General features: G+C 23.0%; 17 protein-coding genes across 21 annotated transcripts; 6 read left to right on the plus strand and 11 right to left on the minus strand.

The window, feature by feature from the left end:
• The first annotated feature begins 17,701 nt into the window (after positions 1 to 17,701).
• On the plus strand, positions 17,702 to 31,794 carry LOC128965850 (calcitonin gene-related peptide type 1 receptor-like). The gene is made up of 18 exons (XM_054312628.1): positions 17,702 to 17,747; positions 18,148 to 18,283; positions 19,065 to 19,178; positions 19,461 to 19,570; positions 19,821 to 19,956; positions 21,244 to 21,363; positions 21,510 to 21,616; positions 21,710 to 21,801; positions 21,915 to 21,989; positions 22,843 to 22,897; positions 23,461 to 23,687; positions 23,781 to 23,844; positions 23,917 to 24,002; positions 26,110 to 26,245; positions 26,365 to 26,406; positions 30,065 to 30,160; positions 30,595 to 30,630; positions 31,726 to 31,794. Exons 2-18 carry the CDS (start codon positions 18,166 to 18,168, stop codon positions 31,792 to 31,794), a joined length of 1,683 nt encoding a protein of 560 aa, XP_054168603.1. The 5' UTR covers positions 17,702 to 17,747; positions 18,148 to 18,165.
• Positions 31,795 to 36,249: 4,455 nt separating this feature from the next.
• LOC128965851 (glycine receptor subunit beta-like) lies at positions 36,250 to 38,782 on the plus strand. The gene is made up of 6 exons (XM_054312629.1): positions 36,250 to 36,335; positions 36,489 to 36,639; positions 37,152 to 37,464; positions 37,611 to 37,739; positions 38,023 to 38,436; positions 38,769 to 38,782. The coding sequence occupies exons 1-6, from the start codon at positions 36,250 to 36,252 to the stop codon at positions 38,780 to 38,782; spliced, it is 1,107 nt and encodes a 368-aa protein (XP_054168604.1).
• Positions 38,783 to 40,802: 2,020 nt separating this feature from the next.
• LOC128965767 (glycine receptor subunit alphaZ1-like) lies at positions 40,803 to 43,917 on the plus strand. The gene is made up of 10 exons (XM_054312531.1): positions 40,803 to 40,881; positions 40,955 to 41,025; positions 41,166 to 41,233; positions 41,504 to 41,730; positions 42,661 to 42,743; positions 42,869 to 42,935; positions 43,035 to 43,093; positions 43,176 to 43,327; positions 43,418 to 43,624; positions 43,697 to 43,917. The coding sequence occupies exons 1-10, from the start codon at positions 40,805 to 40,807 to the stop codon at positions 43,880 to 43,882; spliced, it is 1,197 nt and encodes a 398-aa protein (XP_054168506.1). The 5' UTR covers positions 40,803 to 40,804; the 3' UTR covers positions 43,883 to 43,917.
• Positions 43,918 to 47,921: 4,004 nt separating this feature from the next.
• Positions 47,922 to 49,235, plus strand: LOC128965852 (5'-3' exonuclease PLD3-like). The gene has a single exon (XM_054312630.1). It carries the CDS (start codon positions 47,940 to 47,942, stop codon positions 49,233 to 49,235), a length of 1,296 nt encoding a protein of 431 aa, XP_054168605.1. The 5' UTR covers positions 47,922 to 47,939.
• A 95-nt stretch (positions 49,236 to 49,330) lies between these two features.
• Positions 49,331 to 50,637, minus strand: LOC128965854 (presenilins-associated rhomboid-like protein, mitochondrial). Its single transcript, XM_054312631.1, has 6 exons — positions 50,458 to 50,637; positions 50,258 to 50,398; positions 50,027 to 50,168; positions 49,806 to 49,958; positions 49,678 to 49,748; positions 49,331 to 49,615 (listed from the first exon to the last, which is right to left on the minus strand). Exons 1-6 carry the CDS (start codon positions 50,635 to 50,637, stop codon positions 49,331 to 49,333), a joined length of 972 nt encoding a protein of 323 aa, XP_054168606.1.
• Positions 50,638 to 51,547: 910 nt separating this feature from the next.
• Positions 51,548 to 53,199, plus strand: LOC128965668 (etoposide-induced protein 2.4 homolog). Its single transcript, XM_054312407.1, has 6 exons — positions 51,548 to 51,837; positions 51,898 to 52,053; positions 52,107 to 52,412; positions 52,475 to 52,586; positions 52,831 to 53,017; positions 53,082 to 53,199. Exons 1-6 carry the CDS (start codon positions 51,823 to 51,825, stop codon positions 53,179 to 53,181), a joined length of 876 nt encoding a protein of 291 aa, XP_054168382.1. The 5' UTR covers positions 51,548 to 51,822; the 3' UTR covers positions 53,182 to 53,199.
• Positions 53,200 to 53,466: 267 nt separating this feature from the next.
• Positions 53,467 to 56,204, minus strand: LOC128965934 (sodium/potassium-transporting ATPase subunit beta-like). The gene is made up of 6 exons (XM_054312715.1): positions 55,962 to 56,204; positions 55,744 to 55,884; positions 55,554 to 55,676; positions 55,172 to 55,359; positions 54,983 to 55,108; positions 53,467 to 54,906 (listed from the first exon to the last, which is right to left on the minus strand). The coding sequence occupies exons 1-6, from the start codon at positions 56,083 to 56,085 to the stop codon at positions 54,661 to 54,663; spliced, it is 948 nt and encodes a 315-aa protein (XP_054168690.1). The 5' UTR covers positions 56,086 to 56,204; the 3' UTR covers positions 53,467 to 54,660.
• A 3,991-nt stretch (positions 56,205 to 60,195) lies between these two features.
• LOC128965944 (muscleblind-like protein 2) lies at positions 60,196 to 71,428 on the minus strand. Of its 5 annotated transcripts, none has more exons than XM_054312730.1 (10): positions 70,853 to 71,428; positions 69,210 to 69,663; positions 68,991 to 69,149; positions 66,254 to 66,406; positions 63,376 to 63,564; positions 63,204 to 63,311; positions 62,308 to 62,412; positions 60,750 to 60,876; positions 60,545 to 60,678; positions 60,196 to 60,483 (listed from the first exon to the last, which is right to left on the minus strand). In XM_054312730.1, the coding sequence occupies exons 2-9, from the start codon at positions 69,387 to 69,389 to the stop codon at positions 60,632 to 60,634; spliced, it is 1,068 nt and encodes a 355-aa protein (XP_054168705.1). In that variant the 5' UTR covers positions 69,390 to 69,663; positions 70,853 to 71,428; the 3' UTR covers positions 60,196 to 60,483; positions 60,545 to 60,631. The 5 variants fall into 5 exon arrangements, with proteins under 5 accessions (XP_054168705.1, XP_054168703.1, XP_054168706.1 ...); XM_054312728.1 differs by having other exon boundaries at positions 63,084 to 63,311; XM_054312731.1 differs by lacking the exon at positions 66,254 to 66,406 and having other exon boundaries at positions 63,084 to 63,311.
• Positions 71,429 to 72,173: 745 nt separating this feature from the next.
• LOC128965991 (2-acylglycerol O-acyltransferase 1-like) lies at positions 72,174 to 76,533 on the minus strand. Its single transcript, XM_054312787.1, has 7 exons — positions 76,278 to 76,533; positions 75,922 to 76,197; positions 75,612 to 75,654; positions 75,413 to 75,544; positions 75,137 to 75,273; positions 75,010 to 75,072; positions 72,174 to 72,325 (listed from the first exon to the last, which is right to left on the minus strand). Exons 1-7 carry the CDS (start codon positions 76,489 to 76,491, stop codon positions 72,174 to 72,176), a joined length of 1,017 nt encoding a protein of 338 aa, XP_054168762.1. The 5' UTR covers positions 76,492 to 76,533.
• Positions 76,534 to 82,169: 5,636 nt separating this feature from the next.
• LOC128965855 (FERM, ARHGEF and pleckstrin domain-containing protein 1-like) lies at positions 82,170 to 89,000 on the minus strand. Its single transcript, XM_054312632.1, has 22 exons — positions 88,774 to 89,000; positions 88,602 to 88,706; positions 88,406 to 88,536; positions 88,211 to 88,308; positions 88,024 to 88,147; positions 87,696 to 87,933; positions 87,468 to 87,628; positions 87,329 to 87,403; positions 86,868 to 87,259; positions 84,537 to 84,712; positions 84,375 to 84,464; positions 84,173 to 84,306; positions 84,039 to 84,111; positions 83,781 to 83,967; positions 83,654 to 83,704; positions 83,525 to 83,583; positions 83,380 to 83,451; positions 83,246 to 83,314; positions 83,014 to 83,186; positions 82,649 to 82,940; positions 82,465 to 82,572; positions 82,170 to 82,385 (listed from the first exon to the last, which is right to left on the minus strand). The coding sequence occupies exons 1-22, from the start codon at positions 88,945 to 88,947 to the stop codon at positions 82,170 to 82,172; spliced, it is 3,198 nt and encodes a 1,065-aa protein (XP_054168607.1). The 5' UTR covers positions 88,948 to 89,000.
• Positions 89,001 to 89,200: 200 nt separating this feature from the next.
• On the minus strand, positions 89,201 to 90,802 carry LOC128965702 (uncharacterized protein CG5902-like). The gene is made up of 4 exons (XM_054312450.1): positions 90,342 to 90,802; positions 90,136 to 90,246; positions 89,682 to 89,887; positions 89,201 to 89,611 (listed from the first exon to the last, which is right to left on the minus strand). Exons 1-4 carry the CDS (start codon positions 90,617 to 90,619, stop codon positions 89,445 to 89,447), a joined length of 762 nt encoding a protein of 253 aa, XP_054168425.1. The 5' UTR covers positions 90,620 to 90,802; the 3' UTR covers positions 89,201 to 89,444.
• An 832-nt stretch (positions 90,803 to 91,634) lies between these two features.
• LOC128965680 (E3 SUMO-protein ligase RanBP2-like) lies at positions 91,635 to 95,109 on the minus strand. Its single transcript, XM_054312423.1, has 10 exons — positions 94,914 to 95,109; positions 94,789 to 94,856; positions 94,531 to 94,720; positions 94,253 to 94,465; positions 94,059 to 94,191; positions 92,582 to 93,997; positions 92,375 to 92,512; positions 92,112 to 92,306; positions 91,879 to 92,054; positions 91,635 to 91,823 (listed from the first exon to the last, which is right to left on the minus strand). The coding sequence occupies exons 1-10, from the start codon at positions 94,986 to 94,988 to the stop codon at positions 91,704 to 91,706; spliced, it is 2,724 nt and encodes a 907-aa protein (XP_054168398.1). The 5' UTR covers positions 94,989 to 95,109; the 3' UTR covers positions 91,635 to 91,703.
• A 329-nt stretch (positions 95,110 to 95,438) lies between these two features.
• LOC128965856 (dolichol kinase-like) lies at positions 95,439 to 97,777 on the minus strand (the record flags this gene model as incomplete). The annotated part of the gene is made up of 6 exons (XM_054312633.1): positions 97,587 to 97,777; positions 97,237 to 97,386; positions 96,943 to 97,178; positions 96,709 to 96,831; positions 95,934 to 96,146; positions 95,439 to 95,882 (listed from the first exon to the last, which is right to left on the minus strand). Coding segments are annotated over exons 1-6 (1,254 nt in total), but the record flags the coding sequence as incomplete, so codon positions are not given.
• Positions 97,778 to 98,373: 596 nt separating this feature from the next.
• Positions 98,374 to 100,424, plus strand: LOC128965676 (cytoplasmic protein NCK2-like). Its single transcript, XM_054312418.1, has 3 exons — positions 98,374 to 98,629; positions 98,692 to 99,833; positions 100,058 to 100,424. The coding sequence occupies exons 1-3, from the start codon at positions 98,611 to 98,613 to the stop codon at positions 100,256 to 100,258; spliced, it is 1,362 nt and encodes a 453-aa protein (XP_054168393.1). The 5' UTR covers positions 98,374 to 98,610; the 3' UTR covers positions 100,259 to 100,424.
• Positions 100,425 to 102,799: 2,375 nt separating this feature from the next.
• Positions 102,800 to 109,553, minus strand: LOC128965937 (GATOR complex protein Iml1-like). The gene is made up of 18 exons (XM_054312719.1): positions 109,387 to 109,553; positions 109,246 to 109,330; positions 108,689 to 109,184; positions 108,278 to 108,608; positions 108,059 to 108,193; positions 107,896 to 107,957; positions 107,753 to 107,832; positions 107,423 to 107,664; positions 107,098 to 107,361; positions 106,632 to 106,840; positions 105,256 to 106,141; positions 104,570 to 105,191; positions 104,113 to 104,501; positions 103,839 to 104,045; positions 103,628 to 103,750; positions 103,357 to 103,544; positions 103,197 to 103,298; positions 102,800 to 103,135 (listed from the first exon to the last, which is right to left on the minus strand). Exons 1-18 carry the CDS (start codon positions 109,430 to 109,432, stop codon positions 102,941 to 102,943), a joined length of 4,662 nt encoding a protein of 1,553 aa, XP_054168694.1. The 5' UTR covers positions 109,433 to 109,553; the 3' UTR covers positions 102,800 to 102,940.
• A 630-nt stretch (positions 109,554 to 110,183) lies between these two features.
• Positions 110,184 to 112,399, minus strand: LOC128965990 (peripheral plasma membrane protein CASK-like). The gene is made up of 7 exons (XM_054312786.1): positions 112,206 to 112,399; positions 111,906 to 111,991; positions 111,763 to 111,840; positions 111,239 to 111,701; positions 110,628 to 110,830; positions 110,473 to 110,553; positions 110,184 to 110,397 (listed from the first exon to the last, which is right to left on the minus strand). Exons 1-7 carry the CDS (start codon positions 112,345 to 112,347, stop codon positions 110,218 to 110,220), a joined length of 1,233 nt encoding a protein of 410 aa, XP_054168761.1. The 5' UTR covers positions 112,348 to 112,399; the 3' UTR covers positions 110,184 to 110,217.
• Positions 112,400 to 113,232: 833 nt separating this feature from the next.
• On the minus strand, positions 113,233 to 115,492 carry LOC128965857 (peripheral plasma membrane protein CASK-like). The gene is made up of 7 exons (XM_054312635.1): positions 115,425 to 115,492; positions 115,169 to 115,284; positions 114,963 to 115,071; positions 114,790 to 114,867; positions 113,760 to 114,114; positions 113,578 to 113,700; positions 113,233 to 113,259 (listed from the first exon to the last, which is right to left on the minus strand). The coding sequence occupies exons 1-7, from the start codon at positions 115,490 to 115,492 to the stop codon at positions 113,233 to 113,235; spliced, it is 876 nt and encodes a 291-aa protein (XP_054168610.1).
• Between the last annotated feature and the right edge of the window lie 6,404 nt (positions 115,493 to 121,896).

Below are 121,896 nucleotides of genomic sequence, written 5' to 3' on the forward strand. Positions count from 1 at the left end.
ACAAGAGAAAGACTTATTAGACCCAAAAATATCAAATAAACGCATAACAGTTGCCATCCATTCAATGGTATACATGAAGACATCAATTCAACTACTTTTGTCACAAACGTTACTTTACTTCTTTCGACTGTTATGGTCGACGTCTCAATAGTTTGGTGATCACCACTTGAGTCCATTTGGATGATCATTGTCTCCATTTGATTGATAACTTATGGACAAACAAATTGTCTAATTGTTAATCTCTTTTAAATCTCATCAAAGAGTTACTGCTTTTGTTAATATAAAATATATTTTATAACAGTTTGTTATAATTTATTTCCAAACAAATAAAACATAGGTTTACGACATTTTTAATAAAATTGATTTACAATATATGAAACTATTTTATATCATTTTTTCAAATTTTATTAATTATAACCTATTTTGGGTACAATAAAAAAATATAAATTATTTATTTACTACAGTTAACTATGATTTCCATGAAAATAAATATTTATTCAAAACATATAATAGTAATTATTCTTATAACAAAATTTAATATCATATAAATATATATATATATATATATATATAACAAAAAACTACTTTTTCTAGAAATAAATTGTATAAACAATATAAAAACGATTAAATAATTGCAAAAATGTCAAACATTATGCCATTGAATTTGGTAGAAAATTATGATAAAACAAATATAAATTTTAAACATTAAAATTTTGAGTCTAATTTGAGATATTATTATAAATTATAATCTATGATAAATTAATATTAAAAAATTGATTTAAATATCAATAAATTATCAAATTTAATTACGTTTTTACATATTTTGATAATTTTTTGCACATATTTTATTACATATTCTAATTAATACAGTAATTGACAAATACTGTATTTTTATATCTATTAATATAATATTATGGTATAATACTGTATACAATAATTTTTATTTATTTTTTTAAATAACAAACAACTTTTATTAATACTTGGAATAAATGTATAGTAATAGTTATATATTTAATATTTTATCCATAATTAATTAGTAACTTACAATTGTAGTTAAATTAATATCTGTACTATAAATAATACAATACATACAATATATTTCAAGTCTGTATAGTATSTATATACTATAATGCTATACAGTGTATAGAAATCATCTTAAAATCTATTATCGCTTATTTAATATTCAATTTTTACTATATTATAATTATAATAAATTACTGTATTATTGAAACTCATTTACAGTATTTATATTTTAGTCGAATAGTTGTCATAGTATGTGTAATTCAAATATCTGTATATTAAAATAATATAATTTAAAATTAACTCAAATATAACATATTTTAACTAAACTTAACGTTAACTTTTATTCAAATATTATAACATAAAACTATATTTTTTAAATGAGAAATTGAGACAATCACTAAAATACTTTTTTAAAATTTTATTAACGTATAATCAATAGTTATTTTATGATTTGCATAATAAACTTCAAAATTGTATTAATTTTGATTTGATTTATTTTAGTTACTACTAGTGTTGGCAAAGACAAAATGTTTGTATAATACAAAGTGTATTATACAGTATAATACAATGTATAATACATGRCCAATTTTGTATACAAACTAAATTTAGCGCCACCTAGTGTCAAAAGCATTGTTTTATAATAAATATAGATTTAATATTAATCTTTCATTTAATTTCTATTTTCTAATTTAAATTATTTCATTATTATTATTATTTAAAATCAACGATTATTATAACAAAAATGCATTTCTAGCCATTAAATTTTTACTAAATATTTTTTWTAATTTTATAGTATRTATTAGTTTTTAAAATTGTATAATACAAGCAGTACATTGTATTATACTGTATTATACAAAGTAAAAATTCAAAACCTTGTATTTTTCCAACCCTGGTTAATACTAAATAAGTTATATGCATGTTATATAAAAATAAATTTTTAATCGGATAAAAATAATTAAAGTTAGTATAAATAAAATAAATAATAGAAAATCTAATGTTTAATTCAAATCAACTCAATAATCAATTATTAATGTTATTAAGTCTTTCTAAATTCAATTAACTCTTAATGAAGTTTGAATGGCTAATACTTTTATAAGATTATGTCAAATGTCGAGAAACAACATATTTGTTAACCAGTTGTACAACAAATATAATATAACAATTAATGTCTACAAAAACTACTTTTTGACCATAAGTTTTAATTATAGCATAGATTTTACTTTATATTCTCTCAAACATTAGTCACTTTAAATGTCAAGCAATAGTCAAAACTTAGAAAAAATCTATAATACTATTAAATAAAGTAATGTACTGTCAATAGTATTATAATTTTTTTACATTTTGTAATATGAAAGATGTTTTTCAATAAAAACCGATATTTTTGAATTTTTATMTAAAGTTATAATAAAAGTGTAAGTAAATTATAGATTTGATATTTACTTATATATGGCATATGATGTGATGTATGTAATTTAAATTGTAATGTGAGATACTTAAAGATTTAAAATAAATTTTAGAGATTTACAGGAAATATTTGAAAAAAATGTAAATATCTATTATATTTTGACTAACAGTTTAATATCCGTTTTGTCACTGAATTAAATCAAACGAAAAATAATTTTAAAGTCATTTGAAAATATAGTAAATCAACAATTATTAAATGTAAAATGTAATCTGTATTACTAATACTTTATTTAATGATTAAATTAATTATATTCGTGAAACTCTTTTGTATATTAATATTATTTAATTAATTAATATATTTAGTATATATTTTATTTTATAAATAGGAAAAGTAAACAATATCGCAATATAATTAAAATATTATTTTTAATAATGAAATTGCTGTTAAGTGACATTTAATATTCAGTTTAATATTACTTTACATATAAAACTGTAAATTACAGACGAGTTTAACGGTGTGTGTAATTGAATGATTGGAAAAGCAAATAACACATCAATAACAACAAAAATTTATTATTAAATCAAATATTTTCCATTAAATTCTTTACTATATTTACTATGAAATGCAAACAATTTGTTCTCTGGTTTCGCTAACTCTTAGTTAGAGAGACTTCAAAATATTTTTATAAAAATTAAATATCGTTTCAACTATACTGTAGTCACTTAATAACAACTGAGTCGTACTATTCTATACTGATTTATAGCTAGAGTTTTCAAATAAAAATTATATATTAAAAAAAATAAATTAAATTTAAAAACATTGAAATTTTAAAAATAATCAGTGTTTGCAATCAAATTAGTATATATATACAAAGTAGGGGTTGTAATGATTCCCAAAGGAGGAAAGTTCCCTAATAAAATCCCTCCAATTTTCCTCCCTATTTCATTAAAAAGGAAATATAATTTACTGTATATTATTACAATAAATAATACCAAAACTGAAATATTTTGAATAAAATTTTTGAAATACTCTGAAAGAAACTTTAAATAAAAAAATTTAGTTATATTATTTACCAATACTACTCAAAATAGCTTAAAATAACATTTGTTTTTTAGACAATATAATAAAATGTGTTTATTAGAGCTTAATATGTAGTATCACAAGGAAATAGATTCCCTGGGAATTCCCAGTGTGGAGGGAATATAGGGAACTTTTAGGTGATAAGATGAGGGAAGGGAATATTATAAACCCTAATGCAAAGGCAAAACTGCTTATGTATTAGTAATAAATTAAATAATATTTTAAATGATTATAGATTTAAGTGCCCAATTGATACAATAATATGTCCAAACATGTGCATGTCATAAATACATAATGCTTAAATTATAAAAATTAGATATGATAATTGAAACAAATTTATATTGAAAAAATTAAAATTTAATTAAACATAAAATAAAACAAATTTAAATTACAATACAAAATTATAATAATCAAATTTTAGCTAATATATTTAACTATTAATAATATTAACTATTAATACTTATTTGTTATATAAAAAATAATTTAAATTGATTTTATTTATCTGTTTAATTTTTAAGTTCATTAATTTTGTTATAATGTTATAAAAATTATGGCGTTTACCTAATATCACAATACACTGTTTGTCCATCTATTTTTTTGGCATTTTATGTTAATAATCACAAATTGGCTAAAGTTATGAAAAACTATGTTTATAACATTAGATTATTTGCATTTAAAATTAAGTATGTCAGCACATCAATTACATATATTGTTTTTACTTATATTAAATACTCTAATTTATTAACTATTTAATTATTTTAAATTTTAGATACTTGTGATAACTTTTGTTAATTGATCTAATAATTTATTTATTATTAAAAATTTATGAAACTAAACATTTTTGACATTTAATTATATTTAAAAAGATTTGATTTTTTGACTAACTTTTGCCTGACTAACATTATTATAATTTAATAAATTTGTAAGTCAACAGTTAATATACTGTATAGTATATATATAAAAAATTAAATTAATTTTTTCCTATCATTGTATGGGTGAATGACTTTTTTTTGCTTTAATATATAGTTATTTTTATGTATAATTTTCAATGCTTTTGGTTGTGAGAGAAAAATGACTTTAATCACTGATATTCGCTTCAAGTAATATCACAATTCAAAAGCAAATATCGCTTATATTTCTCAAACAATGCTCTCAATCATCGATCATTGAATTGTTGATACCATAAACACATATAAGCATTGATATAATAGTAAATACTATTGACATCATATTTATATGAAAAATGTATATATTTGATAAAAATTATGCAGAATATTCTGAAACATTGTGTATGAATTATATATWTATATATATGTTAAATGTTTAAAATTTGTTTTTTAATATATTCAATAAAATCATAAARTATATTTTCTACATTTTAGCCATTATTTGTTTAATTAATTTGATTAACTTGTTTATTCTTGAAACATAAGTAACTTTTAACAATGTATTTAATACTGTATTTACATAAATAAGTTTATTATTTTTATAAAACTCTTACTCAATAATAAGTTAGACAATAAAAACTATTTAATTTAAAACTATAAAGTGATTCTATGATAAAAATCTAAATAACAAACTATAGTTAGAAATAATTTATAAATTTTAKAATTTTATTTYCAATTGACATAAACAAGAATCTCAAGTCTTGTTTGAGGCGACCATTGATTGTGTAAATTGTAAGCAAAAATACTGTACAGTAATTACATTTTATTATGTGCTCTGACAACAAAACATTAATCTATTTAATTTATAATTTGCTAATTTTATATCTAATAAAATACAAACCATAAAACTAATTATTTAATAAATATTATTTTGAATTTAATTATATTAATGCACTGAAACGTTAAATCATAAAATAGATTTTTTTTATTAAAAACAAGATTGTAAAAAATAATAAATGAAATGAAATCTAATTATACAATATTTATATATATATATATAACTAATTTACACAAAATTATATAATATTCATTTAAAATAAAAATTTGTTGAATTAAAAGTTAATTATATTTTATTAAATTGCAGACAATMAAACAAAAACGTTCAATAATATTCAAAAAGTACTTAAATTATAATTATAAATGTACCGTATTTCCTTGCTTAATTGCCCGTATGAAAATCATAAAAATCTGAAAATTAACATTTTCATACGGTAAAAAACTCGCATTTTTACCATACCTGGTAAATTAAACGATGGTGTTGRGAAAAGCAAAATTGGGGGAATAGGGACTGAAATGACTGATATTCAATAGTAATCTATTAAAAACTGCATATTTATRTAACTATTACCAATAATTAATTAGTTATAACAGTGTTTAKCAATTAATGATATATTTGTATACGTTTACAGTATCTTTACAGACTATAAATCGGTAAATAGAAAGCATATTCAAAGGGATTGTAACGATTGGAGACATCCAAATMCAAGGGGTGATAAAACTTGAAAATGTATAAAAAATGGAGGGAATTAAAATTTAAACACAATATATATTTTTCATATGGTAAAAACTGGCATTATTCAACATGAYTTTCATATCTCCAATAGGGGGAATTAAGCAACATTTAACGGTAGTTGTTTTGCACATCATTGGGTTGGTTGATGCCGACAATTGTTTGGGTTAGCCATACCTGAGGACAAGTGACCAACTCGTCAATCACTGGCAAATGGATTAAAGTTGTAAAAAATTATTTGATGTCAAGACAACAGAAATCGATTGGTGACAACACTTTAGCTATCATTCACATTAACTAATAGTCTATACGGTCTAAACTGCGATCATATTTTAAGGTCCATTTGAATACATGGCTATTAATATTTAACTAAACAAAAATCATGAGTTTTATATTTCTATGTGATGTAAATTTTTTTATCATTATCACAATGTTGTAAAATYAGATAATTAAAATYGATAATAATATATAGAAGATAATAATATATTACGCAATTTTTAGTGAAGTAATTTAGTAAATTATATAAATTTATTTTATAATTTATATAATTAAAATATTATACTAKAATATTTATTAATATAATAAATTTGCACATTTTTAATGTAGTTTACCTAAAATTTTTTTGAMCATGATGACACTTTGTATTCTAAAATTTCTAATTTTAAAAAACACTATTATTAAAAGTTTTATARTTAATAAAATATAATAGTTTTTTAAAATTTTTATTCTACATTAGAATTGTTAATCTTCTCATAATAGATGTTAATACATAATAATTAAACATTTTTAATGTTATATTTATTTAATACTTTTTGATTCATTTTAGCAATGCTATAAAAAGTAATTAAATTAATTATTTTTAATATTATTTTATAACATTATTTTGCTTAATAATTAGCAATTTAATTCATAATTTAATAACATTATTTTCTTATAATGACAACTACTTTTATATAAATGACAAAAATATTAACAAGTCAATTTATATTGATTTATTTGAAATATACAAAATATATATTTATTTTTATGCACAATTTTCATATTTTTATGTAACTTAAGCAACCCTATTAAATCTCAAATATATGAATTTATATTATAAATATCGACATATCAAATATATCAATGACACAAAAATTTAATACAAATATACATACATTGATACGGTATAACTAAATTTAAATTATTTATTCTGAAATTTTCTTTACAGATTTTTATCAAAATTTATTAAATTCTTTAATGTTATTATTATTTATTGAAAACTTTAGCTAAACTTTTGTATCGGTTTTGTAATTTAAAATTATCACAAAACAAATTTGTGAATATTATTTAAATATATTAAATCTTTGTTTACTCATCTAATATTTAATGTATGTATTGATTTAAATAATAAAAAGATTTAAAATTATAGCAAGTACTGTATTATTAAAATATTTAAATAAAGTATAATTAAAAAATATTTATTAAAAACAATCAAAAGTTTCAATTAAACGTCAATATATTAAAATTTTGATTCAATAACAATAATAAAATAAATGTTTTGACAATAAATGAATTTAGTTTCTAATAGTGTCAAACAAGTTATGTAATTTAATATAATAGATATAGCATTCAAGTAAAAAATATATGTAATGTATGTGAAAATGTTGTGYGAAGTGTAGAGTTTGGAAAAACGACAGCTCCGGTACAGTCATGCTCTATACTACTGCCCGTCCTTATTGGGCATCCAATGCTATAATAAGAGCCACCTTTTTGAATGTACAGTATATTCCTTAGTCATACAATTTATTTAAGATTTTATATTATACGAGAAAAGTGGTTATCTCTCACACACTGTATATTTGTCTTCAATTTCAAACAATTTGTGTGACGAAGAGTACGACAAATCAAATGACCCGCTAATTGCTTTGTTGATAATATCGTCACTTATATAACAATATATATATATCATTATTATGAGGATTTTGTGTCATTTATTACTATTTTTGGTAAGTCTTTTTATTACTCTCTCTCTCTCTCTCTCTCTCTCTCTCTCTCTCTCAGACACACACACACTTTCAATATAGTACTTTACATAAGTTTGATTTTTAATTAATAAATTTGAATAGAATAATTTTATTTATTGTTATTTGTAATATTTAGTTTTTAATAATATTTAATAAATACGTTATATATTTAGTATATAATCATAAWATTCCTTAAATACATATATATATATATAGAAAAGTTGTTTAATGTGTTTAATTTAAGAATATTTAATCCAAAYTTTTTTTACTCTAATATAATCACTAATATWAACAGGACTTTTAGTTTTGCAGTTTTCTATTATAATTATAAAAAACATTTAATTATTAAATGGATTTCATTTATTATTACATTAATCATAAATGCATTTTTTGTTGCATTACTGAATTAAAAAAAATATAATATAATTTAAATTACATTAACAAATAATATTTTTAAATATAATTAACAATTTATTACCAACCTAAATTAAAAATATATTTATAAAATTAAAAAAATTAAGATAAAATATTTACTTTGTAAAAATTAATTAAAATACTTATTATATAATGAAATTAGTTGCTTATATATTATAAATCATAATCTGATACTTTTTTGGTTTTTACATATTTCCAAATACAGAATAATTAATTATAAGTAAAATAAAATATGATAAAAAATTAATTATAAAAAATAGAAAAAATATTACTATTTTTTAAACAAAAAACTAATTCATTAAAATACTTAATATTTATTTAAAAAGAATATATCGTTATGTTATTAATTATTAATATGTAATTACAATAATAAAAAAATCTTCACTTTTCTACAAAAATAGAATTAAAACAAAACATTTTTCAGTTTTTTTCAAAATTATGTTTAATAACTAATCTATTTTCAATATTTTTAACTAATACTAATTTATTATTTAATAAAAAATTTGTATTTAAAGTTAATATTAATTATTTAATATTAATAGTTTTAATTAAAATATTTAAAAATATTATTAAAACTTAATTATAATGTTTAATACTCAAACTAGAATTAAATTTATGATTATGATTAAAATTAAATATTTGATTATATAATTTTAGATATATATAACATTTTAATGAATAAATTCTACAAATTATTWATTTATTTTTTTAAAAAACTTAAATTAATATTCTTATATTTTAAAATATGCTGAATTGTTTTTACAAATAAAAACATTTATATAWTATTTTTATCWCTTWTTAATATTATATAAGTATTGATGTGTTAATATTGATTTTACAATTGTTTTTTTGCAGTTAACATATTTTATAGACTCATCAATAATAAAAATTTTGTASTGTTTTATGATAAAAATATTTAATGTAATAACTGTAGACTAGAGAATTGTATAATAAACTATAATATATTATAACAAATATTTAAATATAAGATTTTAAATATATTCTAAATTTAATTTTAATGTTATATAGCTTAACACGTGTTGATCTAAAACCTAATCTAATATACAGTACAGTATATAATGTAAAAATTAGMGATAAACATCTCATGTAATATAAAGTATAAACTTYAAACATTAAGTAAAACATTTGAATGAGGGGAGAGAGAAAAAAGTCATAATTAAATATTTAGTTTAACATAGAGTATAATACATGTATTTGTTAATAAATTTAAATGTATTATATAAATAAATACAAGTTTATGCTATTATTTTATTTAYTAATCAGTTTATATGAGTATTTAATTAATATTKTATTTTTTGCTACATATTTACAATTTGAAAATTATTATGTTATACTAATAAAAAGACAATTACTGTTATCGGTTTATAATTATCATAAACTATCATCTAGTATTTGGCATAAAATTATAATACACAYATTATTTTACACATTTTATTTTAAATACAAATATATATATACWYTTTGACTTTTACTATATTTATATATAAGTTATAATAAAATGATTGCTTTAAAATAAATATAAATAAAACAGTGTATGTTAAATTACAAAAATATTAGTTTTAAAATCAGAATAAAACAAATGTATGAAATATAAATTTTATATACTATTAAGCTTGTGATTTAATATGTTTAAAAATGTATATAAATTTATTTAATTAGCTTTATATTTATTATTTTACATTAAAATARATAAAGAAAACAAGTTTTTAGTTGTTTTTTATTCWAGTATTAAAAATAAAAAATTTATAGTTAATAATAAATGCCATTTTGAGTTAAGAAGAAAAAAACTTATGATTTCTTTTATTCAATAGTTTATAATTTTTCTATTTTAAAATAAATGAAATTTTATATAAACTATTGATATWTTTATATATCCTATTGATAACAGTAGTAAATCAGTTTGTCTTTAAACACAATTCAATTTATTATTTTAACTTCTAAACCATTATAATTCATAAATAATATATTTTTAAAAAGCATTTATATGGACAACACTAAGTGTCAAAAATAGATTATTTGTCCATAAAATAAATAGCAAAAATCAATTCATTTTTTCTGAAAATTTTAAAATAAAATATTTTTTACGTATTATCACGTATTTTGCGATTAAAAATAAATTATGAGTTATAAATTTAAAATAAAATACTACTATTTATTATATCATATAAAAACATATAAAGATAATGAATGCCATTTAATACAACAATACTTTAGTGAACTACAAAAAAGGTATTTCAACTGTCGATTAGTTCTTAAAGTATCACTTTTTAGTCCATAGTATGGATTTCATATACTATATAAGCGATAGATATTTGTAGTWCACTATATAGTATATAATTTATTTTATACACTTAATAAACTTTTATAWTACACATCATATTTATKATTTATAATAATTTCTGTGAATATTGTACTTTTCAAAAACTACAAAATTGTGTTTACTGTTTAAAACATKTTTTAATAAAAATTTAGTGACATAAAAATTTTATAAWCTTTAACSTCAGAATCAATATAAGTTTTAAAATGCAATTAACTATCACTAACTAAATAAATTGAAATAAATTTGAGTTATGAAATAAATTATTGTATATTTTTACAAATAAAATCTGTAWWATTTATTTCTAAATAAAAAAATAACTACTCTTATTATMAAAAAACTATTCTTAATAATTACAAATTTAATCCAATTAGCAATATATAGTTTTTATTAATAGTATATTAATACTAAAATAATATTGAATAAGTTTTTATTTAAAGCAATAATTAAGATATAAATCATTTTAATATATATAATGTACCGTAAAATCRTGTTTTCCCATATGGAATTTAAAAAAATGAAAAATWACATTTWCATACGGTRAAAAACTCGCATTTTTTACCATCCCTRGTAAWAATTAAACAGTAAATTGTTATACAAAGTAAAAAMCTATATTTTTAATATGGTACAAAACTCACATTATTCCCCATGACTTAGACATTTTCATATGGGAGAAAAAACACGATTTTACTGTTAGTAAAAAACTTATCAATATATAGAAGAAGAACTGTTATRTAAATGCATTTTTAGAGATATAATACAACTAAAGATGATAAACATCTATAATATTATTGAATCAATTGTTCACAATTTCAACACTTTGTTCAGTTATAGTATAAAACCTCAATCAATATAATGTTGAGTAGAAATTTATAATTAAGTAAAAATAATTAATTTTAAAACTTTAAAAATATCAATAATTTTTGTTATAATTGCTAAAAATATAAAAAACATTAGTAATATTTAAATTGTTTTTCAATAATAATTGAAATTATTATAATTTATGTGTTGACACAATTTATGTTTATAAATATGTGATTGTGTTAAAAACAGWMTTTAGTTATTAAAGTTAGTATTGTTTAATACGTTTGTAATAAACATTATATTGTATTATAAATATTTAATAGAGTAAATACAAATAAATAATTGATTTTTAATTTCAAATGTTATAATTTTAACAGTAATATTTTATACGTTTATAWTWTATTACTATACAAATATTTTTTAACTGTTTGTATTAAATCTTTTGTTTGATTATTTGAAATTAACTTTAAAACATATAAAAATTAATTAACTAAATATTATTAATAATGTTTATTTATTTAACAAAATATTCACAGAAAAAATAAAATATTTATCGACTAAAACCGGAAATTTATTTTATATTATTTTCTCATTTGCACTGAATTTATAATTTTTTGGACATAAATTATAATATTGCATTGACTACTGTATTGTATTTCGGATATTACAATATTTCAAATATAAATATACTGTATATTCATAGCGTATAACTAATGGTTAGCATTTGCTTAAACATAAAATCGATTTGTGGTAAACAAAATAACAACAAAATAATAATAAAACTAATGACAAAATGACAACAAATATACACAACAATATGTGTTGGCTATTTCATAATATTAGTCTATATTTTTATTTTTATATACATTATAATCTACGTTATGWAACATATACTAAAATAGTTATGTCGATTTCAGCAATAAAAAAATGAAAACAAATTAATAAACTATTGGACCATAAAATATCATTCATAGCGGGTATCACAYAATATATAGTATATTGTCTGTATTATGTAATCTTACAGTATATAGTTTGCAATATTTTCTGTATTTTTATTATAATATAAAAACAAATATAATTATCAATACAATAGCAAAACACTCGCCTATATATTGATATAAAGTATTCATTAGATTTATCTTTGCTTAGTTTCTGKTATTTATTAAATAAATCAAAAAATTGAAACATTAAATGTTATGTTTGTTTTTGTGATATAACAAATTAAATTATAATGAATATTAATAGATTATATAACATAATAAAGATATATAATTGATAATCATAAATCAGRAATTATTAATATATTTGACATTTATTATAACTATTATTGCATTATTAAAGTTTTGATTCATTTTTCTCACAAAAGTTTCATTTAATTATAAATGTTTAAAATTAAATATAAATTAAAAATTATCAAAATGTGTCCACTCGTAACTAATTTATATTTTAATTGAGAAAAACACTAGTATTACAGTATTAAAATAATTTTTTAAAAATTATWAAACTATCCAAAAATGATTTAGTTAAGTTAATATAGTGTATAAATTAAATTAAATACAACATGTTGTATATGACAACATTAACAATTATCAATAAAAATTACTTTTATAAAATWATTTTAATTTTTATATTTATAYACTAATTTTTCAGCAAATTATCAATAAATAAAARAGAGAGTCATTATATTATWATTTTKATGAATAAAACTTGCATAATATTGACAATTAATAATAGAAATTTCGTATTTTCATTACATTTAAAAACAACTCATTATTTATAAATTAAAGATTAAAACTGAATACAAATATAACTACTTATATGTGATGTTTAATATAATTATGCGATTAATATTTATTATTGTAATTAATAGTTATATAATATTTACATTTATTTTACTGCATTTCTATAAAATGTCTATTTAAACACTAGAAATCAATTCATTGAGAAACACAATRGYGTGATGTTATAACAGTWAACTTATTATAATTTTTATRAAATATGGGAAATGAATTTTAAACTAAATTTAMAAATTTTTATTTGATAAATATATACTCATCATAATTATCGTTGAAATAAAGGTTTTAATGTATTAATGAATTATAGACAAATATTGTTAAATATTMAATATTTTATCAATATTTTGTTTAATCTAAAATAAGATATCTAGACTAAAGTTAGWGAACAAATAATAASTAAAATGTTAGTTATATCAAAATTATTTAATATTTTTTTGTATAAGACTTAACATTAATAATTTTTAAAAGTTAAAGTAATCATTAAAACTAAATATTSTATATTTATGAAAAACTCGGAATTTTACATTGATGATGTTAAATAATTGTTAAAATTTAATTTGAACTTTTTAAAAACAAATTAAACATTAAMCTTATACTGTAAAGTTAAATTTTKTAAAAAATGAGTGTAAAATTAATTAAACAAATGTWATAGTTATAAGCAGGGTTTTAAGGAAATAAAAGCAATGCCCAAATAGATGCCATAATGGCATTTTGGGCWTCTATTTTATTTGCCTGCCATTTTTAATATTATTTATTACAAYAATTTATTTGTTTATATCTGCATCAAAAATAAGYTTTATTTTATTATTYTCTAGTTTTAATCTATATTTTTAAAATTATAAAAGTTATAATAAAAATATAATTAATAAAAAATAACAGAATTTTTTATATTGATAATAYATGTTTTTATAATATTAATATTTAATTTGCATGCAGTAAATTAACAAAATTATTTTATTAGTTTATTTTTTGAGGCGATTGATATAATTAGTACARTAATAAAGTGTTTGTTTAATTAAAGAAAAAGTTATCACAATTTTCAATAAGTTTGATGTATAGCTCGTTAAAGCACTAATGAAATTCCGCTCTAAACAAGTGATTTAAATTAATGTATATTTTAGTCTAAATTTCTATATAAAGTTGAATTTGGTTTTGCAATTAATACTAGGATTTGTGATAACAAAGTATAAAAAGAAAAATATTTTTTTATTAAAATTACAATTAATAATGTGATTCATRTAGTGTTAGATATATAGAAAATTTGTTTATAAATTTCTATAAATTTTCTAAATAAATTATTTTGTAGTAAATTCTTATTGTAATCAGTAGTTTCATTATTATTATAAGTATTTGATTGTGAGCTCAAAATCAGTTTATTTGATAAATGTTGTTACAGATTATTATAATTATTTATTTAATCATAAAATTTATAWAATTAATTAAATATAAAGTAAACAATACATTCAATTTGTCTAAAAATTTTACAAATATATTTTTTAATATTAATAGATTTTTAAAACAATATATTATAATTTATCAATGAAAATATTATATTATTTCATTTTTCTTATGATATTCAAAATAAATAAATTGATTTAAGCAAATTCATCGTAATATATATATATATATATCAATAATCTGATCKCTTGGAAATTGAATCAAATCGGTTGCAMAAAATTTACTAATARTAGTAAAAATAATCAGATTTTAGATATGTATTATACATTCATGTGTTCATATGATACAAATTTTTGGATCTAATCCTAAAGCAATCCGTTTTTATTGTGTACTGAAATGYCTAACGATTTCAATGATTGTATATTCAATGTAGTGTAACGACTGAATTACAAAACTAAAGATAGTAATAGAAATACTTATTAAACTTTATTTTTACAATTTAATAATTTACTATTTTTCAATAATTATTCCAGTTATTTGTTAGCTTTTAACAAATAATATTAATAATAAAATAGCCTATCATTTTAATGCACAGTTTATTACACACATTAATTTTAATACATAAATATACAGTACATCTTAGATAAATTTTTAAAATAAATAATGTCAAATATTATATATTTGTAAATTTTTGGTTTTGTTAGTAATTAATGTAATTCATATGAATACTGTAAACGATTCACACTTAATTTAGYTTATTTATTTTTATATTTATAAATTTCAAATAATTTACTTAATTTTTGATACTGCTTTCAATTTATAAAATTATTTCTGAAAATTTCTTTAAAAATSTATTATCACTTACACATATTCATTTCATTGTTTACTTTGATTACACATGTAATTTCTATTTCAAATATGCAGTACAAACTAAATATCATTTTTTAAAATATTAATTGCATGATAATTATGTAAAAATTGTGTTATCGCTACTATTATTTAAATTAGTTTCTCAAATATTTCGGAAAACATTTATCTAAAATATGTTAAATAAAATGATGTACATATTAAATACTGTATATAAATATTTATTAAATGTTCRCATAATTAAGTGAGTGAATATTCTAGTAAATTATATCAATATAATAAAAACTTAAATTATAATTTATTTTTTTTAAATATATATAAGATTTAGATTTCAGATATAAATGTATATTTGACACCTTTATACATTGTATTAAATGTATTATATGTATACAATTTTACAAATTTATCATTAATAATATTATCAATATAATAGATAATTAGTTATAATTTAATTTACAATTTACGCTTTAGAATTAGAAAATTGTTCAATATTTTTGAATAACTTATAATGATTTTAATTTTAATGATAAATAACTTTAATATGTTATTATACTGTAATAATTTAATGTAAWTATATTAATATCTACACAAATAACTTATATTCAATGATAAAATTTATTCGAATATTCTTTAAACAAATTAATTACATTTTACAGAATTTACATATTTCTTAATATTTAGATTTATTTAAATAAGAATCTGTATTATGAATACAGTCATAGAATGTCACAAATATCATAACTATTGGCTGAATATACTGTTCAGTAGTTTTAATTAATGACAAAAGTTATGAAGTCTGATATATTAATACATCATATTTAAGGCATACTGTATGTATGTCCACAATATTTAAATGTTAAAATTAAAATTACATATTTTGGTGATTGYGACAAGGTCAATTGTGAGACTAGCAAATCTCAATTAACATAATATATAAATTAATAAATAATTTTAAACACTTGTTTACTGAGAAAAAAATAAAATAACAATTAATTTATTTTTTGATAATTATTTTAATTTTTATAATAATAAAGCACAGTTTAATTATTGTAATAGTACTTTAATTTGTTAAATTAGTTTATTAAATGTTTTACACTATTTAATAAAAATATGATTTTGTGCAATTTTCTTAATTAAGATAATGAAAAATTAAATTGCAAAAAAAATAAACAACATTAGACGACACACAAATTATTCATAATAAACTACAATTAATGATCACAAAATTTATTTATAATCTAATAATATTCTTGTTTTTTTTGAGAATCTGTATTATTAAATATAGTGTTAATTAATAAATGACAATATTTTGTTGTCATATCATATAGAGGGCCACACAGTAATCATAAGGTATGTACTGTACAATACCTAAACCATTTAGTGATACACCGGTGCTATTAATAGATCAGTGATTAACAGTGGAGAGTGAGTGTTGCGGCACTGGTAGAGTAAATGCTGCCAATAGTRCTGTTTGTGTGAACACTCGACAACACAACACAACTCTACACTATATTTCTAGACTTTTTTTTGTATCGCTATTACTCTCTSACTGAYTCTGTTTCTCACATTATATCTATGAATATCTCAGTGAAAACTCTCAGACAATCTTCTCTTAAATACTATAATCGCGCAAATAATACAACAATTTAAAAATGTATTGAAATAGTATTAACCGATAAAATTTAAACATGAATTTTAATTAATTAAATTTATTTTCAATTTATAAAATGAACTCAACTTTTTTTAAAGCAAATTTAATATATGTTATMAAAGTTAATATTATCSGCAATTAAAGATTGTAATGAAAGTGAACTAAAGATAATCCTATAATCACTATCCTTAACATATTATTACATTTATTGTTTACTTATTATTGTTGACCAGATCTTCARTTTAACTCTTCTATAGGTATGTTAAGTGTTATCATGGATTGTATGTCAAGTGTTTCGTCAATCATCTATATATCGCAATCATTACAACAAATCTTTATGAAAATCTTATAATGCGTGTTGTGTTTAACAGTGTGTTAGTACACATTGATTAAGTGATTAAATATTATAAAAGAAAAAATTATGAATTATAAAGTATTGAAAAAGTTTACTTCAATTTACATCACATCTACATTACTATTGGTTCTTGAAGTAAGACTTAAAATTATAAATTAAAAATCTTATAATTATATTATATAACAATTAAATTAATTTTAATAACTAATATTATAATAACTAAATAATATGAATACTTTGTTTTTTTGTTTAGTTTAATGAAATTATATTAAATTATAAAATTTACTTTATTTAGTTGAAAATGACATTTAATAAATTTTATTTCCAACATATACTCAATTTTAATTTATAAAACTGATTTATTGATATTTTTGTCAGATATTTGTAAAATTTAAATATTAGGTACTAATATATTCAATACTTATAAATTTATTTTTAAATAATATTTAAATTAAAAAAATATGTATGAAAAATATTAATTAACATTACTGTTGAATATAATTTGATAATTAATTAAAATTTGTCAATAATTTAGTTGAAACAATTCATAGTAATGGGTCACGACGTTAACCGTTTCCGCAACAATTTGAATGCCTATCCCTCACAATATTTTAGGGCATCTTTCAATTGCACACAAACGGCACACTTAACGCCTAAAGGATGGCATCAAAGTAAGTGTGCGCTCATTGTGTTAGTTTACAAATAGTCTTATCTATCATTCAATTAGTGTTCACAGAGTATGCAAATTGATGTTTGATTTTAATGGTTCATTAAATTAGTTATATTTAAAATTTATCGAATCAATTCCAGAATATTTCTATAAATTTTCATTAATACTATTTTCATTATAATTTATTTAAAAATATATATTCATAACATTGAGTCACTTCAGATTAAGTTTATATTAATTTATAATTTTAAAAACTCAATCAATCATTAAATTAATTAAAAAATCAAACATAAATAAACTTAAGTAATTATGTTTGATACAAAAAACTATTGCATAATTTATGAAAAAATAAATTTTTAGAAAGTTATAATTTACAAATTTTAATTTATTTGTAATAATATTACGATTTTTACGATTGTATATAAATAATATAATTTTGTTAAGTAATTATTAATTTGTAAGTAAACAGTATACTAATATAAATATATACATGTATTTATGTGATTAGGTGCATWTAAATAAACTATATTATATTTAATAATTGATTAAAGAATACTTTTTGAAAATATTTTTAGTTTAATAGTATTTTAACTACTATATTGATTGTATAAACTAAAATTAAAACATATATTTATATACAAAGATAATATTATATTTAATAGTGATTATCTCATAAATAAAATATTTTTAGAAAATTTCTCATGTGAATTAAAATTTATTCGATACTACTTTTTAAAATTAATTTTTGTTTTTTATACATTTTGAAATAAATGAATATTTAGGTGATTCCTACTGTACGACAACATTTGATGGGATCGGTTGTTGGACGGCATCACTCGGTAATACTACTGTTGTAATTCCCTGTCCTGAGTTTATCGACGGTTTTAACAGTTCAAGTAAGAGAGTGTTTAATACTAATAAATACATTATTTTATATATTTTGAATTGCTTTTATTAATTTACAATATATAATTTATACCATTGTACACATGCATTTACAAATATATCATATTTAATATTTATTAAATATATTGAAACTATAAAATTCTAGTTTTAATATTATAAATCAAATATATATATATATATATATATGCTGAGTGTTTTAAATTTTTATTTAATATAAATGTGAATTTTAAAAATCAGTATTTGCAAACAATATGATATATAAACTATTTTAGATACTGCCATTAGAAATTGTTTGGTAAATGGTTCATGGGCATTAACAAAACATGGTGTCGACCAGGGTGATTATTTTAATTGCCACAACGATCCACATTTTCAACTCAAGGTACAGTATCAACATTTTTATTTTTAGAGTTTTTARTATATTTTTACTAATGATAGTTAACTTAGAAAGTGTTTAATTTAATATATGATTAATGAATGAGTAAGAGATAGAATAATTCAATAAAAGAAACATTACTTTAAATTAAATATTATAATCAATGATATATTAATAGATATAATATACAGAATATAAATATGTAATAAAATTAATGTTTATAATAATAATAATACATTTCAATACAATTCAACAGAAACTTGAAGACCAACAGTTGCATGAGTTATGGGAAGAGATGGAGAAATTGGATCCCTTGCCATACAGTAACATACATACGGCTCATGCATTTGAGGACTGTATCGATACAGTACTAGTTGGTCCAAAAACACAAAGTATGTATTAATTAGTTTTGAAATAATTAAAAATAAATGTTGAAATCACTATAATTATTATTGTTGTTGATGTTGTTGTTGATGATGTTTTTGATGATGATTTATTTTARCCAATTTATATCTTTTGTTGAACCACTTTCAATCTCTGTATTGGACACACACACACATACACACACACATACACACATACACACATACACACATACACACATACACACATACACACACTTATATATATACCGTATATATACTGCACATACACTCACTCACAAATGTATATACGAKTTAAGTACTTCTTTAATGAACTACTCGTATGATTTCAATTGAAAACATTAAACACATAAGTCTTTTATAGGACACAATCAATAAAACGCTTTTGTGCTATTAATTTACAGCAAATAAAAGCTGAATTTCTCTAAAAACCTGTATTTTTATCACTTAATTTCATAATAAAAAAATGCTTTAATTAAATTAAAACTTTTTTAATTTTATATACAGTATTTAGAATTACTTATATTTACATGAATTTATATCAATAAAAAATATGAATAATTAATTTAAATAATTGTATATCAAATAGTATATAGTATTAAGAATACAGTAATTTTTATTCTATTTAAGTTAAGAATAAATAATGAAAATAAATTATTTTGTATATTAATTATCATTTTAATAGCGTTGTTGCAATAAAGTGTTATTATAGTGCAAAATAAAATAATACAAAATATATACTATTTGTATAAGAAAATAGAATTTAATATAATTATTTTAGTAATTTTTTAAATTTATATTAATAAGTGATTTAATTTATAATTTAAAATCTTATCTAATTAATTTAAATCTTAATGTTTTAATTATTATATTTTATGCCAATTATTATAAAATTTAAGAAATTAAAACTATTTATATAGAATATTGATTTAATTTATAAATGTTTATGCAGTGTATAGTTTTGATAGTAATACAAAAAACATTACATAAATTTGTAATATGTATATAAAATATAAAAATAACCATGCTTATATATGCTTATATATGCTTATATATATATATACCTATTTATATAATATGCTCTAAATATTCTGAATCTGAACGTCCATTAAATTTGGATTCTTAATGTATTGAAAAAAATTAGTAAAGAATAATATATATATATATTATATGAATTTGAGAACTCAATGCCATTAAATGATTGCCTTGTATTGACTTTTCCGTATTTATGAAAATTTTGTGTTTAAATATTGGTTTAATAAATATAAACACTGATTTATTTATACATAAATATAGATAAAGAGCTGTTATACTGTCCCCGAACTTTTGATGGTTGGGGTTGTTTTAATGACACGTTGGCCGGTCAGGTGGCTTATATCTCATGTCCTGATTTTATTACTGGATTTGTATCCACACGTAWGTATATACTGTATAATCAAATATATATATATATATGATGGTAATTTAACAAATGTACATTAATATATATTTTGATTGCATGAAATTTATATACTGTAAGTGCAATTAAATTGATATAACATAATGTATATTGACTTATAAAGGAAAGGCACGTAAGGAATGTCAGACAACTGGTGAATGGTATAGACATTTCAAGACCAACAAGACGTGGTCTAATTATACTGATTGTGTTGATTGGGATGATCTCCAGGTGAACACACTTTTCTCACTTTTTCTCTCTCATTATAACAACTTTGACCACTAATTCTCAACTAATGATCTATTATTGAATTTTGTTGTATAGTTTCGTCAATCTGTTAACAATATCTATATAACCGGTTACTCCATATCATTGGTAGCACTACTCATATCATTGGCTATCTTCTTCTCATTCAAGTTAGTTAAGAGACAGTTAAATAACTTTCAAAAATTAATGATATGTTAACTAAAACTGCAATAAATTTTTGCAATACTTGTTGTTTTAATATATTTTTAACATTAATTTTAAGGTCACTTTCAACGCAAACCAGAATAAGGATTCACAAAAACTTTTTTCTTAGTTTCATCATTAATAATCTCATGTGGTATTTATCAATAGTATTATACAGTATATAAATTATACATTATAGTGTACATATAATTTTATATATTATCCTAACCATACTTTAAGTATATATTGTTTAATTATGTAAATGTTTTGTTTATTAATCATTAACGTACTATATATTATTACTCACTTATATTTATTTAGTGATTTTTATTAGTCTATAAAATTCATATAAAATATACAGTAAGATATGAATGAGTCTATTGTGAATTTTTAAATTGCTTATGCAGTATGTTTATGACATAATAGTTGTATAGTTTATAAGCAACTATCTAATTCATTGCCTAATAATGTGTTATTTTAGTGATAAATGTTAGGGTTGCACAATAACTTACAAATTATTAATTTTTATATTTATTTATATTATACATGTGTTATATAACATTTATTTTATTATTTTTATAATTATATAAGTAACATAAAAATTAGTAGTTATAATATTCATAATTAAATAATTTTACAATGCAATATCTTAAATCCAAATAATATTAAGTAATTAATAAATTTATCATACAAGTATTAATATATATATATATTTAAAAATCAATATTTCCAAAATATAGTCTAATAATATTATTAAGTAATAAGCATGTAAATTTTAGTCAAATTAAAAAATAATACATTTTAACTTTTTGAATATTTCAAAATTTAAAAGAAAGTTTTCAGAAATATTCTATAATATTTAAATACTATTGATATATCTTTTATATATTCTTTAATATTTAAAAGATATATMTATATATATATATATAGATTTATATTCAGTGTCTTTTTTAAATATAAACTTTAATTAATTAATTTAATTTGTGTATTTTTTTATTTTATAAAAGGATAGTTTGGTATTTATCAATAGTATCGGAACCAAATGTATTGAATGAAAATCCTGTGAGTATTTTGTATTTTTATTAATTTTTAACTTAATTATTTAATTATAATATATTGCTTATTTCTAAGCAAATATATAAATACATTAAACAGCAAAAAACTATTCTAAAATAACAAAATAAAGTCATATAAAATATGCAAAAATTATAAAGATTTCAAAATAATGTTTTATTGTAATTTTGATAGTTATTGAATCTTGCAATAAATATTTCAATTTAATATTTTGTACCAAAAAATATATTAATATATAAATGCATTAATTTATTGTTTAGTTATAACACACTGTCATTGTTAACACATTGATGACTAATCAGTAGTAGTTGTCTATAAAATACTGTGAAATTAAAAGMATTTTTAAWGAAATTTKAGTGGAAAGTAATAAATACAGTATAGTTTATTAAACACATAAATAATAAAATGTAATATTAAGAAAATTATAAATAATAAATAAATATTTGACAATAAAGTAGCGTTTAGTAATAATAATAATTATTATTATTAGCAGTATTAAGTATTATTATTAATATGTTATATCTTATAAAAATATTTGACAAAAATGTTAGATATGGTGTCAAGTGATTCACGTAGCCGTTCACTACTTTATGGTTTGTAATTACTTTTGGATGTTTTGTGAGGGCTTGTATTTGCATACATTACTGGTCATTGCATTTGTATCGGAAAATAAGATACTTAAATGGTTTTATTTGTTGGGATGGGGTATACCTATACCTATGATTCTGATATACGCTTTGTTGAGGAGTAACTCTCATGATCCTAAAGATACCCATTTGTGAGTCATATAAGTTAAAAATATTTTATATTATATTTTAAGTATAAATATATAATTAATATTATATTAATAATATAATAAATTTGTTGAAAGGTGTTGGATTGAGGAAGGCACATTTAACTTATTAATAACTGGTCCAGTTTGTATGTCACTATTGGTATGTTATTAAAATTCATGTTCAAATTGAAAGCAATAATAAAATTAACATAATTTGAATGTCAATTTGAAGCTCAATCTATTTTTCTTGATTAATATCGTGCGAGTATTGGTTACAAAGTTAAGGGCAGTCAATACGTCAGATACTCATCAAACCAGGTTTGGTCACAAGTTTGCTTACACTACTTGAATGGCATACAAAAATAATTATATAAATTATATACATTATATATAATATATACTGTAATTTAAGTTGCAATTTTTAGAAATTTATAACTTATAAACACATAAACTCTCATAAATGAGGTTTTTAAAAAATAAAATCTAATTCAATGGAAATATTTCAATGAACATAAAAAACTAAAATTAAATTACATTTTTGTAGCGATAAAATTTATATAAAATTTATTCATTTGATTTTATATAAATCTTAGATTTTTTTAAAGGAAAAATTTGGATATAAAATAGTTRTTTATAAAAAAAGAAAATTTAAAAATGAGACAAAAGCTTTAATAAAACGAAACCTTATGTATGTATTATTTTATTGCATAAGAATATTCTATATTATGTGAGATAAATATTAAATAAGTGAATTCCTGGGAAAATATAAGTATGTTTCGATTATATGAATACACCTATTATATTATAAACTTAAATTAGATTTTTAGTGTTTTATTTACCTAATTTTTATAGATTTTTATAGAGTATTTTGTGCTATATTACACGTAACACTTAAAATTCTCATTTATTTTGTTTTTAGTTAGTATTAAAAGAATTTTGGTTATCATAATATGAGTGATTGATCGATTAAAATATATAATTTTACTATATTCTACATTTTATTATATATATATATAGAAAATATATAATTTTAATCTTATAAAAACATACATACGAAGTGTATTTATCTAATAATTAACTAATAATTTATTTAATTAATTAAGATGAGCTTTATAATCTTACAATTACATTACTTAAAGCAAAAAGAGCACAGGGATGTAATGACCTAATACAACATAAAACAGTTACTTATTATTTATAAAGATTTCAATTTAGGATTCTATACTTTTAGTTACTAATATTGTGCATAAAGTGTATTTAAATAAATTAAGCAAAATTATTTAAGTTAAGAAAATAGGATGGTATTTAAAATATATTTATAWATAAAATATTTTATTAATATATATTTTCATATTATTTAATAAAATAGTCGTTAAGTTTTGTATCTGTATTTCTGTTTTGTAGTGCAGATACAGTATTATTGCATTATTTATGCTAAACTTTTGCTCATTATTTGTTAACCCGATAGTTGTTTCACTCATTAAATGATAATGAATATAATCTGATTACAATTATAAGTATAGAATTACAAATTGTAATTATTGTTTATTTACTTTAAAATAAATAACTTTAATTAGTATAATATTTTAATCTTTATAGTATTAATTAATTTTTATATTAATATATATATATATATATAGTATAATTAATTTATACTGTAAATTACTAGAATTAACTACAAACTATTTTTTAAAGCGAATTGAATAATATTTATCTTTAATATTATATATTAATAGTATCTATATATATATATATACATATTTCCAATTCAAACATATGATGTTTTCAAGTTTATATCTTAGAAATAATGTTAATTATCATCAAATTTACCTAAAATATAGAGACTCCTCAAAAACTTACTATAAATTTTTCATAAAATTATAATTAATAGTTTATAATTTATATAAAAATATTTATAAAAAACTTTCAATAAAAAACAAATGTGTCAATCAGTTTAACACTTTAGTTGATACCATTGGTTACACATTAATCATACATTTATTTATTCAAATCAAATGTCAAATCGAATGGAATCCACTTAAGTGTTGAACGTATGGAGACATAAGTTAGTGATTATTATGCATTAAATTAAAAATTTTTATATAATTTTAAAACAATTAATTGTAATTTTATAATAAATTTTGGAGAGTCTCTTATTTAGCCAAATTTGATGATAATTGTGATTATCATTACTCAAATATAAACACACAAACAGTAGAGTCTAGAATTGGAAATGTCTATGCATATTATATATTAATCTCATATATACTTTATATAATAAATTTAAGGTTTTGTTTCAAATCTGAATGACGCTTAAGTAGAGTATAATTAGTAAATTGTATTATATATTTAATTATTTATTTATTTATAAATTAATTATAATAATAAATAATTAATTGTTATTAAATAAATTGTTAAAATACAGGAAAGCCGTTCGGGCGACACTTATTTTAATACCTTTATTGGGCCTACAGTTTATGCTAACACCGTTCAGACCCGAAACCAGGACTACAGCCGAAAAAATTTACGAAATAGTGTCCGCAATCGTGACGTCGCTCCAGGTTTTAGTCAATTTTTTGATAACTATTTTTATATTAATTTAATATTAATTTAAGAAAATATATAAATTATACCTTAAATAAACAATAACTAATAATTTGGTTTTTAATTATAATTATAGGGATTATGTGTTGCACTACTGTTTTGTTTCTTCAATGGAGAGGTAATAACCGCAATCAAAACTTTTATCACTCAACAGATGCTAATGAGATCAAAGCAACCGACAAAAGGTCGCTCTCGATCATTACAGTCCACAATTGTCTAGTAATTAACAAAATTTAGGTATTAATTAATGATAAATAAGTACTAGTAGTGATCAACCAATTGTTTGATTTATTTTTGTAGTTATTGATTATTATAATTACAATTAAATGAAATGATTTGAATGGCATGTATTCAATGTATTCAATAGCAAACATACCTCATATGTATTCATAGATTTTTATTCGTTTTGATATAACTTAGTTATAGAGTATATTAAATTAGTTAATCATATAGTTTATTATTAGTTAATGTCTAAAATTATTTTGTTATACTTAACTAAGTGTTAACTATTAATACTATTTTAGTATAATAACTTTCATATAATATTATTTATTAATAAGTATAATTAAAATATTTAACTTGATTCTGGTGATTGATATATGATTTATTTATAATATGTATTTATATACTGTATACTAGTATATATATATATTTGTGAATTTTTAATTGATCATAATTAGATAATTATTGAGCATTTGCAGAAAATTATAAGATATATTTAAATTTTATTAGCGATCAATTAATAGACCAAAAGCATGAAAATCTGTGATTACATACAAGGTATTACTCTTTTCAATTTATTTGCTTTTTATTTTAAGTAGAATTTTATTTATGCATTTTTAAGCATATCATGTAGTTTTGCATAGCTTTTTAGTATAAGTATTATATAAAAGTAATGTTAACTACAGATCGGATTTTATTTATTTGAGGTTTAGATTAGACTTATTAGTGTTACACATAAAAAGTTATGATTCAATAGATTAATGTTTTAAATAAAAAATTATATTTTTAGATTAATCAAAATTCATAATATTTTAGTAAAAGAAAAACAATAAATGAGTTGTTGTCTAACAATATTACAATAGTATACATAAGATGTTTTAACAATTGTTTTATATGACTGAATATATGACTGAATTAGGTTATATTCAAATCATTTGATTGATATATAAAAGTATTTTTTACTTGATTTGTCACTAAATCGATTAGAATAACAAATATAAAAATATATTTAAAGACATGACAGTGTCTACAAGTGATTTAACTTTTATTATACATTATTATAATATATCTGTTTTTAAATATGCCTTAATATTTCTATTGATTTAAATATTAATTTTACTTAACAACCAAAACTTTTATTAACATACAGTTGACTGAATGAAGTATCTATTGATTGAAGTACAGTATAGTATAATTTATATATAATACAAATAAAGATAATGAAAGTAATAATTACGATCTGGTAGTGAATATGAAGTTTAAAATTTTGTAAATAAAATACAGAAATGTCATAAACTGGTAAAATCTGGTTAATGTATGGTTACATTAAGCAATTAATTGTGAATTATTTAAATGTTTTCTATGTTAGCTAACATTTCAAGGTATTACATATAACATGATTTTCTAATCATAAATCTACTGTTAAATCCATTTTTATATAAAAATATGTTATATTATATATTGTACTTATATTACTACGTGACTCTATGATCTCTAGATGTCATTAAATTAAATCTCTCATCATTTAAGGATTAAATATACAATTTTACATTAAAAGACACTTTTATTTAATTAGATGCCAAATATAAATAGTAAAACTGCATTTTATAGTATTTCAGTACAGTGTTTGCATTTTATTTATATTACAATTGTTCTCATATTTTACAATTTCAGTAAATATGTTTTATTGCTAAAATATAGGCAATAAAGTAGTTGTTTAAAAAAATAAGCACATAGTGTAGTAATGCTTACAATTTACAAATACATCAAATTTATGTGATTGTAAAATGTATTTCTTGAAGTAAAGGATATTATTAATATTATACTCTCAATATGTATAACATAATACAGTTTAATGTTAAACTTATAAATTGCATATTTAAAAGCAGAATATTCTGTCAATTATAATGAAATTTCTGATGTATTGTATATACTTATTATTATAGTTGTTGTCAGTATTCAAATGACATACAATGCATAAAGTGCTCTACAAACTGATGTATATTTTAAATGTTTTACTTTACAACAACTATACTATTATTTATTATTATTATTACTAAAACTTTATCTTTAAAAGCATTCATAAGAACAGTCATTATTCTCGACTTTAGGCTATCATATACTAAAAGTAGACAATTATTTTTTACATTGCTATAGTCAAAGCAATATAACAATTGTTTTTATTAAATTGTTTTAATCTAATAAATAATAATTATTATTACTATTATTAATCAAAATTATTAGAACTTTCAAAAATGTTAAGAATTGTTATATATTAGGATATTGTGTTGAATTTTAGTTCAAATATTTATTGTTGAAATAATGGCAAATAATAGTATAGTTTTAACATACACTACATTAGCCTTATTTGTCTTTTCAAACTTAACTGCATTTGTGTCTCACATTTCAGTCAAAAACAGAGTTGTGTTAAGCATTTTATGTGAGTTCCGTATCTAAAATGTTTGCTTTTGAAAAATTTAAGCATTGCTTCTAATATATTAATGTTAATGTATATAATGTTGTGTGAATGCCATTTAGTTTTATAAATATTGTAGGGTTTAATTTTGATATACTATCAATTGACTTATTTTTAAATTAATAAATGATTAAACTAACAGTTAATATACTGTATATTCATATTATTTTCTATAGTATATGTATGTTAGTTGATAGTAAACGCCAGACAATGATTCAGAATATCATTTGTATTGTATGTATTAATATTATAAATATTTTACTTATAAAAAGTGGACATTTATCTACATATTGACAGTTGACTCTCTAATCATATATTTAAATTGATTAAAGACTAGTAATCACTAACAATAAAATATATGAACAAAACAGATGACACAATTAGATGTCATTTAATAAACAGACAAAAGATTGTTCACAACTAAAACATAAACGACTAAAACTATGTCATATACTGTATATTGTATATACAATTGATATTATTGACTTTATTGATATATTAATGAAATCTTTTTATTTAATGTTCAATTGAGAAGATTGAAGCGTTAAACCAAATAAATGACATCAAATAAATTACTGAATTAGTAAATTGATATCAAATACTSAAATTGCATCTCTTTATTATCATATTTATACTATTTTATATTTATGCCGGTAAATTACAGTATTATAACTTTATTTAGTATCATTTTTATTGATTTTATTTTGAAAATAATAATTTTTCTAAGTAATTTCCTATTAATTGTTATTTTAACAATAATAGTATTTAAAGCATTATATATTACTTAAAATCCATTGTTTGTAATATTAGCTGCTATACCTGGATATATTTAATTTAGATAATAATAAATAATGATTGTTTATATATATATAATGTCAAGAAGTATCTCTTTATAAGATATTATAAAACAAATAACATTAATATTTTGTTTTTTGTTAAATTTAAGTTTATTTTTCTATATTTTAAGTTTTTGGTTTTATGAGTGGAGTGGATATCCAATGCTATAATTGTCTAAACAAACATTACTTTGTCTATAAATCAATTTAATATAATATAAAGTCATTTATTTGAATGACAGGTATTGCAAAATCTAAAGAAAAAGTGGAACCAAACTCTACTAAATCATGGATTATCTTCAGATACCCGACTCTCATACGCGGCCACAACTGTTTCAGTATGTATTGAATAATCAAATATTTATTTATTTTTATATTTAACTTATAAATATTAATTATATATTAATAGTACTGAAAATTTTATAATTTAATTTTGTTTAGTAATATTGTTCCACCTTAAGTTCAATTATTATAAATCATAGTCTAAATTATAGAAAATGGGAGACATCATAAATATCAAAACTATATTACAAAAGTAATTTAATTAAAATAAAATCAACATTAAGTTACATTAGCTGACAATACTATTTGATATCACACATTGTTGAGCTAATAAAAAATTAATAATAGATTTGTTATGGTGTTTCTTAACAGACAACTATTGTCTCATTTTATTAATAAATTAATATATTGTTGATAACAATTTTATCACAACTTTCTATCTTTTTTATTACTTTTCAATTACATTATGCGACATATAATGAAACACAAGACACTCGCCTATGAGACACAAGATATACCGCTTAAGGTAACGACTTTCACAAACCTTTATTTTTTATTAACCTATCTTTCCTTAAATATTAACTCAACACTACTTTAATTCAAAAATAATATTAATATTTTATTGTCTTATTTTAAACTTTGTGTTATTTATGTACTTTAATTAACTTTACTTAACTTTTTGAGGCATTTTTTAGCAACAGCTTTAATTTTTTTTTAATTTTTAAAATTTTTTAGATATCTAATATTAATATATTTCTGCTATTATTTACTAATATTGAATATAAAATCTAATTGAAATTTTAGTTAAACATTTAAATTATATGCAAAAGTAATATACTTTAACATCATCAATTTGAGTTTTTATCAATAGCGAGCACATTAATAAGGCATTACTTTTAATTAATATTAAAATGATAAATAATATTGATATTGATATTACACTAAAAACATAAAATATAAGTAATAATTATAGAATTTTAGTTAAAATGTTTTTAATGCAATTTTATTAAGTACATAGATATTATTTTAATATAATAAATAACATATTGTTGGTTTTATTTATCAGATTTTTAATAATGTAATTAATAAAATATTCAAGATACTTATTTTTAATAATCTAGTGATTTATTTTATTTTAAATTATAAAATATTAAAAATTATATCTTTAAAAACTGTATATTTTAAAATATAGTACTGTATATGAGTACACGAGAAATAAAAATATTTTATTAAATTTATAATATGTAAATATGTAATATTTTTTAGTACATATGAAATAATTATTTAATAAGAATTGGATATTTCAGTCATATTTGTGATTACTTTAAATCACAAAAATAATTTTATATCGAAAAATTAATTTAAATATAATACATTAGTTTTAATTACATTTTATATTAGTTRTAAATAAWTTTTTGTTAATAATATATATATAATTAAATAATTATTGATTTRCAGTGCTGATATTTACTTTTATATTTTAAAATTAGCATTAAAAACAATATATATATAATATATATATATTACTTTATAAAAATTATTTTTTTAAGTTGTGAATCTATTTTGATGTTTTATAATATAAACTATTTGGCAAATATTGATTTCACTATTTTTATAATAGTTTGTCCACAGGAGTGATGAAATGGACGCATCGATCAAAGAGAAACAATTGATGTTAAGGGAAATATAGATCAGAAAAGTATATAAAGCATACATTACTTAAATACAGTTCCAATATATTTGATCCAAAATAACTGGAAATATTTTTTGTATAATAGCTATAAATAAATTGTATATTAAAATTCTGTGATATTTTGTTATTGTAAATCCATTGTTTGTAATTAACAACATTAGAAACTAATTTATTCTGTAAAAGTTTTATAAAAATTATTAATAATTTATTATTATTTAATGTTATTCTTTTAATTTATCAATAATTAATAAATAACATAATTGTATAATTGATTATGATGAAACTATTATGAATATGTTATGTATCTAAATAAACTTGTTTGTATCACTTTTTATTTTATAGTATATAATTATATTATATTAAGAAATGTGTTGAACATAATCAAGTACAAAATTTTTATTAAAATGATTATAAGAAAAAATTATTGATTTATAACTAAAAAAAATTACACATAAAAACAAAATTTTAATTGTTAGTTTGTATAATGTAGTTATAATTAAAGCAATTAACACATCGTTTTTGATAATGTATCCTAAAATAATTGAAATAATAAAGTATTAAAATATTGATTTTTAATATACAATATGATTAAAGTTTTTATATATCTATTAATATATGGTTCTACTTATAGAATAAAATAATTATATATTAATAGATATATAACCTATTCATATAAATAAAATATAAATTATCATTAAGTATTATTTTAATTGTATATTATTTTATATATAATATGTTTAGATTTAAACTTTTAAAAATTTTAAATGTAATAAATTACATATATAATAGTATTATTAACTATATTACTAATATTATATATATAAAGGAGATTAAATATGTATCCGTAATATCGGAGAGACAGTACATTTTGTTTTTTATTTAATATTTGCTTTTATTTAAAAAAAATTATTAAGGTAAATTTTGAAAATCAATAAAATTGTCTTCATCTATAATATAGTGATTAACATTAAGTGGTATATCATGATAACTTTTTTGATAAATGTAATAACGTTATTAATGTTCAAAATTATAATAAATAAAATTATTCATAGATAACCATAGATATCATGGTACATTTCATAAATTATAATAATAATTAAAAAATTCCTATATATAATGTTATTATATAAGATTCTATATTAAATTTATTTTTCAATTAATTAAGTAGATTTCCAGATCAAAGCCTTTAAACAATTAAAATTTATTTTTGACTAGGTGATTTTTATAAAACATTTTTCCACAAAGAAAAAATTGAAGAAAATTAAACAAGCTCAAATTTGATTGTGTGATACCTAATCTATATGTTGCTTATGCAATAATCAAACATATGTATTAATTTTTTACAGCCTATTTTCTAAAAATTTGGTCAAATTTTGACTATATTTTGAGTGTAAATTCATATTATTTTTATTATTTAACAATATCTTTTTATTAAAACAGAATATATTTTGTTATTTTTTACATAAATGAAATCTAATATATCTAATATTTAAATTATAAAATATATTTGATTTTAATCTATTAATATTTATAGAATAACATTTTAATCTATATTGAAGTTTCAGATTTTGATTCATTCTCATATTAATAGTTTTAATTTTAAAAATTTAAAACTACTTATATTTAATGCTAATATAAAGGACATTTGAATTAACTTGACAAATATTTTTTGCCATTTTTATTTTATTATTTTTAGGTGATTAATCTAAAATAGTAGAATTTAGAAATTATAGGTCACTTGACTTTAAGCTTTCTACCATTTTTATCTTTTATGAGACAATAAAATAAATATTTAATAAATAAAGACAAAGAAATTTACTATTAAATTTACATGATAAAAAAATTTTATTCTAAAAATAATGGAAATAAACAATTCTAAAGTTAGAAATTTCAAAAATTACGGATTCATATTTAATCTCCTTTATATACAGTATATATATATATATATTACAATTTACTATATGATTTTATAAATAAATACTATTATTTTAATAATAAATAATTTCATTTAAAATTATACTTTAAAGTATAATGTACTATTTAGTATAATAATATATTGTATATTATTTAAATTTAAATATTGTGTTAATTAAATTTTTAAAGTAAATAATTTAAGTTTTAAAAATATTTCTTCAATTAATTAATATGTAGAAAATAATATATAACATTTTGGTAAATACATAAATCTCAAAGCAAATTATAATAAATTAGTTAAATAAAGTTATTTCGCTATAATTAAAAAAAATTAAAAAATTAAGAGTTTATAAAAGTTTTTAATTGAATTCTTATTAGTAGTCATTGAATTATGAATAACTGAATTATGAATTAATTTTTACTAAAATTTTATTTTATAATCACAAAAATTTCACTTAATTAAAATTATACTGATTTATATTGTAATCATATTTTATTTTGTGTATACCGTATACTATAATATAATAATACAATTGATTTATAAAAGAATCTTATAGTAGAATAAAGTTTCTAGAAAATTTCTATTGAAATTTAACTTTAATGGTATACTATGGGATCCCCATATTTATAGCTATTGTAATACTATATTAATAATACATATGTACTATTATATAACGTTAGATAATATTATACTATATACCATATACTATATACTGTAGTATATTGTATACAATATTATGGTATAGTACTGTACAAAATGGGATACCTATATATAAAATTATTATAATTATATAATAATTAGTTTTGTAAAATTTTATTCTATATATCATAGTTTAATATAATTAAATTAATTTATTTTTACTTTAATTAATAATTAAAATACTATTAAGAATATATTTAATTATTACTTGTAAAAACAATGTATTGTTACATGATAACAAATATCTAGAGAACAAAATTAACCATGGAGATCCCATAGATAGAAATTTATTTTAGAAACATTCTATAAATTTCTCTTTTGCCAACACTAATAACATATTTTTATAAATAAAAATAGTTTTTATGGCAATTGTTTTTTAAGTAATAACAGATATAATTTTAATATTAAATTTAATTTTTCCTCATGTCTTATATATATAATTATTATTTTAATATAAATTATATACTAATCTTATGTTTTATATTATTTATTGTATAAACATTTATTAATAATAAAAAGCATAAAAATTAAAGTTATTTTTATTGAATCTTTTAGTTGAGATTGAGATGAATTAATTGAGTTCTTACCGTATTTATAGCTAAAAAGGTTTGTAAAAGTTTATTATTTTAGAAATCTATATATATTTCTAATTAACGTCACTTTAATATCGAGAAAATGAATATTTAATGTAAAAATAAATTACTTGTGCTCTACAGTCACATAATAACATACGAGGAAAGTGTTGTATGTTTAATGAAATTTACATTAATTATCTATACTATTGTTATTAATAATTAATCAAACCATCAAACCATCAAAACATCAAAACTCATTATTAATATATTAAAAGAAAATGAATTTCTATTTTCAAATCTAAAGACTAATTTTAATGTCATGAAAATATAATTATTTTCAAATGTTATTTAATATATCGCATAATTAACTTGTATTTTAATAAATTTATAATTTGAAAATAATTTTTACAAACAATAAATAATAGTAAATATTAGTAAATATAATAGAAATCACTATTAATTATAGTTTGTAAACAAAAATGTTGTATATGTAGTAATAATAAGATATAAAAGTTTTTACTAAATAATCGTAAGGTTTTTAATGTCAATAATATGTAAGATTATATTAAATTGTACGTAAATTTTATTAAAATTATTAAAAATTTCACTCATTATACTATAGATAAGTTTTACTTAATATTTGCATTTTTAAGTATAAAGTATGTAGATATGTATGTAACTTAAAAATTATATAAATACTCAATTATAGACAATTACAAAATTTTATTTGTAAAATTTATATTTATAAAGTAAATAAATTTTGCAAATTATCTTATGTTTTGTGAATTAATTATATAAAGTTATAAAAAACTAAAACATGATTTCAAATAATTTAAATATAATAATTATGACACTTTATTTCCGTTTATTATAATATTTTATGAAACCTTGACTTTATTCAAAACATATGTCCTTTAATACAGTATAATATATGACAAAACACCTGTAACGACACTATAGTTATTTTGTTATTTTTATATTAATTTATTTGAATTACAAATTTATTGTTGATATGCTAGTCATGTCAATCGGACAACTATTTATTTTGTAAGATTGTAATAATAACAGCAAAACAAATGATAACAATTATTGTTTGATATAAATTAATGTTTAAGATTTTCACTCTAAACTCTAAACAATAATATACTTAACAATGAATGCTATGCTGTACTGTATATAAAAATGTCTATTTGTAATAAATAAACTAATTTTATGGTCTTATATGTTACCAGAAAAACCATCAAAATAGTTGTTTATTAAGACATGATTGCAATTCAATGTCTATTATTTTTAATTATTTTGACAGTCAATGCTTTGTGTCAACAATTGGGTCCATACGTTGAGATTCTGTGAGTATATATAAGTGCAATCAATTGCTTTTTGTCACATTATATATATATATATATATCAAGAATTATATTTTATTAAATACTATATATTATTGTACAATACATACCATATAATCCATTCTCTAATAATACTACTAATGTTATTGTTGTCAGTCGTAAGAGTCGCGATACTAACTGGAAGATGGATGAGATTTTGCCAACAAATTATAACTATTTAATAGCACCGGTAGTTAATAATACGCCGATTGATGTTGAAGTGGTCGTCTCTATATTATCATTCAGATCTATAAAAGAAAAATCTTTGGTATTAAGCAATAATATACTTGATTTGTATTTTTTTATATTATATTATTACATATTCAGATAAATCATATAAACTTAATAGCATATTCATTCATAATAATCATATTGATTAGTTTAACACTAGTTTATGCTTATCTAATTTTATCACTTTATACCAACAAAAATATAATATTTAAGTTTAAATAATATTTAAAATTTGTCATGACTTTAAATTAAATTAAAATTTATTTTTGAAATATAGAGTTTCAACAAATATTTGTTTAAAATGTGATAATTATATACTTTTTTTATAGGTTTATTTGAACTTAGATTTTAACAAAAATCTAGATTTGATAAATACAATTATTTTCGATTTTATTTAGCAATTTAAACAATTTATGAGGATATAAAAATGCACTTAAGAGGCATTATTTAAATTTTATGATTATAGATAGTGTTTTGTTTCCTGTTTTTTTGTTATTTTATATAAACTTAATAATAGATATTTATTTTAAATAAATGAAAATTATACAGTCATTTGCTGTCGACGTGTTTTTTCATCAATACTGGTCTGATAATAGACTTCGTGTACCGACAGGACTTGAGGTCAATACTAAATTACGACTAAACAACAACTGGAAAGACAAGCTCTGGACTCCCGACACATACTTTTGCAATGCCATCGATGGGTCGGTTAACAACATATTGGATCCTATTATATATTTCACAATTGAAAATCAGACCAAAGTATTAATGGCTATCAAATTGACTCTTGAGTTCAGTTGTGACATGGATTTCGCTAAATATCCATTTGATACACAAATGTGTAATTTTGAATTATCAAGTCGTATGTAAAGTATCTTATTATTGATAACTAACTAAACATTTCAATCAAACATATTTATCACATCTGAATTCACAAAACTATTTAATATGATTATTACTAATTGTTTATTATTTTTATTTATTATATATTATAATTGTAATCTTTAGTTTCTAATACAATCGAAATATTGAGATATAAATGGAGACGATTTCATGTGACAAAACATATATATTTACCACAATTTGTTATTACAAATGTTTCCGTAGAAAATTGTGTCAAAACTTATGAAGATATTGGTATTTATATTCAATTAACATTTATTTGTTTATATATATTTTTTGTATATAATTTTGTCCTATAGTTTATGTTAATAGTTAAAAGTCTTATGATTTCAAAAGTAATTCCAATGTTATAGTTAATTGCTGTGACATTAATGTCTAATATTAAAAAAAGAATTATTTTTATAAAAAATTAAAATTTTAACTGAAATGTCAATTTCATTACAGTATTAAAAATTTATTTTTTAAATATTTATGTAATACAGTATAAAGTTTTAATATAAAAATAACTTATTTTTAGGTACCTATTCTTGTTTAAGAGGGAGTCTAACAATGAAGCGAAATGTCAGTAACTTTATTATAAAACATTACATTCCCAGCCTTTTTATAGTTATTCTAACATTTGTGAGCTTCTGGATCCCAACCACCGCATACCCGGCACGAGTTGGTCTGACTATAACAGCACTGTTAGCACTAACAGTACAACAAACTCAAGATCTCAATGTTTCAGTTATTAATGCATTAAGTGTTTGGATGTTTGTTTGCATCACTTTTGTCTTTTCCACTCTCATTGAGTTCGTATTTGCCATACGTTTGCTTCAAAATAAATTACATATTACTGTCAACAATGAATGTAATGATAATGACAATGATAGCGATGACACACATAATCCTATTAATAATCACAAAACATCTATTACCAAATTATTGAATAGTATTTTCAAAATCAATAATAATAATAATAATAATAATAATAACATTAATCTTGATTTGTATTCAAGAGTTATATTTCCATTTATATATTTTTTTATAATTATTATTTATACATTTGTTTATATTTATTAAAATTTATAGTAATTTTATTCAAACTGTAAGTAATACTGTTTAAGTTAGTTTACTAAATAATTTAGTTTATCAATATATACTCTACTTAATTATTGTTATTAATATAATTTATATAGTGTACTTGTATTAAATATGATTTAATTATTAAAAAATTAAGTGAAATTTACACTGTTTGATGTAATGATACTATTGATATATAAGGTTGTATTATGTAGTATTTAAACAGTTAAACTTTTAAAAATAAATTAATATATTGGGCATTATATTAACTATTAAATTATTTGAACTGCATTTGAGTATGAATTATCTTTAATTTGTTTTCATATTTACAAGTTATCAAATTTTATTATAATTTGTTGAAATTTGGCGATATTTACTTTTTTTGTGTACCAATAGATTAAAACTAATTGTATTTTTACAAATATCATTGAATAAGAATCTGTATTACAATTTTAGTTTAATAGTTGCAGTCGTGAAGGACAGGCATGAAATGTATGATCACTTAGAGGTTTAAGTCAAAGTCCAAAAATATGTCGACATTTATTTGATGGACAATATATGTAGAGAAATTGCATATACAATATGTGCTAAATAAGACAAAAAATATTGAATTTAAGTCTATTTAATAATAATTTGAATTTATTACTTTTTAAGAAAAATATTTTTAATTTTAACTTATTTTCAAAATACAAATTCATTAAATATAACAAACAAAAGGATGTTCTGATGTATTGTTACTTTTAATTAAATTACTTTTGATTAAATTACAAAATTTGGTTAAATTTATTTATAATTGTCTATTTTTTTGTTTATATATTGACTGATATTTTAAAATTTTTGTAGCAAGGTAATTTAAATAAAAGTATGATTATAAAATATAACTTATAATATTAAACTGTAATATAAATATTTAAAGTTAACCAAATTATAATTTCTATTTAGTTAGATAATAATATTTTAGACAATAATTTTTAATTATTAAAGAAAATAATCCTAAAATTATTACTATATTTTATTGACACAAATCTCATCTTTTGCTATAACTTCTTATATGGTTTTAAACATTATCTCAAATGTGATATTTAATGTGTTTTAATATAAGTTGTCGTAAATCTATATTTAGTTTAATAATCTTATAAATATTTGTTTGATAATTTAATAATGTAGATTATTATTTTAAATTGGTTTTAATGGCTATATTTTGTTTTTAAGATAAATAAAAGTACTTTATTTCTCAAATTACTATTGATTTTTTTGCTTTAATGTAATATACGATTATTTTTTGAAATATTGATTTTTATGTTAAATAAAATGAGAATATATTACACAATTTATTTGTAATGTAGTTATAATTTAAAGTTTAAGTTTGCATTTAAATGTTACTTATGAGAAAATTATATAAATGCAGATAAATGCGTGCAATATTAGCATATTTTTGTAAACCTACATAAAAATAGCAAAAATATTTTTATGTTATTAGTTTTGTTGATTGCTATGTCAAGTTACTATTAGTTGAGCTATAATTTTCTTTAAAAATATTTATTTATATATTTAAAAAGTAAAACTGTTTATAAAACTGTTTATTTTTGAATTTTTTTTGGTTCACTCACTTAAAAAACTTTACAAATAATCTAAAAGTAATCAAAAAACAACAAAAATGATTCAATACTTTAATTTTTATTAGCTTTTTGGCTGAAACTCAAACTAATGATTCATTCATTTCTTCACACAATAAGTTGTTTTGCTATTATTGTAATTACTTTTATACTTTACATGCAATGAATGAGCTTTTAATGTGAGTTCATTGTAAAAGTGCATAAAAACTTAAATTCAATGAATATAATGTACCCCTAAATCATTATTAAAATTAGTCACTATTTGTTTAAATATAAACACAACATTGTTATTACAGAATATTATTTTTAGCAAATGTGTGATAATAATAATTAAAAACATTTAAAGCAAATAATTATAATAATTTGTGGTTGAATACTATTAGCAAATTTTTAAGTTTGTTTGTTATGACTTCAAATTTTTTCATTGTTTTGAATTCAATTAATGAAAACGAAAGTCAGTAAACAATTATTTTTTAATAATTTTAAAAGATTAATATTATTAAGTATTATTTATTTATTTATTTATTTATTAATTTAAATATTAATTTTTATAAATTGAGTAATCTAAACTTTATGTTAATTCTAAATACAATTTTATTTGGTTATAATAAAGAGCTTTAAATGAAAATTATATCAATATATCTATCATTTATCATATTATCATTTACATCATCTCCTACTAAATGTTTAACTTCAATGTAAGTATATGTACGATATATTAGTAGTTAAAAATAAATATCTATATTAACTAATATTAAATTGTATTAATAGATCTGATAATCGTATATTGGATTCAATAATACCGCCTAATTATGATCCAAGTTTTCCCCCAAACATGAATGGTTTGTGTTTATTATTATTTACATATATTAATGATAATTTAATAACATATAAATCTATTAAAAAACTAAATATATGTTTATATATAGTATATAAATAATTATTTATATATTTAATTAATCATTAAATTGTTAATTTTCAGGTAAACCCGTTAACGTTGATATCTCGGTGTCTGTGCTTAGCATACGATCCGTTAAAGAAACAGAACTTGTAATTATTGATTGTATTATTAAATTAATGAAATATATTATAATTGTATTAATTTGTTCATATAATATAAACTAATTTATCTTAAAATCATATCATTAAAAGTAATTTTAATAATTCAATTTAATTTAATAGAAATTGTAATTAAATTAAATATTAATACACAATTATTTAACAGATACTTAATATGGGCGTATATTATACATAAAAATAGAAAAATAAATTTAAATGATATAAGTTAATTGAATTTGACTAATTTAATATATTTAATAGACATATGTGATGGATGTATTTTATCATCAATATTGGACTGATCATAGACTTCAGTCGTTTTATTTAAATGAGACCAAAAGTTTGGTATTAGACAACACATGGAGAAAAAAATTATGGATTCCGGACGCATACTTCAAGAATGCATTGGACGGTCGGGTGCCGGACATCATATTTCCCACACAATATTTTGTCATCACTAACACAACCAATGTTTTTATGGCCTCCAGGTTTGACATTATTTTTATTATTGATAGATTAACAATTGATACAATTTAAAAAAAAAAATCTTTTATTATAAAAGAAAATATTTTAAAAAATACTTGTTATATATTTATTATGCTTATATTTTTTTTAACTATTAAATATTAACATACGTTAAAATCAAATCATTTATTGGCTGCCCATTAAACCAAAGCATTAAAACTTGTTATATAATATTGAATGTATTGATGAATACTGTATACTATATAAAACAGTATATTTATAGACAAATGCATATAAATTTATGAATGCCTATAATAAAAATGTCATTATTAGTCAAATTTGTTGAATAATGTTTATGTGAATTGCTTAAAAATCACATAATAACAATGAATAATGATATACTATATATTGTATAGCATATCAAAATAATATTATTTATTGAAAATATATGTCATAAATAGCTATTTCTTTAAATATGAAATATTTAAAAAACTAGATTTATCATTAGTAAAATCAATCATAAATATATTTCCATATCAATTATTAATTGAGAATAATGAACACTAAATCAGTGTAATAATAATAAATTTTAAAATATAATCGTAAACTTCAATTAATAGTACATTAATTTGTTATACACTTTAACTCTAAAGTAATTAATTGTTCAATTATTTTAATTATAAATATTAAAATTTAGAAATAAAAAAGTTCATTAAATACTATATATAAAAAATTATATTTATATTTTTGATTTTTTTACTAAACAATACCTAAAATATTTTTAATTTATACTGTAGAATGTAATGCTAACAAATTTATAATGTTAAATTTATCTAAAATATTTAGTTTGACATTATATGTGATTATTTAAATATTTTTATTTATTTATTTCAATTATTGTGTATATTTTGATGAATTATAAACTTTATATATTATATACAATGAATGTCAAGAATATCTCTGCAATTAAGTTGTGAAATGGAGTTCTCGAGGTTTCCACACGACTCTCAACAATGTTTTATAGACATTATGTCGCGTATGTATTGAATATTATATATTACAGTATATAATAAATATTATTATAAATTACTTTCATTATTAATATCAATATTTCATTATTTTATTGTATATATAATGCTATTATTTATACATTTATTTTAGTTTCTCACACTATAGACACCGTTATTTTGAATTGGAAAGAGTTTTCACTAACTAAACGTCTTTATATGTAATTAATTAATTAAATTTTATAAATAAATATATTCAATAAAAATAAATTATTAGTATATATATATATCTCTCATAATTTGTTAATAATATGTTTTAGGACTCAATTTTCTATATCTGAATCATCGGCTGAAACTCTTACAAAGACCTATATAATTGGTATTTATTAATAAAATTATTGTTTTAATATCATATCTTACAATAAAAATTAATATAATTATTTGTATTTTTATTATTTTAGGAAAATTTTCATGTCTTAGGGGACGCGTTGTATTGATACGACTTTTAGGACTCTATATACTGAAGAATTACATTCCCAGTGCTATAATAGTGATTATGTCTTTTGTTGGCTTCTGGATCCCAACTGGCGCTTATCCGGCTAGAGTGGCACTGGTATGCTATGATTTTAAATAATTTAATAGCTAAAATGTTAATATTTATGATATATTAAATTATATACTCAATTTATTAAATAATATTTAGGTAATTACAGCACTATTAGCTTTAATTACTCAACAATACCAGACTTCACAAGTAAACGTTTCGTATATAATAGCTATAAATGTTTGGATGATTATATGCATAACGTTTGTATTTTTGGCATTAATTGAATACGCGTTTGCAATAACTTACCAGGATAATAGACAAACAAAACAAACCAACAAAATTGATACAGAAATTGTTAACTCTGTAAATGTTATATCAATTTAAAAGATTAAAACAATTTTATTTATATTCTGTATTATTATTGATTTGTATTAGAATTCCAACGAATCCAAAGCCAAACCAATTGCAAAGTCAGAAATGAGTCAAAAATGGTTTAAAGTATACGCTATAACAGGGTTTAGGAGTAATACTAACAGAATTGATCTCATCTCCCGATACTTGTTTCCCATAGGGTTTACATTAAGTGTTATTATTTATTTATTTACATATGCTATGAAATAAATTTGACATTTTTATCAATTATAATAATTTTAAAATGACATTTATTAATGCATATAACACTAGAGTAATTATTAATATGTTTAAATTAGCAATATAAAATTGACATTCAATTAGTGTTTTATACTACTGTATGTACTACTCTAAACATCCTTAATTGTATAAATATTTCATTAATTTTATGACAAATATAATAAATTGTTTGACATCAATAGTTAATTGTTTAAAATTTAGTTAACTGAATAACATGAATACTATTTTTAAAATTAATAAATATATTTTATTAATTGAGAATTTGTATACATTTGAGACATTTGTATAAAATGTTTTGTGGTTTTATTTAAGCCATTTGTGTTTCAATAATTTTTTTGAACTAATTCTCTCATTTGGATCTGATTTAAAAGTTTGTTGCAATAAATTAATGCCATTTTCATTGATTTTTGGAATTTCTTTAATTACTGTCATTAGATCTGTTGTCTGTTTTTTCTTGAAAGACTGAAATTGAGAAGAATTAGTGTTTTTATCGTTTGGAGAAATACTTCCAAACGGCGAAAAGTTTGCACTGAGAAGACAATATGCCAAATATCCAGTCATCCAAACATCTATTTTGAAGGGATCGACCTCTTGTGGTGACTCAAAGAATTCTGGCGGCATATACTTGAAAGACAAACTTTCAATTCCGTTATTGGCATTACTTATAGACAGGTCTACAGCACGACTAAAATCACACAATTTGATAATATTGTTGTCAAAAACAAGACAATTGTCAAGTCGTATGTTTCGGTGAGCTATTTGGTTGGTGTGAAGATACACAATGGCTTCAATTACTTGTTTGAACACAGGTTTAGCATTTTCTTCACTCATTTTTCCTTTCTTTTCAATAACTTTTCTCAAATTTTCTTCGGATGATAACTCCATTATCACCACAGATGACATTCTGTACATTTGATTCGGTAGTTCTGCAATCAAACAATATGTGTCAACAATTTTTATGATATTCTGGTGATTCATCTTTTTAATGATTAACAATTCTTGTGGTGGACTTTGATTGCGTTTCTTGAGTTCGTTGTTTTCGTTGACAATTATCTTTGCGGCGATTGGTGTTGAGTCTGTAATTCTAGTGCCACGTCTGACAATAGATGATTCTCCCATTCCTAACAATGCCCTTCCGGTGCCCTTTTCGAGGTCATAACCTTTAGAATGAATCCAATCAAAAATATACTGAGGAATGTATTTGTCATCAGAAATGTCTTCAATGGTAATCCTTTCAATGTTAAGCTTTCTTTCAAATGAAGACTCCTTTTCTGTACTTTTTATAGACAATTGACATTCAACAGCACTCACTTCCTCAAGAATTTTGTTGGATCTAATAAATATCACCGGAATAGGTATTCCCAAATCGATGAGCAAAACAATGTGAACACCCGTTTTGATTCTTAATCTATTGTATTGACCACCACTTATAGTAAAATAGTCACCACTTGATCTGACCACTACTACCGGCAAATTGAATACTATATAAGATCCTGATTTGACTGTAATGACACCTCCTTTAAATATAAATATCAGACTATCTTTATCTTTATCTCTATGAGGTGTTACACCAATTTGGTGATCTAATGGCGGCTCAAATTTATCGCTATCATTGACAGCATTCTTGTCGTAAAAGACAAAATTATTACCATTAAGTTTACCATAAGTTGACGGTTGAATCTCATAAATAACTGGTCCAATGAATACCATTTTTTCTTTACTACCGATAAAATAATTACAAGAGTTTTCCATTTTTTCAACGCTTTGGTGTAATAACTGAGCCATTTGTGTGATATTGAAGACTTGATTTAATGTATTAGTTTTGATCTGTTTTGAATTTTCAATCAATTTTTCATTGACAACAAACGGGTTTTCTTTATTGTTTTGATCGCATTTAAACATTTTAATGCTTTGAAGTCTGCAATCCATCGGTAATATTATCTTTTTGTCGCCCAACCCATCGGGACCTGTGGTACACCACAAATCCATTGATATGTGTGACAAATATGTCAATTCAATTAAAAATTCAAACTATTTTCTACCAATTATTTTTCAAACAATATTATATTTCTTATAACGTTTAGCATAACAATCAATTTAATTACAAATTTCGTGATTTTTTTATAACAGAGATCGAAACAATGCAAAATAAGCAGGGATAGTTTTTCGAAATAAATTATCTATTGTTTAGTTATATAAAAATGTTTTTATTTTCAATCATGATTTTTGATGATAAAGTTTCAATTAATTATTAATTGAAACCAATTTTCTATTTAATATAGAACAAATATTTATTAAAATACATTTTTTCATTTAAATATTTAAAGTGTTCATGGTTAGTTATAGAAATTTGATATTAATTGTAATTGTATAGAAATTTAAATTATAATATGATATGTGTTTTATTAAATAATTCAAATTATATATTAAATAGATAATTGGTTTCAATTTTAATTAAAATAGTAATTTATTCTAAATTAAATATAGATTTAGCAAATTGACTTAATTACTAAATACTAAGACATTTATATTTTTAGAATTAAAAAAATAATTTTGTTCTAGGCCAATTCATTCATATCTATTTTATTTAAAAATCACTTTCACTAATTTTTTACCGATTTATTACATTATTATTGTCACAAAGTATGTCTAAAAAATTTTATGTTGTCTTTTAATTTCAGATTTGCCTTGAGTTTTGTACAACTAATTAAATTATAAATAATTAATATTAATGAGAGTAATCCTTGAAAAACTTTAAATCAAATTTAAAATCAAAATATATATTCAATGTACTAAATAAAGTGTTGTGAAATGCATCACAATTGCATAATAATAAAAGTTAAACATTATATACGACATAATATTATACAAACTATTTTTAGTTAAAACACTTAATACTGTTAATAGATTCTTATAACAAACTTATAAAACAAAAAATTCATAATATTATTATTATTTTAATGTCAAATTACAAATGGTATTCAACTGTAATACTAAAACTGTATTTAAGATAATATTAATTACATTTGTAAAACATTAGTTGAGTTTTACGGCAATTGCTTATTAGGCGCACCAATACATTAAAAAAACTCATTGTATTTTTAAATTATTATTTTATTTAATTATGAATTTATTATACATTTGTAGTTAATATGTTGCAGTCATAAGCACTGGCATATCGAAGCATAAAAGGTATGGTCAGTGCTATCCTTTATATAGGGATTTAAGTCAATAGATTGACTCATAAAATAGTCGGCAGTTTTTTGAAAAAGTAATAAAGTTATAGAAAGTAAAATATTTTCTATTATTGGTATAAATGTTAAATTTATGTCTATTTGTTAATTAAATTATTATTTATTTTAAGTGAAATATTTCTATATATAAGTTATCATCAGATATAAAGTAGATATACTTTACACATTTATTATTACATAATATTAAACTTACTCTAAATTGACATAATATTATTGATTAATAAAAAATTTAAGTTCATTGTAGATTTTAATAATATATAATTGTAACAATTTGTTATAAAATATAAATATAAAATTATAGATAGTTTTTATTTAATCATATCTCGTAAATAGTTATTGTAAAGTTTAAATTAAATTACTTTTAGTGCATCAATGTATTATATATTTGACTGAACATTGATTGTTTAGATATTTCAAGATTTTAGTAATAATCAATAAAATTAACAAAAATTTAGGCAATTAAACAGTTTATTAATATAAATAAATATAAATAAATGCAAATAATAATTATTTATATTTTATCTATAATTTGTAATATATTTATAAATATTTATTTTCCATTTAACTACTATAATATATATATATATATATATATATATATATATATATATATATATATATATATATATATATATATATCTAAAACATAGTTAATTAAAGTTTTATCTTTAATTTATTATCAATATTGACATTTAGTACTTATTTTTAATAGTCATCAGAATTGTTAACACAAATTATTAAACTTTTTCAAAATGAATATCTTATTTAATAAAATGTGTTTTAAATTAATATTAATTTGTGTATTATTGTCGACATTTAATACTGTTTTTAGTTCAATTGAAACTGAATTAAACTCAGATGAATGTAACGCCAATTTAGTGGAGACAATACCTATTGGTCTGACATATAACTCAAGTATTACAACTAAAGACACTTTCAAAGAGATGATTGCATTGATTTCAAGCGCTACCACAACACTAGACATCGCATCGTTTTATTGGTCACTATTAGGAACAGATGTGATGCCACATCCGGACAATTCAAGCATTAAAGGTAAAGAAATATTGGACACAATAGTGACGACAACGAGAAGACGAGACTTAATAACTCGTATTGTTGTCAATCAGACGACAACAAACAATACAGATCTACAACTTCTGGCTTCTGTAGCAAACATACGTCAACTAAACTTTACAAGACTTATAGGCGCCGGTGTTTTGCACACAAAGTTTATAATTGTTGACCAAAAACATGTTTATATCGGTAGCGCTAATATGGACTGGAGATCACTAACTCATGTCAAGGAAATGGGTGTTGTTTTATATAATTGTTCAGTTTTAGCAAACGATTTGATCAAAATATTTCAGGTATACTGGTATTTGGGAACAACAAATGCAACGATTCCCAAGAGTTGGCCACAAGACTGGTCCACAAACTATAATAAAAGTAATCCACTTTCACTTTCAATCAATGAGAAGCCTTATAATGTATTTATGTCTTCATCTCCAAAATCTTTTTGTCCAAATGGTCGCACAAATGATATTTCAGCCATTTTATCAATCATAAGAAATGCCAATAAATATATATATATAGCTGTAATGGATTATTATCCACAATATCTATACTCTAACTATAGGGCCTTTTGGCCACTAATCGATAATGAGTTGAGGAAAGCAGTGATTGACCGCAAAGTCAACGTCCGATTATTGGCCAGTCATTGGAATAATACCCGTAAATCAATGCCTTTGTTTTTAAAATCTTTGGCAGCTTTTAATGACAGCTCTGTATTTGGGGCTCACATTGAATGCAAACTATTTGTTGTTCCGGCGTTTACACCACAACAGGCAGACATACCTTTTGCTAGAGTTAATCACAACAAATATATGGTAACCGATCAAACAGCATATATCGGTACATCCAACTGGTCTGCAGACTATTTTGTCAACACAGCCGGTGTTGGCATTGCTATTACACCCACAAACTCAAGTCACTATAGTATTAGAGATCAATTACAAGAAATTTTTGAAAGAGATTGGAATTCGAGTTATGCTAACATTTATAAGTTTTGAATATTACAAACATTTATTATTTTGTATAAACATTATGATAAATATATTATGTTTACTGAAAAAAATTATTTGTTTATATAATAAATTAAAGTAAATCAAATTGATTTAATTCTTTGCCAAATATCAATTACTTGGTGTCGGTGTTGTGTCAGAAAATGCTGTCCATAACTGGTATACCAAACACCAAACAGAGTGCCTGCGAGATGTGCCGAGTGATCAAACAGTTTCCAACCCAACAACACTCCAAAGCTATCCATTGCTATTATGGCCTTTAAAGCCATTCCCGAAGAAATGGTAAAAAATGGTAGAAATATAATAACTAATTCCAAGTCTGGTCTTGCAATACAACACGAGGCAAGGATTCCCAGTATAGCTCCCGACTATTTAAACAATAAATTCATTTAATTTTATAGATTTCCTATTGTTTTCATTAATTGTTTACCGCTCCTAAAGATGATCCACTTCTTTTAAGCAATACTTTAGTCATATAACTACCATACGATGAAATAACTCCTAAAATATAAAGTATAATAAATAGATAACTAATAAATCATTTAATAATATTAATACCAGAGCTTAAATAAAGAGCGACAAACTGCTCGACACCAAACAAACTGATACCAACTTTAGTGAATGAGTGAAGAACCACTAAATTGAAGATTAAATGTGTTATTGAATAGTGACTGAATGTCGACAATAACATTGGCCAACATTTCACTTGTTCTTCAAATAAATTAATTTATATATTAATAATCAATGATTATTGCAATTTTCATATCAATTTAACGTACTATCAAAATAAGCGGTAAAGTATTTAAACATAAAAGGATGTAATCTTTGACTTTTCCAACACAGGAAAACCAGGACATTGATGGCAGCAATGGATGAAAAAACTTTGAATGATATATCCTTTGATTGCCACCATTTGTTTAACTGATTTATTAGTTTTAATCATATAAAAATATAAAGTATATATAAGTTTAATGAATTAATTTAATATTTTATTGAAAAACCTATAAAACCTCATTTCTAAGAGATCCGGTTTTTCTCTTTATATGATTGTCTTGAATGGTGTAAAAGTTTTGTCTCCAATCAAATGTTTGACCAAATAATGAGTTCTCATAATTATAAACAATACTAACCGTATATACAGTTCCGCTAAACTTATTAATTATAATTTAATAGATTAAATCAATTAATTATTAAAACAATCAATTTATACCCCAATTGTGAATATCAATGGTTTGATAAGTGTTTTGACACTATTGTTGCTCTCATTGTTTGACAATCTATTTGTAAAACTTCTTGAAACCAAAAAGTTTTTGACATTTCTTTTGAAAACATTTGTCAAACATTTATTTGCATTAAACGAACAAATATTTTGACGAAATAGTGATAACATTTTATTTAATCAATTATATGACACTATAATTGTTTTATTGTCTGTTAATTGTAACAAAAATTAGTTTAAATGAAAACACTTGTCGTAGTTATTACTAAACTTAGTCACAAATGATTTGTCTTATATTGATTGATACCATAACTGCTTCTGGAGATAGAGGTTTGGCACTGATTTATTGGCACATTATTTAAATAAATATCTCCCGGAGCCAAATATGTCTATAACTTACACAACTATTAGTCTCAATCAATAAATTTATAAAACATTATAAATACATTAATTATCAGTGAAAACATATCGATATATAATACCTATACATTAACATATATTATCATACAGTATAAGACATCAATGATATCATTAGTTTAGTTTTGACAGTGTTTTCAATTTAAAATAAGGTTTCTTACAATTAATTAATTATAGATATTATTATTATATTCAATGTTATTGTAATATTAATTTCAAATAATTAATTGTCAAATACTGTCTTCAAATGTCTTTTAAACCATTGGACCAAAAGATATGAACACCGATGAGATATCTTTGATATTATAATTTGTTGATAGTATGGCTATAATATAGTATATATGATAAACACATTAATTGTTATCATTTCAATATAATTAAATCAATGATAATATTTTAATGTATATGTTGTCTAATAATATCATATCATATGACTATTAGTTAATACTGTATTAAAGTATTGTATTTTTTTTAATATTATATTTGTCAACATATGACTGTTTATGAAAACAAATAACGTTAATAATTAAATAATTGGATAATATTTTAATATTATATTCATTGTATTAAAAATATTATTATTTATATAATACATTAATAAATAAAAAATCAAATTTCATGACATTATTGATGAAACAAAATGCCAATTATTTTATGAAATTGTGATAAAATAATACACAATATTATAAAAATTGAAAATAAAAACGAAAATCAATTAAATAATTAATAAATAATTGCTTTTAAATTAAATACCAAACAATTGATTGTTTATATCATATTTTGTTATATTTTAAAACTAAAAAAATGATTTCAATTAAAATAAAAGTTTTGCAAAATTAATGTTATTTTGTGAGAAATATTGATTTATTTTGTTAAACAAATGACAATTGAATTGAAGTAATATTTGTTGGAAGTGTTGGATGAGTTGAAGTTAGAAATATGAATATACTTCGGGTATTAAATACTTAATTGCAATGACTTGTAATGACTTGTAATGATTTGATTAACTTTTAGGATATAATGATTGGTGTGACGACTGGTGTTTACGACGCAATGGTTGGTATGTTTGCTATAAGACGTGTGGTTAGAGAAGATAGTGGAGGAGATAATGCCAACAATATTATGAAGAGAATCATTGAATGTATTGTCTTCAATGGCGGAGTCTTTTTGGTAAGTGATAAGAGTATTGAATCAATAAATCAATTGATATAATGAGTGGTCAGTTGTCAATAGTGTTGTTCAATCACGTGATTCTATCACTACTATACTTACTGATCCAATTCATATTTGGATCTCAAGAAGGAGTGGTGTCGATGACATGGTTTTGGTTGGAACCCATGCTTTCATACTTTTTCTCAGTCTTCTGGGTTTTGCCTCTTTTTTTATTGAGTCGTGTCGTGAATGCGTTGTGGTTTCAAGACATCGCCGATAATGCATTCAGAGGTCGTCAGCGATCCTTCAGAAATATTCCCGTCTTTATTGCCGACACTTTCTTCAGTCTCTTAATTCAAATTTTATTTCTAATTCAGGTTTCAATACAATAAACAATCATTTGATTGAAAAATAATTTTGTTATAAATTTGATTTTCAGTCAATGGTTGTCAAGTTTTTGCCGATTCCTTTTGTCGGACAATTAGCCGCTATTTTCCATTTAAGTCTATTGTATTCTCTCTACTCTTTTGAATACAAGTGGTTTAATTTAGGTTTGTTTGCATACAAAATGAGACTAATTTAAATAATTAATAAAATGATAATCACCTGTAATACTGTATATTTTTCTTATAAATTCAAATATACAGTAATAAACAATGTATACAATGGGTATATTGATACAGTATATATTTGTTTTTTGTCCCTGTTTAGTTTTATTCAATTTTTTAAGTTTATCTCATTGTTGTTTTCATTGACTATATAATCAATGTCTACTAATGAGATATTGTTTTATAGGATGGGAATTACATCGAAGATTACATTTTATAGAAAAATATTGGACTTACTTTTTAGGATTTGGTTTACCTCTAGCTATTGTCACTTATTTGATCCCAAGTTATTATTTAAGTGGTGCAATGTTTTCAATATTTTTTCCCCTTTATATCATAAGTGCTAATGAGGCCAGACCTCGATTAGACATTTGGTTAGTCAACTAATTGTCAATTATATAACTATTTGTCATATAATTAATATATATTTAATTATAGCAACAATCGAATTAAAATTTTTTCACCAGTCGTTTGGATTTCTAATAAAATATTATTTTTTGTATTTCAACTAAACCTTTGGGGTCGAAGAAATAGATAGCAAATGTTATATTCTTGAAATTATTTTGTATAGATTGCCATTTAAATTGTTAAATTTTAATACATAAAAATTATGTATTTTATTAAAATGTGAATAAATATATTGTTTTTTAATTAAAACTATACTTATCAATGCATTTATTATATTAAAAGCGATTTACAAGAAAATCGATTAAAGATTAAAATTTATAAAATTTAAACGATTAAATGATATTTATAATAATATATTTAAAATAATAAAATAAAACAATCGATATAAATAAGATTGCACTACAAGTGTAAAACCTTTATTTAATACAAACTATGCATTAATTAAAAGGCTATTTGTTTTTTGCGATTTATGATTAATTTGAAGAATAATTCAATTAGTTTTAGAAGAGAGCTATTGAACGGAATTTTCATTTTTTTTTATAATAATAACCATTTATTTGTAGAATGTTTTCCATAAAACGAGACTAGATTTCAAATTTGTGATCATATTTTACAAATTAAATATCTTTTATACAAAACATTTGTTACGTAAAATTAACAGAATTATCACTTAAATACAAATATAAGTTTATTATTATTATATTGGATGTGTTGTGTATCTGTATCTCAAAAATATATATAATAGCAAACAAAATCGTGAAATCGTAATCAAGACATAGAAAACAAACTACAGATCTGTCGATACTAATGCTTATTGTGTCCAATCTCTGAAAAAATCTCTAATTATTATTGCTTTTTATAAATTAAATTAAATCATTCGCTTTTAATGTTAATTAATTGAATGTTTAGGGTGTTGTGTAAGTGATTTATATTATACGGTAAGTGAAAATAAATGACATGTAATTATAATACAACTTTGCTTTAACTCGTGATTATTAAGAAACTGAATCTCTAATTATTTAATATTATGTTAATAATAACTACTTCAATGAGCAATCAATGCAATGCTGTTTAAGTTAGCTAACCATTACTTCAGTTAGTGTTACAAATCTATGTTAATCTATGTTTTGATAAAACATATACTGTATTAATAATCAAACTTTTTTTTACTAAATTACTTTATATAGTTATATATTTATATACTGTTCAAATAAAATGTAATTTTATGAATTCAATTCAAATGAAGTAATGGCTGATTAACAGCGCTGCCATACATTCATTAAATACTAGTTATGTTTGTGAATAGCAGTTACACAAGTTTATAGGCTATCAAAATACAAAATAAAATAATAACTCAATAACAGATTTCAACATAAATGCTATAACTAATGATGTATTTTTAACCAAAACTCGTTGTAATAATAATAATAATAACTAAAACTGAAATGAATTGCATTTTTTGTGAGTATGAATCGTTGAATCATTAGAGAATGCATTAAAATATTTTTAACTCAATTAAATTACTGTTGTTATCAATTCAAATAAAACTATAAATGTCTAAAAATCAAACCTAATCTAAAATTTATATAATTATATAATTATGTCATTACTAGAATCCGTCTATTAATAGCTCGAAGTGAACGCTACCCTCTCTATCCATTCGGTCGTGTTTTATATTTCTAGCCCATGCCTTACACTCGATATTAATTAACACTCCAGGAGTGGGCTTCTGGAAGTGGACGAACACAAATGGCGATAGATATCCGGGTTGGTTAGTAAATGGAAAGTACTTAAAATCGATTCCTTGGTGTGGATAGTACTGAACGGGTCCTATGTTTTCCTTGTCGGCCGCATTCTGGTTATAAAATTATCAATAAATGATAGATCAATACATAAATAAATATCTATATATATGTATATATTATACATACCTCTCCCTCACAAGAGATGAAAATGGTTTGAGTTTGATTGGCAACTATTTTGGGTCTAATTTCATCCGGGATATTACTGTTTTTCAAATCATCCGGAGTAAACGGTTCGGGTTTCCAATTGTATATCTATTATATATAATAGTATTAATAATCAAATCATTTCATTAAATTATATAATCAAAGTCTTACTCTATTCAGTTTAATCAGAACACAGGGATCGCCTCTTTTATAACCGAAATCCTGTCCACGACTGCAATTGTTGTCAATTTTCTTGATGTCAAAAAAGCAAAACTTGTCATCACTGGGAGGTTTGCCGTTATCGCACTGATCGATATGAGCTCCTCTGTCAGCACTGGCCTCATTGGCCTTCTCATAGGCTATACATACAAATTCATATCAAATCAATTGAAGGCTATTTTAAAATATCTGTTTAAAGTATTATTGTATGTAATTAACTATCATATTATACATATGTAATACTCGTATCACATATACATATAGAGTATATCACATAATTATCTATAATATGATGGATTAGTCTATAATTAAATTAGTTATTATTAAGACATACGTTCCAAGAATGTCACCAAACTGTCCCTCCAATGGTTCCAATTTTCTTCTTTGTGTCCCTGTTTGAACCAAATCAAAGTGCTCTCCACATTCTCATCACGAGGTCGTGGTCTGAAACCAAGTCCTGTGGTAAAGCAAATGTCATTTTAAGGCCATAACTAATGTATTAGTAATCATATAATCGATCAAACCTGGGTTGGATCCGATACGACTGTCCCCTAATTGCCATTTGGGCACTCGTTGGTCAATAGTTTGATAAAATATTAACAACATTAGAGCCCAGAAGGCAGCCAAACATAAGTAGAAGATTATGTAAAATATTAAGATCTTTACTGTAAAACAAAGCAATTATTAATCATAATATCAATCAAATCAAAGGGTGTGTTATGTGTGATATATGTATACATACGCCATGAACTACCAGTGCGTCCACAGAACTCTTTGGTTCTCGGATTCCATAAAAACTGAACGATTGATTCAGTTGTCGACAGTTTGTCTTCAGGTTTGAAGAAATTCGACTCTTTTTCAGCCATTTTGTCAACACTTTTATTCAATGCATTCACTGTTAACACACACTGACTGACACACACTCTCTCTCTCTCTCTCTTTCATTCAAAGACTAACTCTCTATGAAAGCTAACACTCATTACGTCAGTGACTGTTAGCCAATCATAAGTCAAATACATATGTATTACATGTTATCCAATAATATAGTGATTCAGTGAATGCAGTGTTGTATGTGTTGTATGTGTTGTATGTGTTGTATGTGTTGTATGTGTTGTATGTGTTGTATGTGTTATGCTATGCAACTAATTGTCAAACAATTGAATCAATTGATACCTCATATTAATTCCTAACTATACTTACTGTATATGACATGCTTTACAACCAAACATTCATTGCTATCTATGCTATCAATGCTATCAAACATTCAATTATTAATATCTTTAATGTTTTAATGTGTTAATCGCTATTAAATCACTAAAAGGCCTTCATTTCAATACATGATAGCACTGTTATGTCTGTACCGGCAAACAGGACCGGTATTTGCATTTTATCACTTGATGTTAGTTTCATTTTAATCAATATTACTATACATACAGTTTATAATATTATTATTACAATTAAACTTATTTTTTCAAAAAAGTTGAATAAAACAATTAAATCAAATCAATGCAAACTCAGCACAAATACACATAAAATATTGTAATATAATATATAATAAATTGTCGATTCATTGATTTTAAGCGTAAATCAAAATAACTGATCACTTGATCCCTGACTGCAATCGTTATCATTGCAAACAATTATTTCAATCTATATATGATATCCTTTTTGATGGCATTTAATAATTTGGTATAATTTCATTGTGTGTTTGTTTTAATTACACTATTTGTCACAACAATTCAAACCATTATTATTTTATCAATTAATTACATATTATATCAAATTACTGTATATTAAATATCATTTACAATATAATACCTTTGTATAAGTAATATAATAATTATTATTACGAATAATATTTGATAAATTGAAATCTTTATGTTAAATTGTTTTATTTATTATTCATCAAATTTATTTGATTTAATTAATTTTAATTAATTTTATAGCATTACCAAACTAATCATTATAATATACAATTTGTAATGTTTTATATATTATAAAAAGATTGATATTATTAAGTATAATTAAGTACTTTCAAAAATAGTTTAATAAAATTAACTTAACTATTAATATTGTATATAAAATTTGTTACTATAGATAATGGTAAGTATTTCTATTATAAAATATTAATTACATTTATAATGAAATATAAGCTGATTAGTTAAATGTAATATTTTAAATAAAAATTAAAATATATCAGTTTATAGCTAAAATATTATATTTGAAATAAATAAATAATAATTTATATATCAATGATAAATAACATCGATGAATAAATAATTTATGTTAATTTTTATACTACAGTATAATAATTTTTTATCCAATAATAGAGTATTAAATCTACTAAACATTTTATTTTAACAAAAAAAATCTACTTACAACTACTTTTAATAAAATTAAAATAAAATTAAAAATGTATTAAATTTATAAATTTAACATTAAAATATATAATTATACAAAAATATTATTAATTAAAATTTTATATAAAATCTTAATTTGTAATTAATATTTTTTAATTGTAAACTTTTTTCATTAACGAAAAAAAATCCCGTTTTTATCAGAAATAAATTCATGTGATTATGTCTTTAATATTTACGCAAATGTTAATCTTATAAAATTAATTTACGGTGTATTATATCTATTGTAAATCTTAAAATTAAATTTCAATTCACATATTTATAAACTTAAATATAAAAACATTTTATTTAATAAATGTATTTAAAATATATTTAAAATATGTGAGACTTTATGTATTTAATGTTATATACGATATATATAAATACAACAGTTATCATTCATAAAAAAAATATTTAATAACTGATAAGTTGCTTAAATTCAATACAAATTGATTATATTAACGTAGTTTTCATTGAGTAAAAATAAAGTTTGATATAATTTCCTGTTTTTAGATATTTAATTTTTGATAAATAAAATAGAAAATGAATACTTTGTTTTTAAATTTTTATTTATAAATATATTTTACAAACAATTAATGAAAAAGTAGGAATAAATGAATCGTTTAAATTCAAATTACAATAAATTTTGACAACATTTCAAAATCAAATTATTAGTCACTTTGATTTGAAGGCGTGAATATTTACTTTATTAATCCCTACTTAATAATTGTTAATTGCTTTTTATTATATTTAATTTAACACTAGTTTTAAATGTATGTATATAATAATATTCATTGCAAAACGCGTATATATATAATTAATTAATCTAATTATAATTGTAATTTGTTACACATACTGTATTTATTCATACTTATAAATATTTATAATAAAACATAAATTTAAACTGACAACAATAATTTATAAATAAATTTAAACAAAATGGTGATATTTGACAATATATTTGATATAAATTACAAATTGTCTAAACATAGGGTGGATTCAAAAAGGCATAGAAATGAATGAGATATCGATGTGACCAATCGTTATGTTATTATTAATAAATCATTTATGATTACAATAATATAATACTATCACCAATTAAATTCAATCATAATTAATGATAGCAATAATTTTAAGCAAATTTTTAATTATTATATAAAAAATTGTTCTACAATTACTCACAATAAAAAATTTATTTTTAATTAGATAACTATGAAAATAGCTATTATCTTAAAAACTCAAATATATTAATTTATTTATTTAATTAAAATAAAATGCACTGTTATTGGACGAGTGGTCACATTATATATCGCAAACACATTTATCAAATATTACATCAAGTTTAACATTTTTATACCACATTAATAATACAATGTTTATAATAATTTAATTATGTTTACAAATATATTTAAAAATCTGTACATCAAATAGACATTGTTTGCAATGTTTCAATAAAATATCATGTATAACATTAAATTATAAATTCAACTTATTTTGTAAAATAATGTTTTTAATGACTCGTTTATAATAATTGCATAAAATTGAAAATAAATATAGACTAAATTTAACGATAAATATAATGCATAATAAATACTGCAAATACTCTAAAAATACAACAGTATATATATATATATAAATATAACAATAATTGTTAAATAACTGTAATATTATTATTATTATATAAATAAAACATTTAAAAAGCGTTTAAAATGAAAAATACAAAGTGAATAAAATATAATAATTTAAAGAATAAATGATGACATAAATGAAATATCTGAACCAACAGATGCTAACATTTTCCTAATTATAACTAATTTAGCGATCTATTGGATCAGGTCTTCAAATGGAAAGATAATTGGAAGCAAACATTGTTGCGAAAAACAAAATGATATTCAGTCTAAAGTTAATTAAGACTAGATTTAACTGAAAAGTGACTTCAATTCACTTCATTAAAATTAAATATCTTTTTCGTTGCAATTTTCGTCATATTTGACAATATGTATATTATATATGTATTGTATATATAAATTATATATATATATATAATTATATTAATATATAATAATAGTAATAGTAATAATAATAATAGTAATAATAATTATATTAATAATAATATCTGAAATATGAATATAAGTTATTATCAATAATTCCACTCATTATCACAGAAATGAGAACTTTATATTAGTTTGCTTTGATTGGTATTCAGTATCCAAATTGTGTATCAATTAATATCCACCAGAATTGCACTTCAGTTTTTCCAAAAATCATTTTAAATTTAATATTTGGTTTCAATAAATGTATTCCTCTATAAAAGTCAAAAAACACAAAAATAGTCTGATTTGAGGCCACAATAAGGACTCTGTAGTCAATTGCACGGAATTGTTGTAGAAATATTTGCGCCAATTTTCTCTTATTTATCATTTCAAATAATTATTATAAGTTTTTTTTAAACTATATTATGATTTAAAATTTTTAAATTATTCATAAGTTATCGATTAAATAACTTACAGTCGAAAATGGCTTTATATCAATAAGTAAGTAATGATAGTATCATCTCAATTATTGATTAATCACTTAAGCAGTCAATATATAACATTAATTTAATTTTAAATAACTGAAATATGTATATCATTATTAAACCTATGAAATGAGACTATTTGACTGTAAAATTAATTATATTTGTTATATATCCTCTTAATTAAAAATTTTATCCATAATTTAAATCGAAAAATTAATTATTATATAAATAATATGGTAGAGTGTGTTGTGTCAAAATAAACAAAACACAATTCAATGGATATATTATCCATTTTCAAGTCAAATGATCAACAATTTAACTAAATATCAATATTTAAGCTCAAAAATGACCTAAAATAAGAAAAAGTTCGTTAAAACAATAGTTGTAATAAAAATGCTATAATATATATACCATTGTAAATATAGAGGTTATGCTATAAACAATGAGATAAAACAAGTGACCAGAATTTGGATACAATAGATAAAATTGCATCAGTCGTTAAAATCGTTGAATACTATTAGGATGTCCAGCAACCGGATAATAAACTTTTATCAAATAATAATAAATTAATATAAATATGTTAATCATATTAATCAATCAGTGAAACCACACTTACAAGAGAAGGGAACAAATGACTGATGCATTGCCAGTGCCTGTTGATAGGCAGCAGTCGGTTGATAGACGGGAAGTCCACTTTTTTCAAGTGCCGGTCGTTTAGATAGTGGAACTACACCCGGAAACGTCTAAATAATGAACACCGTTAGTCTTATTTAATTATATTTATCATTATTATGTTTATTCATTAGCTAAAGCAAGCTTTCAATAATATGTATCTTATCAGGTGATATATATATATATATATATATTCAATTAACATTTAAAAGTAATCAAAAAATACAGATTACATATATTTTTAATAAATATTTTTGATTATTTTAAATGCTTTTTATAATAAAATAAACTAATTGTGGTCATTAAAGCTAATTTAGGTGATGAATATTATCTATTATTATAATTATTAAATAAGTATAAAGCATAACCAATGTTATCTGGTGAATCCAAGCAAATTTCATATTATTATTATTATTATAAATATTATTATTATTACTTAAATTAATTACTAATTGTTATGCTACTGATTTTTTAAATTATTTCAAAAATAAGTTCTCATAAGTGAAATAGACTCAATAAAATAATAAAAAAGTGAATTATAAAACAATGATTATTGAATTATAAGCTTAATTTCAAAAATAGATCCGATCTCATATAAAATCACTTAAATTTGATAAATGTATAAGACTTCATATCCACAGTAATAATACGTTTATTTGTATATACAGTACAGTATATGATGATAATTGGCCTTTTTCAATGAGACACCACTTTATTAATTTGCAAATTAAAGTATAAAATATATTAAAAATATTAAAATGCAATTGTTATAAAAGCCGTCCTCTACTCACATATAATGCAATATTCATTCACTACTAATTAAAATACTTTAAAAGTTATGTAAACAATATGGGTATAAATGGGAAAAGCATTGCTAAGGTGCTGTTTATTGACTTTATTTATAAATAAATGATAGTTTGTCCTAAAAATGTCTTTAAGCACCCGAGCAAAACTTGTCACACAAAACGTGCTGAAAGGCAATTATAGGATATTCATGCGCTACTTATAATTAACTAATAAGTTTATTATAATTAATAATTACAATTAAATTAACAATAAATAAGACATCACCAGTGACTGACACTTTTTACTTAACAATTAATGATCACAATTAGCATTCAATATAACTTTAATAATTATATATTGTCTCAAGTTTTGACACAACACTGCGGTTCCAAATTATTCCGGTCACTAATAATAACATTGTAATAATAATCATAACTATAATAATAATAATACTATTTTTATCAATTAATAAATCAATTGGCTATGTAATGGTTAATGTATTAAATAGAAAAAATGATAAAATTAAATCTTTAAATAATTAGGAATTTTAAGAAAAGTAACGAATCGTTTTGTATAGTTTGGGCGCAGTTTGAGTCAAACCTAAGACAAGCCATAGTAAGCCCATAACCAGAATGGATAGTATGGATAGTATGGATAAACTGGTGAAACAATGTCTGCAAACCCTAACAGAAAGCATGCAATATATGCTTATATACCATAACAAACTCGTCTGCGGGATCTCGCGTTCGTTTCTTTCCCGGCGGTAATGCAGCCAACGACGAAACAGCCGCTTCGGCCAATGATACGTGCGATGCGGACGGCTATCAGTTTGTTATGCAGATGTATGTCAAGTAATGTATATTTTTTTGTCAACATTTGTGGTGTCATTATAACATTATATACGCATCAAAAGGCAGGTTGGGATCAAAGTTAAGTTACATTAATGTCCACAGCGAGTGCATTACAATAGTAGCAATAATAAGCAGTCACAGGTATTCAAAGATTACCAAAGGGATCACCACAGCCAGCATTAAAGCGGCCAATAATATCATTAAAGAAAAATAAATCAAAATTAATACATATTAATGTGTCATTTAAAGCATGCATTCATTGCTTTAGTTAGTATTTAATAGATTATCAATAGTTTTAGTCATATAGTGGTCAGTTTTGGCCAATTGTCACTAAATTACTATCACTATAATCATAACATCCCTTTTATATTGCATATGAGGACCAAACGCTAACATATATATATATATATATATATATAATATTAGATAATAAAATAGTTATTTCGACAAATTAGTCGCTTATCATATTAAGAGCTATAGCCTATTATAGCACTGATCTATATGTTTGTAATCCTCATTTAATAGCAATCAGTGGATCAATAGATAACTGTATTGGAGGTTTAGGTAATTATTAGGTATCGCAACATTGGATGAATGCATGAACAATACAAAACAAGACAGTAGTGGCATAGCTGTCCTACCAGAGCAGCAGAGTTTGGCCTGTTTTGGGCGGCCTTAAGCTGTGCCAGCAGGTGCGGCGGGGGGTGCAAATAACGGCATTGTTCACGGGAACACCGGCCTTTCACGAAATCCATACACACCGTTACGACACCATCATTGGCGTCCACTTGCAGGTAATCAGGTGGGTGTGCGAACCGGCATTCAGATTCTGAACGCTTACAGTTTCCTCTTTGAAATTCTCGACAAACCTGATAGTCATAGAATACGACATACCTAGAGGTGATTTATTCAGTCATTGTTTAATAGTTATACCTCAAGACGGTCTGTGCGCGTTGTTTTGTGAGACGAGGCTATCAGAGTAGGAGAAGGAACTACACCATAGTTTGTTGTCAAGTGATCAGCAGCTGACATCAGACCAGGTAAGACAGCAGCAGTGGGGTAAGCACCATAAGCAGAAGCTGATGCTAGAGCTGGCATATTTGCCATATATGCACCGGTACCCTATAACACCAATATATTAGCCATAAGTTATTATGTTTACTTACAACTATCACTTTATGTCATAATCTAAATTAATGGAGACAGACATCACTAGATGTTAGAGTATTTAATATACACTATAATGATATTGCATTTTAGGTCAGACCCTAAATGAATTTGCAACAGATGTGCCAAAATATGAGCTCAAAGTGACTTAACAGACATCAACACCGGTCTCTCCCACACATTGACACCGGAATGTTATGTTATGTCATATCATGAATTGAGTCATAAAAACATTTTATTTGGCTTTTGTCACTCCAAATATGCAAAGTTTGGCTAAATTTATATTATACTTATCATTGCTTAAGTTATATGTTTATTACTTGAACCAAAAATATGTCTCTATTTTATTGAGTGAATATAATAACAATATATTTACTTTATTAAAAGTTGTGACGATCTTTGCCGTCATAAACACAAATAACTATTATATTATTATATGCAATAAACAAACATTTCTGTAAATAATCTTAAACATAGTAAACAAACAAAAAATTTGACCATACAGTTATATAACATTATATTGATTATGTCAATGAAATTTTATATTACTTTCACCTCAATGTTTTCACAATCTAAAATCAATACAAATTAAATGTGCAAAATCTATATCTTATCTCATAAAACAAATCTCAATTTATATGAAAAACAATGGCCATACTTTACAAAAAAATTATATAAATAATATTTATAAACAAAAGTTCACAAATTTAATCTATAATCTAATCTCATTTAGTCTTTAAAATTTTCATTCTGTTTATAAAATTTTTGCAATTTATTAGTTTTTAAAAAATTGTTTTTAAAACTATCAATAACTCTGTAAAATTTTGACATCACTTGTGGCAACATTGTTCAGTTGATTTAAGTTTGGTTGCATCCCATTATGTAACTCAAAAATTGACAAATATATAGATATACAAAATATATAATATTGAAATTAAAAATATTTACTAAGTTTATAAAGATATAACAATAGAAATGAACAAAAATGATTATAAATATAATCTAAGATTTTGTTAAAAACAAATTGATGCATAATTTTTAATACATTTAAGTGATTACTTATATTCTAATTATTCTAATTAGTAAATTAACTTTATTACTATCAAATTTTTAAATTAATTTAAAATAAAATTAAATATAGTTTCATGTTAAGAATTTTAAATATTTTGCAAAAATTGTAAGTTAGTTAATAAGTATTTTAGAAAAAAATATTTATTCAATAATTTCGATTAAATATTTAAACAAAACAGTTATTTTTGATTTATAATTATATTTTTCGTTTAAATAGAAATAACAGCCATTTTAAATAAATAGATTTCATGGTTTATTATATCTATGGTTAATTAAAATTTATTTGCTATTTAATGGCACAACATTATAACTTTATATATTCTTATAAAATTACTAATTAGAAAATATGACAAAATCTCATTATATGTTAGTTATATTTTGGATTCGTTTCAATACTTTTTTGTTTGTGTTTAAGTAAATTAATAAATTGTACAAACATTATATAAATAAAAAAAATCAGTTATAATTAAAATAGCAATTTGGTTTAAAAATTAAATTATAATTAACATTTGAACTTGTTAATTTATTTAAATAAAATTGTATTAATTAGTACGCTAATTAGTTTAAAATTAAATATTTTTAGCTTTGAAATAACATTAATATCAATGTTTACTAAAAATGCTTATAATATAAAATTTAGCTTTTTAATAAATGTTTTAATAAAAGTTTTATTAATTAATTCAATGTATGTATGTATGTCGATAACAATTATATTGTTTATATATTACACGTTTGAATATAAATAAATAAATGAAATCGTGGAAATGCAAAATAATTTAAAATTCATATTTAAACTATTATTATTATTATTATTCTAAAATTATAATATTGTTATTACAGTATTATTATTACTATTACTAAAAATTTGTTAAATACTAAAACTAACCTTAGCTTTGACTAATTAATAACAATTAAATTAAATGATTAAATTAAAATTTTAAATAAATATATTTTAATCATAGATTTACAGTTTATTTTGAATTCAATAAATCATTTTGGGGTACAATAGTTTCAAAGTCACGTTTTGATTTCAAATTATTCCAACACTAACTTAATTATTAAAAATTGAGAAATCACTATAATAACAATAACAGTACTCCTTGACTAATAAATAATTTAAATAAATATATTTAAAATATTAATTTTATACAATTTTTGTAATTAATAGAATATCAATTAGTGTTCTCATTTGAATCATATAATTTTTTCTATAATTTTTTTAATTGCCTAAATATATTTACTATCAAAGTTTAAACTAAACGAAATTATCAACTATTGAACAATATATCATTTAATAATTAACTTTAGTATCTTAAGTATAAAATGCAATAACAAAGTTACAGACAAGTGATAATAAAAAATAAATGAGCTCTCAATCAATTAAACATTTTTATAACAATTAATTCATATCAATTAAGAGCATCGTTTTGTTTCTACAAAAATAATAATATTGAGTTGAATATTAATATGGATTCATCATTAGTTTGTTAGACAATATAAATAAGTGTAAATAATATGCATATCTGTTTGAAGCATTTTAAATGCAATTAACTTATTGTATGAAACTTCTTACCTTACAGTTAGTTGTGTTATTGGATAAGTGTCCGACAGCACCATTCAAAAGGCTAGCAGTGGCTGCCACTGCAGCCGCCGCCCGTTGTTGGCCAGCAATTTGATGGGCCAGTGGTCGACTGTAAGCTGTTAGCAAACTAGCAGTCGGTCCCACCTATTGGTTAACAAAAGCACATCAAAGCCAATCACATGCTTTATTAATCAAATTAATATATCTAATAATTATAATTTTCAATTAGCAATAACTATAAATTGACAATTTGAGACATTCATTGCAGACTTTTATTGTTAAATAAAACAAATAAGCTTTTACATTATATTATTAAATAACATACTTATTTTATTATATGCAAATAATTAATAATGTTAAATTTTTTATTTATTATTAAAAAATTTAATTTAGAGAATGAAAATCATTATAAAATAAATTAACTATTTCTGATTCTATATTCTGATTATATAAATATATATTAGATATTTACAATATAAGCCATAATATAAATTAAAATGGAATAAAGTATATTGTTATTATAAAATTTTCCAAAAATATATAACAAATTATTAAAAAAAATTTAAATATAATTTTAGAGATTTCTGCACAAAACTTGAAGAAACCCGAGAAATAAAATGCTAATATCAATAGTTATAATCTATTTTATAATATTGATATATATCTTTTGGCATAAAATATTGTAAGTTTATACTGCAAAATAAAAATGTAGATTTTCCAAAAATAACGATAAATCGTAAGTATAATATAATTATATTCTATAACTTATGAGTACAGTATATAGAATATGAAATTATATAATTATATATTTATCAGGCAATCATATGTCAATTATATGTATTTATTATAACTTAATTTTTCTTACTTTATTAGTCTAAAATCACATACAATCCCATCACATGCTTATCCGTTATTCTCTATATTTCTCAATTATTTCTCTCATTCATTCATCTTATGTAATGTATTTATACTACACTGATATATACTAATTTACTGTAGTATCTAACATACATTATAGAATCTATATAAAAATTGTATTTAATTAGTCAAATACATTTAAAGTTAAAATCAAATTTTTAAACAAAAAATGTTTAAAGTAAATGTCCAAAAATTGAAAGATATTGCAAAATACTGTTTATAAAAATAGGTAATTTACAACAAAATACATAGAAATCATGTTATAAAATCCTAAAACTTCATTTTAATCGTTTAGTAAATTTAAAATTTAAACGATTATTTATATTTCACTTATTTGTTACTTTATATTAAAAAATCATCAGAAATGTGTGATGTTTACTTTTAAAGTCATTTTTCATTATAATCCAAACAATATTTTTAAATACAGACTTAACTACATTTAACACTTTTATATAATTTATGAATTAACAAATAATTGAAATAACAGTTTATTTTCACAAAATAGTATCACTTAAGTGTAAACCTGTACCCAATTTCTTTAGAATAATTAAATAAAAAAAATAAATAATGTTATAAATAAGTATATATTTTATTTATATCATTAGTAGAAATAATATAAATTAATATTACTAAATAACAATTACAAAAATTTATGTGAATGAAAAAATGGGAGTTTATATGTCTGCTATAAACACATAATAAATTAAAACATAATAATCTAATTAATGTTACTTAAAGAAAATTTATTTTAATTATAAAAAAAAGTATGTATTAAAATTTATGGACATTTTTATATTTGGTGAATTGATAGTTAAAGTTTTTAGAAAACAATTTATAAGAGAATATAAAATAAATTAGCTTTTTTGAGGTCCATTGTTGGGAAAGCTATTGATATATCAATTTTACTGTAGTGTTTTTGGGAGAGGTTTTCAGTACTGTATATTTTTAGGTATTGATATTTAGTAATATATTTTTATTGTTTTGTATTGTTTACTATTATGGCTATCGGCGTACTCTTAAACGGTTTCTTTTGTAAATACATTTAGTAGAAAAAGTTATATAAATAATATTGAAAAACAAAAATCAATTTTCATTGATATGGATGTTATTTTTTAGGAACTTTTAAAGTAATCTCAATCATAGTTAAATTTAATGTAAAATTAAATATTTTAACATAAATTTTGGAAAACTTCTAGATTTAAAGAAATGCAATAAATGTTTATGAAAATCAATAATTTATTGGTTAGTTTTGTAAAATTATATAGTTATGTAAAGTAAACTATACTTTTTTCAAAAACATTTGTGGTTTAAAATAATGTTAATACTATTTATATGACACACTATATTATAATTTATAAATATAGTTATTATATGTATTTAAAGATATTCAACATAGAAATGAGTTGACATGTTTAAGTTAAGTTTTAGCCTTAAAGTGTGTGCCATTAAATGTGATTAATATGTTTTTTAAAAAATAAGACAAAAATAAATTGGTTTAACTTTATATTCCATGTGTTGGCTATAACTATAAACAGTGTAAATGTTTTTAAGATGTGCGCCAACTCACTCACTAAACTGTATTATCCAAAAGCAAAGAAACCAAACTTTGATATGTTTTTACTTTTGGTTTCTATTAATATTGTGTATATGTATATACATATGTATATACAGTATATAATTTATATAATATAGTATATTCTACATAAATGCTATATATATTATGAGTTAACAAATAAATTTATGAAAATTTGTAATGATTTAGCAATAAATAGTATTTCTCATATAATTAATTGTTAGTCCAAATGCTTACCATTGGCAGCTGACCCGTTAGGACGGTCTGAAGAGGCATTTGTTGAAGTAAAGCATTTTTTAGTGCCAAATGGTTACGACCATTGATGAGCAGCTGGTCTTTCAAATGTTGTGGCGGATGAAAGTACTTACAGGGAGGCTTCTCACGATTGCACCGACCCTTTACATGTCATACATTTCATTATAATTTAATTACTGTATATAAATAAATTGGTCAAACCTTGATGGAGTCATAGCAGGCAATGACCCGACCGTTTTGAACTTCGACATTATTGTTTGGATGTGCAAACTTGCACTCGCTGTCAGCCCGGGAACACTTGTTTCGTTGATATTCCCGACACACCTCCAGCTGAAGCCAACGCGAGTCCTTAACGTTGGCCAATGTGTTAACCATTGCCATAACAGATAACTGGATGACTGGCTCACTGATTGATCAATGGATCAACAGATGCCAACAATTTCCAAGAGTGCCCAGTCGTCAAACTATTGAATCAATTTGAATGATAGCGAATACGATAACAAATACTAATAGACCACCAGTGATACCACCCATGCGTCAGATGGTTGGCCAATATGGCAATACAGTTGATTTGAGATACTCTTCCTACAGATAGACACTCAATAATGAGGCGGACTTCAGTTGTCTCCTTTATTTTCAACCAACACTTGTGTCACTATAATATAAATACAGTTTATACAAACAGCTATATAACTATACTGTATTATTGCCAGTTATATACATGTATTTATAAAATAACACTATTACGAGTCGATTCCGACACAACTTAAAACAAAATATGTGTTTATTTAAAAATTTCAAAACTTTTTTACACTTTTCTCGTAATAACTTTTCATTGCATTTATATTTATAAATATCTCCCAACGACTCGATTTCACATTAAAATTAACGCAAAAAACTCCAAAAAGCTATCAATTTTAATCAAAAAAAATCTCTAACTCTCGAAACCAAAATATTCTGACAAAACTTTGTCTCCAAATAGTTGTTTGCATTTCACATCACATCCACACTCTATTTATATATATAATGTATATACGATATATATATATATATATATATGTTATATACCAGTAATATGAGAGATATAATCCTATTTTATTTATAATTACGATTAGCGTATAATTTGCCTCAATTTAAGCATTGAATCTCCTGTCAAACAATTTTTGACACAATACATAATACAATGCTTAATAATATATTGCAAATATAGATTGTGACAAATTATATTAATATAATATACTCTATAATACTGTATATACTGTACTAACATTGTATTCACTTGTGATCATTAAAATAATAGGCAGAAATAGTCTAATAGAAATTGATTGTATAATAGACTATATCTTGTATTGATATAATGATAAAGTAATATAATAGTGAATAACCTTGAGCTCAAACAACACACTAGATATTAAATATTGTATTTATTGCATACAATTAAATATATGTGAAATATTAACATAATTCAATACATTATATAACATATAAAATAATATATTAAATGCAATGAATGCCATATTATATCAAATTAAAGCATATTATAACATATTATAGTCAATATTAAGAGACAAACTAACAGACACTGAGACCATATAATCGTAATTTTGATTAAATTCAATGCAACTAATTATTAGCTATTATTCATTTAATTCAATCAATTCATACCAAATATGGTTACAAATGGACTAATTGTAACAAATAGTAACAAATTGATTGATATTTTCATACTATTCATAATTATGTTAATATATAATCACTTTAATCATCACTAAGTTATAGTATAGTATAATATAATATACAGACAATACAGACAAATGTCTTAAAAGGACATAAATAAGACATACATTTCGGTTGAGTCCAGTCTTCGGCAAACATATCACTTGTTTCTTATCTTTCATATAATTGACAATCCATTTAAAGATTGTTTTGATGACACAATTGTAAGGATCAGTAGTCCATCAGTCAATCAAAGGCACAACGGAAGACATATCTTATACTGTTTGGGACCAAATGCTTAGTGTCTTACGTGAAGACAATCACTCATTAGTCTTAAAAGACATCACTAAATGTATTGCACTTTGACTTCAACGCCACAATTGTTACGTTGGTTTCAATGACCGGTCAGTCAATCAAAAGGTGTCTGTCTTTTGCTGTTTGATTACTGAAGACAACCATCAACTCAACACTAGAGACCAAATGGTTATCAACTATTGTCACCACTTTTATCACTCTTCAAGATAACCATTCATTCGTTTGATATGATTGTAGTCATCATATTTGGACAATCAAGTGATTAAGTGGTCAAATGACATACCTTACCATTTAAGTGATAATCTTAGGGACAGACATGTGATGGTTGTCTAATGAGATGCAGAGCTCTATAATTGTTTATGACTGCAGTCTGCAGTCACTAATAGTGTTATAATAACAGTACATATTATACATTACATACATTACATACATTACATACAGTACTCTACACTGTATTACAGTATATACGACACAACATTTACAGTACTTTAATACAATTCATTCATACATTGCGCACATAACTCACTCATAAGGTATTTTGAATTCGATGCAAACAAACATTCAGATATATATTATAGTTGTGGCGCCTATTGTTATCTCTTGCCTGCATAACAATGACTGGCTTTAGTTGTAATAAATTGTTGATTAAGTATGATATGAATGCTTTGGGTGTGGCTTTGAGGCAATCATTAGTACGTTATGTATGAATACATTTGACATTCTCTTAACAACTCTTTACAGAATATTCTGTTTGAAGTAATCATTGAATTGCTTTGAGGTTTCAATCAATTGGTGTCATTCATAGCAATAATAACTATTTAGTTATATTTAGTGTTTATTATTCTATTAAATATTTTTAAACCATTAAGTTTGTTATTTTAACTATAAATTCAATATAACCTAACATTTAAAGTTAATTTTTTTATTGTTCAATTTAAATTTCTTATAAATAACAATAATAATTAAAGATAATCAACTAACATAAAATCCATTAGTTATAATAATGTATACTAAAGTTATATTACTGTTTAACTAAATAATCAAAATTAAATAAACAATTGTAAAAACATTTTATTGTAATAGATAAATTTAAAAAATGTAGTTTTAATTATGGATATTATAGTTAATTAAATGTTATTGAATAATTAGTTGTAAATCATTGAATCCATATTTGTTTTTGTTTTCGTTAAACAATTTCTTAAGACATTCAATATATTTGTCTTGAAGTTCATAAATCTCTTCATTTGTTGGATTTTTTACTTTTGTTATATCAATAGGTTCTCCAACTGTTTAAATGAAATAATAATTAATATTTAAAAATATTTTTAATATTTATACAAATAACAAATTGTAGTGCATATGCTGTATATGAAGTATAAGTTTACATTATAATCAATTAAAAATATACATAAATAGTCAATTGAATTAACTGAAAAATATATTGATTTGTTTTAATACTTTTTGAGTAAATAAATCGCCTCATTTTACTTATAAAATATTAATGTATTTTATTGCTAAACATTGTTATTATTACAGGTCTGCAGTTATTGATAGTCATATTCACTGTCCTAATGCCTGCAGAGTATGTGAGGATCGGAACAGTTGACACAATTGATTATTTGTTAGACTACCGCAAGAGTTGCAAAATAACTTATGTGTTAAACAATAATTATTGTAATTTTTAAATTTTGAATTTAGATTTGAATTAAAGTTTTGCAAAAAAATTAAAAGTTCTAAAAATATTAGAAAATTTCTAAAAAGTTTTATTAATGGGATGAAAGTGTTAATTTTATTATCTCGAGAATTATTATCTTGTAATACAATATGATTATAAACAACTAGTTTAACCCGCGCAACATGTATAGCCGTGCAATTCTTTTACTAATTTAAAAATATTTACTATAAGTAATTTGAATGAGACTTAATTTGTTTATACAACTACTACATAACCTAATGTAACAAAACTACTGAACCAATACACATTAATTCGACTAAACTTTTGAAAAATTTTAGTTTTTATATATATTTAAATAATTTTAATAAAAATTGGAAATTTAATCATTTTTGCGAAAAAAATTTGCATTTGAAAAAAATTTACAGAAATTTAACACATGTAGCTAACATGTGACATAAACTCACACAATATAGCAAAGTGTAATTACACGACACACCAGCCTACCTGTCCCTAAAACCTACCTGAGCTCAACAAAAATTTAAAATTTCCCATAGAAATAATATTACTTTAAATAAAAATTGAAAATTTTAACACAAATTGAAAATTTTTGCATTTGAGAAAATTTTACAAAAATTTAGCACAGGTAGCTTACCTCCCGGTGCCCTGTAACTCATATAATATAGCTTAGTGTAATTACACGACACCAGCCTACCTGTCCCTAAAACCTACCTGAGCTCAATAATCATTTAAAATTTCCCATAGAAATAACATTACTTAAAATTAAAATTGAAAATATAACAATATATTTTTAGCTTTGAATTAAAAAATGGTTGTTGAGGAAGTGTGCACACATACAAACAAACAAACAGACAAAACTATTATATTAAATTATAGATTATAGATTGTCCCGCGCAACATGTATAACTGTCCAATTCTTTTACTAATTTTAAAATATTCATCATAAGTAGTTTGAATGAGACTTAATTTTTCTATACAACTATTACATAACCTAATGTAACAAAACTACTAAACCAATACACATTATTTAGTCTAAACTCTTGAAAAATTTTAGATTTTTATATATATTTAAATTATTTTAACACAAATTGAAAATTTAATTATTTTTGCAAAAAAAATTTGCATTTGAAAAAAATTTACAAAAATTTAGCATATATAGCTAACCTCCCGGTGCCCTGTGACACACAATGTAGCAAAATGTAAGTACACAACATCTGTCTACCTGTCCTCAAAACCTACCTGAGCTCAATATACATTTAAAATTTCCCATAGAAATATCATTGCTTTAAATAAAAGTTGAAAATTTTAATACAAATTGAAAAATTTTTATATTTGAGAAAATTTTACAAAAATTTAGCACAGGTAGCTAACCTCCGGGTGCCCTATGACTCATATAATATAGCAAAATATAGTTACACAACATCAGCCTACCTGAGCCTAAAATCTACCAGTGCTCTATAATCATTTAAAATTTCCCATAGAAATAACATTGTCTTAAAATGTTATCTTGATAACCAAATAATATTATTAGTATCTTAATTAATTACTATCAAATATTAACAAATATTACAGATTATAACATAATTTATTTTTTGTCATTACATTCAATTAAAAATAATAAATAAAATATTACTAAAATAAAGTTTTAATAGCAATAATTGATATTAATTAAAATCTAATTTATATTGTAGAATAGTATATAATATATAAATAATAGACTCTATAATTTATAGTATTAATATAGGGGTAATGTATTAACAATAAAGTATTAAAATGGATTTGTATTGTTGAATATTGATAATAATTAAATAAAAAATTCTACAGTTTAAACATTATCTTAGACAAATTTATTAGAAGTTATCACTTAATCACACAACAAAAAATTTAATTATTATTATTTGAAAATTAAAAATTATTATTTTAACCTTTATTTTTTGCAATCAATAACTTTAAAATTATAATTAATAATTTGTTGAATTTTGACACACATTAGTCTGAAATATATATCATTAATATTGTATTGTTTGCAACTTTCTTGTATTTATAGTTAGATCAGCGCTTAAATGTTAGCGAACGCACTACTAGTTTCTAAGAAGTGATATTTGAAATTATTTTAAAGTAAATTAAAAATATGATCGAGAAGTTTGTCTGACAAGACTAAGATTAGTACTTTCAAACAGTTTTATATTGTTATATAATAATAGTATATATTATATATAAATATTATTAAATAAATATGATTTAATTTATTGATTAAATAAATAAATAAAGTCTTACCAACTGTTGTTATAGATTTTCTAAAGGGTATAAATCCATAGTTGTATTGAAACACTCCTCGACCTTAAATATATCAAATATACAATAATTTGAAGTTTGAGAAGTTATTTTAAGCAACTATACAAACCATGAAACAGTGGCGGAGAAAATCCCAAATATTTTGTTAATAACTGTTGAATTTTTCTCATAAATGAATTGTTTTGTCTTTCTTTTTGAATAAATATATCATTTTCACCAAAAGATAGGACCGGAACAAGTGATGCTCTAAATTGTGATTAAATTAATTAATTAGTTAAAGAATAACAAATACTTTATTTATTATTAATATAATCCTATGAATAATTGATTTGTTTGACTTCACTTAAAATTAAATAAATATAATATAATAGTAAAAATATAAAACCCGTGTTTTAACGCTAATTTTATAAAGCCTTTTCTTCTTTTGACAGTTAGTTTCAATGTATTGGGAACGGCATCGAGTGCTTCAATAGCTCCTCCAACTAGTAATACCAACACATGGCCTTTATCTTCTTTACTGTCAATTAGATTATACAGTAATTTAAGTTAATATCATATAAATTGTTTTCATTTTAATTGTATACCTCAATAACCATTGCATACTTTGCTTAGTTGCAGAACAGGCACCTAAAAAATAATTTGACATTAAATTAATATTAATAATCAAATAAATGCAACGTTAACTTAGTTATCGTGAATATATCATATAAAATAAAAATCAATACAATTAATTTAATTATATTGATATTATAAAATTTTTTAATTGATTATAAATCTATTAACTTAAACAGACACTACTTTGTTTATTACAATTTTTATTTATAAATTAAATAAATTATTGTATTATTGGTATCAAATATTTTATATATAATATATGTATAGATGTTGTAATACCTGACATAAGGAAGAGTTCTCTATGGAAAGGGAACCAGAATTGTGTTTCAAGTGTTAGTATGTGAGGCGTTAAACCATTAAATAGTTTTGAAAATCCCGTCCCTTCTGTACCAAAGTTACCGAAAGCAGAGGCGCAGAGAATTCCGTGCGGATGACAACCGAAGATGTAATTCTTATTTGGATTCAAATCAACTGTTTTTACTAATTTTAATGGAAAATAATTAACAAAATATCTCCAAATAGTCCAGTTTCGCGCCCATACACTCAAACGACCACCTATTTTATGACATATAAATAAAGTTTTAATTATTATACAGTGTATATCATTTTATATAATTTAATTACACTTTACATACCTTGATTGCAAACTTTACGATCGTATATAAACCACATAAAATACAAAATAGACAAATAATAATATTTAGTAAATATTAAATTTATTAATAGTAATAGCGATAAAAATCCAATTAAAAGAAATTCACAGCAATAATAAAGAACAGCTAAGGTTTGTAAACGTCTTTCAATTGGTATATTAATTGGTGCGAACTCTATGCCTAAAATCTTAACCATTTTATTATTTTTTGACAAAATTAAAATATAACTTTAATAAACGTTAATAAATACAATTATATTAAATTAATAAGGATATCATCTATTTTCCTGATAATATTTTTGTAGTTAATAGTAAACTTAGAAAAAGATATGACATATACAGTAGGATTACTATATCATATTTTTAAAAACCGGATAATAAGCAGCATTTTGGAAAATAATTGAAAAACATATAAAAATTTTAATTTATATATTTTTATATACAATATCTAGTTTTATTATCTTTACTAACAACTTGTTAAACAATTAGATTAAAACATATTAATGGATAAAGTATGAGAGGACAGCTTGTAATAAACTAAATCGGATGGCAATCCTCTAAAATATAAAACTTCTAGCAATCCTATATGTATGTAAAACACAGTTATAGTATGTATACTGTAAACTAAAAATAATTAGATAGAGTCGATATATCTCTCGATAATTAAGAAATTTAAGTATAAATAAAATGTAAATATCTTTTCATAAAATATACATTTGATAATTGATGACCTTCTCAATAGTTATTAAGTTATAAAGTTTTTAATATTTATATTTGTAAATGAAAAATGTAATTAATGTGTGAGATATTGACAATAAATGTTTATTTAAAGTATTATATCAATTCAAATAATTCCTGATTTTGTAATTTTAATTCCTGACACCTCTGATCCAATTGTTTTATCCATCCCTTTCCCATACACTAACACTTTAGAAACTTTATAACATTTTAAATATATTGCTTTTATTAATATAATAAAAAAATAAAATATTAGTTTTTATGTGTTAATATACATTACCGTAAGTATAGTTAAAAAAATAAATATATAAATATATAATTGTTGTGTCGGATCAAAACACTATATTTCATACTCACTCAACAAATTAAAAAATTATTTAATATAACAATATTTAGAGCTTTACCACAAACTCAGACATTTTATTGTATTTTTATCAACAAAAATAGTTTTTCAATACATAACTAAACACAATGCATATATTAAAAATATTTTTTGCTCAATATTCACAAAATTTTAAGTTTTCATATATAAATTAGAAGTTTGTGTCTGAGTATTGCATTTTTTGACAATTTTAAAATTTTGATAATATTTGTGTTGTAATGTATAATAGAATTATCTGAAAAAGTATTCATCTATTTATAAACTTATGATCAAAATGACAGACAAAATACAAATTTAAACTATGAATGTCAACACATATTATAATACTTATACGGACTAAACAATATTATAAATATAAATTATTGACCAGATGTGGACAGTCATACACATACATAAAGACAGACACACCGCACATACAGACATCACATCCCTTTCCACCCTTTAGTAACGTTTTGTCTCTCAACACAATCACTACACGTAATCGTTATTTAAATCTTTTAATCAAACCATCATTTCATCTAATTGTCCGTCTCTTGACTGACAAAATAATTGTTGTTTATTATATTTTTTTCTGAATCCTAACTTATATTTTGATAGTTATTTGAAAATAAAATCAGAATTTTAAAATTTAACCTTTCTTATTTTGACTTTTGCTTTTAACAATTTTTCAAACTCTATTTTATTTTTTGAAAACAAAATTTTTAGAAAAAATTATTTTTAAAATTTTGGACACCATTTTGTCAATGTTCATAATGAGAGACAACAATTTTGATGCTCATATACTATACCTTACTTTTTGATGATTAATCCATATCTGAATTCAAAATTGTGACAAACTGTCGGACAGACAGAAATAAAGAATTCAGATACGTATGCCTTTCAGGAGTTCGTGAAAATTTCTATATTATAAAAATAAATATTTTAAACACAATTAGTTTATTTTTATGAAAATTTTCAGAAATCAATATCAATATAACACTTTAAGATATTAGTCTCTGTCTGTCTGTATGTGTGCACACTTCCTCAACAACCATATTTTAATTCAAATCTAAAAATGTATTGTTATATTTTCAATTTTTATTTAAAGCAATGCTATTTCTATGGAAAATTTTAAATGATTATTGAGCTCATGGAGATTTTAAGGACAGGTACGCAGGTGCTGTGTTATTACATTTTGCTATATTGTATGAGTCTCAGGGCACCAGGAGGTTAGTTACCTGTGCTAAGTTTTTGTAAAATTTTCTCAAATACAAAAATTTCCAGTTTATGTTAAAATTTTCAATTTTTATTTAAAGTAATGCTATTTCTATGGAAAATTTTAAATGATTATTAAGCTCAGGTAGGTTTTATGGACAGGTAGGCAGGTGCTGTTATTACATTTTGCTATATTGTATGAATCACAGGGCACCAGGAAGTTAGTTAAAAGTGAAAAATTTTGTAATTTTTTTTTCACAAAAATGATAAAACTTAAATTTTCTTTAAATTATTTAAATATACATAAAAATCTAAAATTTCTCAATAGTTTAGACGCATTAATGTGTATTGATTATAAAGTTTTGTTACATTAGGTTAAGTAATGTAGTTTGTTATATAAAACAAATTAGGCAGTCATTCAGATTACTTATGATAAGTATTTTAAAATTAGCAAAAGAATTGCACTGCTATACATGTTGCGCGGGATAAACTACTCACAGGGCACCGGGAGGTAAGCTACCTGTGCTAAATTTTTGTAAATTTTTTTTCGCAAAAATGATTAAATTTTCAATTTTTATTAAAATTATTTAAATATATATAAAAACTAAAATTTCTTAAAAGTTTAGTCGAATTAATGTGTATTGGTTCAGTAGTTTTGTTACATTAGGTTATGTAGTAGTTGTTTAAACAAATTAAGTCTCATTAAAATTACTTATAAAATTAGTAAAAGAATTGCACGGCTATACATGTTGCGCGGGTTAAACTAGTATTATTTAGAATTCTAAACTGTCTTTTTTAATTAAACAAATTTTAATGTTATTAGTTTTGAAATTTTGTATTATTCAGTATTTATCAATTCATATGAAATTTATTAAATCTTTTTTCCAGTATTGTTGTAAACGAGGTCACTATTTATAGAATTTTATAGTAAATAATTTAGTATAAAATCAATATATATATATATATTGTGGTCTAATATCATTTGACAATTTAAAATATAATTAAAGTGTGATATTATAGAACTATTTATATTCATTATTTTATTTTATTAAAAATATGTTAAGTTTTATTACTATTAAATCATAAAAGTTAAACCATTAAATCACATATTACTTTTATAATTAATAAACAAAATATCATCTAAATTAAAAATAAAACATTAATTTTATAAATTATCAGAAACTTAGAATTCGGGAACTTTCCAAGTTCTTTCCCGGAAAATATTTTATTTTTCCTCCTTAGCTCATTGGGAAAAATATATTTATTATTTCTACAATAAATAATACCAACACTTATTTTTTTTTTGCATAAAATTTCATTGAAATATTTAAAAATAAACTTGAATTCAATAAATTTAGTGAAATTATTTAACAATGACACTCAAAATACAGTTTAATACAACATTTATCATTCAAATCTTATAATAAAATTTGTTTAGAGTATAAAAAAAAGTTTAAGAGTTCAATAAGTGACACAAAGAAATAGATTGATTGGGAATTCACAGTCAGCTCAGAAAATAGGGAACTTTTGGGATATGAAACGATGGAAGGAATTTATAATATATCGGAATATATAAGATATAAGTATTTTATTATATCAATGCTTTCAAATTTTTTATTAAAAGTAAAAAAATGTAGAAAAAATGACCAGCTTTTCGTGTTTTTATACTAAATACAATTTTACAAATAAAATATATATATATAGATGAAAATAACTATAGAAAAATAAAATATAAATTATAATAATATATTTTATAATAAGTAAATTTTATTAATATTATAATTTTATGAATTTAATATTCTATAATATTATTGATTTAATTAAATTTAATTAAAGAATAAAAAATTAATTAATGTCTCTATTCTAACCTTTTTTCTATTTTATGTATTATTATAATAAATGCAAATTAATTTTTCTTTTAAATTTTATGTCCTCTTAATTATAATTATTATTAAAATTTAATAAAAGAAACTAAATTTAAGATACAATTCTTATTGATATAAAATTTATGATAATTTATTTCAAACTTTTCTCTCATCGATATTATTATTATTGAATATATTTATATAAAACTTATATTTAACTCATATTTCATATAAAACTTGTCATTATATGAAATGAATACAATTATTGTAACGAATTGTTATAGAATTAGAGTTCGACAAACTGTCCCAAAGAGAGAAGTTTTCTAATAAAATTCCTCCATTTTTCCGGAAAATATGAAAAATATTTTATATCTCTCTTCAACGTTCATCGAAAGGTAAAATATATTTCATATTATTACTATAATACCAAAACTTAAATATTTAGCAAAAAATATATTGAAATATTAAAAATAAAGGTTTTGTCCAGAAATGGATCAAATGTTTATTAATTTTATTAAAACCTTTAAACAATATTAAGCAAAGAATAAGCTGTGATATAAAAATTTTAAAGATTTTATATTTCTAAGTTTGTAAATTCAATTACTATAATATATATATATATATGTTTGCATTTTTATGACATTTTTATCATAAATATATTATTTATGTATATAAATAAAAATTAATTTTAATTTAAATGTAATTTATTTTTCAATTAATTACTACAATATCTATATCTATAACAATGTATTTCACCGTCTTTTACTGATAAGTTCTTTCAATTTAATAAACTTAAAGATACTATTAATCAATACTTAAAAAACAGTTTAATATACTATTTAGGTAACAAATAAAGGGAACAAAAGGAACTTTAGAAAATAAAAAGAGGAAAGGAATTTAATAGAACTATATATATATATATATATAATAAAACAAAACAAATTATGAAAAAATATTAATGAAATAATATGCAAGAAATAATACATATACTGTATAAATGTATTTTATTTATAACAAATTTTAATGATTTCAAATTGATTTTCATGTAAATTAAAGAGAAAGCTAGTTATTATTATATAGTAGTAAAAATTGTTAAATCATTATTTGTTTAAAAGTTATAAACAGTTAGTTTGTAAATAAAACATTATAAAACTGTCAAACAATTATTATAATTTTGATATCAAATATCAACAGTAATTTATTTAATGTTATTTAAAAATTTGATTCAGTTCTATAAACATTAGTTTCTTTTTATGACAAAACCTTTTTATATAATTTGTTAAACAGATCTTACAATCAATGTTATGATAGACTGACAAAACCTTTTAAATGCAATGATTGTAAATATTATCAAATTCCAAGTTGTAATACAAATGATTAAATCAAAAATATGTTAAATGTTTTCCAATGAATTAATTGTCAATATATTATTTATCGGAAAAATTTCATCCCTTTTATGTAATGGATTGATATTTGACTCAACCATTGAATAATAATTAATATTATAGATTAGAACAAAAACAATAAAATATATATCATTTTATGATTTTATTAATTATTGAAATATAAATTAATTATAATAAGCAATAAAAATAATAAATTGATTATTTCATTAATTATAATGAAACAAATAAATGAGTTAAACAACTTTAAGTCGTCAATAAAGAGTATTAAAGTAATAAATTTAATCAATTAGTTATTGCATCGTTTGTTGAGATAATTCAGAGTTAATTGTTGAGGTTTTGATGACTTCCATCCATTGCCTAAAAGTATATTCACTTTCAGTCCGAAAGAAATAGACGTGAGTTTTGAATTGCAATTTAAACACATAATTCTTGTTTATGTTATCGCTTTCAGTCGGTATACTGACTGTGTATCCAATAATAGGAAGACTGGCTAAAGGAAAGTCGTCCTAAATAAAGATATTTTCATAATTGGCTTAATTTGTATATTAATTTTATTGTATATTTTTAATGAATTTTTATGCAAACCTGACACGACTTGTAAAAAAACAAACAAAAGTGAGTGAAGACAACCCAAAGCTTTTGCCAACCGGTGTTGTTCTTAAACTTTCTCAATAGATATCCACTCAAACAACTCTATAATTTTATAATTTTAATAAATATTAAATATTACTAAATCATACAAATAATATTGTAGTTTAAAGTAGCTTACAGTTAACGCGTGTTCATACTCTGCAGCACTTATACTACAATTCCTGTGCCAACACACGTGAGCCATAGTGTTAGACCTGTAGTGAAACTTATCTATGCTTTCAATTTGCGATACATTTTCAGACTTTTGAATCCATTTCTGACTTAAGGCGTTATCTATTTTATCCAAGAGTTCGTTTGACGATATTATTGTTGGTATAAAAGATAGCGAATCGTTATTGCCGTTGATATTGGATAAAGTGATGGCTGTTTCCGACAGATCTTTGAGCCAAATATTGCGCTCTTCTTCAGAACTTTGAATATAATGTAAATTATATTATATAATAAATATAAGTAATAATTATTATATAAAAATAGTAGACATACTTAGCGGCCACCATAAGAGCCCGTTCGCCGGCATATATAGTAAAACAATAATTAACTCCTAATTTAGGTTCTGTTGGTTCAACCATAATATGCTGAAGAGGAAGGTGTCCGTGAACTTTGAATTGAAACTGAACTGAAGCCGAACGACTCGCATATATCAAGATATCGGAAAACTAAACAATTAAAACATACATTAAATTAATTAATAAATAATCATTAAATAGTTATTTACTAGAAAAAAGAGTCTTTGTTGATATCCTTTTTTTGATAATTTCAATAGACATCCCTGACGAACAAATTTCTAACAATTTAATAATTTAAATAATATTAAAATCAATATTAATTGCTTTATATGCTATTTCTTACTCGACCCGATTGCACAATATTGTCCATTCCTGTTATATCTCGTTGTAATTCAATGAGAATCACTAAATTGATCTAAACATAAACAACATATACTGTATTTAATTATCACTAATTAAAATAATCGATAAATTTATTCAATTCATACCAATGAATCCAATGTAAGTAAATACTCGGCATTGAATTGTTTTAACTGTTCCATAATAACTGATAAAATATATTAAAATATAATTACCAATAAAATAACTCAATTAATATACAGTATATTAAAACTTACACAAATATTTCGCATATTCACTACTATTGTTGACTTGAAATTTAGATAATTCTGAAAAATAATTTATATAATAATATAATAAAATTAAAAATGAATTTTAATGTCAATGAATCAAATATATGAATACTTTGAATAATTTGCAAATAGTGTGTGATATGAAAAGCAGGTTTAAGAATGAATGAAGTGTACGGTAAATAACACCCCTTTCGGGCCTCAAAATCACGACAAACGCGTTCAAAGTCTTTGTTATGACGGAAACTGGCGTTAATTCTTTCCAATATAAACGGCAGTCTCTCTATTAGCCTCTCATATAGCTATTGCAGACATTATTGAATTATTTAAATCAGGTTTATATGTATTTAACATAAAATAAATAACATCTTACGGGTAACCACTGAATGATATCTTTTAAAATATCTCCAATCGTACGGTTTAAATGTTGAGAAGCTTTTTCCTCCCTTTAAATAAAATAATATTATTATAAATGTAAACCAATATATAATTGTTAATAAGTCTAACCAAACGGCTAAGACGTGTTCAATTTGATGCAAAAAATTTTCGTGAATTTCAAAGAGTGGTTCCGTCGCTGAAAACAATAGTGACAGCATTTCTGCCGGACGTGTAGTCTCTTTACTGACATCTTCTTTAAACCACTGATTCATCAAATCATTAATTTAATTAAATAATTAACAATATATTCAACTATCATATGATTACATACAGTATTAATAAGTTCAATGTCTTTCTTGTAGGTCCTCTCAGACATAACTAACTCCCGAAACACATAGTATTCCTTATCGAGACGTAGTTTCTTCAAAATAAATCAGTTTTATATTATTGATATAACAATGAAAATACATTTCCATTATTATATTTAACTTACATTTCTTCGGTGGTCTCTATCAAGAGTTGACTCAATTCGCATTTGATTACTATTAGCGGTATAATTATGAGGGGATTGTGGGATAACTGAGGAACTGATTGTGGTTTGTATTAATTGGCTATTATTTGTTGACAAATCATTGAGATTATTAAGTTTAAGATTAACATCGTTGAAATCTATAAAATTAAACAAAAATAATAATAAATAAAAACAACAAAAAATACTTTCATAAAATAGTTGATCTCATATAAACTAATGTTATATTTTTTTAAAATTTAAATTAAACTATTTTTTGTATTAATGCTAATATTAAAAATAAAGCAGTTTTCAGTTATAAACTTTTGTATGTAAAGCAAAGCCCAAAATAGAAAAGAAAATTAAGTTAATTTAGATATTTTAAATACACAGAAATAAAATTACAAATTATTATCAATTGAAAGATTAGTATTAATTAGTCAAAGAATAAAAGATTTACAAAATTTGATTGTTATTTATATTTATATAATAGAAAATTATTTTATATATTAATGTAATTATAATAGAAAAGAAAGAGACAAATAATTCTTATTTATAACAATATTATATAGTATTTTAAGTATACATACAATACATTAAAACATATATAAGAGGCAACAATAATAGTTAATAATTATTACTATAACTTTGTTATAAACTCTAACAAATTTTAAACAATTAAATATTAAGTATTATTCTGTAAATTATTGACTTCATTCACTATATTCAAACAATCATATAAAATCACAAAAATTAAAAAATATGACATATACTACCGGTAATATAAATATAACATACAATTTATTGTATATAATAAACTTATAAGCTAAGAATTTAGTTTAAATTATAAAATTTATATTTCAGTTTATAATTATAAATAATTATCTAACATATAAATCAAAATCTGTCAAACTATCTGTATTATACAATATATTTTATATATTATAATAAAAAATTTTAACATAATTATCTGAATTTAGTGAATGAATTCAATAATATATATATATTACTAAATTCTACTTTATTTAATTTCTATATATCATATATTTTTGAAGGTTTTCAACAATTTATTGTTTTTCAAAACTATTTGATATTTTTCAGTTATTTGATGTTATTTTTTAATTCAAATATATTAAAATTAGTTTGTAATTAGATTATATACATTACGTAAGCATTAAATGAATAAATTATTGTCATTAACTTATTAAACTAAATTTTAACTGTTATTAAAGTTACAAACTTATTATAAATAATCAACAAAATCTTAAAGTACTTAAATTTCTAAATCTATACAACAATAGAAGTAAATATTTTAATTGTACTGATAGTTTGATAAAATCAATTATCGGTATATAAAAATATTGATAAACATCTTAGTAATTGTTGAATAAAATCAAAAATATTAAAAACTTATTGAAATACTATAATGAGATATAATAATCAAAGTATTCAGTAATGTTCATAAAATTAATTAAAATTCATCGCTAAATATAGATTGCAAATAAACAGATATTATGAGATCGTGTAAACTTGTGTTTTGTAAATCACATATTTTTGTGTCATTGCTTTGTGTTTGAATTGAGTAATTTGTATTATAGGCTAAAAAATCATTTAAATTCATTTGAATAATTATATTATTCAATGAATTTCTATTATTAATTTCATTATTTACAACACTTTCTACATTCAATTGCTTAGTATATTGAAAACATGAGTCGAGAAAAAACTTATAATTTTGTAAATTATAGAAAATGATTTCATCGGACAATGATTTATAATTATTTTGTTCGTTGTTTTCTTCATTTTGTTTAATTAATTGCTTATTGTGTGACTTAAGAGGACTAATATCTATTAACTGTGAAAATGATTTTCTTAAAAAATATGACGAAATGTTATCTAAAAGAGCATTTTGAGCCGTGTCTTGAAGTGAGTCATCTCTTGAGGAGAAACTCTCATTTGATGGCAAACTATGTAATGAAACGAAGTGTATATTCTTTCTGTTAGGAGAGATGTCTGAGAAGCGATTGGTTCGTGTGAACAGTTTATTGCAATAATCAAATTCTTTGTTAGCCCTTCCTCTTAGTCGAGGTGTAGAAAGGGCTCGCTTTCTATTACTTTTAACTTTTTTAACTTTTAATTGTCTAACTTTTCTCTTATGTAACACATATTCAATATCATGTGATTTAGATTCACAGTTTGATTGATTATTTTGTTGGTCAGTATTTGTTTGTAAATCTCTGTCATTACTATCTGTATTATTGTCTAAATTAATGAGATAATTATCGACATAATTAATGTTATCTAAAATATTTATACTATTTTGCGAGACTTTATTAGAGAGACATTTAAATTCTCTATCGACAAGATATGAGTCATTTGATATGTCGTCAGTTTCGTTATCCATTAACTCTGGAGTAACAAATCCGTGTCGACTCATATAATGAGTTGAATCCCAACCTGAAGATCTAGTGTTTGCTCGCTCTTCACTTTGAGGGCTGGGAGGCGTAACCGGAAGATTAGCACAATAAACATCAGTAACGCTTTCTTGAGCTGATTTGGGTCTCTCATCACCAGTTAATTGTTGACTTATTGCATCGTTTGACGACATATTTTGTGAACTGCTCGGTAAACCTGAAGTTATTAGTTGTAAAGAGTCTCCGGTTTCACTTCTTTGATTGGTTACATTAGAAGCTCTCAAACTATTTGATCTATATTTTCATATTTAATAATTTAATTAAAAAATATATCGTGAGATAAGATATACAATCAATGACTACCTTTGAAATGGTTGTCTTTTAACACAATTTTGTTTAACATATTCTATAATTTGCTGTTGTGTTCGTCCACTATATCTATAAATCATTTAAAACAAACTAATTGTAATTATCTATAATATTGATAAAACAAAACAATTACCTAAAAGAAGAGCCGCGACTAAAAATTTTGGGTTTTTGTTTTGACACTCTCTTGACTTCAATACATCTGAAGAATGAGTGCTGTTCTATACATTTCTTCCAAAAATTTTTACATTCATTGCGTCCCTCAAACAGAAACTCAACCACATCTCCAAAGTATTCCTTAAAAAACAAATTATTGATTTACCACTAAATATAATCCACAAATTGTACTAATATAGTGACAAACTTCTTGATGGAGTTTAATAAAAAATCGTTTCCTTTTAAAACTTAATTTTCTAATCTTAGCCCAAGAAAATGTGTTGACTTTTGTTTGATTTTGAAACACAATTACACCCAAATGAGCGACCGATAAATTTAATGGTACGCCTTCATGATCTTTAACTGGAGTTAACTTTATGCCATACATTTCACAACGTCTTGCAGTTTCTAATAAATTATAATCAGCCTCTGCTGGAGATTGACCACTAAAACATAATAATCAAATAAATATTATTATCATTTTTTCGGTCAATTGAAAATCATATAAGTCTATAAAATATTCGTATAAATCATACACATGTTTCTTATGGTTTTCCATAACTTTCCATTCAAATTCTTCGTCTTGATGTGGGATCAGTTTAAATCGTGAGACATAAAGATGATCGATATATTCGTCTGAATTGTAATCACCGATTTCGGCTAAAGTTATCAAATATTATAAGTAAATTAAACGATAAAATGTTTGTATATTATTATACATACATTGTATTATATAAGATGCCATAAGAGCTGCAGTGTTCTCATTGCAGACTAAGAGTCCTTCAGATAAATCCCTTTTAATTTGTAAACTGAAAAGATATCTATCGATAGCACAAAACATAAGCGTCGGCTAATAAGTGGCCAAACAATTGATTTAATCATAGTTTGCATGCATTAGAGTCTAAATTAATGTCAGACCGCGTCAGCTCGTCTTCCAGTCGCGACGGGTCGGGCGCATAGAATTTGACCGCAAAATACATCACTACTCTTACTGTAGACAATGGTAGGGATAACTGACGACACATCGGTTTTTCCAAATCTAACCAATACTATTGCAAATAAAAGATTAACCATTAATTACACAATTGATTCATGTCTTCATTCAAATGCAAACCCGGGTTCCCTTTGAGTCCAAATACTCGATACCGAAGTAATCCACTTCTATTAGATTCAATGTCTCACAGACCTCATTGAACAACGATCTGGCCATTGATTTGTGCTATTTATCAATCAATTGGTCATTCAATTTGATATTCAATACAATCAACACATTTATCAAAACAAACCGTAATTTTGTATGCATTGCTTGACTCGTCTAAAAACATCACTTCAACCGTCAGATGTTTGTTAGCCTTTCTATCCATTGAAGAGCTCCGATAATTGACAGCACTGTCATCTTCAACACGATTGTGCCGATTATCGGGCGGAGCCGATGAAGACCTCTTTTCTGGCGATGGCATCACTTAAATAGTTTGTCAATCACTTTATTGACATATTATTATCAAATATAATCATTGTTTTAATTATAATAATTATTATATTTATTATCTCATCAATAAATAAGACATTTTTAATATCATATCATATCTTAAATGTTGATTTAAATCATTTCGAGTAAATCAATGGATCAATCAAACAATACATTTACTATTAATAACATAGTTTTATATAAAAACAATAGTAATAATAATAATTATAGTATAATATAATTATAATAATAATAATAAATGGGTTAATCATATAATAGTTATAATAATAATAATATGTAAATAAACTCAAGAGTCGATCGTAACAACCATTTTGTTAGACAATACATCAATGGGTGAACTCAATGCTTAGTTTCAGCCAATGAGCGCTTAGTATATGAAAAGAGCGCTAAATATAAGTTTTACAGTAATTTATATTCATTTAGTGTAAAATAATTTGCTTTAGTTATAAAACTAAAGCAAAATCGTTGTTAACAACGTTTGTTAGTATAATAGTCTCTATACTCCTGATAACTGACTGATATCTTTTCGCTCTGATATCGGGTCAGTCGTATAGAAAGCCTAACATCGTTATCGATGACACCCTTATAGCCACCCTTTCGTAGTAATGAATCTATAGTCTGAATGTGATCCCAACCTATGATAATTGTTAAACAAAATATTACAAAATGCAAGTAATAAATGATTTGACTTCAAATGATACAAACCCTGTTCAGGCGCTACTTCGGGCAAATAAGTGGCCGTACGTTTGGAGCCCTTTTCGGTAACAAATTCAATGCGAATGCCGTGAACACCGATTTGCCAATCGTTGTAATTGTTTGCGTCCTCGAAATGACGCAAAATTGATACCGAAACGTATAGGCGAGGCAACTCATCCCGAGTTATCGGACTGAACCGACTGTCCTTTAGTGCGCTTTAAGTGTTTAACAATAATAAACTTTAAATGAATGTTAAAACTCATTCCCATATATTTTCAGATTAAAGAACAATAAATAGATTTTTTACACTATAAGTAGTTATTAATTAATACTAATAAACTGTACTAAACAGATATATATCAATCATATGATAGTTAGTAGACATGTATTGCTATTTCAAATATGATATATCAGATAATGTGTATATCAATGATGAGTACATTGATGGACAAACATGTCAAACCTGGTCATAGCATATTCACGAAGTCCTATATGAAGGTTCATAGCATTGAAAGTGCCGATACATCCTCTAAGACGTCTATCCCTTCCTATCTTCCACGTGACGAACAGTGGACTACGGATTAAATATTAAATCATATATTAATCAAAAACTTAAAATTTAGTTTAATTTAGTTTACAATTCATGGCATTAATGTTTGGATTACTTACTGGCATTCATTGGGAAAGTTGGGTATCTTCGGTGGTTCCGTATGATTGAGGTGTGAGGAGAGGACATCAAAACAAAAGAAACACATTTCATTGGTGACAATCATTTGCTTGGCCACAGACATCTTGACCATTGAATCGGCATTTCGGTCATCTGTACCATCAATACCATTACAGATACCATTATAGCCATTGTGGTGATGGTTTGGCTTCAAGTCATTACAATTATTATTGATCTTTTGCTTCTTTGTGCCACAACAGGCACCGATTGCCGACGACATGTCTGTTTGTGGCCAAACCAAACTCACACCACAACTATCACCAAAACTATCACTCAATTGATGCCCCAATTAATCAACAAATTAGTTAACTCTTCAATCCTTTGTTGCACTCAATGGCACTCAAAGTGTTGTAAGTGTTGTCACTCTAAACCTGACAACAGCTGAGGTTAAGTGAGTCGACGCATGCGTTACATCAATGAGTAATACAATACAATACACTGTAAATGTGTGTCAAATCAATTGAATGAATCATATATTAAATATACAGTCTTTACTCACTAGTTGTCACTACTGTAGTGTATATTATAGACATTAATACAGTAAAGTATATTAATATTAATTATGTAGATATAGATTGGTTGTAACCAGGGATTTAAAATTGGTAGTCATTAACAATATATGCCAATTTTGCCAAATGCCTGACCTACATTTGCCATGTATTATAAGGTGGTAACACTTATTATTTTAATTTTATATTATTGATTAATTTATAAAACATTGTTTTATCAATATATTTGTTTTGTATGTTTAATTAAAAGTTAATATCCTTAGAAATAAGTATATAAATTATAAATTTAATTAATTCGCTAAAAACACTAAATTACATTATTTTTATAAATACAATTGCTTATTAGTAATTTAAAATGGCAGACATTTATGGCATCTATTTCGGCATTTCGAGGGCAGGCATTCATCTCTATATTTATATCATATTTATTAAAATTATTGACATTTCAGTAATATTTAATATATTTATAAATAATAAGATGTTTAACCATTACAACTGAATTGTCATCAATTTTACAGTAATTTTGTTTAACTCATTAATAATAAGTTTTATCCGTAATATTACCGATAATAACATCTGATAAGTACTTATATTAATTTTTATAGTAATCACTTAATATTATAAGTTTTAGTATAATTAAAAACTTACTTTAAAACAATTTATTTGTATTATTGTATTAGATTTACAAAATGAAAATATTTTAATTTTTATTACCTAATATATGATTATACAAAATTAAAATTGAAAACAAAAATCAATTGAAATATCAAACAATCCGTAAAAACTTGAATCGCATTAATCTTCAGCAGTAGTATTGTTTTCATTGTCTGAGCTAAAGCTAACTGTCCCATCATTTTGCAAATTATTTTTGCATTCATTAAATACTTTAACGAATTGTGTGATTAACTCTTTGTTCTAAAATAAATTATTTTTTTTTAAAAAAATTATAAACAAAATAAATGAAACATACTTTAAGTTTGATTGCAAACTGGTGTTGTTCAGGTTGACCATCACTATAATCCATGGCATACCAACACATTGATGTTTCACTTGTATTCATTGGCTTTAATGTCATATCCGCTGTAATGTAATGATTACACGCAATCTTAAGAATTTGATCTCTTCTAAGAATAATTCGATATCGATCTGTAAATAAATAATTTCTTATAATATATAAATAGTTTAATCAAAATAAAAACATACTTTTAGTATTATGTTTTAATATCTTTAAGTCACCAATTCCTCGTTCTTTCCATTCTTTAAGATTTGGATCAAATCGATAGAGTTTAGCTCTTTGACAATAAATTTGCTCTTCATCTTCTTCTCCAGTCTGAACTTCGACCAAATCAGGCAAAGGAATTATTGGTTTAAAATAAATATCCGGATTGTTAGCCACTTCTACACATTTACGGATAAAAGTATGATAAGTGAAAAACACAATAAATAAAATAATTGTTTACTAATACCGTTATCCTCAGCATTAATATCATTATTTGAGAAGAGAGGGACAGGAGTTGATGTGATCCACGTTTGTTGCTGAGGACTACAGATCTTCCAATCGGTTGGAATAACATTAGTCGAAGAAAGTGTTGAACTAAAGAGATCTAAATATAAACAAAATTATGATTATATGTATAAACTTAATAATATTTTAATATTACGGTAATACTTACTGTCTGAAGTCAATTGTAAGCCATCAAACTTTAGATCATTAATTTGTTTAGATCTGGTTTCACTCAAAGTATCATTATCTCGACAACCTCTACAACCCGGACAATCGGCAAGATTTTCGTAATCATAAAAATTAATCGGAAGTTTCAATTCATTAACTTTCCTTATAATCTCTGCATTTTGAGGTTTTCGTATATAAATAATTTCAATGTCTTTGTTTTGTGATAATTGACTGTCCGACAAGTTATTAACGGTTAACTGTTTAACATTTTCATTATGATTGAAATTATTGATAGATTTGTTATCACTAGATATTGAATGGCTAAGCAATGTCTTTGCATTTTTGAATGCCTGAAGAAACTGTTCAGTAATTTCAGAATTTTTAAAACGTAATAAAAATAATTGAGGATTTGGTGTCTCTTCACTATAATCAATAGCAGTCCAAGTAATAGATTTCTTATCACTTTTTAAATCAAATTCCATCTCTTTATTAATGGATTGATTGAGACAAACCTTAAGAACAGTATCGCGTCTCATAAGAAGTCTAATTCCATTCAATTGTTTTTTCTGCAAAATCTTTATGTCTCCGATTCCACGCTCTTTCCATTCATTATCACAAAAACAAAACAGTTTAGTACGACTCGTATAAAGAATATTTTCATCTTCTTCTCCAGTTTTGATATCAACTTTTGGAGGAAGTGGTACAACGGGTTGGAAATATATATTATCAGCATTTGATGGCTCCACCTCTGAATAGCTATTATCTTCTTCATTAACGACTGGTGTCATTTGATTCTCAATTTTGTCATCTTTTTGAGCATTAGTTAACTTAAAGCTAAAACTAGGACTCAAACTAAACCCAAACGAATCGGGTTTGTTATCATTTAAATTCGATGAAACAGTATTATTATCTTTCAAAGTATTTTGTTGACCAAAAGTATTGGATAATTGAAACGGAAAATTTGAATTACCGGTACTTATTGTTTGTGTGGTATTTCCAAATGAAAAATTAGAAAATAATGTAGTATTGGATGATTGGATTGGATTAACTGAACTCACACTTGAATCCATAAATTTAAAAGTATTTGTAGTACTGCTTGTGAATGAAGGCTTGAATGCAAAAGTCTGTGCATTCGGTAACTGAAATACATTAGTCTTAAGCTCTGGCGTTGATTTAGGTAAAGTAGATCCGGGTTTAAGTGTTTCACATGAAATACATTTAATAGAAGAGCCATTGTTTTGGACATAACATGCCTCGCATTGCCACGAATCAGTTGCTGGTTTGAACAACTCTGATAGTGGCTTATTATTATTAGAACTTGAGTTTAAAGTAAATGAAGGACTTTGCCATTGATCTGCCATTTGACTGGTATTTGATGTCAACAAAGAACTCGAATCTATTACTTCATTCTCTTTATCTAAATATTCATTTAAGATTAAAAAAATAAAGTCTTAATTGATAATTAAATTAATGTAAACCTGATATATAGTCATCATATTCGTCATCGTTTTCATTGTTTTCTTGAATCATGTATTCATAAATAGTATCTTTCAATGAATTTTGGGAATCTGTCAATTTTATTATCACTTCATTTATTCCGACCAATTGTTTCTGTTATATATATATATATAATATTATAAATAAAACTTATTATCAAAAGTGTGTTCATTACTTGAATATCATTGACTTTGTTTTCATTTTGTTGTAATAAATTCATAAGCAGTTTATTTGATTCAATGAGTGATTCGTGTTGTTTAGCCATTTGATTGAGAAGTGATTGATTGGTACAAACACCACACGAGTGACCATTTGATTCATTTTGTCTCTTCTCAGGAGTGGTCGTAACACTAGTATTGAAATAGTTGTCAACACTTTTGTTGTTTATCTAAATAATAAAAAATATAAATATTTAATTTGCTATTAATTTAAAAAATAAAAAATTGAAATAACCACTATTGAAGAATCATTGGCAGTCAAGTGATTCATTGGTAGATAATTATCAGCATTTTTCTTAAGATCTAAAGCTTTCCTATAGTTGATGAGTGCCTTTTCATTGTCACCGATGGCCTCAAAGATTTGTGCCAATAGTTTGTGTCCTTCACTAGAGTTGGGCCGTACACTCAAATAAGAGTTGGCATATCTATACAAATAATACAATCAAACAAATAATGACAATTCATATGACAAACACTAATAAATATCAATTACTTTAAAGCTGTGTCCAAATCATTGTTCTTCAGATATAGTTTACCGAAATTAAGTCCTCGTAAACATCGCTTAAATTTAATACAATTTAAATCATCAATAAATCAAACAAAATATACTATATTTACCTCCAAATCACTCTTTGTCTTTGATTTTGATTCAGACACACATTTGTTGACATCTCTTAACGATATTTGACTCATTTGTCACTAATTATTGTCAAATCAGTTAATTAAATGCAAATCAATGTATCAAACAATCAGTGATAACGAAACACAACACACAATACACACAATGCCGGCAATTGTCGCATATTTCACACTCATATATAACGTACACAAATCATATCATTTCAACACTTAATTTCATTTAAAGGGTTTGCATTTGTCTATCAATTATCACTAAATGTGTGAATAAATCACATAAATTGCAAAACATGTATCACGTGTTAAAGTGGCGCTAATTTTCAATTATAAAATAAATTACAAAATAAATTACAAAATAAATTACAAAATAAATTTACAATAAATGTTTTATTTATTTTAATTTATAACATATCTTAACTAATATTAGTATTAATAAATTATTTATAATAATTTAAAATATTTTAATAACTAAATAATAATAGTATATAATATATAATTATAAATTGGCAAAACTAAATTATCAATTTCAGTTACTTTAGTTTCTATCAAAGATGATATAATAGATATAAATATTAATTTATAAAATAATAAGATATCTATTAAAACATTTGGTGATATATATTGAATAATAAATAGAGAGCTAACCAATTGTGTAATAAAACCACAAACAGTTCCCTCATATGTTTTCGATGACTGACGAGTCCATCGATGTCTACCAAAGAGTGAACCGCCGACAGCAGCTCCAGTGTCTCCCAACCCAACACTTATTATACCAGAAAGAGATGCAATAGTCACATCATTTGTAAGGTTTAGCCAAAGAGGAATTGAAGAACCAATGAGTAAATATATGTGCGTTAGAGTCAACACTCCCCGGTCTTTGTCGTCTCTAAACTTGTCTAACACCGACTCTATTGGTCGCCATAAGGGCTCAACTTTTGACACACGGATCACCTAATGATTAAAATTGTTAAAAAAATGCTATTATTTATAGTCAATACTTACTTCAGTCATAATGAATATCGCAAGTATAGCGGCCGATGAAAAACACAAAAATATTAAATCATTTTTGGCACCAATTAAATAAATTATTGATATTATTATATGAAAAAATTTTCGAGTTATTGGCGATGCTTTTGATGACACTTTTAATGAATAAATTGTTACAAATAATAGTGTCAAACATGTAATAACCATCCAAATTGTTATGATATTAACCTTTAATAAAAATATTTATAATATTATACTATATCCCAAATATAATATTTCACATATTTATTTCAAAGTTATTCAAACCATTATATTTTAATTTAATTAATTTAGTCAAATTAAATCTGTCTATAAAAAACAATTACGGTATTAAAATAAAAATTCAATTCAATCATTCAATTAAGTATATACTGTACAAATATATTCAATCTTTTAATTATTCATTAATTTATATTATATTTAATTTAAAAGTATTATTTACTACTATTTATTTTAACTAAGTAAATATTTATCGTAATAATTAACAGTATAAGTACTGTTAATTTATATATAAATTAATTAATAATTTATGTAAATATAATTAAATAATTGTTAAAATCACTGCAATAACTTTTTCAATTAATAATTGATATCATCAATGGTTTGTTTATATTTTGAAATAAATTGTTTAATAAATTTACGGTAATTATAAAAACAATGCAAATTAGTAATAACTCACTCTATTTTGATTATAATTAATGAATTGTAATAACCATATAATGGGATTAATATTTAAAACATAATACAAAACTTGATATGTAATATAGATAAGTAAACCAATGGTCATCAATGGTAACCATTTATATTTTTCTCTTAATTTATAAGTTATAGTCATTTGTATTAAAACGATGAAAGAAATGCCAACAAAAAGTGTCTGAAAATCATTTAAGTTTATATCAGTTTCAATCACTTACACAATATTTTGTGTAATATATTGTCAATTAAAAATAAATCATTATAAATATATTAATAAAACATAGAGTACTTGTAATATTAGATTTGAAGTATTTGGTGAACAAAATAAATGACATTTTGATGGCTTTAATAATTTTGTGATAAGACAAGCACCCGAAGTGGACAGGTATGCAACCGATGCCTGGCCTACAATCAACAGTTCGCCCGTTGAAAAACTTGATCTCAGATATGTTGGTATTTTATATATAGTTATATAATAGCAATAATTTGAAATAAACGCCAAAAAAGTTAATAATATGATATCGTCTAAAATTGATTAAATAATAAGTCATTCAATAAATTTGATACAACATTAATCAATTACCAATTGAAAACATATAAGCGCTTAGGTATGCAAAGCTTAGTGATGTCACCGATAGACTTATCAACAGATTATTAATTTCATGTAATATTACATTAAATACTACATAATTGACTATAAGATTAGCCGTCAATCCATAACTTCCGACAATATCTAGAAATACATATTTATTATTATTTTTTATATACAGTAAAGCAAATTAAGTACAATATTAACATTATTTTGACTAAACTATACAAATATATATCATATGATATTTAAATAAAATATTATTATATTGTATACAAATAAATGTCTCAATACATAGACATATGTATAATAATATATGATATCAATAATAAAAGTATACAAACTTTTGTCAAACAAATCATATATCAAATAATTAGCAATCAATGCAACGGCAAGAAGTGGTAGACAATGGTTGGCCATCGATGTCATCATTGATGACAATAACAAACATTTGATCAGTTATTGACATTAAATACATTTAAATACATTTAAATACATTTAAAGTAATACTCTCTGTAAGTATTGCAATATTATTGATAATAAGCAATATCTCCATAAAATAGGAAAATCATAGTCTTTTACGGCTTTTATTTGATTATTATTATTAACAATTATTATTGCCTGAAATATAAAATATATACAATATTATGAGTTAGTTAAGATTTAATATCATATATTATATATACTGTATTTTTAATAATATATTTTAGATAATAATTTTACAAATAAAAATTTAACTAACTAATTTTAATAACATTGGAAATGAAATTATAAATATAATAATTTAAAAGACAACATTTTAAAAATATAAATCCTAATTAGATTTTCATGATTTTAATCAATTACTACATTTTAACTTTAAATAATAAATGATAAATAGATTTTTAGTTAGTTTAGTTATTTTATTAGATAATTAACTTGGAATTTGTAATAATAATATTAGTTAATAAATTAGTTTTCAAATTTTTATTTTCAATTATCATAAAAATGTATATAATATTAAAATCCTATTTTATTGAGTAATGATTATATAATAATACTGTTTACTCGTATTAATCATAAATAACGACAGAATTACTAACCAATAGATTGTCATTCATTGAATGTATTACTAAAGTTTGAGTCAATGAATGTAATGTTTTACTCATAGAGTGAGTCATTGAGTGAGTGAGCGATTGAGTGTATATTATAAGTGAATGAAAGCATAGACTCAGTGATAGTGTCAATAGGTTTATGACTTTATGACAAACAAATGGCAAACAAATTAATGTTTCAAATGATTGCGTTTGTCATTGATTTGACTGATTATTATGACTATTAAGTGATTCAATTCATTGTTTGGACACTGTTTATGACAATTCAGTTGTGATGTCCCATCAAAAATCAGGTGAGATATATATATATATATATATAATGATTGTTGTCTTCATTACATTAATACTTCTTTAGGCAAGTCATCTGAAGAAGTTATAGTTATTGCAAAATATGATTATACGGCTCAGGGATCACAAGAGTTAGATCTGAGGAAGAATGAAAGGTTAGTATTACTGGATGACAGTAAGCATTGGTGGAAAGTAGTGAATACAAGAAATCAATCGGGATTTGTTCCATCAAATTATGTCAAAAAAGAAAAGCCATCGATATTTGACAGCATTCGTAAAAAAGTAAGGAAGAAGACTGACTCTCACTCGAACCGCCACAACAGTCCTCTTTCATCTCCGATGGCCACTAAAGCTGTTGACATAAACATAACTTCGTCACCGAATTGCAGTCTTCCGCGACCCGACACGAGTGCCAATAAAAGAAATGTTGTTTGTGAGGGCTCGACATCGAGTACTGATTACCACAAGAGTGTTGCTTATGCTAAATACAATTATGAATCGCAACAATCAGATGAGTTATCTCTAGTCAAAGGCGCTAAAGTGATTGTTATGGAGAAGTCATCAGACGGCTGGTGGAAGGGAGAGCTTAACGGTTCCATCGGTTGGTTTCCTTCTAATTATGTCTGCGAAGAAACATCTGATTTAACAAATAATTGTTTGGATCAAAACAATATGATTACTAAAAATGCAAAATTAGTTAATGATATAAGTAGTGAAAGTAACCGAAATTGTGTTTCAATGATGACTAATAACGGCAACAACTCATCCATAAATAAGAACTGTGTTCTCGATTATGTCATTGCCTTGTATTCATTTGAGTCACAAAATGAAGAGGAACTCAGTTTTCAAAAGAGTGAGAGACTTGAGATAATAGAGAGACCAGTGAATGACCCCGACTGGTGGAAAGCCCGCAATCAACACGGAGAGGTCGGACTCGTGCCTAAAAACTATGTCCAAGTGGTGACCGACACTGTCAACGATAACTTCAATTCATTTAGTTTGACATCTATTCAGAAAGAATTACCAAAAGTTAATACAGCTATGAATTCTCCATTAATGAACACAAGAACTCAGATGCCATTAGACTGTAAATCTGATATTAATGACCGCATCTGGTATTATGGGGCCATTTCCAGAGGACAGTGCGATCGCATGCTTAATGAATTGGCATTAGACGGAGATTTTCTTATCAGAGACAGTGAAACTAATGTAAGTTATTATATAAGATATTAATAATTAATTTTTTCTATTACCGGTAATATAAACGACAAATAAAAAGTAGACTAATTATAGTAATTATTGTACTAATGTTTTGATAATTTATATATTATAAGAAATTTAAGACTAATTAAATGATAATATCTTAATTAATTATTATTTAATTAAAACAATAATTGTTAGTTAATATAATAGACTTTTGTCTCAATTGATAGGCCGGCGATTATTCAGTTTCATTGAAATCTCCGCTAAGGAATAAACACTTTAGAGTTCATTACGACGACGGCGTCTATTGTATCGGTCAAAGAAGGTTTGCATCTTTGGATGAACTTATTGAACACTATAAGAAGGCACCCATTTATACCAGTCCTAAGGGAGATAAGATGTTTCTGATTAAACCATTTTCCAGACCTTAACTATCATTAGTAATACTGTATAACCACATAATATACTTATATATGATGACTGCATATTATTTACATAAACATAGTAGGAGTGCATCTATAAATAATATACTGTATATATAAATACTGATATAAACCAAATGTTGGGTAAAGTTGTGATTTCACTCAATTGACAGATATGTTTGAGGTATCAAATACTTTGACTTTATTTACTATTTATGTTTGCTTGAAGTGCTCTTAATTTTTTTATTTTAAATCAAACTATATTATCTTCCAAATTATTTCATTATAAATATATTTCCTCTATAAAACATTAAAAAATTATTTAGTAATAAATAACTCAACACTTAAAAAATCTCAATTATATTATTTTGTTATAATTTTTATTTTGAATTAATGTTTGCAGATTAACACCAAAATTTATAATTATAAGTAATAATTATATTAATTATTTTTAAGTTTTATGTAATAAGTTTTTAATTACCGGTAAAACAATTTAAGTTAATATTATAAACTATAAATTTTATATACTGAGTAGTTAAAATATAATGAGTACATTAGTACAAATTTAAATTGTATTTAAAAAATATCAATCATTTTATGTTATTTATGTATTAGTATATAATATTATTTAATGCTTAAATTTAAATAGTAAATTATAAGTTATAATTATACAAACTTAGTGATAAATTGTCAATATTATACATTTGAATGTAATTTGAAATATCCATTATAAAGATGATGATAAAGTTATCATTGATTAAAATTTATTATTAACACTGTTTGCTATTTTTAAATAACCGTCAGTCAGACATAATAGCTAATAAAACCGACAAACAAATTATACTAATATTTAATGATAATACAAATAAAATACAGTTAAATATTACAGTATATAAGTATTTGATATTACAGTTAAAATTATTTAAAAATTATTTTTTATATGCTATTTTGTAATTACTTGATTTTTATCATATAATTTCAAAATATATCTTTAATTTAGTAACATTTATATTAAAATACTAAATTAAATCAAAAAGATTACATATTTCATAAAATTTTATGGAAATAATTAAAAAATTATAATTTTATTTATTTTTAAAAGTTATTATAGTACTAACTACTTGTAATTAGTTTATTAATATATATAAAGTAAATCTTGCTAAATGTCAATAATTAAAAAATATTCTTAAAATTTAAGACTATTTTGTTTAATGGCGGTTATTATTTAAAAAATAGTAGTTAATAAATATTACATGTTTGTATAAATTAAATTAAATTAATTCAATTCATATTTATATAATTTACATCATAGTGTAGTAATTTTTTTATTTTGAAAGCATATATTTTTTGTTAATTATGTCTGAAATAAGATTTATTAAAATTTGCAATTACTGTACTAGTATTATACAAACAGTTAAAATCCAAATTTGCATTTATTTTTAATGCAATAATTGAGTGCTTAAAGTCTGAAACCACTTATAAACTCATGACTCGTATCAAAAATAGTACTAATCATTAAACAAATGTAAAACATTTTTAATCTATCACTTGATTTCAAATATTTTCACTAATAGTTTCATTCAAAACTTTCATAAATTAAATACTATAAAAATTAATTGAAATCAATTTAATTTTATTTATTAAATAAATTATTTATTTATTTTATTATTAACGTTAAATATGCGACTTTTATGTTATAATTACTAATTTATTCTAAATATTTATAAGTGGTTTCTGACTTTAGAAACTCAATTATATAATTATTATAAATTATAGATACTTCAGGTTTTTTAAATTGTTATTTGTTGTGAGTTTTTTTAATGAAATGTTTATTTAATTTTTTAAAAACTTTTGCCAAAACTTTTTTTTAACAAACTAATTATTAATCTTAAATATTTGACTTTTGTTTATTATTTTGTTTAATTTTTTTATTACTCTTAATTGTCAAATCTATTTAAAATATAATTAATAAAACTAATGCTTTTTATTTATAAATTATTTTAATTATGACAATCATATAATATTTTATTGTACACTTTAGTTCTAAATATTGATATAATTTGTTACAAAATCTATAAATTTAATTTTTATAAATATGTTTCCAGTGATATAATTTCTAATTGATATCATTAAAAACATTTATTGTAGTAATTTATGTTAATTTATCATAAATTTATAATTATAACTAATCTTTACATAACTCATGCTTAAGCTGTACTTGAGATGTATTTACCCCACAATTAATACTCACATTTATATCATATTTAAATCAAATCACTAGCTATTAAATGCAGCTTTCGATCATATAATTACAAATTAAAAGTTTATCTATTTATAATTTTTTTAATAACATTTAAATAATTTATATATAAATATAGTTTAATATATAGATTTCTATTGTAATCTTTTATTTAAATATTTGTATTACCAATTTTTAAAATATTTTTTTTAATTAGCTCAACAATAATTGATCTCTATTATATAATTAATTTACTTAAAATTAACAAATGCATTTATTAATTAAATATTTGTTTATATAACATATATCCGCATTAATTTATTTTTGGTCTAAAATGCTATCATATAATATATTATTTAAAAATTTTGTCAATGATGTACAGGTAGTTTAAATAAAGATATAAAAATATGAAAAAGTCAAATTGAAAATTAAAGATTAATAAAAAAAATGAATTAATTGTTGAAATTAACAATATTGTCGTTTTCTTTAGTGTAATAATTTTCCCAAAACTGATTGAGTCTTTGATTTTTATTTGAACAAAATGCACAAAAGTCTTGCATTATTTTACGCATAGAGTTCTCATCGCCCGTAACACCAGTTTTCCATCTCTTGGTTATCATATAATTCCAACACCAAAGAAATCCAATCTTATATATCAAACAAATAATTATTAAATTAAAAACATTTGTCATTATATAAGTCATATACTTTTGTTTCAATATGTGCCGACTCTCCCGCTTGTTTAACACCACTGAAGTGACGGGTTATATACTCCTCATGTGGACTGCAAGCCATGTCATTGTTGTCAACCTTTCATTAATAGATTTGTTTTAAGTAATCATTTAATTTATATAATTAAATGCCAAACCTTTACAAATTTGCCTCTTTTTCTAACACTTTTGTATGGACTTGAGGCCGGGTTTTTGCTGGGAATCATCACAAAAATACTTCCACTCACGTGAACAAACTGTCTTTGATTATCAGTGCTCGGGTCATGAAATGGGATGAAACCAAACTTAACTAAAATCCTTTCCTGAAAATTAAACAATCCTTCGCCTAAATTGAATAAATTTAATAATAATTATATAATTAAGATAATTGAGTACTTATAAGTGTATTACAAAAAAAAATCAAATAACCTTCAAGCAGTTTAGTTGCCATTTTTGGTAGAGTGTCAAGATTTAGTGTAATATAAATAGGACCTCTTAATGGATCGGATTTACTTGAAAATGGAAGTGCAAACGGATCGGCAGGTATTGGAACTGAATTTGTCAATTGAATCAATTAATTATTAAATACTATTACCGGTAATTAGATTTTGTGTAATAAAGATAAGATAAAATGCAAAACCTAAATGAAGACCAGTTGATGAAGCTTTACGGCTCCAACCCATGACAATCTCGGAAATGGAGTTTCCAGTTGACACCATCCACTCTATAATCATTTCAAATGCCTGTTCCGGATCATATACACTGTGATATTTAATGTTAACCCATTCAACTCTACCATTTTTAGACCCATCGTCCAAATCTAACACTGTATTCTTGAATGTGAAGTCTAATAATTTAAATATTTATTAAATATTTATTAAATTCTTATAACTAATTGATAAAACAATTCATGCCTTGAACTTCAGGTGAAAGACTATTGTTCGAGAGCTCAGTTGTATTAGAGTACCAGTGCTCAAAATTTTTAGCGATATTACTTTGAGGTACTATTGATACTTCCATATATTCCTTTTCAAACATATGAATATCACATTCATTAACAAACAATGACTTTTCACTGTTTGCATCCGACAAACAATACAAATAAAAACCATATTTGAAGTGTTGTTTCTTATCTCCAGAAGAGTGATAAATAAGACCCGACTCTATCAGTGATTGAAACAATGAAATAGCAATGCCTTCCGTTAAGACATTTTCGATGTTATCTTTGGCCCAAAACACAGCTTCGGCGCTAATAAAAGTAAACGGCGGCAAACCTCCACATTTCGTTAGAAAATTAATAGCACTAAATAATTAAAATTTACATTAATTGAATGATGCAATTAAGTTATATATTATGTTTAAATTAATTACTTTGACTTTTTCATGGCTTCAATAATTTCTAAATGGTTTGATTGAATGTTTAATCTTTTAGTAATTTCGTTGCTCTCAAATGACTCTTTATTAGACGTCAAATCTGTTTCAACAATCGGTGATTTACAGGTGACAATGGAAACAACTCCGCCGTCAACTTCATCACAATCACTGATATTAAGATTCTTTAGTTTTTGATTATCTTTAAGAAGTAAAGTCTCATTGATTGCAATATCAAGCGGTTGTGACATTCGAGTTGTCTGAGTTTGATTGGTCTGTGATTGTAATGAACTCGAACTGAATCTTCTGTTAGTTGTTTGAGTGTTGATTGTCTTTCTGTTATCTGATCTAATAATAGGTCTTCGAGTATTAGCTGGTCGTCTAATTCTATTTATGATTTCTAAAAATTTAATGAAACCTTCCTGTAATTGTATTTTTTCTTCAGCTGTAAAGTCATGATAGAGATCACAGGGATATTCGTCTTCACCGGAAAGATATTTTTCGATAATAGTCTTAGTGATGGATTGCATCGATGGTAACATAAGAAGCCGAAAGCGCCAATATTTTAGATTTTCTTTCAGTTCGTGTTCGTCGGCCTTCTGACACGTGTAGTTGTCTAAGTCTAACAAATAATAAATAAATAATAGATAAACACTTTTATATAATTTCATAATTATTTGACCTACAGTTCCACTTATAATTTTCCAGCTTTTCACTGGTGAAGTCAACCCAAGAAACACCATAAGTCTCATTATCAGGAGTTCTAATTCTATAGCAGTAATGTATTTTAATGACAGGATAGGGATGTCTCGGGTGATAACACGTCACATATATAGTCTTGTCATCCAATTTTAATTCATGAAATATCCTTCCGATACTCAATGCATATTCATATTTATCAAAACGGTTATTAAATTTTGATTTATCAGATTTTGTTGAATTCGGTAATAAAATTATTTGAAATCCTTGTTGTAGTCGCTGGCAAACGAGCTCTAAATATACTTGAATTGTAGTCAATGGCTGATGATATTTGGTATCTTCTTCTCCACGATAACAGCGTTGTTGTAATCGATGTTCACTTTGCTCTTCAGGTAATAAATTGTAACAATAAGTGACATAATCCTGTTGTAGTGTCCGTTTGTCGGGTAAAAAATCAGTGGTTATTGGAAGACAAGCGGGCATTACTAATGACTTCCAATCTACTCCTGTAATAATAGCGGGCGTCCACTCCTGTTCACCGGTCGCACCCCACGCCCACAATAAACTTCTATCCGAATGAATTGATGATAAGTTTTTAAACAACTCATTACTCAATCCGATAGAAGTGGTCCTTATTTGTGAACTTTTTGATGTTTTGTAACTTTCATTCAAATTTGAATTATTTGTAAGAGTCTTAAGCGTTGACTTTTTATCCAATGTATTCCACGTATACTCTGATGATTTCATTTGAACGGTTGATATCTTACGACAAGACTGTCCATCTGTCATATCTTTGGAATCACTCATCATAAGTGAAGTATCAGCGCAAGCGGCTGATGGCAATAGAGTACAGGCCTGGTTCTGGGGGACAGCCTATCAACATATAACTCATTAATAAACCTAACGGTCTTAAGTAATACAATCATTTCATATCAATTTCCTAACAGTCAATGTGTTTGATTGGGACAACAAAAATGATTAATCATATGTTCGGTAAAAATGAAATAATAATATTAACAATTATTGATAGTTTCAAATATTACAATCTAAGTCAAGTCAGAGATAACATAACATTGTACTCAAAATTAAAAAAAAAGTTAGAATTTATTAAAGTATTCAAATAATTAAAATATTTGCTATCTATTTCTACTGTCAATTTTGCTCAAAATTAGATATACGGTAATTGAATTTAAGGCAATATTTTTAGATAAAAGTGTTTGATAGCAAAATAAGTATGTTATGCAAAAAAAATTGAATTTTGATTTGTGTTACTAATATTTATTAAACATTTAAGAATATTAATATTTGACTTTTAAGTAAATAATCTAATTATTATAATTAAGGTAATAAAACAAACAAAAACCTGATAGTGATGTTGTTGCATAAAAATACCCGTCGGTCCCAATGGAAACACATGAGTCCAACGTCTTCTGTTTGAATTCAGTTTTATGGTGACATGTGAGGGATCAAATGGATTGATTAATGCTTTTGACTTAAGATGATCTTTCTTTTGACTCGTACTGTATCCACGAACCATCAAATCATCCTTAGATTCGGGTTTACTCTTGAAATCTAAATATTGTTAATATTTCACAGTTTTATACAATATTTTTGTAGTTATGTATAGTTAGCACAGTATTATGATAATTATAAATGCTATAAAATATTTTTTAAATGCTTTTAATAACTCAACTGTTAAACTCAAATACATGCTATAAATACTTAAGTAAATTTACTTAAAAATATTTATTTTTTTTTAAATCTGTATATTAAAATTAATGATTATACAGTATATACAGTATATACAGTATATATAAATAGTTAAAAACCTTTAATGCTTTTATTTTCAACAGAAGTTGATAAATGTGTGAAATATCCGTGAATATGATTTAATTCAGTTCTATATGAAGAAACAATTGGTATTTCCATTGACTCTGATTTTGTGGGAGAATTTGGTGGAGTTGTCGTACAAATGGAGATCTCATCACAAGTATATACTTGTGAAGCGCGTCGACATGTTTTTGACGGTCGATTTGTTTGCGCCGATAATACAGTATTCCTTCGGTTCGATGGCTGACATATATTAGACAATTCTTACAACAAAATCAAACAATTAGTAAATTATCCATTAATTGGTAAACATATTATAAGTACTATTTAATGAAGTATTTGGTGGAGAAGATGCTATTCTGAAGACCTGTGAATCGTATTCATCGTAATCAACAAATGGTATGTTTTGGCACGACTTGAGCTGAGACGGCGACTCTCGACTTGGAGACCGATAGAGATGAGGATTGGATGCTTTGGTCTGATGATTGCTTTTCAACAAAACATTCGGTAATTTAATTCTCGGCACAAAATTTGAATAACTTATTGATTTTGATGACGAATAAAAACTATTAAATTGATAAATATATATATAATTTATATATATATAATGCTGTATATTAACAACAGTTAGTATCATTCAATTCAATCAATTACCTCAAATTGATCCAATGAGGCATATTATATTGAACATCACTTCTATTAGCATAAGCTGGAGTATTAAATTTTGTGTTAATCTATATAAAAATAATAATGCTTATTTTCACTTTATTATATTATATAATTGTCACATTCAATACCTTAAACAAAGGGACGGCATGTAGTGGTTGTTCCCCTAAACAAACTAAATCACTTCCAATACCTATCAATATTTTAAATTAAAACATAATAGAAATATGACTCAGAAACTAGATATTATCTATAATTTTCTATATATCAGAAATAATGATAACTAAACCAAACCATTATCAATAATTCGTTGTTTTGTTATATTAGTTAAGTCTAAGTCCACTTCATAGACACCAACTCCGGGTGATATAACAACAGATAACTGTCCCGTTCTATCGAAACTCCGATCCAAATGATGTCTTTCGAATACTTGATGTTTAAATAAACATAAAAATATATAATATTTATAATAATTTCTAGAAATAAATTGTTATCTTATTAATCGAAACATACCATTCAAAGACATATTTAAAACTTCGAGAAAGTTTCCCTGAGATGAGGAGGAATTATATGCTTTAGGAACTCGAAGACCTTTTTTCTCATGAAATTTGATCACTTCTTCTTCGTATTGATTAAAAAGTCTTCTAAGAAAAATAAGAGATTGAGTCCAGTCATACATTCTTTCATTCTGAACGGCGACTCTATAGTAATCTTCATAGAAGCGTCCCTTTGAATCCTGTTGAAGACACTCTTGCATTGACTCTGGAAAGTCCTCAATAGAGTAGGCATCGAAATAGGTCCGCGAAAACATGACAATTGTCACGTCATGACTACAGTTAAAACGCTGGCAATGAATACAATAAAAACATTAACATTATTTGACTTTAATTTGATTTGATTGAGTAATATCAATGAAATACATACTTTCCATTTGTCAAAGAGATCCGAAAGAAATCCATTGACAGCTTTCTCAAAGTATAGATCACCGTTAATGTCATAATCCCACATCTCTGAACTCATTTGAAGAAACAAATAAACCATCGATGAAGAAGATCTTAACACAACTTTAGTTTGATTGGTAACATAACCCGAGGCCACTCTCTCTCCCTGAGACCACATCTCAAAGACCTGACACCTGATATTACAAAACTCGAGCTTTTGATTCAAATAAACACAATTCTTGGATATATGTCTCTTGAGTCGCCACATATCACTTCTTGCAATATATTGATCTTTAAAGAAGAGTTCAACTGAATCTAAAATGGCATCCTTTTTGTCCACTTTGTTGACAATGACATCACAATAATATCTTAATTGAAAAGTCGATACAATTGTCTGTTCAATACTAATCTTTTGATTTTCTTTGCCATCTCTGGTATTCTCTTCAAAACTTTTTTCATTGACTCTCATTAAGAGACGACTATTAAACATCAAATTATCATTAAATATATCCATTATATAAACAAATGATGAAATAATACCTGAAGTGATCGTCAGGAGAGAAGATTTCAATTATATCTCCGACCTTCAGTTGTGGGAACTCTTTCTGATTAATCACCAAATCCTCTATTGTGTGTCAAAACATATAATTAAATTGATGTCAACTTTCAAGAATGACATACCTTTAAAAAAATCTTTTTTATGGACATTAAGTTTATATGTCTTCATAGTTGATGATAATGTAATCAATGATATGAAGTTACCATTTGGTGATCACTAACTCAAAACAATAACATATCATATGATTGTGTAATACATTGATTATACAGTAATTGTAAACAATATGATAACACTTAACATCAATGACGAGTCATATGAACTTAGTTTCATTGCATTACTTATAATCGCATTATCGCTAATAATATGATAAGTATTAATATTGTGTGTCAACTAAATTATATAATTTCTGTAATTTTAAATTTTAAATATTATTTATTAATTTATTGTTTGTTTTTAATTAATATATTTTATAATTTTTAATATTACAATTATTGTAAGATTACTTTATTTACAGCAACTTTTTTACGACGACATTACATATCCATTAATTTTATTAGATCTATAGATTAAATCTCAAAAATATCTCAAAAATATCCCAAACATAACCAAAAAAATAGACAAACTGTTAGTTAGTAATCTATATAATCATTGAATATAATAAAAATTCGTGTATTAGTGTCGAAGAATGTGAAAAAATGTCGACGAAATACTTGACTTTTAGCTGACAACTCATATAAATTGTAAGTGTATTTAAATTTTAAAATATTTGTAATAATAAATAAACTTAAATATTAATATTTTTTATTATATGGTAAAATTATAGACAAAACTTTAAATTTAAATCAAAATTTATAACAAAAATTGTATAGATTTGATACATTTGGCACTATTATAAGTTAAGAAAATTTTAACTAATTAATATAATATTATAAGTTAATGATTAAGTTATGATTTCAGTAAACCCAAGAACAGGGAACCCATTGACCCGATCCTTGGATTAGATTAAAAGCTTTCTCCACGAGTATCGCTGTCTCTTCGATGTCGTTGTTAATGATAGTAAAGTCAAAGTAATGTTTGTATAGTTTTTGAAGTAATAGACTCTCTCGAGTTAATCGCTGTAGACTTCCGTCTCTCTAAACATTATTATAAAAAGTATATGTTATTGAAAATTATATATTTATTAATTAAAAATTAATTAAATGCTATACATCTTCAATATTAATGGCATTTGGAGCCGCAATATATACAACAAAAGGAGCAAATTCTTGAGTTCGTAATATTTTTAAAGCCTTAAAAATATAAAAGTAAGTATAATATTCAATGACTAGTAATTATATTATTATTATTATTATTATTATTAAACCTGTGGTTCAATATCTAGAATAGGTGTCAGTCCGTTGTATATAATTTGACGAATTGTATCGATTTTGATACCATAAAGTGCTTCCTTATGAAACCCATACTCTAGAAACTGATTACAAACTATTTCTTCCATCATTTCTTCCTGAGTGACAAAAAAGTAATGTTTTTTATTGATTTCTCCCTTTCGAGGACTTCGTGTCGTGTCTTAATTAAGATCAAGAAATATAATTAATTATCAAATTTTATATTAAGTTTTAATTATAGTATAAAATAAGGTATAGAATAAATCAATTCATTTTTTACTGACTTTTATTTGTCAGTTCATTAGTTAATCACTACATACTATTCACTGATTTGCAAATATTTAATTAATTAATTGTTTCATTAATATAAGTATACTAAAACTTGCAACAAATTATTTATTTTTGCTAATATTTTAATATTTTGTTTATTAAAAACTAAGTCAACCAATGCTATTGAATATATTCAAATCTAATAATAAATAAAAATTATAAAAAATTTTACGATTTAAAACATAAGGAATAAAAATAATTGAATATATTGTTTTATAATATACTATAATATACTGATAATATATAATGAAAGACATACGAGGTATAGGGTATGAATACCGGTGCGGAAAATGACTAATAAGAGTGTTCTTAATATTTCTTCGTCCAATTCCGTGAGCGCCTAACAAAACAAGTGTTTTTCGAGGATATGTCTGCATAAACACCACTTCTTCATAAGACGGAGTATTAAACAAATCAAAAAATGCATTTCTTTTCCAATTTTTGTCTTTTCGTTTACTTTTACTAAAGAAAGCACAGTTTGCTTCAGATTTTTTATTATTTTTATTTTTCAAGTCATGTGTTGTTCGCCATTCAACTAATTCAGGTGAAGGTATTAAACCGGCCGACCCTTTGTCTCCTTCTTTTCTTGATTGCCACCAATAATAATCATCTTTACAAATGACTTGTAGTATATCTCCCGTATTGAACACCAGTCCCGCCTCTTCACTGGGAATCATATCATCTTCTTTAGGGTTATAATCAAATTGTGCCCTAAAATAACTCTATAAATATTTCATTATTTACAAAAAAAAATTTAATTTAAATCAATTATTTATGTCTGACTTCACATTGAGAAGAAGGCGCCCGATTTCGTGAGTTTGGGACGATTTTAAACGAAAACATATTTCCTCGGGAATCACGCTATTTGTATTATAAAAATACAATTAGTTAACAAATATTATAATAAATATTACCGGTAATTATACCAATAATTTTTGCAAACTTTCAACAGATTGATTTGAGATAGGAATGCAATTTATTTCAGTGATTATATCTCCAACATGTAATGTACCTAAAAATTTAAATATATTTTCAAATAGTAAATTACTGTTTTAAATAGATCAATATATGATAGTTTATATATATATATATAGTATATTACGATAGTTATTGATTAAGTTAAAGATATTGGTTGATTTAAATAGTTATTTGAATTATATTGTATGGTTAATAATAATTTTATAATACAGTAGTAGTTAATAAATGGTTAATCACATAATCAATACCTTGTCTATCAATAAGTCCGCCCAACAATACACGGGATACAACACAACGACCCCATTCATCGAGTTTTAAAGTGATACCCATTGGCTCACTTCCATTCTTCTGGAACTCAACAATCCTAAGAGGTGTCACATTGGCGTCCATTTCATTAGTAATAATACCTGTATTTTCACAATGATTGCTAACACTATCAACACTTAAACAATCATCACTAGATTTGTTGACAAAAATTTCGCATATTATATCTGCACATCTCATAAGAGACTAAAAAAAATAATATTCAATTATAATTAACTTAAATTTATAAATATTAATTTTTATAAAATATACCTGAATGTGAGGTAAATATAAAATATTAATTAATTCAGAAATCATTGAATTGTTTGAATTCAACAACGGAAGACTTTTAAGTATATTCAAGACCTAAAAATTACCGGTAAATAACAATTGTTATAATGTTAATGAAAATTATTTAAATTATTTATAATATATTATTATATATATTTCAAACCTCATCATATGTCTGAAAGGCACTGTTGTCTGGAATTGAATGCTTACATTCCCTTATTGATTGCATTACAAAATCAAATAACTAAAAAAATTCAAATGATTATTATATTTATTTAATTTTGCAATTAGTATAAATTGAATCTAATATTATGTATAATAAATGATAAAACGTTCAAATAGTGATATTATACTTTATCTAATTATATTAAATAAAACTTTTATTATTTAGAAATATAATTATTATATAAAGTAATTACTAAGTAGTTTATAAATTATTCAAAATTTAATAATAGTAAATCCAAAATACATTAATTTATAAAATACATTGTAATAAATATGTTCTTACATTGAGATATTTGTTGAGTTTAATATCGTTTAACACTAAATTGATAATAAAATCTTGACGTGAGTTCATACTTGAAATGCTTATTATTTTATGCAAACAATCGATAATTTCAATAACTCCAACTGTAATTGAATTTAGTTATTATATTAAAAGTTATTTAAACAAATAAAATATTACCTAAATCTTGTTGTTCTTTGTCTCTAAATTTAAAAATTACATTTTGATCACAATTTTCAGTAATGCAAATAAATGATATATTTTTCTGATAAAACAAAACATAGTTACAAATTATTTTAATTAAAGTATTAGTATTATTATAATAATAATATTAATGATAATACTTTAAGAATATTTATAGTATTATATCTTCTCATTTCTTCAATTGTAAACACAAGATGTGTTTTTTGAGTAAATAAGTCTTTTTGCTATTAAAAAATTGAAAATAATTATAAATTTTTATATAATTTTGATGATTAAATATTTTATATATTTGATACAACATTTGAAAGACAACTAACAGAAAGCCATTTATGATTTAAGACGTCGTGAGCTGTAATTCTTGAGTTTGCTTTTGGTTTAAGCATTTTGAGTACCAATTCTTTAGTGATATCACTGATTCCGTTCCATATTTTCTCTCCAATCTATTGCAAAAAACAACTTTAAATTATTTTTACATTTTATTGTATAATAATTTAGATACCGAAAAGAAATCTATTTGAGGGTCAAAATGTAAAGAAGATCCACAAAGAAGTGTCAAAAGTAAGATCCCGGAGCTATAAATGTCTGAAGCTTTAGTAAATACAGCATTTGGTTGATGTAATTCAGGCGCCATATAAGGGTTTGGCAACAAATTAAATAAATTGTTTGTTTCATAATAATGAACACAACTTTGTTTGAAGTGATTCTGGATTAGAGTTCTCCCAAAACCACATAATTTGATGACTCCTTCACTCTTATTGTTTGACATTAAGATGTTTTCAGCCCTTATATTGCCGTGAATTATGTCAGACTTATGGCAGTAATCTATTGCTTCCATTATTTGGTTCATATAATAACTGCAATAAAATATGACATTTATATAAGTTTTATAATTACATTTAACAGTAATTATGAGTAATAGCAAAATTGTTATGATTATATTTAATATATTTAATTAGAGTTAATAATATTTAGTTAGATATTTATCATAAAGTATCATATTTTATAAATTGTTAATATTTTTCAAATATTTTTTATATTTATACATTTAATTCAATCCATTTATAATTATTTTAATTTCTATTTTTTAACATTATTTTTGTCTTAACACTATCAAAACAAATCTATATTAAAATTAAAAATTTTATAATACCACACATAAAAACTTTAATTATATTATATTTAAAATTATCTATAGTTACTACAACTATTTAAGTATTTTAAATGAATTTTAAAAATATTATTTTCTTGTAAAAATAAATCCTAAATATTTATTAAATTTGAAAATTGATACAATAACATTTTAATAATATAAAATATTTAGTAATTCATAACTTTTAAAATGTTTTTAAATAATAGATAAATCAAAACTTATATAATCGTATGTTATTTGCCTTTAAAATATAAAAATTATATATTTATACATCACATAAAAAGTTGAAATGTTTTTTTTAATATAAAATATAAATATATCTATAAATGTACATAAATTGATTCAAATACAGTAAATATATTACTAATTTATGCCATACCTGATAACATTTTCACTGTAAATATATCCAGCATTAGCTCTGTTGACAATTTCAACTAATAAATTATTGCCTTCAATGCTATATAAAAGTTATAATATAGCAAAAAATCATGTGTAAGACAAAAAATAAAGTATATTTTGAATATAAAAATGTAATAATAAAACAAATGTTACAATTGATAGACGAGACAAACGATTTGTTGCGATAATATGTATGTCTCATAAATGTTTGCAATCTGTTTGTGTGTCATTCGCTGCAATCGTTGACATTCATCGACAATAACTTTAATTAAATCGATAGTCAAATAGTCAATCAATATATAATTTATTTAATATATGCATTTGTATATCAATTATAATATGTATTATAAATTAAATACCTGTATTAATAAAATCATTGTCATTGATAGTAAAACTTCTTAAATCAATAAATTTGGCCAAATATTTGTCACCTTTTGATTTATCAGTGCAATGGTATATACAACTGAATCGACCACTATTTATGACAAACATTTATTTTATTTACAAGTTTTTATATTATTATAATATATTTATTATCTTTATTGTCAAATATATTATAATATGATGCATAATCAATTTATAAATATTATTATATAATAAAAATAAAATACTTACGTTTTGATACACAAATCCAAATTGTATTTATCATCAAAAATAGTCGATTCATCTAATGTTTGAGTCATTATTAAAATTGATTCTTCAATTTAATACAAAATAAATTAATTCATATTTATTTTGACTATAAAAATGACTAACAATTAAACGGTACTAATAATAAATTAAAGAAATCAGTGATTTTATAAAATTTTAAAATTAACATTCAATAAAAATTCAATAATACATTCAATAATACATTCAGTAAATTAACAAATTATTGCTTCACTTGTTTTATTTATATTTTTAAATTACAGAATCGATTACATATATGATATATATAACATATAAACTAATGTATTGTACAATATATACGCTATTATTAATATAATACAGAATTCATTTAATGTTCATAAACTACGTCAACAATTCTGTTGTAAAAATTGCTTTTAAATTTAAAAAATATATTAAATAAATGTAAAATAAAGTAAAAATAATCTTTTTTAAATATAATACTATTATATGGTATGTATAATTGTGCTAAATATTTTGTTGTTAAATAATTACTTGAAATTACAATTAATATAAATTTGATTGATTTAAATGACAAAAATGAAATTTCAAATATCATAATAATTTATTCAGAAATATAGAATAATTTTTCAATAATACCAAAACATTTTCAAAATATATTAATTATATAAAATACTCAACAACAAATTATTTAATTGAAAAGCGTTTTTTAAGTAAAATATTATTATTAATTTAAAAAAATAAATTATATAATAATAATTAAACACATTATTATGAAATTCTATTTAACAGTTAATAAATTTTATTTATATATATATATATATATATATATATATATGATAGATTTACTCTAATAATAATAATAAACTAATGTTATTGCAATATTTTTTAGTATTTTTTAGAAATTGTTATATTTCTATTAATATTATAAAATAGAAAATTATTATTAATTACATTTTAAATATAATTTTTATATTTTATTTGATATATTATCTATTTTGTTTAATTTATAAAATGCTTTAATACTATAATTACTATACTGTATTGATAACAAAATAATTATTAATAATTAATTAATTAATTAACAAAAATGAAAATTAGATATTAACTAAATAATGCGACATATACTATATATATATATACAGTATATTAATTACAGGGTTGCGCGAATATTTTTGGTCTATGGGGTACTGGGGGTAAACTGATAAAAATCTTGGGTGGAATGGGTAAGTGTTGACTTTTATTGCATTTTTAACGACATTTTTTGTCATGAGAAATTCCTTAAAAATTCTTAAATGGGATAAAATTCCCAAGAAAATAAAAAAATATTTACAATAAATTTCCTTATTTTAGGGAAATTTTCTATTTACAAATTTATTAAATTTTAACTTAAATTTGAAAATAAAAAATAGTCTTGCATTAATAATGACTAGAAATAATTAATCTAGTATTTTCATTATTAATATTATTATTTTTACTTAAAATCATACTCTACTTAAAATATAAATAATTATTCTTTTAATTATTTAAATATTATCGAAATTTTAATTTAAAAATTAGTTTTATCTAATAACTGAATTTGATTAAGTTATAATATTGTCGACCAGATGTCGACAGTTATGCACTTTAATCGACACTAATATATCGTATATAAGATAACGTAATTGTATCGTATTTTTCAGTTATTATAAATCAATCGTTTTTGTGTAATATTAAAATAAACATTAATTTTATTAATCGTTTCGTTTTTATTACGCAATTGTCGGCTAACTGGCCGACATTCTGGCGCAGTCGGTAAAATAACTCAACGTCACGACAGTCATCGATAACATCGTATCAACCGTCATGCCGTACACATACAGTACACGCAGCCGTACCCGAGCGGTAGGCACACCGAAACCACGTGTTAGTCGTCGCATAGGAGCTAACGATCACTCGAAAAGCGGTAAGTATCCGGTATCTGGAGTCAGCGACACCGATATCGAGACCATCTCACTGGTCTCTCGGCCGTCCACATCGAACCGTCCGATACGATCACCGCAACCACCGATCAAACAGAGCTTAAGCGCTAAATCGACACACATCTCACTCGGCATTGGTACGAAACAATATCGATGACACACCCGCTATACCGACTGTATATCAACCAATCATTGGTCTGGTATGCGATAAATATAGCGGTCCCGACCCGAACATCACCATCGAAGAATGGTTACGTATGTTTTCGTTGCTCACCATCGATGCCAACGATGACAAAGAAAAACTTAAATACTAGCGCTCTCATGGATGGCCGAGGAAATCGAGCCGAACTGGCACACCATGACCTGGAATCGGTGCCGAATCTCATGATTTCCCGATTCAGTCGCAAATCAACGAACCCTTTAGTCGAAGCAATTCATCGACAACTCAACCAAAATGAGTTCGTCATCGACTACTACAACGATATGAGACGACTGACACAACAGGCCGGTCTCAACGACATCAACGCCGTCGCTTTGCTTACCGAATGCCCGATAGTTATCGACATATATTAGGCGCGTCTCGCTTGAAGACACCTCAGGACTGGTATGAGGTCGCCATCAATATCGAGTCCGCAAAAATAAAGCGCAAACATTCGCGACATAACACTGGTCGTAATCAAGACGAAAGTTATACCGAAAGCTCATCTGAGAGCTCATCACCCGAAGACTACACGATTTGCATTCAAGTAGTACCACATATCGATTCTCATATCGATACACATATTGATTCGCATATCAATACGATTAACGATGCAAACGAATGCAAACAACCGATTTGGTCGACACCTAAACCCGAATCTACTACCGAAACATGTCGTCCTATTGAGACAACGACTGTCCCTAACATTGTTATGGCGACAGAAACCGTCACATTTGGACAAGAAATCGCCGACACCACCGATAAAGACGTAGAAAATACAATACACGTCGAAACAACGCCTAACACACTACAAGATCGCCGAATGTTATCGATAAATCACGAGATGCTATTTCGCAATATTTATCGGATATCAAATCGTTTGTGATACCGATAATCGACGTAACGACATGTCGTTCACGCCGTCAAATCGTTTGGTTAAATCAATCACAACAACAACATCGAAGTCATTGAACCGATTCTCAACGACGCCCATCAATCCATCAGCGGATGTTAATCAAGTGTTCATAGACCGTCCATTTGGCCGTACAAATTATTCACCCGATACGTCCGCACCGTATAGACGCTGGCCTTCGCGGTATTGTCGACCAGATGTCGACAGTTATGCACTTTAATCGACACTAATATATCGTATATAAGATAACGTAATTGTATCGTATTTTTCAGTTATTATAAATCAATCGTTTTTACGTAATATTAAATAAACATTAAATTTATTAATCGTTTCGTTTTTATTACGCAATTGTCGGCTAACTGGCCGACAATATAAAGATAAAAATTAGTTAACATTTAATTTATAAAAATTTCTGAAAAAGTCTGAGAGAGTAAAATCTCCAAAATTTTGGTTCTCTATGGATAAGCCGGTCTCACCCCTCAGATCGCAATCTAAATAATTACTAACATTTTAAAATTTTATCTTTATTTTGTAAATTATTTATTTATTAAAAATAATGTAAAAGTTTTCAAATTTTTTATTTATTTATTTTTGTATATATTATTATAATTGTTATAAATTACTTTTTATTGTTTCTATACAGTAGTTATAAGATATTTATGCAGTGAATTAATGTAACATAAATTGATATAATGATTGATATTACTATTTATAAAGAAAATATATTTTATTGTATATATTAAAATATTGTTTTTTAGGCATAATCTTAAATGTCGACATTGGCCATACATATTTATATTACAGTATTAATATGAGTGCCGATGAAAGCAATAATGATAATAACAAAAAAATATTTGATTGACTTTAACCTTAGATTATAGAGTGACAAAATGGCAATGATATAGATAACGTTAAAATAAATAACACACTAATTGGTCATCAATAGTATAATTAGCAGATAATTACAAACGAATATTATATGTAAATATCACACAAAATGCTAAGATTTGCAAAACGTATGCTTGATTTATAATAACGAAATAAATGAAGATTTGATTAAATAAATAAATATATAATTTGATATTTAATTTTAAATTCTAAATAAACATTTTTAATAAATTTTATTAAAAAAATCAGGAATAAGTTTCTATAATATAAAATATAAATATAGAATATAAAAACCTTAAAATTATATTTTAAATAACTATATTACAATTAAATGTAATTTTTTGTATCCAGATATTTAAATAATTACTAATTCTGTTAATTAAAAGAATTAAAAAAGCTTTTAAATTATTTGAGACTTTTCTGAAATTTTTTTTATCTTTTAAAGTTTTTTTTATTATATGTTAATTTAATATTTTATAATTTTTTTATAAACTAATAACTTGGATAAACAAAATTAAAATCAATTAAAAGATATCATATAACATAAATAAGACAAATAGATTAAAAGTTTAATTTTTAGTTAAATTTTCAAATAATAATTTATTAATTTACTTAATGAATAAAAAATGCATTAAAAATTTATGTTAGTTTAGTTTTAAAAAAGAAAAAATTTATGATACATGCATTTCAAAAATATATAATAATATATTTTTTAAAAAGCTCATCAATTATGATATATGTCTTTTTATAAAATAAATTATTAGTGAATGTCATGCGCGGGACATCTCAGGGATGCTGGGATCAGATGTGATGCTATCAGATCCCTAACATTTCTTTTAGTTTATTGGACTTCCTATAACTGTTGAACCAATTATATTGTAACCGTTAAAATGTGTTTTATTAAACAGTTAGTAATATTTTTATAAATAACAAATTTTTATGTAATATAATCAAAAATGTCACCCAAAGCTAATACAATTGTCACTCGAAATGCTTTTATAGGACATATCATTAAAAAACTTGAATCATTAAGTATTGCATTTTATAACTTTATTGAATGTTATTTATATTTTTTTAAAACTTTATATTTATAATAAAATACATAAATTATTAGTTAAAATGTTTATCTTGTTGTACTTAATAATAAATTTTTAAAATTATAAATATTCTATTAATTTTAACGCCTTTATTAATTATTAATCAGTTAGCATTTAAGTGTAAAAATATTATTTTGTAAAAATTAGATAATAATAAATAATTTGATAATTGTTTAAGAAATTTTTTGATAATATTACAAATAATTATTTAAGTGCTTTAATTAATATTTAAAGTATTTAAATTTATTTTTAAATTTGGACAAAATAAAAGCCATTATAACATGTTTTATTATCTTTTATATATTGAATTAAAAATATTTTCCTATACTGTATATTTAGTAGTATATAAATTAGTGGCTACTTTATATAATACTATTTATATGATAATATTATATACTGTATTATATAATGCTAAGTTTAATTTAAAATTATAGTAATAAAGCAATAAATATTAATATATTGCTAACATCTGTCAGCAGTACTTTTAAATTACACATAATTTCATTTAAAAAATTTATAATTATATATTTAAAAATTATTTTATAATAATTTAATTTCGTTTTAAAGATAATGTATTAGCATTTATTTGAATGACAATTTATATTTTTAATTTAAATATAAATCAACAATTTAAATATATTCTTAAAAATTATTTTAATCTAAAATCTTATTATTATTATCACATGAAATAATATACGAAAAAATCTATGAGCATATCATACTGTATATTAAACTTAACTAAATTCATACAAAAATATAGTTAATTTGAATAATTTTTGCAAATACTTTAATATTGTATAGTATTTTTAATAGTAACCATTCAATTACAATTAGTATTAAATTTTTAATGTTAAAATATTGGCAACAATGAGTAAAGTTAGCTATATTTTTGAATGAATTTACTAAAGTTTAATATATAATCTGTATAACTGGTTTGTGTGATAAATCACTGATAATATAAGTATATAATAATAATATAAAAATTAATAAACTTTTTTTTTCATAAATTGATGTTTTTGTGAAATGTTTATGTAAATAATTACAAAAAAACTATGTTTGACTAATTTAGATCATATATTTATAATCGCAAACACATCATTACCTAACTGTCCCATAATCTATTGCGATGAAAGATTTACGCGATTTATTGGTTGGAAGCGATCGGAAGTAATTAGCAAAAGCTTAATCTCTGAATTATTTCACGGGATTTACAATAAAAATAGTGACAATAATTGTATTATAGAGTCATTTAAAAGTGCTATCATTGATAATATTGACTTTGAGTTTGAAAACACTTTTGTCAAAAAAGATGGTCAGTTGTAATACGATTATAATAACTATATTTGTTTATTAATATTTTCTAATTATCATTGAATAGGGACAAAGTTTATGTGTAATGTAT

Source organism: Oppia nitens, unplaced genomic scaffold (genome assembly GCF_028296485.1).
Source record: "Oppia nitens isolate AA-2021 unplaced genomic scaffold, nextdenovo-longstitch-racon4-pilon3 scaffold18_pilon_pilon_pilon, whole genome shotgun sequence".
Taxonomy (NCBI): domain Eukaryota; kingdom Metazoa; phylum Arthropoda; class Arachnida; order Sarcoptiformes; family Oppiidae; genus Oppia; species Oppia nitens.

Bases quoted from the DNA above. Each gene is read 5' to 3' on its own strand.
- LOC128965850 (XM_054312628.1), top strand. From the start codon at position 18,166: ATGGGTCACGACGTTAACCGTTTCCGCAACAATTTGAATGCCTATCCC. The intron at 21,990-22,842 runs GTATTTATCAAT...ATTTTATAAAAG, and splicing joins ATCATTAATAATCTCATGTG to GATAGTTTGGTATTTATCAA. The intron at 24,003-26,109 runs GTTTGGTCACAA...GTTAAAATACAG, and splicing joins TCAGATACTCATCAAACCAG to GAAAGCCGTTCGGGCGACAC.
- LOC128965851 (XM_054312629.1), top strand. From the start codon at position 36,250: ATGATTGCAATTCAATGTCTATTATTTTTAATTATTTTGACAGTCAAT. The intron at 36,336-36,488 runs GTGAGTATATAT...TATTGTTGTCAG, and splicing joins GGTCCATACGTTGAGATTCT to TCGTAAGAGTCGCGATACTA. The intron at 37,465-37,610 runs GTATGTAAAGTA...TGTAATCTTTAG, and splicing joins TAATTTTGAATTATCAAGTC to TTTCTAATACAATCGAAATA.
- LOC128965767 (XM_054312531.1), top strand. From the start codon at position 40,805: ATGAAAATTATATCAATATATCTATCATTTATCATATTATCATTTACA. The intron at 42,744-42,868 runs GTATGTATTGAA...CATTTATTTTAG, and splicing joins TTTTATAGACATTATGTCGC to TTTCTCACACTATAGACACC. The intron at 43,625-43,696 runs GTAAATGTTATA...GATTTGTATTAG, and splicing joins ATACAGAAATTGTTAACTCT to AATTCCAACGAATCCAAAGC.
- LOC128965852 (XM_054312630.1), top strand. From the start codon at position 47,940: ATGTGTTTTAAATTAATATTAATTTGTGTATTATTGTCGACATTTAAT.
- LOC128965854 (XM_054312631.1), bottom strand. From the start codon at position 50,637: ATGTTATCACTATTTCGTCAAAATATTTGTTCGTTTAATGCAAATAAA. The intron at 50,399-50,457 runs GTATAAATTGAT...ATAATTAATAAG, and splicing joins CATTGATATTCACAATTGGG to TTTAGCGGAACTGTATATAC. The intron at 50,169-50,257 runs GTTTTATAGGTT...CTAATAAATCAG, and splicing joins CCGGATCTCTTAGAAATGAG to TTAAACAAATGGTGGCAATC.
- LOC128965668 (XM_054312407.1), top strand. The intron at 52,413-52,474 runs GTTTCAATACAA...TTTGATTTTCAG, and splicing joins AAATTTTATTTCTAATTCAG to TCAATGGTTGTCAAGTTTTT. The intron at 53,018-53,081 runs GTTAGTCAACTA...ATTTAATTATAG, and splicing joins AGACCTCGATTAGACATTTG to CAACAATCGAATTAAAATTT.
- LOC128965934 (XM_054312715.1), bottom strand. From the start codon at position 56,085: ATGGCTGAAAAAGAGTCGAATTTCTTCAAACCTGAAGACAAACTGTCG. The intron at 55,677-55,743 runs GTTTGATCGATT...GCTTTACCACAG, and splicing joins TCGTATCGGATCCAACCCAG to GACTTGGTTTCAGACCACGA. The intron at 55,109-55,171 runs GTAAGACTTTGA...TATATATAATAG, and splicing joins TTCTGATTAAACTGAATAGA to ATATACAATTGGAAACCCGA.
- LOC128965944 (XM_054312728.1), bottom strand. From the start codon at position 69,389: ATGGCAATGGTTAACACATTGGCCAACGTTAAGGACTCGCGTTGGCTT. The intron at 63,565-66,253 runs GTAAGAAGTTTC...TTGGTGTTATAG, and splicing joins ATAACACAACTAACTGTAAG to GGTACCGGTGCATATATGGC. The intron at 63,312-63,375 runs GTATAACTATTA...TATGACTATCAG, and splicing joins CGCGCACAGACCGTCTTGAG to GTTTGTCGAGAATTTCAAAG.
- LOC128965991 (XM_054312787.1), bottom strand. From the start codon at position 76,491: ATGGTTAAGATTTTAGGCATAGAGTTCGCACCAATTAATATACCAATT. The intron at 75,073-75,136 runs GTTTGTATAGTT...GATATATTTAAG, and splicing joins TTCTCCGCCACTGTTTCATG to GTCGAGGAGTGTTTCAATAC. The intron at 72,326-75,009 runs GTAAGACTTTAT...TCATTTAAACAG, and splicing joins AAAATCTATAACAACAGTTG to TTGGAGAACCTATTGATATA.
- LOC128965855 (XM_054312632.1), bottom strand. From the start codon at position 88,947: ATGCCATCGCCAGAAAAGAGGTCTTCATCGGCTCCGCCCGATAATCGG. The intron at 83,705-83,780 runs GTATTCATATAT...ATTATTTTTCAG, and splicing joins CTATTTGCAAATTATTCAAA to AATTATCTAAATTTCAAGTC. The intron at 82,573-82,648 runs GTAAGCTACTTT...ATAAAATTATAG, and splicing joins AGTATGAACACGCGTTAACT to AGTTGTTTGAGTGGATATCT.
- LOC128965702 (XM_054312450.1), bottom strand. From the start codon at position 90,619: ATGTCGTCGGCAATCGGTGCCTGTTGTGGCACAAAGAAGCAAAAGATC. The intron at 89,888-90,135 runs GTTTGACATGTT...AAACACTTAAAG, and splicing joins CGTGAATATGCTATGACCAG to CGCACTAAAGGACAGTCGGT. The intron at 89,612-89,681 runs GTTTGTATCATT...CAATTATCATAG, and splicing joins CGAAGTAGCGCCTGAACAGG to GTTGGGATCACATTCAGACT.
- LOC128965680 (XM_054312423.1), bottom strand. From the start codon at position 94,988: ATGAGTCAAATATCGTTAAGAGATGTCAACAAATGTGTGTCTGAATCA. The intron at 94,192-94,252 runs GTAATGAACACA...TATATATAACAG, and splicing joins ACAAAGTCAATGATATTCAA to AAACAATTGGTCGGAATAAA. The intron at 92,513-92,581 runs GTAAGTATTACC...GTTTATATTTAG, and splicing joins CTTACAATTGACTTCAGACA to ATCTCTTTAGTTCAACACTT.
- LOC128965676 (XM_054312418.1), top strand. The intron at 99,834-100,057 runs GTAAGTTATTAT...CTCAATTGATAG, and splicing joins TCAGAGACAGTGAAACTAAT to GCCGGCGATTATTCAGTTTC.
- LOC128965937 (XM_054312719.1), bottom strand. From the start codon at position 109,432: ATGAAGACATATAAACTTAATGTCCATAAAAAAGATTTTTTTAAAG. The intron at 107,958-108,058 runs GTTTGGTTTAGT...AAATATTGATAG, and splicing joins ACAACGAATTATTGATAATG to GTATTGGAAGTGATTTAGTT. The intron at 103,545-103,627 runs GTTATTTGATTT...TATTCAATTTAG, and splicing joins GGCAACTAAACTGCTTGAAG to GCGAAGGATTGTTTAATTTT.
- LOC128965990 (XM_054312786.1), bottom strand. From the start codon at position 112,347: ATGGACGCCAATGTGACACCTCTTAGGATTGTTGAGTTCCAGAAGAAT. The intron at 111,841-111,905 runs GTATAATTACCG...TAATACAAATAG, and splicing joins AAAGTTTGCAAAAATTATTG to CGTGATTCCCGAGGAAATAT. The intron at 110,398-110,472 runs GTATAGCATTTA...AATAATGTTTAG, and splicing joins ATGCCATTAATATTGAAGAT to AGAGACGGAAGTCTACAGCG.
- LOC128965857 (XM_054312635.1), bottom strand. From the start codon at position 115,492: ATGACTCAAACATTAGATGAATCGACTATTTTTGATGATAAATACAAT. The intron at 114,868-114,962 runs GTAACATTTGTT...ACTTTTATATAG, and splicing joins GTTTGTCTCGTCTATCAATT to CATTGAAGGCAATAATTTAT. The intron at 113,701-113,759 runs GTATCTAAATTA...TTTTTGCAATAG, and splicing joins CTCAAATAGATTTCTTTTCG to ATTGGAGAGAAAATATGGAA.